A 144179-nucleotide genomic window follows, 5' to 3' on the forward strand; every position below is an offset into this window, starting at 1 on the left:
CCATTCTAGACAATTCTAAGAATACAATGGAAGATTTGGACTCTATGATAAAAGATTTCAAGGAGTCAAATCTGAATAAAAAGGTACAGAAACGACAAAAGGGCATTGCAGCATTTTCGCATGGACGAACCTACCCATATATCATAGACACCTACTGTGATGAGGTAGCAAGTAATGGGATTGGACCAAATCAACTGCATAAATTGCGTCTGCCAAGGAAAAAAAGAAAAAAAGAAACACACCAGCAGCTTGGAGTCTCTTGAGTGCAAGCTTGGAAGAAGACAACGCACCAAGCACTTCAAGAGGTGATGATCGGAATTCATTTAGGAATCCAGATCAGTCCAGAGATCAACATGTCCAATTTCAGAACAGACCGAATCAATCAGGCCATGACAAACCCAATAGACCTTTTTTATACCAACGAGACAGAAGAAGGGCTTGAGGGAAAGGACAAAATCAGAACTCCCCGAGAATTACAAGGAGCAGAGGGAGAGGAATGTTCCACCAACAGAATTATTAGTGATGAATCTGTCCACCCACCGATTATCGAATGATGAATTACAAGAAGGCCTTAGCTTCGTTCCCACTGCACCATATTATCCTTTTGAAAATAGGATATAACTGGCCTGCCTCATGCGCAAATTTAGATTAAAACAATATTACGGTGAGAAAGAAAATATTGAGGTGATAGAAAGATGTAAAAATGGCACTGGTTTACATCCAAAATCCACTTTTTATCCGAACATCATTACAGCAGAATCCATCACTTTTGAAAAGGCAATAGTCAAAAAATTAGAAGAGATCGAAAAGGAATCGAACCATCAATTCCAGAATATATCCAATAAAAAACGTGTAGCATTAAAAAATGTGGGCAAGAATAATGACGTCATCATGAAGCCGGACGATAAAGGGGGCACAATTGTTGTTCTGAATATCGAAGACTATGACCAAATGGTTACAGCTCTGCTGAACAACAGAGACAACTATCAGCAGCTTCCTGGTGACCCGACAACCAATTTAAGAATACTGATTACGGGAGCAGTGGAGGAGGCACTATGCGAAGGACATATTATTCCCAAGGAAGCAGAATTTCTATGCCCAAAACATCCGAAAATCCCTGCCTTACATGCACTGCCGCAGGTACATAAAGGCGTCTCACCAACACTGTGTCGACCCATAGTGGAAGACATTAATTCTATTTTAGAGCCTATATCACAATTTATGGATTTATTTCCCAAATCTGAAGTTCGTACTACAGGTATACTCAGTGTTGTAAAAGAACTTGACTTCGATCCAAAGATGCAATTTTTAGAAAGTCTCGACATCTAGTACTTGTGCACAAACATTCCACAGATGGAAGCTCTAATTATTGTCGACAAGGTACTGCAAGATTTAGTACCTGTATTGGAAATTCTATAAATGTTTGTCCTACAACTTGCAGAGATTGCATTGATGAGAAACCTTTTCCTATACAAGGATGGGTTCTATCAACAATGCTCTGGCACTGCTATGGAGGCAATGTGGGCACCCCCTTTGGCTAATCTGTATGTAGCAGATTTCGAGAGCAAACATCTACAGACAGTACAACCCCTTTAGAGATCAGATCACTACTGATTGTATTCATTGGTGATCACACAACTTTTTTTTAGAATTCATTGAATGACTTAACTCCAGAAATACATACTTAAAGTTCTCCCACACATTGAGTAAGGATGTCATTCACTTTTTTGATGTGGAAGTCCAAACCGAAAATGGGAGTCTCTCCACCACCATTTTCCGAAAACAAAAAGACCAGAACTCGCTGTTGGAATATTCGAGCTTTCATCCCAAGAATCTGCAAGATAGTCTACCATTTGGGCAATTCCTGAGATATAGGAGGAATTGCTCTACTCTCACAGAATATGACACACAAGCAACAGTGTTAACGGGCCACCTCAAAGAAAGGGCATAACCCACAAAGATGATCAAACATGCTAGGAAGAGAGCACGCAATATCCCTAGAGACATAACATTGCAATAACACAAGAAGCCAGAAGGTCAACAGTTGATAACAGCAGTCTTCAGCCACTCAGAGAAGACCAACAAGATCAAAAGAGAGATTCTCAAACTATGGCCAATACTAAATGTGGGCTCTTCCAATTTGCTAACACCTAGATTTGCAATTCAAAAAAGAAAAAGCCTACGTGACTCCTTAGTACAGTCTTTCGAACCACCGGATCCCATTGAGCGCCAAGGTACGCTGTGGGATACTGATCCACCATCGGGACACTCTCCCTGTGGACAGTGCAGTGTAAGTCCTTTGACAACACGTATGAAAACTTAGACCTAGACCTCACAACGCCATGGAAACAGAATTCCTTTATGAACTGTAATACTACTAATGTAGTATACTTAATTAAATCCCCCTGCCAGTTGAGGTATGTTGGGATGACAAATAGACCCATTAACAAACAAATCCAAAAACAGATGTCATGCATTAGACTTGGACGAGCAAATGTGCCAACGGTGGCACACTTCAACAACAACCGCATGAACCCACCGAAATACGATGCACAATAATTGAGAAGGTCATTTGTCCATGGAGGGGAGGTGGTATCCAATCTATGCTTTTAAGGGGAACAAAATGGGATATTCTGTCTCCATACCGATTGAGTGAGCCTGAGCAAGGCATACCCTGGCAAACCTTGGCAATGCTTTAATAATAAAACCTGTCTGTTAACCACATGCCAGTGGTGGCCATAATGACTGTCACATAGATATGGTGGCACTGTACCCAATAGCTCTGCGATCCAGCATTTGACAGGTCTGTTACTTGCCTATCGAACTATAAATGCTCACCCACTACTCCGCCCCCTATGCTGGTTCATTTCCAATGCCTGACTTGGAGGCATGACCTGATGACATGTGCCGTGTGCATGTGCGCAAGAGATCACTGGTCATTAATTTATGACCCTACATAGCGATGTTGAGCTTGAACAGACAGAACGATTAGCCCCACGTAGGCACTGCTATTCACCAACAATATTGTTTAGCTGGGAAGTTTGCCAGTCTGGGAACAAGGGTGCCCGTAAACTCACCGGCACTCTTGTGTTTGCCAGCCGTGGCCACTGTGCCCCACAGGTCTGACCCTGCCTGTCTTAGCAGCCACATTAGGCAAACACTTCACGGAAGCGCCAACACTGTTGGCAACGGTGCCAGTGCTTCCATGTCCCCACTCCCATAGAGTACTATGGGAATGGGGACTTAGAATTTACTGGCACCTGTGTTCCCGGGCCACCGGACACGTAATGAGTGGCACCGGGAAGTCAAGCGCCCATAAATGATTACAAGTCCGGCAGCAAACCCGCCGGTAGCACCAGCAGGGTTACAGCCGGACTCGGAATGAAGCCCATACTCTTCTCTATTAATCGCGAGTATGCCTGTAACATGCCTGGCCTGCATGACTTTCGTACGACACACACGATGCGCCGCATACACACGTAGAACAATCGAGGAGGTCACATGATCGGAAGTGGATGTTAATGGTCGGAAACAAGCAGCAGCAATTTCAATGGCCATTCAGAGACAGACTGTGTAAGACCAGCCGACGGGACCTGGATATTAAGACTGATAAGACCATCCTAAGGGGTAGGGATGATTAACAACTGCCAGAGTGGGTCAGGGAGAGTGCCAGATCGCAATGTATTGAATTGATCGCTCAGTGAAAGGCATGCTAAAGGCTGAACAGCTCCTATAGCACGCCTATAGTACTCATGTAGTCGAGCCCACGGATTGCAGAAACACATTTATGTTTTGCAGAATCTTGTGTACTACTCAGTACACTTGACAAACTGATAATACAATATAGAGATGAATTATTTTAGGGTAACTGGACAGGGTTGTGCTTTGCTTTCTTAATTCACAATTCGATGCTGCATAACTTTATAGGACAGCTGCACACCATTGAAAGTAGAGATTGTGAAACCTAAATCTCTAAATATGTAGATAAAGTAAATACATTTTCACGTTGTTGCGCTTGTCCTTGCAGATTGAGAAGATAATTAACAAAGAGATTTAATCAGTGTTAGAAATGTAGACTGTTATTTCTCGCCGACACGTGTTTCGACCACTGGTCGTTTTCAAGGCATTACTCATTACAGTGTGATAATGTACCAAGGTTTGTTTGGTAAAGCATGAAATTCCAACATACAAGCATCAAATATCAATGTGATCAATTAGTAATGAATAATTGATATCATTACAATTGTAAAGATTCATGTTGATTCAACAAAAGGGGTTTAAAGCGCAACTACCAAATGAAATCCGATTATTAATACATAATCATTACCATTTCAAATCAGAAAATTCATGTTGATTCAGAAGAGGTTGAAGAACATAAAAACAAAAAAAAATAAGAGGCAGGTTATTGATTTTAAACAATTTTAAGCATGATATTGATTCATCAATTGTCAAACAGCTGGCGTTGTCCAAACCATTAATTGCCTTTGTATTTGTTAAATTCCCATTATCAAACACCTCAATCCTCAAAATGAATTAATTAGAGATAAGTCGCTCTTCCACACCCGTGCCTCTTCATTATAGATTTGATAAATCAGATAGTTTATGAAATTGTCCTTGTGCATCTTACCCAGTCTCATACGTTATATCGGAAATTCATTGTTTTTTGTAGTTTGGTTTTACCATTAAATCCCACACCACAATGGTGCTACCAGACCCTGGCGTGTTCATCTTATAGCTAACGATTGATTTAGACTCATTAGAGACGTATCAGTCTTTTATTAGGTTTCGGCGTGAATCGCAAATTCCTGGATATATGCAACCATTCAATTAATATAAATTGTTCAATTAGTAATTCAGTTTAAAGCAGTATCGTACAATAGAAATTAAATTTATCTCACCCCTGATCAATTTCAATATTTGTTCCTTAATTGTTTAGAGTCTTCTCCTTGGGCAACTTCAATAGTGACTGATTATTGTTCCGCACCTAAATACAGTCAATATTTAGCCGATTGGTTATTGTGAAAACACTCAAGTCATTGTATTGAGTCAATTTCAATATAGTCATTTGACACAATCAATTTTCCAATAAAATCTTATCATTGAAACAAATAATGATATATGTTCTTCAACTATTTCGGTCTTTCTCCTTGGTGATCTCAAATGAGCGGATGATAAATATCAGCATCTGAATATAGTCTGTAATCATTGCGTTAATAAATGTTATTCAGGACATGATAAGATTAACATTATTAAACATTTGGCCATCATGCTTGAGTTTCGAGTTATTTGTCACCATGTTTTTCTGTACCGGAGCATAATCCTGGTCGGTCCTTAGCATTTCCATGTGGCTATCTACCGCAATCGCCATTTTGGATTTGCATTATAAAGGCAGAATGGCTCATTGCGTGGCGTAATAACATACAATGCATCTTAAACATCAAGTCTTTCCATCATGGCACTAAGGATGATGTCAATATCCCAGAAAGCGTTATTTTTTTACTCATGAAATGTTTAAAATAATGCAATCAAATATATAATCTGTAATTGAAAATGTATTCTTGGTAGATTTGTAGGTTATTTATACATGATGTCACGATGTTGCCAAAAGATTGCTTATAACATCATTTCTGTGACGGGTCTGGGTTCCATGGTAATCACAATATTATCAATGTTATAAATCAGTCGTGACCTGTACAATTAATCAAGAAATGTTGAAGGATTTGAATTTAATGGAATGTCTGTTAATCAGGCATATAGTCTAAATTATATTAGATTATATATCAGTCAGTGAAATCTTACCGATCCCGTGACCAAACTGAATCTTGTCAGTGAGCGATTGATCTCACTTAAAATATTATCTCATAAAAATAGTAAGTTACATTTGTATTGACAGGGTCCATTAGAGCCATTCTTTTAACTCTGTTTGCTGCCATGTTAGATTTCAAAATCATGTATTTTACTATGTATTATACCAGTGACGCAGTCTGAGTGAGCAATTTATCTTAGTCAAAATGTCGTCTCATCAAAGGAATATAATTAAATTTACATTGACAAGCTCCATTTTGGCAATTCTTTTTTCATTATGGTCTACCATGTTCAATTTCAAGGTCATATACTAAGACATTATAGAAAAACATTTATCTCATGTTCACAGTTTAGTCAATTCTTTCAGGGAACAGAGTTTACATATAATTTTCGATTCAGTTTGTCTTAACAGGAGCTTCTGGTCTCCCCACAAATACCAGTTTGTACTTTACTTAAACCTTTAAAACAAATATTGTATTTATTGTCCATTTGATGCTGTTCTCTAATACGGATACATAACTCACGTATTGTGCTGCCCGCATAAATACGATGACATACACGGATGATTGCAAAAACCACGTATTTTGATCTGCAATTGATAATATCTGTAATTTCAACTTCTGTACCATCAAAGTATGTGTATAAATTAGTGTCCAGGTGTGCATTTTTGCACATGGTATAATTACCACATTTGTAGAAATCGTTTGTGCTTGTCCTCATCCATGTACCGGTCCCTGAAGTCTGTGTAGTAATAGATTTGAGAAAAGAAGGACTCAATTTGTTCTTGAGGGTAGGCGCCCGAGTGTATATAAATGTATTTTCAAACAATCCTGGCTGCTGCGGTTAGGTCTAGCATGGCGACATCAGAATAGTTGGTACTAAGTGTTTTTCAAAAAAGGATTCCTTAAGATAACCAATGGTCGCGTCTGTCACGCCGCCTGTCCTGGGGTCTCCTTACTCGCTACGGCGTTCCCAGTCCTGGAGGTTGTATCCCCGCTTTCGGCTTTGGGGTCTGGGGCTGTCCTGGGTCTCGGGCGCTTCCGGGTCTCCTGTGCGCTCTGTTCCGCGCATGCGCGGGCGTCCGCTCTCCGCGCATGCGCGGTGCGCAGGATGCTCGATGCGGGGAGATCTGCGGCTCAAGCCTCGTTATGGGTGAGCCAATGCCTGGGAAACAGCACAGCTTGCGTTGCAAGCCTCTCAGGTGCTGGTGGGCCTACTTAAGGAGCCCTGATCCTTTTCCAAACCGCGTCTCAACGCGGTTTGTACGGATCGTGTTTTCGCTGCCCTAGTGTTGCCTTTCTGGTTTCCTGTTATCTTCCTCCTGTCCTTGTTCTGCCTGGGGCACCCCTGTCTCCGTACCCTTTCCTCCTCGCTCCCTCCATCCAGCTACCTTCCAGGTTCTGAATTCCCTCTGGCCCTCCTTGTTCTGGTCTCTGTCATTCCTCCCTGCCTGTCTGGCTCAGTCCTTTCCGATTCCATCTGGCTCTGAGTTCCCTTTGCTTCGTCTGGTTCCTATGTTCATCCCGTTCCATCAGCCTGCTCCACTTGCTGCCTAGTCATCGCTCCTGGAGGTTCTGTTTTGCTTCTGGTCTCCTGATCTCATCAGTTACAGTCGGGATCTACCTGCCTCCTGTGGACCTTGAACCTTCTACTCAGAGGCTCCCCCTGCCAGTGCTTGCACTGTCCTGACGCCACGCAAATCAGGGGTGAGCCAACCGTGGCGTTGGGAGCTGGTTCACCTCCAATCCGGTTTTCATTCGGGCTGGTGTTGGGCTGGTTCCCCGCGTCATCATTCACGTCTCCTCGGATCATCTGACAGCCTGGCCTCATCATCACGGAACCCAACCGGACGAACAGGTACACAGCGTTCTCGAGACGCTATTTATAACAGCGTCTGACCGGATGGAGGGTTAAGACAAGAAAACCCCTGAGACTAGGTAAAAAGTATAAATAATCCGGAAGGAGACAGCGCCCAATAATCTTGTTTTTATTATTTATATTATATTTGCAAAGTGCCCTTGAGTGATGACACGTGTTTCGGTCTCCCTGAGACCTTTTTCAAATCAGGGCTATTTCTTAGTCATAGCTCCATAAGTACTAACAAAAGCAAGTGTTGTTGTAATGCATAGAACATAATCCAACATCAACATATAATTGTGCATGAGTCAAAGCAAAAATTGCAAAGTAGAATGATGGACCACAGTCATGATAATGATGAATTAGCACCGTAATACAAATGTGAGAAAGTGAGAAAAACAAAATTTAAACAGTTAAAAATAAATAAATTAAATTAAATGCCAGACAAAAAGAGGAGTAGGGGAAAGAGTGGTAGAGTAAAGGGTAAACATTGAGAGAGATAGGTGCAAGAAATACATTTGTTAGACAATGTATTGGATCATTATCATGTAACCCAAGTTGGTAATTACTGGTAAACTCACAGTTAGTGGAATTCACTGATGCTCCTATTTCAAAAGTAATAGATCCGCCATAATAACCGGGTTAGATCCCTAAAAATTGGAAGTATCGACAATGTCAGTCATTGCAACTTTGATAGTTTGGTAAATCCTTCACATCTCACATGAGGTATCTCAGTAATCCTAGCCTTGTGCATATTTTGTTGAAGACATTAACTATATTCTTCAGGGCTGGTTTTGTGACTGTCTCTCTGGGGAATTCTCTAGATTATACAAATTCTGATCCATATTACAATCGAAAGTCTAGGTGATTGGAATCTCGGATGCAGAAATGCATTTAAAATAATGCAAAAAGCAGGGCGAAATAACGTAAGGAATCGCGCACGTTAAAGGGCAAGTAGAACACACGTTACTAGTGTGCTTTAAGTGTTTTGAATGATTATGCACTTGTACGTTTTGGTGCGTGTGAAATGAGGTGATTGAGAGAAGATATAAATGTAGGTTTGTTATCTATATATTCATTTAGATCATTGTCCATCTTTAAGAGTTGCCAGTGCGTGTTGACAATTTTGAACAGCACATTTGTGTCCTCTGAATATTTAGTAATAAAACTTATTTGCATCGTTCTTTTTGCTTTTTCGATGTAGTAGGTTTTAACATCTCATTTCTGTGCATAGTTCTAACTTTTAGCTTAGCTTTTGAGATTCATTCTTCAATATATCCCTTCTCACAAAAACTCTTGCTTAGCAAGTCACATTCTGATTCAAAATCTTTGTCACTGCAATTGCTGCGGGCACGAAAGAATTGACTGAATTGTGAACATGAGGGGAATGTTTTTCCATAATGTCTTAATATATGACCTTGAAATTAAATGTGGCAGTCCATAATGAAAAAATAATTGCCAAAATGGAGCTTGTCAATGTAAATTTAATTATATTCCTTTGAGACGACATTTTGACTGAGATCAGTCACTCACACAGACTGAGATCAGACACTCACTGGTATAGTACATGGTAAAATACAGGACTTAAATTGAACATGGCAGCAAATAGCGTTAAAAGAATGGCTTTGATGGAACCTGTCAATACAAATTTAACTTAATCTTTTGATGAGACGATATTTTGAATGAGATCAAGATCAATCGCTCACTGAGACGTGTCATTGGTAACTGAAAGATTCAGTTTGGTCACGGGATCAGTAAGATTTCACTGAATGATATAGATTCTAATATCATTTAGACTATATGACTGATGAAGAGACATTCAATTAAATTAAAATACTTCAATATTTCTTGTTTAATTTTACAGGTCATGTTTGATTTATAACATTGATAATATTGCGAGTACTATGGAAGTCAGACCCGTCACAGAGAGGATGTTACAAACAATCTTTTGGTAACATCGGGACGTCATGCATAAATAACCTGCAAATCTACTAAGAATAGATTTTCAATTACAGATTACATATTTGATCGCATTATTTTATCATTTCATGAGTTAATGAATAAAACCATAACTCTTTCTGGGATATTGTTTGTTTGTTTGTTTGTTTATTGACATCATCATTAGTGCAATGTTGGAAAGACTCGATGTTCAAGATGCATTGTACATCATTGAGCCATGTAATGAGCCATTCTGCCTTTATAATGCAAATCTAAAATGGCAATCGCGGTAGATAGTCATGTGGAAAAGCTGAGGACCGACCAGGATTACGCTCTGGTATGGAAAAACATGGTGAGAAATAACTTGAATCTCAAGCATGATGACCAAATGTCTAATAATATTAATCTTATCATGTCCTGAATAACATTTATTAACAGGATGATTACTGACCATATTTAGATGCTGATATTTATCATCCGCTAATTTGAGATCACTGAGGAGAAAGACCAAAATAGTTGAAGAACATATGTCATTATTTGTTTCAATGATAAGATTTTATTGAAATATGATTAATATGTCAAATGTCTATATTGAAATTGACTCACTAATATAAAAGCCTTAAGTTATTTGGTTGGCCGTTTAACGGTCGTAGTGCGCTTTTTGTTTACTCTTGATTCGACTGCATTCTTTGTAACGTGTCGCTTTAGCCCCAATACGCATTTAGTTTAGATTAAGGGACCTTGAGGAGAATGATTGCAATGTGTACATGTCACAGTGTGTGCACGTTGAGCATCCAGGAAATGTATGGCGCGGAGTGATTGCTCTCTTCATAGCTAGCGGTCATGGCCTGTGAATGTCGCAGAGGTTGGGGTGCTTACATGTTTATCAAATTATGGGTTTGGAGTGTTGGAGGATGAGACCCTCTCGTGGGCTTTGTTTTCCTGGTGAGGCCGGCGGGGAGGCTGTCGCTGCAATAGGGTCACGTCTACAAGTGTCCATGATGGGAGATTACAGTGCAGGTCTAAGGTTTGTACATTATAATACATGGGCACGATGGCGGAATACCCGCATACTTTTAAAAATCCTAATTCCTGAGATTTATGCCGTGTCCATGGTCACACAAAACTCCACCCACATGTCTAACACCGTTTTATTTGCTGCAAGGGTCGGCTGATTTTTCCGTGAATTTCGTAATATTGGTTACTCTTGATTCTTCTGCGCAAGGTTCCCTTGCATGGAGTCACGTTGGACAGCAAGGGCAGGGCGAGTGCAAGCTTCCATAGCATAGAGTCACATTGGGCAGCATGGGTCACAGCAACAGCATGGACATGACCATTCATTGCAAGCTTTCCTCAAAAAAGGGTACACAATCCGACGTCATGGGCTGCACCAATGCAAGACTCTCAAGAGATCAAATTGACACTTCATGGAGGTGATAAGTACAGATTTCTTTTGTGAGGAACGGTTACAGCAAGGGTGCAGGCTCCTAGCTTTTCCTTATGCCCAATGAGCTACTCCCAATCTGCTCTGCCCGGGTGACCAGGCTCCGGAAGTGGAAAGGAGCAGGTCTCAGAAGAGTAATATTTTCTATAAAACTAATTCCACACCAAAATGTCCGCCAATATATACAGCAGATTGTGGTGTTATTTCAGGCTCAGGCGCCTCTTCTTTCTCCAGAGTGGAAATCACACCTCCTCAATTGAAAATAGGGCTATGGTGGAAGAAGGTGTTACCAGAAGAACTGCTATTGGCACTGGGTTGTGTGAGGTGTTGTTACCTGGAATGTGCCATGACAGGTGCTTCTAGGTGCACTGGGGCTACAGTGGGATACAGTGTAGAGAGAAGGCTCCTGTGATCAATTGGGTACACAAGGAGGCTGCCGAGGGCATCAATTTATATGGGGCGTTTTGTAGGACACAAGGTTATAACTGATCCATTTGAGGGCATTAAGATACGAATTCGAGGTACTCTTAAGGACATTGTGACGTCCGGCATGCACTGATAATGAAGCATGCTTGGCCTCCTGTTGTGGATGTGTGCAGACGGTGTTGTGGCGGCAGTGTAGCGTCCTGCTAGCTTTCTTGCTAGTGGAGATAGGCGGGTGCTGTTGATTGGGGGCGCACGCCTTTTGATGTTTTGGATCCTTTTGTTGGGTGAGTGTGCGTATGCCTTGACTGATCCATTGTAATGTCAGCTGCAGGGATGCACCTTTGAAATCCTTTGAAATGTGGTGCCCATAGCAGGGTTCGTTCATGCTAATGTTGTCTAATTACTGACTTCATTGATGTTTTATATTGGGTTGATTGTTGTGACGTTTACATTGGAAGTCCAGAAGAGGATGCCTTATGGATTACTAAAATAACTGGGAACTAGGCATCTATCGTGTAAGTGAATATTCTTTAGATAGTTAGCATGTCTGGCAGATATTAGAAAAGAAATAGAGAACAGTAATCTTGTGAGCCTACAGGGTTGCCCAGTGGATGGGGTTTCTGTCGTAGCTATTGGGTAACAATCTTTCCTTTATATATACTCATATGAGTAAAAGGTATGTTAAGTTGAAGTATGCTACATGCTGCATAACAACTTAGTGTAGTACTAAAACTGTAGATATTTGCCATGCTCATATTTGATATTTATATACATATATGTTTGACTCAATAACATATTAATTAATCCTCAAACAAATTCTTATTGCACTGAAGAGCAGGGCAAGGCTTGAACTGTTTATTGTATTTATTAAGTCGATGGTGCGTCAGTGATGTTGAAACGGTTAAGTGAATTATACTGAATAGGTAGGTTGAATACTGAGGGTTAAAAGCCCTGTTCCAACGATGGTGTTTGGAAGCTTTGCCAAATTTTATGGGTGGCGGTGGGAGAGTTAGGGTTAGTGTTTGTCTTAATTTATAGTATTTTCTTGCGAATACTATACTACTGTGCTACCTTGTTGATGTGTCCTGCAGTAAGTCATCTATTTGTGACTTATATCTAGTTTAAATGGTTGCTTTTTGCCTGGTTGGGACATGGGCTTCCGTCTTTTTCTTTTCTTCCTTTTGCTTTCTCTTCTTTATCTATTAGCCTTATATATCCATACATACATATGGTTCTCCATCTGTGAGAACCAAAATAGGAATATAAAAATGAATGCTAAGCCCATCAACCATCTCAACATCATTTCATGGAATGTAAATTGACTTAAGACTGTGACAAAGCGGACCAAGATTTTATCTTACTTAAGGTCTAATTCTTGTGATATCGCCCTACTCCAAGAGACACACCTGGACAATCTTGAAGCTGAAAAGTTGAAAAGGGGCTGGGTTGGTGATACGTTCTTCTCAACATTTTCATCCAGCAAAGGGGTAGTCTCTATACTTATGAAAGGAAGCGCCCCCAAGTTAGCACGATCCTCCCCGCAATGGGAGACAATAATGGACACTCCCGTAATGGGAATAAGGCCAAGACAGAGTGCGGGTGAGCGTAAGTGGGAGTTTATCAAAAGAATATGGCATGCAAAGAACTCTGCAACCTCCGAGAGCGCTCTGTCTGACAATAGCAAAGACAGGCGTATTTCTAATACAAAAAACGTCATCAGAACCTACACACTATAGGGGGCACAAGTTAATTGGGATTGGGTGGCGTCGACTAACTATAGGTGTTGCTGCAGCTTGGTTGGTCCGGGTGGGAGGACGTCACTGGTCAGCCTCGTGGGTAGGGTTGGGCCTGGCAGGCCGGCTTGAGGTCATCCGGGCGGTGTTGGTTCGCTGGGGCAGCCTGTGACAAAGATGAATACCTTCCCTGACTTGGGTGCCCTAGATCATGCACATTGCAGTTACTTAAAACCCCATATCTAACTGCTACAGTAAATCTTTCAATCAAAGAAATACAACACAGGAGGAATGCACCTTGTGAGGGGTCTGGTGGTCATCTATTGGATTTACCGGTGTTCTGACGTCTGGTATTTCAGGTCGAGGGGCTGGGCTCTGGGGCCTGGTCCGAATGATACATGTCTGTCTGCTGCGTTAGAAGTTATTATATAAATGGGTCTCTGTGTCTTGTCCCGGCGTTGGGGGTCGTCTTTGCACGGGGTCATGATTCTTGGGGTGGTCTGGGGGGGGGTTATGGGATTTACGAGAGGGTGCTGGTAGATCTGTGGATTCAGACGTGGGTTTATTACCGTGCTGTAAATAACACAGGTGGCGGGCTGTGGCCTTGGGTGCGGTACTGGGGCCTCTGATTCTCTGAAGCGGCTCCAGCTTGGTTGGGGGAGGAGAGGGAGCGCGGCACATGCCTTAGCTTCTTCATCTGGCAGGCTTCGTAGGGTGGGAGGGAGAATGGCCTTGCATATATTCACAAAGGTTTTTTCCTCGTACGTTGCTGACTTTTGAATGCAGAACTTTTATAATGTTTTGCCTTATTTTGATACTTCTTCAAACACACATTTATATTTCAATTTTGTTACACATTTCTTCAATACATTCGGTCCGAGTACCTTTTTATTACATGGTATTATATCTACTACAGTGTTTAAGTGTTTATATACATTCGACGGTACATGAGGTAGAACTATGTTATGGACCACAAAGATTGACGGTTGCCACTATGGGTGACTTTAAGACGACATATAGGGGTTCATGTGTATACATATGACTTAAAGATACTCCCTCTGTGATCTAGCAGCATTAGTACAGTCACAATGTGAAGTCATATAAACATTTCACTTTTATGGCTAATTCATAGTTTGCAGATTCTGTTTAAGAAGAGCAGTTCACTAATATCACCACTTGAATTCATTTCTGCGTCGCCCTGGCCTCGCGGACCAGGTCACACGGGATGCAGTATTACATTGTGAACGACGAAATGTTACAGTGTTAGCATCTCGGGTTAGCTCATACCCGGCTTTCTCATGGGAACGCGCTCGCAGCGGATCTACCATAGTGCTGCGGCGGCAGGGATGCTTGGAAAGCCCTCCAAAGGTGGGGGGCCGCGCTACAGTGTGCTAAACTCACGCCATCTTTGCTAGACAAGATGGCTTCTAGGCCTAACTGAATTTTTGTATATGCAGGGAACGGATACGTGTGGGCAATGTCGTCGGCGGGTGAACCCCCCTCCACCTGGGCCCGGGTGGCATGAGGGGGCGCCCACCGAGTCATGGTCCTCACCTGGGGAGAAGGCTGCAGGTGAGGAGGGCCTCGCGGCCAGTCCTCCCCTACATTTATCAAGAAAAACTTCCTATAACAGTTCTTTCAAGTAAATCGGATGATGATGGACGTGTTATATGTGTTTTGATTAAAGTGCAAGATATAAAAGTAATTCTGTGCAATGTCTATGTGCCAAATTTGGACGACCCATAATTTTTTCATAAATTGGCAACATTGCTCCAAAGCTTCGATGTTGATTCGTTCATTGTTGTTGGTGATTTCAATCAGGTGCTGGATCCGGCTTTAGATCGTTCAAATGGAGACCGCTCAAGGAATCAGACAAAGAGTAAAAGATCCTTAGAGATTTTAATGGGTGACCACAACTTGGCAGACATCTGGCGATTGGAACACCCCTGTGATAGAGACTGCACCTTTCACTCCCAATGTCATGATACATACACTCGCATTGATTTTTTTTTTACCTCAGGGCAAGTGACTTCGAGTTGCTATGTTTCCAAAATCGGTCTCATTGCCCTGTCTGATCATGCTCCCATATCTATAAATCTCTCGTTGCAACATACTTTAATTAAGTTGTCAAGATGGAGAATGAATTCCAATATTCTCAACAATTAACAAATTAAAAATTAGGTCATTGAAGAAATTGAATACTTTGTTCAAATAAATAAGACTGAAGATGTTAAAATTGCAACTATCTGTGAGGCTCTGAAATGTTTTGTCTGTGGTATGTTGATTTTTAAATCCGGCAAACAAAGAAACTTAAAAGAAAATTCTCAGGCTATCCGCTGAAGCTAAGCGATTAGACAATCAATTTGCAGGTAGCAAAGATGAGGAGACAAAAAACAAGCTGCGGAGAGCAAAGTATGAATTGAATAAATTGATCTCCAGCCAAGTAGATTATGCCCTTTTCAGACAAAAAATCAATTACTTTGAAAATGGAGAAAAGGCAGGGAAATAGTTGGCTTACAGATTAAAGGTGGCTGAGAGTGAACGCTTCATTACTGCAATTGAAGGTCAAAATAATACTTTGAACTCAACCAAAGGAGATTAACACTTTATTTCGGGACTTTTATGAAAAGCTCTACCAATCTGAGCTGAGCTGTGATACGTCTGAGATTGAAAACTATCTTCACTGTTATGACATACCTCAACTCTCAGAAGAACAATCGTTAAGTCTTGAGGGAGAATTTACAATTGAAGAAATACGACTGGCAATCTCAAAACTCAATGTGGGTAAATCTCCAGGCATGGATGGACTGCCAAGTGAGTTTTATAAGACTTTACCGGATTCAGCTTTGCAGCTTCTGTGCAAAGTTTATAAAGATGCTTTTAAAACTGGGTCTTTACCTGAAACAATACGGCATGCATTGATAACTGTACTGAAGAAAAAGACAGAACCACCACAAGATGTGAAAACTACAGGCCGATTAGCCTGATCAATTGTGATTGCAAAAGTCTTGCTAAAATGCTAGCTGGACATTTGGAACCAGTATTAACAACTCTTGTTCATGTCAACCAGGTCGGCTTTGTTACTGGTAGTGCAGTAGCTGACAACTTGAGACACCTGTTATTTTCAATTGAAAAAGGACATAATCAGTCAGTGGCAAATGAGGTAATTTCATTGGACGCCAAAAAGGCATTTGCTCGTGTGGAGTGGGCCTTCTTGTTTTCATGTTTGAGAAAAATGAATTTTGCTCATAACTTTCAACAATGGGTACAACTATTGTACACAGATCCATCGGCTTGCGTGTTTACAAATGGCCTCAATTCGAATGCATGTAAACTTCATAGAGACACAAGACAGGGTTGCCCACTTTCGCTGCTGTTGTTCATCCTGTCTATAGAACCGCTGGCAATTTGCATGAGACCGAATGTTAACCTTCAATCAATACCCGGAAGCGATCGCAATAACTTGATCTGGTTATAAGCAGATGATCTTTTGGTTGCCCTTCAGGATCCAGCTAATGGTATACCCCATTTGACGTGTGACATTCAATGCTTTTCAATGGTTTCAGGCTATAAAGTTAATTGCAGCAAATCTGAAATTCTACCACTGAATAATTTGTGTCAGCAACACTCGTGCACATTTTCAATTCAGATGGTGTTTGGAGAAGATAAACTATCTGGGAATATGGATTGGTGCAGAGGTTGTAAAGCTACCAGCGATGAATTTCGGAGTGCTCCTCCCAAAAATTAGATCTGATCTGGAGAGGTGGGGTCTCTTGAAATTATCCACATGGGGTAAGATCAATTGTATAAAGATGAATCTGGCTCCTCGAATAAATTATATTCTGTCAATACTACCAGTGAAGATACTGCAGCATATTTTTTAAGAAATAGATAGAATTATGCAAAAGGTTCATCTGGAACGGGAAACCACCAAGGCTTGCAATTTGGAAATTACAGCTTCCTTTGAAGCTGGGTGGGATGAACTTGCCAAATTTCATTGATTACCATTTGTCATTTTCAACTCGCCATCTCTGCAAGATCATTGATTCGGATAATGAGAGTTCACATTGTCTGGTGTGTGAGTTAGTGCAGTGTCCCAGTTGGATCCAAAGGCTCTGCTGACACATCAAGGAAGTCAAATCCAAAAAAGTGAACCCTTTAACAAGTTTTTTGCAGGATTGTTGGTGTGGAATTTCCAAAAGTATGAAGGCAGATCCATACCTACACCTGGATGCTTCCATTTGGCTTAACCCGTTCCTCAAATATCAAGGTAAAATGCTTTTTTGGCCTGAGTGGTTTTTGGCGGGCATTAAGTATCTTAGTGATCCAATGGATGGTTACAATTGGATCTCATATACACAACTGAGTCAGACCCTTAACATGGTGGATTGTACCTTTGCTGATTACAGGAAATTGAAAACTATTGTAGTTACCTGCATTGGTGTGCCACAATTTGCCAAGTCAGAATATTGCGTGGTTAGCTCTGCAGACGTGTTCAACTGCTTTTCACTCGGCTGCTACGATATATAGCTTTCTAAAAGCTCACTGTCAAGGTGATCCAACATTGCCAGACATTTGGGCAGAGGAGCTGGCAGAGGAGATTGATCTGCGATGATGGCGACATTGCTGTGAGAATACTCGTCTGATGAGTCTAGACTGGAGCCTCAGGGCTTCATTTTTAGATCACACTGGACACCCGTACGATTATTCAGGAGACAACTCTTGGATGTTGATATTTGATGGAAATGTAAGGGTGCAAGAGGCTCCCTCAGTCATTTAATTTGGTTTTGCGTAAAGACAAGATTGTTTTGGGAATGTGTATGTGAAAGACTGGGATTGGTCCTGAATTGTACAGTCCCCATGTTGGCTTCTTTGATGATTCTGGGAGATGTATCTAGTCTGAAGGAAGGCACCTTTGGCAAGACAACTTGGTTGCTCCGGGCATGCATGGTAGCAAAGAGAATGATATTGAGGTCCTGGAAGTCAAGCAACTCCTTGAATATTGATGAGTGGGTAGATGAGCTGCTCACAATATCAACCTATGAGAAAGCCATCTATAAGAATGCAGGTGACATTGATAAGTTTGAGGACATTTGGAGTAGTTTCCTTGAAGTCTATGGTTAATGTAATTGCTTATATTTCATTGTTAACATGTTAATATTTTCTGGTTTGAATTGTTGCATGCAACCTTATTATTTGGTCAGTAGGTCTGTTCATATTTTTGCATTTTGGTTCTCTCTTTATTCCATCTCCTTTTTCTTTCTCTTTTTCTCCTTTACTTTAGGATCCTTTGTGGCTATTGTTGGGTATTTTACTCTGGTTGTTAAACTTTTGTTGGGCTCAATAGATTTCATTGTTTCTTGTTTTAATTTGAAAGTTTGATGAAATATTGTATTCTGTATGTTTTATTAAAATGAAGAAAAACGTGTTTAAAAAAAAGAAATTGACTCAATACAATGATTTGAGTAGTTTCACAATAACCAATCAGCTAAATATTGACTGGATTTAAGTGCAGAACAATAATCAGTCACTATTGAAGTTGCCAAAGGAGAATACTCTAAACAATTAAGGAACAAATATTGAAATTGATCAGGGGTGAGATTAATTTAATTTCTAGTGTACTATACTGCTTTAAACTGAATTACTAATTGAACGATCTATACTAATTGAATGGTTGCATATATCCAGGAACTTGCCTTTTTACGCTGAAACTTAACAAAAGACTGATACGTCTCTGGTGAGTCTAAATCAATCGTTAGCTATAAAATGAACACACCAGGGTCTGGTAGCACCATTGTGGTGTGGGATTTAATGGTAAAACCAAACCACAAAAAACAATGAATTTACGAAATAAATGTATGCAACTGGGTAAGATGTACAAGGAAAATTTCATAAACTAACTGATTTATCAAATCTAAAACGAAGAGACACAGGTGTAGATGAGCGACCTATCTCTAATTAATACATTTTGAGGCTTGAGGTGTATGATAATGGGAATTTAACAAATTCAAAGGCAATTAATGGTTTTGACAACACCAGCCATTTCACAATTGAATCAATATCATGCTTAAAGTTGTTTAACAATCAATATTAACTGTTGAAGAAAATAATTTTAATATATATTTTCTCTTATATTTTCTCTTTTATTTATTTTTTTGTTCTTCAACCTATTCTGAATCGAGATTAATTTTCTGAATTGGAATGGTAATGATTATGTTTCAATAAGTGGATTTCATTTGGTTTTGCGCTTTAAATCCCCCTTTGTTGAATCAACATGAAGCTATACAATTGGAATGATAACAATTATGCATTAATAACTGATCACATTGTTATTTGATGCTTATATGTTGGAATTTCATACTTTACCAAACAAACCTTGTTACATTATCAGACTGTAAAGAGTAATGCCTTGAAAATGACCGTGGGTGGAAACACATGTTGGCAAGAAATAACACTCAAACAACTAATACATTTCCAACACTGATTAAATCTCTTTGTTAATTATCTTCTCAATCTCCAAGGGCAATCGCAACAACGTGAAAGTGTATTTACTTAGCCACAATATAGAGACTTGGGCAGAGCCACTCATTCTTCTCCTTTGGGGTTTTTGTCTCCTCTCTTTTACACTAGACCAATTGGCCACATGATGAAACATGGCCCAGCCACATTAGCTTGAGCGATGGGACCTATCATATGAAAAACGCTCAGGTTAGTGACTGTTTTAATCATGCACAATTAAAGGTGCTTGTTTAGTAGATGAAATTCACGCAGTATGACTAATCTTGGGGTCTCAAAAAAAACTTTTTGATAATAAGGAACTGTGCTGTGTTTTGTAACATATTGTGCATACAGGAATCTCGAACATATGTACTAAGACCTTTCTAATTCATTTAACTCTGCATCAATGCTGTGACCCTGTACCTTTTCTTCACAGGGCCACAACTATAGTCTCCACACACTGCTAACAATGATGGTGCAGTTAGAAATGTTGCACACGTTCATTAACACCAGAGACTAGTGAGTATATCACTGTACTTGTTAACCGGATACTTTCCTGAAGAAAGTGGTCGTAAGAAATGTATGGCACTGAAACCGGTAGACAGCAAAAAACGATATTAGGGGTAGCACCAACCTACCGATTCACTGTTTTTATCTGGACATTTTCTGGTCCAGTAAGCTATAAAGGGCCCGGACGTGGATCAGATATACGGGGTAATTCATAGAATTCGGCGCACAAATGGGCACACGCGGCTGGCGCACAGAGTGCGCGTGCGGCAGTCTGAGCTAGCCGCGTGCGCCAAAACCCATTTCAACGTTCAGCGTAGTCATGGATTTCAACATCCATAACCAGCCGTGGCGCAGAGTGGCGCAGCGACCCTGCAGCAGCACCAGTTACGCCCCCAACCCTGCCCCGTGCGCCATGACCAGCGCACAAATCCAGTACATGGCGCAAAGGCCAGTGGACCAGCATAAAGCCCCCAACCACGGAAACGCATGTAAAACTTCCTGCGCACGCCCCAGAATACACATACCCCGCTCGGCCAAGGCCTATTGCGTGTAAAACGTCCCGCGCACCCCCAGAATACACGTACCCCTCCCGCGGCAGCGAAAAAGCGTGTAAAACTCCCTGCGCACCACACGTACCCTGCTCGCGCCAGGTAACTAGTGTAGAAAAAGCACCCCCCCCCTGTGGTGTGGGGTGCCTGTGGGGCATTCGCAGGGTGGATTGGGTGGCTGCATGTATTTGGGGGGTGCGTGTGAAATATCACACGTGATAGGCCTTGTGCGAGCAGGGTACGTGTATTCTGGGGTGCGCGGGACGTTTTACACACGGTAGGCCTTGTGCGAGCGGGGTACGTATATTCAGAGGGGTACGCGGGGAGTTTTACATGCGATAGACCTTGGCCGAGCGGGGTACGTGTATTCAGAGGGGTGCGTTGGGAGTTTTACATGCGTTTTTGCTGCTGCGGGAGGGATACGTGTATTCTGGGGGTGCGCAGGACATTTTACACATGATAGGCCTTGGCCGAGTGGGGTACGTGTATTCTGGGGGGGCGCAGGATGTTTTACATGCAATAGGCCTTGTGCGAGCGGGTTACGTGTATTCTGAGGGGTGCGCGGGGAGTTCCACACACGATTTCGCTGGGTGTACGGGGTACGTGTATTCCTGGGGTGCCCCAATGCGAATTGGCAGTGTGTGTCCTCCCAGGTGTGCCCTCTCCCCACTCCCCAGGCCCTGCAGGCAGCCCACAACACAGGGGACTACCCTGCACCCCTGGCCATGTCCCGCAGGCAGCCCATCCAACCCGGCCATGCCCCCCAGCCAGCCCACATGTCATCATGCACAAGTGAGCACCGACACATGTCCCCCTGCACCCCCACCGACCCAGCAGTGACAGGCACCTGCCAGCAGGCCCCTACTCATGTTCCCCCCACCCACTCACCCACCCAGCAGTGACAGCCACCTGCCAGCAGGCCCCGACTCATGTCCCTGCACCCCCACCCACCCACCCAGCAGTAACAGGCACCTGCCAGCAGGCCCGGACTCATGTCCCCCCACCCACTCACCCACCCAGCAGTGACAGGCACCTGCCAGCAGGCCCCGACTCATGTCCCCCCACCCACTCACCCACCCAGCAGTGACAGGCATCTGCCAGCAGGCCCCGACTCATATCCCTGCACCCCCATCCACCCAGCAGTTACAGGCACCTGCCAGCAGGCCCCGACTCATGTCCCTGCACCCCCACCAGCAGTGACAGGCACCTGCCAGCAGGCCCCGACTCATGTCCCCCCACCCACTCACCCACCCAGCAATGACAGGCACCTGCGAGCAGGCTCCGACTCATGTCCCCCCCCTAACACGTCATCACGATCCACAATCATGGGCCTTATGGCCACCCAAATCACACCCCACACCACCCCAGTCCAAACACACAACCAAGCATTACATCCACCTCACATTGAAATCCCCATCACATGATACATCCCAAATGGCAAGTATGCACATCAACACATTTCCGTCACACACACACAATGGGTGCATGTGATTGAGAAAACACACATCGTGACATGCATGAAACCAAAGAGAGAATACCACACATTGAAGTATGAAATAAAAATGTATTAAACACAAAAGCAAGGGAATGAAATGAAACACACAATAATGGAAATAATTAAGAAAAAGCTGCATGTCCAAAATATAAAATAAAAATGTGTGAAAGCAGAATCCAAATCAATCCAAAAGCACATGGGTCCAAAGTGTCTGTCCGTCAAAATAAATCCAAAGTGAAAAAATAAGACAAAACCATTGATCCATGGAACAAAAAAAAAAGAAGTGAAATCCAGTGTTGAACTATATACAAAGTACAAATCCAGGGTCCATGAGCCCAACCATTGAAAGGAAACCTACAAAAAACCCTACCTAATGAACAACTATATACAAAAAGGTGGGGCATTGTCCAAGCGCCCCAAAAGAAATAAAAACAGAAAGGAAACCTAACACTTATTAACTATATACAATGGCGACAGGCAAGTCCTACGGCTCACTCTGTGATGTCCCGGGCCAGGGCATCATCGAACTCCATGTTGATGTCCCGGAGGCGGGCCTCTCCCCTGGCCCCAAGGTCTCGCAGTTGCCTCGAGGCACTCAGCCCGCCTCAACGCCCTGCGCATGGAGACCTCCGCCGTGACCATAGTGAGCCGTGCCGCTTTCGCCCGCCGCCGCTGCGCATTTATCCTCTGGCCCAACCGCTGCCACACGGAAGACACTCCCATACCAGGGTCCTCGTGCCCTCTGGCCGATACCCGCCCCTCTGATGTTGATGGCCCCGAGCCATCATCGCTCCCACCTTGATCCTGCTGCTGCTGTCCATGTGCCCTGCCCAATGATGCTGGCACATCCTCCATCTGCTGGTCTCCACTTGGTGGGGTGTCCACCCCTGCTGGACCTCCGACTCCCGACTGTGGCAGGGATGTGATCCCCACCAAGCTTGCTGCGCTGGTCGGGCCAGGTCCACAGGGGGCCCTGGTGGAATCTGGGCCGGAAGACGGCAGGGAGAACAACTGCCGCATAGTCTCCACAGAGGAGGAGAGGGCTGCCAGATTGCTTGACACATTTGGGAACCCTCTGACCAGGGCCGCTCCCAACTGTGCCACGTTGCCACGCAGCTCTTCATGATGGCGTGCGTGGTCCCCCCAGTAAGCACGCAAGTCATCACGAATGTCACATACGGTCATGGGTCTCCTCGTCCGCAGGTAGGGGAGTGCCAGATGATGTGGGCCTCCCCCCCACCTGCGGACGGGCCTGGGACTGGGCATCCCTGCTGGTCCATGGTGGTGCAGTCACAGGGTCAGGGACAGTGACATGCACAGGCCCCTCCGCGGCGACCTGTGCTGCCTCCTACCCCTGGCCCTGGACTGCACCAGTGGTACCACCCCCACCAGGCCCCATGTGTGGCTCAGTAGCGGCCTCCTCCTCCTCTGTGTAGACCACCAACCTGGATGGCTCCGCACCGTCTTCCGCCATCGCAAGCCCCTGTGGGGGCTCACCCGGCCCTTCCGCTGCAGCCGTAGTGGCAGACACGCACCGTTCCCCCGGCTCCCGGATGATGGTAATTCCTGGGAGGGTGGCTGGGGCTTGCGTCGCCGGCCGGTGGAGGCATCCCTGCCGCTTTGCTCCACAGCGCCGTCTCCGCCCTCTTCTTCACTCGACGCTGTGTAGAGGGAGACATAGAACACAAGCATCAGGGTACTGTACAATAGTCCCTAGACAGGAAGCAATAGCAAATGAGTGGCACTGTCAAGTGTTACTTCCATCCTGTCCCTCCACAACACATGGGTCAATGCAGGCAACACACATGCAGGAACAGGCACGGCGCATGCAATCAACATTAGCATCCATGTATAAGGGCCTGTATTGACATAAATGTTGTCTTCAAACTCACATGCATCATGGGTCATACTGATCCCATGCACACACATCACTGGAGGCTCATGCATCTGGCCTCGTGCACCACAGACACAGTGGATACAAGGATGACTAGGCTGCATCAGTGAATCAACACATCGTCACGGGCATGTGTCATGCATCCATGGCGTTTCAAAGTCACACACACGCTACTCAGACACACAGACATGTACACCATACATGTCCATGACAGCAGCACCCATCTCTCACACCCCATCCATGTCCAAGAGCAAAGATAGGCATGCATTCATGTGTGCATTCCGCATGCTACTCCCCATGTTGCATTCTAACACATGCACCATCCATGTGGTTCATGCATGACTGGTCCCACATGCAGCACCATGATGTCCTTGCACACACACATCCATCCATGGCCTATGTCACACATACAGGCAAGTAGCTGACTACTAGCACACTGCAGCATGCCTTGTTTCACACAGCAATGCATGGCCACTTACCGCTCGACTCCAGACGGGCCTGCATCCTGAGGATCTGGTGGCGCAGCACTGGGCGAATGCGCTCCAGGACCCTCACCTGCTGGTTGGTAAGCTGGCCCCGGCACCCCACTGCATCCTCTGCCTCTAAGAGGCGCCGGGCCTTCTTGAGGGTCCTGGACTTGTAGTCCTCCCAGCACTTCTGGACCTGTCTCAGGTCTCGGGGTGCCACTCCCTCCGCGTTGATGGCACCCACTATGTCCGTCCAGATCCTCCTCCTCCGTCCTTTCTTGTCGGCGCGCGATGGTGTGAAGAGGGCATCATAATGCCCCAGAGCTTGTTCCACCAGGATACCAACTTCCTTATCGCTGAAACTGGTATCCCTCTGCCTCTCTGGCTGGGGGTCGCCAGTGGTCTCTGATGGTGTTTGCCCCGACATGGTGACCCCCGAGGCAGGTGTGGGTGGGCAACCGGGTCCTGGGGCTGGGCTGTGGAGCGATGGTATACCAGTCGGGAGTCTTCTGTACCAGGAGGGGTGGACACAGCAACTGGACCCCTGCAGATGGCTGACATGCAGGCACCAAAGAGCAGGGCAAGTGGGCAGCAGGCAGGCAGCAGCAGATGGCAGGTGGGAGCGTGCCCAGGGCTCTGGGGGGGCAGGAAAATGGCCTTCTGGGCAGGAGCGTGGTCTTCCGTGTGTTGTCACGTGGCCAGCTTGATACGGAGTGATTTGGCACGTGAAAAAACTGCACGTAAGCGTGTAATTCAAGGAAAGGCCCTTAGCGTGTAAGTGCGTCTGTGACGCACAGGCGATTCCTTCGTGACGGGTGCATAGTGATTCAGAATGTGAAAAAACAGCATGTCCGCGTGTTAATGTGTGTAATCCGAGGAAAGGGCCTAAGCGCGTAAGTGATGTAACGCGTGCGGGCGTTTCCCTCAGCAAGGGTTAAATGTGAGCGGGGCCAGCAGTTCGCTGTACGTGCCTTTCGTGGAGACCGACGTGTGTGTTGCTACTTCGTGCTGTTTCGCGATCCATCACAACTTCACAGCGGATCAAGGACGTATCTCTTCTTTTGGCGGGGGTATTGGCTATGCATGTTTATCATTATCATGCTAGTCTGACGGTGAATCGCGCACACTATTTTTTCCACTGCGGGTGCCCCTATGTATCGCGTACCCATTTTCGAGGTCATAGTAGCCTGCGCGTCCCACGCGTATGTGTTTTTCGTGTCCCTGGGTGCCACCGCGTACTGCGGGAGGTTAATTCCACACACGTGGGCTACCGGGGGTTGCGTGCACGGTTTTACTGCAGTTTTAGGGTGCCTGAGCGTTGCGTGACCCGTCACTTTATCACAGGGGTCACATACAGCCTTGCAGGTGCAGGGGTGCTGTTAACATCTTGTATCCCACCCCCTTCACCCCAATTGCCCAGGACAATTGTCGTGTACACCTCCCATTAGCACTACTGCATCTGTGCCATGGCTGGGAGGCCACGAAAGGTGAGGGGCGCCTCAGCTGGGCGTACTCCACGTGGCGGGCGTGGTCAGGGACGTGGCTGGGGTGACAAGGGAGTAGGGGGACTCGCAGGGGTGCAGCAGCTCGGCACGATGTTGTACCACATGTTGGTGCAGTCATGCCACCATCCCCTGTGGCTCCAGGAATTGCCGTTCTTGCATCTGACACTGGCGCCCATGTAACCCGGCAGTCCGTTTCATTGACTGCCACGGGCCCAAGGGTAGTGGTAGCTGCAGGTGCAGCTGTGGACACCACCACCCAGGCTCAGGGTCTGCCAGCGCAGGCTGTGTTGGCACTTGAAGAGTCAATGGCAGAATCTCAGGTGGTCAGGAGGCACACCGTAGGTGCATGCAGGGCTGCCCTGACTGAGGCACGTGCCCCTGGGGCAGCAATGTCATCTTCTGCCCCGACCAGCCGGGCGTTGGCAAGTGCAGGGGCAGATGCAGCCAACACCACCACGGTTGTGAGTCTACCAACCAGAACAGTCCCAGAGCGGATGTTGCTGCGCAGGGTCCATTCCAGGGCACCCAGCAGCCACTGACGCAAGTCAGGGCCTCACTCCATGTTCCACCTGCCACTCCCTCGGCTTATTCCACCAGCGCCACTGCCCATACTGATCAGGGCGGCATTTGCCAGCCAGGGTCCGGACCAGCGTCCAAGAGGAGGAAAGTTGCACCTGCAGTACAGGCTGGGACCCCAGACACAGCTACGACCTCCAGCACGTCGAGGAAGAAGCCTTTCTGCAAGCAGGAACTGGACTTCCTCGTGGACTACGTGCGGGACCACAACCGTGACATGCTAGTGGGGCCGAATTGTCAAACTACGGCTGCCCATCGTGATACCCACTGGAAGCAAGTTGCGGAACATGTGAGTGGTGCGCACGGCGCAAGAGTGCAGAAAGCGTTGGAATGACCTCAAATTACAACATGACTCTGGTGACTGGCAGTGGGCCGGCACCTGAGGAGGAAGACCTCACTCCGCACGAGTCACTCGTTGCGGAGTTCATACCACCAGAATTGGTCGAAGGAGTGGGAGAGATGCAGGACTTTGATGCCCAGTCCAGTGAGTGTTGTTGCGTGTTTGTCGAAGCCATGTGTGTTTTACTTGTGTGATATGTTGTCCATGACTGGCACTACATGTCATGTGTAGATGGTTCTCATGTGCAAGTTATGCAATGCTTCACTGATGCATGCCGGCTGTGCAGGATGGTGGACATGTAAAGCAGACTGGGACTGTCCTCATCCCCACACTTGCACCCTACTCACATGCTAGTCACCCGGATGCCCCTCCGATCCATGTTCCAGCTCACTGGCCCTTCTGCATGTAGCCTGGGGTGTCCTTCCTCTCAGCACTGGGACTATGTCATTGCATGACTGACGTGCATATGTCCTCTGCCTGCATGCGGGTACTCCACGTAGGCATGCTCCCTTGCCCTCCACCCCCCCTGCACCCCGATTTCACCATTGCACTAATGTGCATCATTTTGCCGTGATGCAATGCCCTGTTCAAGCCTCCTGTATACATGCAAACTTCCACCAGCCAACCGGCCAGACACATGCAGTGGGGTACATCCTCTGTCCTTCATGCAGGCTGTCTCACTTGGACTGTGCAGATGGCAGATGCTACGCAGGGACATGAGTGCCCATTCATGCTCCATGTGCATTCCATGCATGCCCCTATGTGTCCTTGACTGGATGATCATTGTAGTACTTGTCCAGGGTGACCTACATTTCATGGCTTTTCATCAGCCTTCCCATGCCAACTCTGGCTCAGTCCTGCATACCACACATGTTTAGGGTGTGACAGTCTATGTGGGGCACAGGCCTCACCCTGTTTCAGGCCCACTGACTCTGTCCAACTGGTGTAGTGTCTTCTGCACACATGGGTGTACTACTGAGGGTTCATCATGTGTCCTGCTTAATGTCCCATCATCATCTGCTGTGTTGTCAGTTGACTCAGATGATGCAATTGATGCTAGTCAACACTGTCTGCCAATACACAGGTCTCTGGTCATCATTTTGATACCATGCAAGCCATCCCTGCATTTCCACTTAGAGGGAGGGGTGGTTTGCTTGTAGCCATGCAACCCATTGCATGCACATTGCACATGATGCCTGAACTTGCCCTTGCACTGCCTTCACATATATTGATGCACATCATGATGCACTTGTTCATGTAGATAGTGGGTAACGTACACATGTACTGCACTGCATCAACCCACTTCTGAGCCGTGTTACTCCGTTCTACATGCCTACTCACTGATGCCATGTCAAAGTGACCTTGCATGCATGGCAGGTTCTCAGTTGTGTCTGACATGTCTGCTTGATGTGTTGGCTGTCTGTGTGATGTCTGTGTGTGTGTGTGTGTGTGTGTGTGTTATGTGCTTCTGACATGTGTAATGATGTTATTTTTCTCCACTTTTCAGATGATGACACAATTGAGCCAGAGGATGCTGTTGTCGTGCCAGGCACAGGGTTGTTATCACAACAGCAACCCGGCACAAGTGGGGGTCGTGGGGTGGTAGACCACGAGAACCCACATGTGTTACAGACCATCTTATCTATGGCTGGCAATGAGTCCAGCCCAGATGACCACTCTGGCGTCCATGTCGAGTTGGATGTGCATCAGGTCCATTTGTCAGAGGTGAGTGATTCTGATTTGTGGACGCTCCTCTGTCCGCGACACCTGCACTGAGGGGCCAGATGGTGGTGGGATCTCCGCCTGTGGTGGATCGGGACGCAGGGTCACCCTCCACACCAGTCACTGATGTGCCTGGGACATCACGTTGACGGGGGAATGTAGTCCTGCAGCCGCGGGCGATGCCGACCCAACAAGGATGGCCGGTCCTTGGGACCCGCAGGTGTCAAGCCCAGCAACGTGGTGGCCGCGCGCCACCGAGGTATACTGAGTGGGAGCAAGACATGACTGCCAATTCAGAACGCCAGGGGGCAGCAATGGAAAACATTGCTGTGAGCATGGAGCATGTGGCCCAATCCGTGCTCCCCCCTGCTAGGAAGGTGCTTCTCCAGCAGCGGGCGGCACAGTCCACGGCCCGCTCGCTCAGGCTGGGCATGGCGGCCTCAGACAGGGCACGCCAGTCTGAAATGTTGTCTTTGCGTCAAGCAATTGCTGCTCACGCAGAGGCACACATGGAGGCCCTGAGGGCAGAGTATGAGTCCCTCAAATCCACTGATTTGTGTCCTCTTGATGTTTGAGCAGCTTGAGCGTACCATCTCGGCTGAGCTACGTGCTTGCCAGGAGGTGCATCAGTTGTCCAGCCAGGCCACGCAGGAAGAACTCTGTGTTACACATGTTACCTTGCAAGAGGAAGCACGTGTTTCACAGGAGGTTCTGCATGCTGACCTACGTGTAATCGCCGCACAGAACCAGGCTCACCCGTCCGGCAGACTTGCTGCTGACAAAGGGCAAGCTGCGCCTAGGCGTGGCCAGGCTCCTGTGCTCCTGTGCCAGGTCAACCTATTCAGGAAGAGGCTGACTCGGACGACTAGATATCTCCCACACAGGTCGGTCTGTGCAGGCGTTGAGCCCATGGAGGTTCTATTTTTTTGTCTCAACATCATTGCATGTGGGTGTTGAGGTGCACCCTGTACCTTGCCCCGGGTCGTATGTGGCCATATTTGATTTTAGTTTAGTTTGTTAATATTGACTATTTGATAGTTATTTTAATTAGGTTATGTAGGTTGTTCATTGTTAGTTTAATTAGTTAATATAGTTAATATTGTTTGTCTATTGTACATTCATGTGACGGTGTGGTGCTTTGTGGCTTTTGAAAGCATCCACTGTCTGTTCCAGCTGGGCCCTTCAAGCTTGTCTCGTGTATGTGTTTGCAGCTTCGGGTCCTGACTCACATAGGCCACTCCTGCTTCCCTTATCCATGGGCTTGCTAGGATACTTCGGTGTAACAAACATTTACACAAGGGCTTGGGAGCACAGGGTGGGTGACCAGGTCTAGGATGATACGGGGTGGAAACCTATACCTGCCATAGACCTGGTCGTCAGGCATCCCAAAAAGGCTAGTCCGGGGAAAGAAAATGCGGGTCCTGGCTATTCTCCTCCTCCTGCGGTGTCCCACGATCAGTGCTGCGACAAATGGGGCATTCATCGTAGCTGGATATACGTGTTTGTAGTTTCCGCGCACCTTTATACTGTGCGCGGGAATGCTTCCGCCTGCCTTCGTGTGGCGGATGTGTTGACGCCTATGCGCGTCTTTTGGCGTGCGCAGGTTTCCCGTATTCGATTCCATGAATACGTGTTGTTCGCGTGCGTGCGGGCGTTCAGTGTATTTCCCCGCAGTACTTCCCCAGTTACGCCTTCTTTTTCACGCATTGTTCCCCATTCCGCGTGTTACGCCCCGTGTCCCGCCCCCTTTTTGGTGTGTGCGCCGATGTTGTGCGCTTTCCGTGTGCGCAATGCGCACAGCGTTCGGGATGTTGTAATGACATGTGCGCCCGTGTGCGCCACGTACGGGTTTGACGCATATCTCGAGGGTAACACGTGCAGGGACTTCCATGAATCGCACGCGTGCGCCTATTTTTTCACGCTTGCGCCAAGATTTTCGGCGCACGTTTGTTCCATGAATCGGCCCTTAGTGTCATTGCACCTATACAAAAACTACTTTTATATCAAAAGGTGTGTTTTATACCTGATATTTTGGGAAATACGTCCATCCTGTCTACGGGTTAATAAATTGAGTTTCACCACAAATAGACAGACGGACTTTGCCATAATCTCTTTTTAAGCATGACTGACGGGAAGTAGTTGAAGAGGAGGAGAGAACAAGAAAACAAAGATCAGCAATCCTTGTAAAATGCCCATAAGTGGCCCATGCAAAACATTTAAGAAAATGTATTCTTTCTGTTTCTTTTTCAATCCACTTTTAAAATAGGCGGCACACCAGCGCACCATAGAATTAGTATACCGCTAGGTAGGACTAATTAGGCAATAATTCTATCCTTGTGTCGCATTAAGGTATGGATATGTAGGTGCCCTCCTCTTCAACACTGAATGAATGTGGAGCCTGTTTCAGTGCATTTCTATTAGGTGTGCCAGCCCTTCTTTGTATGAATAACCTGTTTATTTACATTAGAAGGTTCCCTATTGTGTTAATATTTTGATTCCAGGCATGTCTCACAGTTGTCATATTTTCAAACAAAGACACTTTAATAAATAAAAAGGGGTTGGGAAAAAGCTTCTCTGACACTGTTTCTAAAGAGGAGTTTTCCCTACCTAAAAACTAAGGATACGTCTGTGTCAGGAAGTCAGTAACTGAAAAGCCGTCCTTGTGTCCAAAACGCCCTTTTCTGACCCCCCCACTTTAAATAAAACAGCGAAAGGTGCAAGGAAACGTCTTTGTTTTGATGTTGGCAAAAAGTGCTCAAACTCAAAATAACTCCAAAATGTTCATCCAGGTAAGAATCATTGAGTCCAGGGGGTGGTTCCCTTCTCTTGGATCAGCAACATAGGATGGCAAAAATGTCTCTTATAGCAACTAATAGTTCACTTGAGGCTTCATTGAACTCACAAAGTTCTTGATTAAATGAATACGTTCTGCAACAGTCTTTCTTTAGAGTTTGCAGATTCCCTGGTAAACTACTGTGCCAGTAATCTTTATTCAGTTTCAGTGGCCTGGTGTACTCGCCTGTCAGGACTTTTCTTTATGCGTTTTCAGACTACCATGTGTACTCCCCTGACACGAATCCCCCATTCAAACCTCAGCTGGCTGGTGTACTCACCTGCCAAGACTGTTTATGGGTTTCACAGTTCTCTAGTTATTTAATATTCAAATGTATTCCCCACATTGGCATCTCATGCACTTGTTTTGAACTGGAGTTTGCTTTTGCACTTTGCCTTGTCTGCATTCAAACATTCTTCTTATTGCTGGTTGAGATTGTATCTTGCTTTGACAGCATTTAAATAAATCATACATATTTTCTACATTCGTAATTCTATACAACTCAGTTTCTTGCTGGCAAGGTTTTCGGTATGCTCTGGGTTCCCCATCTACATTGGGTAGACTCGCCGGTTCTTCTTTGCGTCTCTCAGGCTGCTTGCATTCATGTTCTGTGGCTCCTCCACCCACCTTCCAGCTTCAAATATGCGAACGGTTCTCCAGCGGTCAGCGTGGCTCTACAGTCACAGGGTGGCTTGTCTCTCTGGTTCGGGCAAGAGAAGGATGCTTTCTGGAGTGTCCCGACACCCAGGAGCTCATGCACGGCTCCCTCTGTATCTCTGGCCTTCTCTGCTCACCTGCTTCATTTCTCCTCCCGTACCGGCAGCGATTCCTGCGCGCCTCGCTTTCGTGAGTCTTCAGCTGGTACCTGACGTCTTCTCCTGCACCCCCCTGTCTCACAACAGTACGACTTTCAGTTTCAAAGTTCCCACCCACCTTACGCTTAGAAAAACAACTAGCCCGCTCATATTCCTTTGAGTTCTTGTCATTCTGCATGGACTCCCTTGTGCTCCTCCTCGTCTCAGTGCTTGATGGTTTGTGGAAGTTGTAGTTCATAGACATTTCACAAAAATGCTCATCCTAAAAAGGTGTTATATGTCTATTGTGAAATCTGGGTCACAAGTGGGTGCCTGATCAGAATAGCAATAAGCCGTTAAGAATGTTGGTGTTGGGGGGTCTTCCTCATGAGGAAGGGGGGAATACAGCGTCTTCTCCAATGAAGTCACCATAGCTCTCTGGTATTTGTCTTCACCCATGTGATCCCCCCTCATTTAACCACCCATGGGTCAGAATCAGGAAGCGTCTGCCTTTTTCTGGCCACATGGGAGGAGGTCACCGGCGGGGAAACAGTAATGACTCCATTGGATTCATCACATACCCTTCCCCCAATGTTGCTGGTTCTCACAGCACCTATTAGAAAACGGGAAAGGAAATCCACATTACCTTGTTCTTTTCCTTTCCTGTGTTCCACTAAAAAACAATAGGGCTGTAAATACAAGAACAAGCGCATGACTCTTGCATTAGTATCCTTGCAGGGACTCATCTATATCAAAGGGGCATGGTCAGTGACAAATTTAAATTTCCTTCCGGGCAGATATTTGAGGTAGGTTATGGCCCACTTGATTGCCAAGGCTTCTAGTTCAAGGGTTGCATATTCTTTTTCTTTCAGAACCAATTTCCTACTTATATAGAGGACGTGATGCTCTATACCATCTTGTTCTTGTGAAAGGACTGCACCTAGGCCAGTATGTGAAGCGTCTGTTTGCAAGATGAGTTCCTGATTGAAATCTGCCAACTTCAACACAGGTTTGCTACATAAAATGGGTTTGAGTTTGTCAAAGCACAATTCGTCTTCATCACACCATTTGATTCTCTGTGGAATCAGCATTTTTGAGTTTATCAGTAAGACAAGATGTTAAAGAAGGAAAGTTAGTAATAAAACTCCTGTAATATCCCACCAAACCCAAAAAGGCTCTCACATTTTCTTTTGGGACTTGGGGTTTCTTTAACCGCTCTAACTTTTTCCATCTGGGATTGAACCAATCTGTTTCCTATGAAACACCCAAGATACTTGACAGCTGACCTAGCTAAGGGGCATTTCTTTGGGTTTGCTGTAAGTGCAGCTTTTCTTAGAGCTCCTGTAACTAAATACAGATGGTAAACATGCTCCTTCCAAGTGTTGCTGTGGATGATGATATCATCGATGTATGCTCCACAGAAAGAAGCATAGGGCCTGATAATTTGATCCATTAACCTTTGAAGGGTAGCCGGTGCCCCATGTAAGCCAAAAGAGAAAACCTCAAATTGAAAAAGTCAAAGGGGAATAGAAAAAGTGTTTTTTTTGTCTGTCAATTGGTTTGACAGAAATGTGCCTGTATCATTTTGTCAGATCAATTGTGGAGAGGTAAACAGCGGATCCCAATCTATCAATAAGAACATCAATTCTAGCCAAGGGTTCACTATCAAATTGGGAGACCTCATTTACCTTCCTGAAATCAATGCATAATCTCCATAAATTATCTGGCTTAGCTACTAACATGATTAGGGGTGACCAGGGGCTTTGAGAGGGCTTGATAATGTCAGCCTTTAACATATTATCTAATTCCTCTTTAATTATACTTTTTCTAGCCTCAGGTATCCTATATTGCTTCAGATGTACTACTTTTCCTGGAGGGATTACGGATGTAATGATGTATCTAAGATATCCATTAGGTCCTCTTTTTTTATTCTGAGCTAGGTGGAGGGAATCAGAGCATTTGTGCTGGGTTCCTCAGACAATAGGCTAGTTACAACTATGGTAGTGTCCTCAATGGGAGTTTCTTTACATTCCTTTAGAAGATTCACGTGATAAATGTGACTCTTGATTTTTCTATCGGGTTGTGAAACTTGGTAATTGCAAGGCCCTGTCTGGTCTATGATCTGATGGGGACCGTGCCACCTAGAGAGCATTTTGTTACCGGAAGAAGGGAGGAGAACTAGGACCTTTTGTCCAACGGAAAAACATCTCCTGATGTTCCTCAGACTTAATCATGTTAGTTTGCGCTATGGATCTAACTGCTGCTATGTGTTCTTTTAGTCGCTGGGCAGTTTGGGATAGTGGTAAAGTAGCCTTCTGTCCTTCCTTCCATGTTTCAAGCAGCATATCTAAGACATCTTGTGGTTCACTCCCATACAAAAGTTCAAATGGGAAAATCCTGTAGATGCATGTGGTGTTTTCTTAATGGTGAAAAGGGCCCATGGTGTCATGACATCCCAATCTTTCCATCAACTTCAACCAGTTTCTTCAAGATATGCTTTGGGGTTTTGTTGAATCGTTCCACTATACCATCAGTTTAAGGGTGGTATATAGAAGTACGCAAAGTTTTAATCTGAAGAATTTCCTTTACCTCTGACATAAGCTTACTCATAAAGGTAGATCATTGATCTGTTAAGATCGCCTTTGGAAATCCAACCCTTGAGAAAAAAGGAATTAAATGTTTTAGAATTTACTGCGGTGTATTGTTCCGTAAAGGAAAGACTTCAGGGTAATTGTGTAGTCTAATATCACCAGTATTTATCGGTTTCCCAACTTTGAGGATTCTAGGGATCCAAATATATCCATAACTATTCTTGAAAAGGGAATGTCTGTGATCCGTGATGGGTAAAGGCTGCAAGGGAGCTGGAAGGGGTAGTTGCATACTAGTTTTCTGACATAGGGAACAACGACCCACAAATGTTTTTATATCTGCGTATATTCCGGGCCAACAAAACTGGTTCAGTGTCTGTGACTGTTTTATTTGTTCCTAGATGTACTCCTGTCAGGTGAGAATGGACAATCTCTAGTACAATTTTCTTGTGGCACTTGGGCACCATAGGGATACCATCAGGTCCATTATCCCCACTATATAGCAGCCCAGAAAAAAAGGTCCACTCTTCCTCCTTCCCTCCTCTCCAGGTACTATCTGAAGAAAAGGCTTGGCAAGTAAGGGATCATTTATTTGGGCAAAGGCTTAGTCAGGGATGAGTTCTGGTTCTTCCTCTGCCAAAGTGGGTGGAACTACCTCTGGTATAACCTGAAACTCAGTCTGCCTCCCCAAAACCCTTTGCTACTCTTGTAATTTCATCAGAGGTCTTAACCTCCTGGGGTTTAGGGAACAGAGCCTTTTCCGAAATCCCTTGGGCTACTCTTTCCCCTGCCTCGATCTGATAAGCCTCTTTGGGCCTCATTACACGGTAGGCGGTAAGGGTTTACCGGTACCGGTAAGGGCACCGGTACCAGTAAACCCTTACCGCCTTACTACGAGGTCCCTTTGCTGGACCCGACCTTAACGGCTGGTGTAGACCAGCCGTTAAAGTTGGGACCCGCAAAGGGACCTTGGTGCTAATTACGGTACCGCAATTTGCGGTACCGTAATTAGCCCCTTCCCTATTCCCATTGAGCCCTATGGGGCAAAAATGGGAATGGGGAAGGGCCATGGAGAAAGGGGTAATTACCGCCCCGCCAACCTTGGAATGGGGTGGTAATTCCCCTTTCCTCCATGGTGGTACCGGTATGGTACCGGCGGCAACCATGGTGCTAACAGCATCATGGTTTACCGCATTCCGTGTAATGAGGCACTTTGTCTTTATTTTGTATTAATATTTTCACATCACCCCTGTGGTCAGGATCTATGACCCCCGCTAACATATCTAGACCTCAGCGCCAAGATAACCCTGACTTAGAGACAAGTCTAATGTAGGTTCCAGGAGGGGGAATGAGGACTAAGTCCGTTGGTATTAGTACTCTGTCCAAACGTTGAATTAATTCTCTCCTAGTACTGCATAAGTCAAATCCTTTCAAGTGTTCAGTGGCAATTGTTGGGTGGGAAGCTTGTTTAATAAATTTCTCAAACTTAAGGGTCCCTCAGATTATGTCAACTGAGCCCCGATCTCACACCTGACACCATATGTGATGTGTCAGAAATGAGAGTCGGACACAAAGTTGTCACAGTTTCAAACAAAGAAACTTTATTAAATAAAAACAGGTTGGGTAAAGGATTCTGACCCTATTTCTGAGGAGGAGTTTTACCTACCTAAACACTAAAACTAAGGATCTATGTGTGCCAGGATGTCAGTAACTGAAAAGCTGCACTTGTGTCCACAACACCCTAGCCTGACCATCCCACTTTAAACAAAAGAAGAAAAGGTGTAAGGAAACCTCTTTGTTTTGATGTTGGCAAAACGTGTTAAAACTTAAAATGACTCCAACTAAAATGTTCTTCAAGGTAAGAATCCTTGAGTCCAGAGGGCGGCTCCCTTGCCCATGATCAGCAACGTAGGATGGCAAACATGTCTCTTTAACTAATAGTTCCTTTGAGGCGTCATTGGACTCACAAATTCTTGATTAAACAAGTTCTGCAACAGTCTTTCTGTAGAGTTTTCTTGTACCTTTTCAGATTCCCTGCTATACTCCCGTGCCAGGAATATTCAGTTTCAGTGGCCTGGTATACTCGCCTGCCAGGACTTTTCTTTATGGGGTTTCAGACTACCTGGCGTACTCCCCTGCAAGGAATATCCCATTCAAACTTCAGCTGCCTGGTGTACTCGCTTGCCAGGTCTGTTTATGTGTTTCACAGTTCTCTGGTTATTTAACATTCAAATGTCTTCCCCACATGGGCATCTCATGCACTTTTATTGAACTGGGGTTTGCTTTTGAACTTTGCCTTGTCTGCATTCAAACATTCTTCTTATTGCTGGTTTAATTCGTACTTGGTCTTGACCACATTCAAACAAACTTTGCTTTGCTACTTTGCCTTGTCTGCAATCAAACATTCTTCTTATTGCGGGTTGAGTCTGTATCTATCTTTGACTGCATGTAAACATATTGTATATATTTTCTGCCTTTGCAATTCTTTACAACTCAGTCACCTGCTGGCAAGGTTTTCAGTACGCCCTGTGGGCCCCATCTACTTTGGGTAGACTCACTTGTTCGTCTTTGTATCTCCGAAGCTGCTCGCCTTCGTGTGCAGTGGACGTGTGCAGTGGAGAGGATCCACTGCACACGAAGGATGGAGGCATCCTTCTTCCAGCTTTGAGTGTGCAAACGTCTCCAGCGGTCCACGCGGCTCCGCAGTCACAGGGGGCTTGTCTCTGTGGTTCAGGTAGGAGAATGCTGCTTCCTCGAGTGGCTCGACACCCAGGAGCTCCTTGCGGAGCTCCGTCTATCGCCATGGCCTTCCCTGTTTGCTTACTTTTTTTCTCCTCCGGTACCTGCACCGATTCCTGTGCACCCCTCGTTCGTGAGCCTCCAGCTGGGACCTTATGTTGTCTCTTGCACTCCTCTGCCTCTCAACAGTGCAACTTTCAGTTTTAAAGGTCCCGCGCACCCTAGACTTAGATAAACAACCACCCACGCACATACTCCTTTGAGTTCCTGTCATTCTGCACGAACTCCCTTGATGGTTTGTTGGAGTTGGAATTCATAGAAGTTTCACAAAAATGCTCATCATAAAAAGGTGTTATATGTGTATTGTGAAGATCTGGCTCACATGTGTGGTCTGATCAGAATAGCAATAAGCCATTAAGAATTTGGGCATCAGGGGTTCTTCCTCAAGGGGAAGGTGGGAATACAGCTTCTTTTCCAATTAAGTCACCATAGCTCCCTGGTATTTGTCTCCTCCCATGTGATCCTACCTCATATAACCACCGCCAGAGTCAGGATCAGGAAGCATCTGCCTTTCCTTGGCCACATGGGAGGAGGTCACTGCTGAGGAAACCGTGATGACTCTATTGGATTCATCACATAGGGCAGAGAAGTGTATGCTTTGAGGCAACTTGCGTCTTGTGTGTTCTAATAAAGAAACATTCCGTTAAAATGCCACCCTGTCTGTCTCCTGATTCTGATCTATCACACTCTGTAACTTCTTACTTTCAGTCAATTACCTCAGGTAATTTATGCATGGTGAAAGTAAGAAGTGACAGGAGTAATTGGCTTTCAGTCAATTACTCCTGTAACGTTTTACTTTCAGTCACCACCTATGTATGATGAGTAATAAGATGTGTAGCTACATAAAAACATGTTAGTAAATAACTACGGTTTAGAACTGCACCTTGTATAAACTGCACAATAAGAGGAACTACAAGAATATGGAAATAGCTGGATATCTGATGTTTGTCCAACAGTTATGTATGACATATTAACTTGGGAGTTAACTTTGACCACTATTCATGAAATCCAGCAGTAATAAGGGTGGTGATTTCAACGTGGCTTTTGAGAATATACAAATTGAGCAATGTGCAATATTAAAAATATTGATAGTTGATAATAAATGAATTGGGTAATGTTAATGTTAAAGGATATTTGTAACACACACTATCATCAGCGGAGTCGTCCCCTCGCGCTCTGGCAGCTCTGTAAAGGGACGGGGTGAGTTAGTGGGGATAAGCGGGAAAAGTGCAAGAGAGCAATGATGTGCCGTTGACAGCCTCAACCCGGTTAACACAGTTGGCTGGGCTTGGGGTGTTTTTCGGTCGATAGTCTTCATGTCTTGTTGTGCGTGTCTATGTGTGTTTTTTTTGTTGTTGCGGGTTTAGTGAAGTTTGTGCGGTTTGTTGTGCTATAGGGTTGTGGTTGTGTTTGGTTAGTGTTTGAGAGGTGTATGCAGAGGGGTGAGGTTGTTAGTGGGTTGGTTATGGTATCGCTGTCTAGAGGCGATGTGGTAGGTTTCCACCATCTTTATGGGTGTAGTGCGTGAACATCTCTGCATTTCTGTCTAGATCCGGCATCCAGCGATATTCACAATCTCTTCCATATATGAAGCCCACCAGTATTCACCACTTTGTCTAAATTCGGACCCTGCCCACCTTTGAAGCCTGTCTGTATGTAAGGCGAGCAAGTGTTCACGATTCCATCCAAATCTGGCCTCAATAGCATTCCCAATGTACTCCAGATGCGGCATCGGCCAGCAACCGCTACTCCATCCAGATGTGGCGATGGTCGGCATTCAGAATCCTATCCAGCTGCACACGCAGCTTACGCAGGCTACCGTTCACACCCCACCCCGGCGTGGCACATGTCAACACTCGCAACTACCACATTTTCTTGTAGGGAAAAAAGACCAGAAATGATCAAAATACATTTGGATATGGCGGAGTATTTATTTTATTTGTTGGTTATTTGTAATTTATTTATTGGGCATTTGTAAGGCCCTTATACATCAAGAATTGTGTTTCAAAGCACCCACAGGCAAAAGGGAAGGGAACAGTAAGACAATGGAATATGATCATAGTGATGAATGAAATACTAAAGCGATCCTACTAGGCTTTGGGAATATTTGGAGCACGCAGGTGCAGAGAGAGAGAAGGGAAAGGGGTAAGTGCTAGAGGTTCAACAGAGGGCCGGAGAGTCAGTTGCAAAGGCAACTGGTAAGTGCCAGGCAGTGACCACTTGATGGGAGTGGGGACACCAGACAATACAATAAGTGCTGGTGCTCTGAGACAAGTGCCAGGGGACGGTGTATGCTGCGGGCGATTGGACAGAAGGCCAGGACCTAAGAGGACACATAAAGGCCCAGTCTGCCAATCACAATGACTGTGGGGTTTAGCAGGGGAGGGAGAGCAGGAAGGAGAAGAGGAAAGTCTTGAGGTGTTTGCAGAACTTGAGGAGATCCACCTCAAGATGGAGAGTAAGGGGGAGGCTGTTCCAGAGGAGGGAGCCAGAGGTCGGAAAGGGAACGGCCGCCAACTCTCTGCTTAGAAAAGCGCTTGACAAGCAGAGAGTTGGAGCCGGAGGATCGGAGGGATCTGGAAGGAGAGTATTTGGTGAGAGCAAGTTGCAGATAGCGTGGTCCCTGGCCCCAGACAGCCTTATGGATGATGCAGGGTGATTTCAATTTGATCCTTGCAGCAAGTGGAGAGATTTTATGGTTAGAGATATACGGTCCCTGGGCTTCAGGCCAAGGATAAGTCTTGCAGCCCTATTCTGGATTAGCTGGAGGGCGCAGAGAGAGGAAGAAGGTAGATTAAGGAAGAGACTGTTACAGTAGTCCATCCTGGAGAGTACCAGAGCTCTGGAGACAGTAAGTTTCTGTGTAAATGTGATGAAAGGGAGGATTCCCTTGAGGAGGTAGAGATGGAAATGGGCCTTTTCGGAAGGTCCAACATGTGAGGAATGTAACAGAGAGGAGTCGAAGATAACACCCAGGTTTCTGGTTTCAGAGGAAGGAGAGGGGGGAAAGCACATCGAGGGTGGTCAGAGTGAAAGGAGAAAAGTGGGAACAGGAGTCCCGATAGGTAGAATCTCAGTCTTGCTGGCATTGAGACAGAGATCATTGGAGATACACCAAGACCGGATGGCGGACAGGCAAGCAGGAATGACAGAGGAAGTCATAGGAGATGTAGAGGGTAGTCTGAAGAAGAGTTGGGTGTCCACTGCATAACACTGGAAGTGCAGGGATAAAGTGGAGACACAGTTAGAAAGAGGGACGTGAAAGGTGTTAAAGAGCCAAAGTGAAAGGATAGAGCCCTGGGGAACGTCACAAGTGGAGTTTGAGGGGGGTGAGGAGAGAGAACCCAAGATAACCCGGCAGGGACAGTCAGTGAGGTAGGAGGTCAGCCAGTTCAGTGCCCGCTCCGAGCTCCCAAGGGTATCATGGAGCCATTTTATGAGGATGGAGTGGCTGACTGTGTCAAATGCAGAGGAGATATCGAGTAGAATGAGAACAGCGGATGAGTGTTTTGTGTCTATTTGGCTTTGTGTGGAGAGCACTTACACTTTCCCCTCCCAGCCCATAGCAAAAGTGAGTTATTGGACTCAGATAAGCAAAAGACCACACATGAACCATGCAATATTGTAAAACAAATGGCTCGTTATAGGCCCTTTATTCAAACATAATATATATATACACACAAACATACACTCAGATATATAAGAATATAGGTACAATAAATATCACCATTAAACAGGAGGCAGAAGAAATCATCTATTGGCCACCACAACACAGCTTAGTCCCTCACAGGTAGGCAAAGAGATCAAGGGTTCTAATGGAATCTGAGGCAGAGCGTCCTCCCTCTCAGCAGGACTGCATCACCCAGGGGTCCAAATTCCAACTAACTTTTGCCATACAATGTGCTCTCCTTTATGGGGGCATTTTCCCGCCTTGCGCCGTTTGGTGTCTCCCCTCGGCCGAAGAGCAGATCACAAGTTGAAGGGACAGAGGGTGGAAAAAATGATTTAGAAGTGGAAAAACCCAACGCCCCTCTCCTCGCATTCATTCCCAGAGCCCCTTATCATGCACCTGCAAGACTCTCCGACTCCCTTTCTGCATTTGTCCTTCAGTGGACAATACCATACGTATTCTCCACAATAAGCCCACTCTACCATATTATTTATGTGAGCTTGCTCTGTTTTCGCTGCTGCTCGTTTATTCTGTGAGGCCCGCTGAAACGCAGGTTTTATTATTGTGATGGGAGATGAGTGTTCAAAAATGGCTGCGCATCAACGCCATGTTATTCTGGCTTGCATTTTCGCACAAGCATTACACTCCACCCCTTGAACAATCAACTCCCATAACCCGATGGGTGTTCAGAGGACACCAACAACCTTTGAATAATTCTCCATACATTAGGAATACATGAAGCACAACAACAAAAGCAAATCACTATTATAGCAATGCCAAAAAGCCAAACTAATTCAGAACGCAGTGCTTCAGGAATCCATTGTAATATGTTTTCCCACCAATCTCCTTCCTGATCTTGTGTCACCTGGGCAACTAGATCTTCTATACCTCTGATGCGTTTCTCAAAAAAATGGGAATGGTCACCCAGGTCAAACAACACATGCCTTCCACCGTTTCACAACCCAAATTATGCTTCAAAAACAAATAATTAATAGCTGCTCTATTTTGCAAAATAGTTTTTCTAAAATTTCTATTGTGTAACAACAATTCTGTCAAAGCTTGAGAGGTTTCATTGAGCCCTTTAACTACCAAACAAGCAAGTTTAATCATGGTTTTATAGCCCGCAGCAGCTAAACCCCAAACTCCAGTAATGGAAACGGCTAATGCGAATACTTCAGCTTCAGAAAGTAAATGTACTTCAGGCTTGCATGTTTTAAAGGATACATCATTAAACCAAGGCGTGTTAAAGCGCATGGGCCACCCGAAATTTTGGCAGGAATGTATGTATAAGTAAAGTTACCACAAGAAAATAACCAACCAGGTGGAAGTTTAACATGATTTGTTGTGCCAATAGTAAAATTGCATATCATATCATTGGAGACATTAGTACATACCTTTATAGATCTAGTACATAATCGTTTCTCAAAATCACTCTCTGCAAGCATTTTGTCAAGTTTTAGCTGTTGACATTTTCTAATATAGGTTGGATCACAAGTCACGTGATAACAAACGTCTGCAGGAGCAATATCATGCGTCATGATACGGGTCATGTGTCTTCATCTGTAAATCTTATCAGCACAGAATTGACAATACCCATAAATAGAGAATGACTTCTGGACATCTGAATGCTGAACTATGGAATCATTGTGCAGAACACCAAATAAATATTTCAAAACCAAAGTGGGTGTTGGGATCGCCACCAGACATTTAGGGATCAAATCAGCAGAGCTGTGGACATCCATTAGTCAGAAATGCGAAATGTTCAAAACTCAGTGGGCCAAAAAGACCCAAACATATTCAGGTTGTCGGACCAGTGCCGAATATCCATGATGTGAAAAAGACGTAGAAATTCCAGAAGGAGGCAAAGGCAATAATTTATTTCTTTGTTCATGCCGTTTCCTGAATGTGATACGATAGGCTGCCACAGATGCATCCTCAGGCGCAAAACTGATATGGGGACGGTCAGTTCTCATCCAGATACCCTGCTCCACTTGCAGAATAGACGAATCCGCCACATCCTTGGACATGAACCCGGACCCTCCCGAATGGACTCCAGCGTGCCACACACAGTCACTCAGCACACTAAAGATCGAAAGGAAAATTTAAGAAAAAGAAGATATCAGTGGGGTACATCACTCATGTAAATAACATTTGTCAGCAGGGATATGCATCCATTTCTTTTTCCCAGGTCCAATCAGAAGCACCAATTGATCTTCCCCAGCTGCAATTACATCTGCCGGCACAGGCGGAACAGTAGGTTTCTCGACCCATACCTTTGCAACACAGACCATCGCATCAGATGAGCCAAACCCTTTGTCTCCATGGACTGTCAATACTGTTGGAGGCTCACCTTTCTTTACCATGGACAGTATAAAAGGTACTAATATCAATTGTGCCACTGTGTCCCCTTTATGTATAGGCAGTACATTTTCACTGCTGTTCAAGAGAATAACTTTCATGACGCCCTGATAGTCAGGGTCTACAATCCCACTCAATACTTGAATACCTTTCAGGCTAAGCCAGATCTTGGGGCAATTAATCCCATATGTGCAGACGGGATTTGTACACCAATCCCCGTATCAATTACAACAATGTCTTTCGGTTGAAGTTGAATTTCCACCCTCAAATGCAAATCCACCCCAGCAGACTCAGGAGTGGCACGATAAGGAGCCAACGCACAAGGGGATTTTTCCCAATATATCAATGTTTCAGCGGCTTGATTTGGTTTAATTTGCAAGGCTGGCGTTAACATGCGCATTAATGGGGTCTCACCGTTCGCAATGGGACGGTTATTCAAAACAGCTTCAAATATGTGTTCCCGCCAACCTCGCAAAGTACCATCTCCTATTTTGCGCAGTTGTTCTTTCAATAAACCATTCATTTGTTCAATCAATCCAGATGCTTCCGGGTGATAAGGGACATGAAAAATCCATTCTATTCCCTTCTCTTGGCAATAATGCATGACCAGTTTACCTTTAAAATGGGATCCATTATCACTTTGAATTTGCAAAGGGATACCATAGTATACAGCTACCGGGTCTAATAATGTAATAGTATTCAATTGGGTAGCTCTCTTATACAGCAAAACTATTAGGTAGCCGGAATATGTGTCTACAATAGTGCAGGCATATTGACATCCCTTACTCGTGGGCACAGGACCAATATAATCAATTAACCAAATCTGTTTGGCCAATTTACCTCGTTTCAATGAACCATGAATTATGTGTGGAATTGATCGATGTTTCTGATGTTGACATATAGGGCATTGCAAAATTACAGTTTTCACAATTTCTAACGGGATGCTAATTCCTCTATCTTGTGCGCACCTGATAGTAGCCTTCTCTCTGGAATTGTCCACTTTTCTGGTGGGCCCACTTGGCAATCCCCTCCAAATCATCCTCCTCAGCCCTTGAGTCCTGGGGGGTCATTACGAGTTTGGAGGTTACCATGGTGCCAGTAGCACCATGGCTGCCTCCAAACCCGTGTCCGGGTCCGTGGTGTCGGAATGGGGACTTACCAGGACATTCCGACCCTTGTGGACCCGGTAAGTCCCCATTCCGAAAACCATTCCCCATTCCCATTCGAGCCCCTCTAGGGCTCAATGGGAATGGGGAAGGAGCTAATAACGGGCCTGCAAATTGCGGGCCCGTTATTAGCTCCCTGGTCCCTTAACGGGTCCTGCTAAGGGCGGCTGGTAAAACCACCCAGCCCTAGTGCGGCCCGCTAAGGGACATCGGAATGCGGCAGTAGGGGCTTAACGAAACCGGCATCCTTACCGGTGCCATCAACCCCCTACCACCGTACTCGTAATGACCCCCCTTGACTTCAATCTTTACATGTTCATCTACAACAGAATTGAACCAGCGTTCTAATGAGTCTGTTGCGTAATGTGCATCCACGTGATACATTGGCACAGTAGTATGCATTAGAATGTCAGTAATATCTTGCTATATTTCCTTTCCCCACGCTTCGTTTGCATGAATTTTCCATCCATTCTTTTTCCAAGTCTGCAGCCAAACCACCAACCCATTGGAACAAACCATGAATCAGTATGAATATGACAACTGCCAGGCGTTTCTTGTTTTAATGCCTGATAAACGACATACAATTCTGCAAATTGGCTACTCTTCCCTTTTGCTGAGGTTGTGAGCACCCTCTTCATTTTGGGATTATACGCTACTGCTTTCGAATATCATTCAATTCCCACGAATTTGGCTGTGCCATCAGTAAACCATGCATGTTAAACTTGTTCAATAGATAATTCTCCATATGGGATCCCCCACGTGACTTGAGAGTTCCCAGTAATCCTCTCACCTTCCATTTTGAGATTTAATAGCGGAAAGCCTGCCACTTGTTCATGCATTTTAGCTACGCCACTTTTACCAGGCTTGGCGCGATCTTGAATGTACCATTTCCACTTGATAACACTAGCTTCTTGTGCATGACCAATTCTGTGTGTCTTTGGGGAACTAAGTACCCACTGGATAATTGGTATTTCCGGTCGGATGATTATATCATGACCAGCAGTCATCTGTTCGGTGTCTATGAGTGCCCGATAGAAACCAATTATTGTTTTTCAGAAGGGGTGCTGTCATGATGCCTACCTCCAAGGAGCCAGGTCCGACCCAGCAACCCCAGAGGCAGGCATCATTTCCCCCAGGGGAGTGCCAGCAGGCCCAAGCTGGGGCCCTTTGGACGCAGTCCTGGCGCCTTAGGCGCCAGGCTCATGTTGGACCTCTGTCCTGGCGCCTTAGGCGCCAGGCTCATAAAGCTAGACATGTGTTCAAGTGTTTTAATGTGCACTTACCTGATGCAGACCATGCTGCCACATCCAGGCCCTCTTGAGGCCTGAATAGGAACTACTTTACCTGTGGGACTACTTTCCACCCGGGTGTGGTCGGGGAAGGATACATACCTGATCGGTGGAAGGATAAACACTTGGAACTTCTTCCAAAGCTATTTAAACCACACCCGATCAGCAACTCACGCTTCGCGTTGTTCTGCTCCTCGCAGCTGGACGCTCACCGTGTCAGCTCCTGCATCTGGACTTCAGCCACGCCTGTCAGCATCCTGGGTCACCTGCAAAGGGAGACAAGAGACCTACCAGCTAATCTGCACCACGGAGACATCACTGACGATCCTGAAAGGGAAGACATCATTTTTAAAAGCATTTCGTTACGATCGCTGCAGCGCTGCATTTCACTCACCTTTCCTGGGTGCCTCCATCTTCAGCAGCGATCATCCGGATACACAGCCACTTCCCAGAGCCTAGAGAAAAACAAAAGAATAAGAGGTGAGAGAAGGAAGGGAATAGGAAAAGCTCAGTTTCCTTCTAAAACTTACCTGTTGGGTCATTCCCATTTCATTTCGGGTCTTGCTGCTTCCAAGCAGGACCCCGGCCCCTATGGGGAAAAAGACATTAGATGAGCGAATGCGAAAACATTACCTGAGCGCTCATCTAGGACTTACCAGATCTTTACTGGAACTGCACGTTTCACTTCGGGTCGGCGCCATCTCTGGCATTCCAAACCGCGGCCTCTATGGGGAAAAGACATCAACATCAGCGCTTTGTTGCAAGAAGTCTCCAAAGGAATCTTCATTCATCACCTGAAAAAAGATAATGAACATTATTATTTAAAGCTTGAACTTTTGAACTTGCAACAGAACTTTTACAGCGCCTTACCAGTATAATCAAGCTTACCTGAACTCCCATCCAACCTCAATCCAGTGAAGTAACTGGGTTCAACGCGCCCCTGCGTCAGAAGCAGGATGGAGAGCTCGTCCTTTCAGACCCTAAGGTGAGACTTCACGGGGAATCGTGGAAGGGTATCGTGGAGGGTTGGAAGAGAGTGGGAGGCTTGAGCATAACTCAGTCAGTAGGTAATACTCCCTTTTCACGCACAGGGGAATATTCCTGCGAGCCGGAGAAGCCAGAGTAGAGGGCCCTTCCTGTCCATCTTCAGAGTCCTGCGCTTCACCATTGAAGAAACATCAGCACTCGAAGCCAGACCTGCGCCTCCGTGGGAATCAGGTGAGCGTTACAGGTGCATCTTTCACCTGCATCTGGTAATTTTTGTTTCCAGAAACCTAAAGGCACTTGTTTCCTGCCCTGTTTCTGCCATAAGCTCCAATTTGCATGGGAATCTTGTGTGGACACATTCAATTCCACCTCACCGCCCCTTAATGGCCACAAATCCAGCACCTTTTGAATGGTATTTTTCTCTAATTGAAATCACATCTCCTGTTCTTCACCCCATACAAACTCAAATTTCTCACATGTAACCTTGTAAAGGGGTGCCAAAATCTGCCCCAAATGTGGAATGTGCCGTCTCCAAAAACTGAACAGCCCAAAACATTGTTGTGCCTGCTTTTTGGCCTTTGGAGTTGGGAATTCAAGAATCTTTTGCTTTGCTTTTGGCACAATCTCACGATGTCCATTGTGCCATTGTATACCTAGAAAAATAACTCTTTCTGCCGGACCTTGGGCCTCATTACGAGTCACCCGGTATGGAAATAACAGTGGCGTTAAACCCCCTGCCACCGTTGTTTCCATACCGGGTGATCTCGAGTCCTGCAGTTGGAGGTGTCATTCCCGCCAGGTCTGACCTGGCGGGTTTAACACTGCCCGCCTGCAGGCGGACGTGGAAACACCGGCACCATCATAAAATGGTGCCGGTGTTTCCATGGTCCCCGTTCCCATTGCATCCTATGGGACTCAATGGGAATGGGGATTTACCGAATTCCACCTCTGGAATTCCCGGGTCAGTGGGGTTGTAATGCCCCGGTAATTCCGGGAATCACAGAGGCGGAATGGTAATACGAGTCCGGCGGTAACCGAGCCGGAAAAAAACGTCAGATTACTGCCGGACTCGTAATGAGGCCCCTTGAGTTTTAGCATCATTTATTTCCCATCCCCCTTGTGCAACCCTTCTCTAATTGGATCCAAATGTAATCGCACACACTGTTCATCCTTACCTTGAATCAATATGTCATCAATATAATGCACAATTTGTACATCTGGTTTACATGGAATTTTGTCTAAGTGTTCAGCCACCAGCCGGTGACAAATCGTTGGACTATATAGCCCATTGGCAAACGATTAAAAGTGTACTGCATTCCATTCCACGAAAATGCATTTTGTTCTTGATATTCAACCGCAATCGGTACAGTGAAGAAGGCGTTATCCAAATCCGACACTGTGTACCAAGTACCCTCAAACTTTTGTATATTTTCAGCCAACGTTATGGCATCAGGTACCGCCGGCACCAATGGAGGAGTATATTTATTCAATTCGCGATAATGAATTGTCATTCTGAAGCTACTGTCTAGTTTTTTAATAGGCCAGATGGGATTGTTCCAAGCCGTGGTAACAGAACGTAATACGCCTGCCTCAACATATCCTTTGATTGTTTCTGAATTTTCTTTTTGCCCTCCGGAATCAGGTATTGCTTCATGGATACTCTTTTAGTTGTTATCAGAACTTGCAAAGGGGGAAATTACAACTGACCAACCACTACAGGCGTGCAAGTAAATGCACTAACTCCAAATTGGTATATTTTGCCACCTATTTCTTGGGTCAATCCTTCTAGAATATCAAATCCAATTATATATTCAGCCAGGGGAACAATTAATACTTGATAAGGATCTCTTTTTAATTGACCAATTTTCATGTCAACTTCCATTTGCACTGCAGAGGTTTCCTTACCCCCTAATCCTGTAATCATAAAATGTTTACCCTTAAATCTGGAAGGGTTTCCATGTATCAAAGAGGCCTCAGCCCCGGTATCAATTAGGGCTCAAACTTCCTGTGTATTACCCGAATGCCAAAACAATTTCACTTTTACATGAGGTTGTCTGTCTACCTTAACATGAGCTGTTATTATCGGAGTTTGACCATCATCCTATTCATCTTTAGAATGTGAACCCTTTGATTCTCTCTCTACCCTTGCAATCACCATCTTCCTCAAATCAGCGTAAATTGGTTGGGAGGGTATGGAATTATTGGATGACTCATCATCACCCCCCTTAGGGGACGATGCAAAAGGATCCGCCTCCTTTTTTGGTTTTCGTACATCTTGTTGTTTCACTTGTTTGTAATGTTCTTTCCCATCCAGACCTCGTTTTTATACAATAAATACGTATCACACGTTTCGATTCCATCAATATCCTCACGTGGTACACCATCTTTCAACAAAGCTAGGAACATATCTTTCCTAGTTACACAGGAATCTCGGCTGTCAAACCTCCTGCCAGGAGTGCGTTTCTCATTTTGCCCCTCCCTCTCCCGAGATTGTTCGTCTGGTTTTTCTCATTCACCGAAATCTGCGATCTATCTAATCGCATCGACCACTTCATCCGTAACTTTCCCCATCATACCCACTAATAAATTCATTATGACATTTTTGTATGCAGGGGGAGGGGCGGTTAGAACTAAAGTGTTTCTAGCAGAAACAGACAGGTTCACCAACCTCATATGCTGTGAAGTTTCTAGGTGAATAACCTCCTTCATAGCATGTTCTCTAATTCGCTGAATAGCTTCCCTCAATGTGTACCATTTTTTGTCATCAGTCGTCCAATCCGACGTGATAGGATATTTATGATTACACCCTTGCGCTGCCAGTTTCAAAAGGAACAATTGCCCATCGTCACCGTTACCATCATGAGGAGGACCCGTACGTATGGTCTCCTGTATTTGGACATCATTCAATGTTTTATCTAGCAGAATCTGTTGTATCTACTAGGAGACCCGCAGCACCTCCATCAAACATTCTCACCATCCAAGCTAACAAAGATTAACCCGCCCTCTGTTTCAGCCTGTTGACTATTTCACCGGTTTCCTGTTGCGAATAATCTTCAAGAACAGTCCTGTCTACTACACCACCTCCAGGATTCAATGGGTTCAATGGTGACGACCTAGTCTTCTGCGTATTACGGGATTAACCGTCACCTCCTTACATGCCGGTTTAGGCTTTGTTATAGGATTTGGTTCAGAATCACTACTAGTGGTAGTGCTATCAAAAATATCACCATCCCATTGATTGGGGTCCCAATCCACACCTGCGGAAGCAATGACAGTAGCAACCTTACAAGAATTAACCTGCCGTCTTCTCTTCCGATATTTATAGCGAGCTACTCTTACCGCAGCCCGTTCAGCTACAGCTTGATTTTTTTCTGCTTTATCATGATATACTTTCATTTGAAGCTGCTGCATCAGCGCAATTTGTTTTTCAGCAGCCAGTTCTTTTCCCAATTTTTGAACATTATTTTGCAATTCTACATTCATTTGATGCATCTTTCGAAAAGCATGCAACAAAATCCAGCCTATTCTCCCGAGAGCCGAACACCCCTTCCCCATTTCCATTGGGACCTGTTATAAACATTTAATCACTTCATCTGGACTATCCTCCCCTGTACTAATATCCCAGGTCTCACTCAATCCTGCCCCACATGCCCAAGTTTGTGCAATTTTATCATCTGGGCACTTGGACCACTCCGGGATAGCTACTTCAGGACAATCTCCGCCAGCTGACTCACTTTTTTTCCTAAATAGGGAAGTCATTGTGCTAGAATGGATGTTTCACTTCCCTAACGTCAATACCAAAACAAAAATACACTTACACAACAAAGTTTTTCTGTCCTTTCCTTTCAAAGAAAGAAACTAAGAAAGGACAAGAGAGAAAAAAAAATCCCTATTTTTTTCTCTTTCTGCCGTTCCGAGTCCAAAAACTTTAACTTCAATTTATTAGCAGTATCCTTTGGCATCCATATCAGCACAAAGACCCTGCTCACAGCACCAACATGTTTTGCGTCTGTTTGGCTTCTTGGAGAGAGCACTTACTGATTCCCCTCCCCAGCCCCTTAGAAAATGTGAGTTATTGGAATCAGATAAGCAAAGGACCACACATGAACCATGCAGTATTGTAAAACAAATGGCTCGCTATAGGCCCTTTATTCACACATAATATATATATATATAGTATATATATATACACACACAAACATACACTCAGATATATAAGAATATAGGTATCATAAACATCACCATTAAACAGGAGACAGAAGAAATCTTCATCTTGGCCACCACAACACAGCTTAGTCCCTCAGCAGGTAGGCAAAAAGATCACGTGTTCTAACGGGATCTGAGGCAGTGCGTCCTCCCTCTCAGCAAGACTGCATCGCCCGGGAGTCAAAATTCCAACTCACTTTTGCCATATAATGCGCTCTCCTTTATGAGGTCATTTCCCCACCCCTCTCAGTTGTGTCTGCCCTCGGCCGAAGAGCAGATCACAAGTCTAAGGGACAGAGGCTGGAAAAAACCATTTAGAAGTGAAAAAACCCAGCACCCCTCTCCTCGCATTCATTCCCAGAACCCCTTATCATACACCTGCAAGATGCTCAGACTCCTTTCTGTATTCGTCCTTCAGTGGACAATATCAGTCAGTCAGTCAAACAAGTTGATTCGGATGTAGAAAATCCATCAAACGACAAAGAAAAAACACAATATTAGACACAATCAAAGGAATACACAAATCATATGTAATGCCTAAAATTCTATGGGAACGACAGTTGTAAACATTCTTAAAAGCGGGGTACAATAGGATGAAATTGATACATATTACATAATCACTTGTCCATAAGGTCCAATGATTAAAAAACATATTATAAAAATAATTCCTCCAATGTTACGTTTCTCATTATTGGCTGCCGTCTCCCTGGAGCCTCAACAAACTTTTTATGAAATACATTGCTCTTTTCAGGAATGTGAGCAAAGCCCAAGCCGTAAAGACTGTGTCTGCACTCAAAAGACAAATGAGTGCTACTTTATAATGACGGATCTCAGACTTCTTAAGGGCAGGAATCAGAGTTGCTCTGCGGATGCCAGTATAACCAATACAAAAAAACAATAAATGAACCATATCTTCACGGTGATGACCACAAACCGGACAGCCTGCGGAGTCTGGAAATCCTTTCCAATTGGCTGTATTCCTCTGCAAATGAAGGGACTCAAACCATGCCCTCGTTATTAGCCGCCTGTCTTTTTTGTGAGGGCTCCAGGTTAGATAGGGTTGGATCCCAGAAGGCCTACTGATCCTGGTATGAAATTGGCCAGTTTTATTACCATACTCCAGGGGTATACTTTTCCTCACTACAGCTTTGCCCAACACATCTTTGTGGCAAGTCCCCTCAGCCTTAGTTATTAGTGCAACTGGCGGAAAAAGAGCACTGAGGTTGACCTCCGCAAGGGCGTTAGAAATGTAAACAAGCCATGGGATTTTTTTGCCACCCCGCTCTGCCCAACACAGTCCGAATAATAAAATGACAGAGGGAGGCATGTTCATTGGCCCACAACCGAACCTAGAATAAAATCGGGGCCAGCGCACACTGGTCCTCCCAAAACTCCATTCCCAGTTCTCTATGTATTGCAATGCAGGCTGCAGAGTTCGGGAGCCCCAACAATTGCTTGAAAAATGTATTCTCTTTAATTTGAATTTCAGCTGCCTTCTGAAAACCCCATATGGGGGCACCGTACAATTGTAACGGCCACAGTTTGGGCCCCATAGATCTTAGTGATGACTTCTAGAGGCTGACCTCTACACCTGGACATAAAGTGAAAAATGTCCCCTATTTGGTGGCTCATTTTGGCCGATTGTTTGGCCACATGGGCCCTGCCAGTTAGAGTTTCCGAAAAGCATGTTTTCTGCCCACACATGCCATCACAGCCGATTTTTTGGTGTTGATTTTTAGACCCAATTTGCACATGAAGGTTGTGAAGGCATTAATTAGGGCCTGTAATGCTCTAGGAGTTCTGGCTAGCAAAACCGTGTCGTCAGCATATGCTAAAAATGGGAAGCCCCGTCCCCCCAGCACTAGAAAATCAGCCAAAATATTGGTAAGGTCCAGTGAGAGGCTATTAATATAAAGACAAAAACAAATGGGGGCCAGCACACAGCCCTGCCGTACACCAAACCCAACCTTAAAACAGGCCATGCAGTGTCCCCCTGGACCACTGCGCACACACGCCTCATTATCTGTGTGTAAATCAACCACATGTCCCCCGGGCACCCCAAAGACCCGAGCACGGCCCAGAGCTTTGCCCTGTCCACCTTGTCAAAGGCTGTGCTCAGGTCCATAAATGCCAGGTATACTGCCTCTCCCCTGCAAAAAACCGAATTGGCCACTAAGATATATAGGTTGAGACTCTGTTCCATTGTGCCAACTCCAGGACGGAACCCAAATTGAATGTTCAAAAGAATCGATTGTTCCCCCAACCATGTTTCAATACGAGCTAGCAGGATTCTCCCAAAAATTTTAAAGGTAGAATCCAGCAAAGAGATTGGTCTATACGCACTAGGTCTGGCCATGTCCCCTTTTTGAAAATTGGGAAAATGATCGCCTTTTTCCACGATGGGGGGTAGTTCCCGGATTGCATGCAGGCATTGAACACCGCCGTTAAAAGTGGTGCCCGCATGTCCACCGTATCTTGAAACAAATCTGAGGGGATCATGTCCGGTCCTGGTGCCCGATTATTGGCTTAGAGGTTGATGGCCATTTTAACCTCTTCCACCTCAAATTTTAGGCAATACCTAGCAATTTCCACATAGTCCTCAGTATTCACCACCCTGAACAGGTTCCCGAAATGTTTTAGCCAGGCCCCTTCCTCCACGTGTGTCCCACTACCCACGTTAGACCAGCACCCGTCCGGGCCACCCTTTACAAATTCCCAAAATGCCTTCTGGTGGCAGCATTCAGGAAGCCCTCCCAGGCCACCCCTTCAATTTCCTCTTTTCTTCTCTTTAACTCCAGCTGGTAGAAATTTCTAACTTGGGTGATCGCTCTTCTACTGGATGTTGGGTCCTAACTATTCTCCACAGTAAGCCCATTCGACCATAATATTTATGTGGCTTTGCTCTGTTTTCGCTGCTGCTTGTTTATTCTGTGAGGCCCGCGGAAATGCAGGTTTTATTACTGTGATGGGAGATGAGTGTTCAAAAATGTCTGCGCATCAACGCCATGTTATTCTGTCTCGCATTCTCGCACAAGCATTACAGTGAGTTGGAGTCGAGATGCAAACAGTTCTTCAGGGGTGTTCAGGAGAGCAGTTTCCATGCCTCTGGATGCTCGGAATCCAGATTGATGGTCATGTAGGCAAACAACATGTTCAGTGTGCTGGGTCAGTTGGGGGACGACCAACTTCTCACGGAATTTCCCAAGGAAGGGAGTGATAGAGATGGGCCGGTAGTTAGCCGGAGACGAGGGGTCGGCGGACAGCTTTTTCAGGACGGGGAGCACTAGCGAGTGCAAGTAAACAGGTTCCGCCCTGACACTAAAGTATTAACACAAAGAAGGGCTGGTACACCTAATAGAAGTGCACTGCAGCAGGCTCCACATTCATTCAGAGTTGAAGAGGAGGTCACCTACATATCCATACATTAAAGAGACACAAGGATAGAAAGATTGTCTAACTAGTCCTAGCTTACCTTATACTAATTCTTATGAGCCACTCATGGGCATTTTACAAGGATTGCTGATCTTTGTTTTCTTGTTCTCTCCTCCTCTTCAACTTCTTCCTGTCATTCATGCTTAAACTCAATTTATGAACCCGTAGACAGGATGGACTTATCCCCAATATATCAGGTATAAAACGGCAAGGCTACCGCCGAACTTGTAATGAGGCCCACTATGTCTGATCCACTTCCGAGCCCTTTATAGCTTACTGGACCAACCAAAACTGTGTGAGTCGGTAGGTTCCCTATTACAGTTTTTTGCTGTCTACTGGTTTCAGTGCCATACATTTCTTACAACCACTTTCTTCAGGCCAGTTTTTGGTTAAAAAGTACAGTGATATACTCACTAGTCTCTACCTTTAATGAACAAGTGCAAGATTTATTACTGCACCGTCATTGTTAGCCTTGTGCGGAGACTATAGTTGTGGCCTTGTGTGTATTAGACAATTTATTATTTCTGTTTCTTTTCCTATCTACTTTTACATCAGCAGCACTAGATTTAGTATACTGTTAGGTCGGACTAGTTAGACTGTCATTCTATCCTTGTGTCTCTTTAATGTATGGATATGTAGGTGAACTCCTCTTCAACTCTGAATGAATGTGGAGACCGTTGCATTGCACTTCTATTAGGTGTGCCCGCCCTTCTTTGTGTTAATGGTATCAAGAGAGACACAGACTCAAAAGTAATAGTTTGCAAACCTTTATTATCAAACTTTGTGGGTTTGGTGTAATGCCTGTCAGGCCCTAACTCTAAGGGGGTTGTTTCCTCAACTGATGTTTCTAAGGGACGTTGATGTCTTGTGTCCAAACCTATGCTAACCCTCACTCTAAAACCCAATGTGATAGGGGATCGATTTAAAAGAAAAATGGTGCTTCAAAAGAAAACTTAAACTGCAGCTGGTTTCAAGTAGTCTTACCAAGAGGTTACCAGTTGAAAATATCTCAACCCAAAAGGGGCAGCCTTGGAAACTTCGACGTAGGTCTCTTGTAGCAAACCAATAAAATTCACATGGTCTCTGGGTCTCAAGCTTCGATCTTTCCAGTTCCAAACAAAAAGACAGAGGACCTCATTCTAACTATGCCGGTCCAGAGACACTGCGCATGAGGCACTAGAGGAACCAGCTCCCGGCAGCCGCGGCCAACATCCTGCATAAATATCACCCTCTAGACTAGTTTCCATATGGGAACGGGACGACTGTGTGCGGCGGAACCTCCAGGGCATTGCCTGCTGCAAGCCCAACAAAAATCAGAGCCCAGATGGTGCAAGACGGACAGGCGACCGTCGGCAGTGCGGCGACCGCCATTTTTATTTTTTGCCCTGGGCCGAGGTGGCAGACAGCCCACCCGCCTATAACCTGCAAGAGCCCGCGGAGCCTGGAGGGCGGGACCCTGGACCAGGGACGAGATGAGGGAGCGCCCACTGCCACGGGGTTCCCGCTGTGTGAAACGAGTGCACCATACACAGCACCCACGGCGGTTATTGAAACCGCCAGGAAACCCCTCCCCCACCCGATTGGAAGTGCTCCCTGGCACCCACGAGACATCCGATAACCAGTGGCTGGGGTGGCCGCCCCCCTATACAGGTGCCGAGTGCGGCGCACCAGCAGATCCAGGTGAGGCATTCCGCAAATAGGAAACTCTCTTCCAGGTACCGATGGAGCCGTAGCAACACACGTAACGGTACACGCGCTCCCAGCGGATACAGAGCAGACCATAAGAGGTGACGGGGGGCGGAAACCCTTCTGGACCGGAGGCGGGAGCTGCTCACAAGCCAAGGAGCGCCTCCCAGGTCGCCGGCTCACAATAAGGACAGTGTGAGGTGAGGTGCCACATACGCCTGGATCTCCCCCGACGGATGCCCTCTAAAGCAAGCGATGGACCCCCAATGCCCGTACTTTTAAGTGCAATAACCGACGGGCACTTCCGCGCTGCAGGTCCCAACGTGCGTAAAGGGGGCGGACAAAACAAGGAAACCCACTGGCCTCAGGAATACTGTACTCCCCCCCCCCCACCTCATTGAGGCACAGCCAGCCGTTGTGGTGGCTTGAACCCAGGCACAAAGGACATCAGCATTGATTCACGCGAAGGGCCCACCTCCCTTGCCCTCTATCCAAGGGGAGCGCCTACGATGACCCAGGAACTCCAGGGCCCCCACAGAACAAATCCAACTGAACTCCCTCCTTCCCCTAGACACTTCCACTCAGACACCTTGCGGCCCCCCTGTGCCCACGGCACCAACCTCCTGGACACCTGCCCAACCTCGGCTCATGAGGCCTCTCCTGCTGGATCCCCGGCAAATACAGAACCCGCCTGGGCACAGCAAACCACACTAAACTTGGAAGAGGCAGCAACCTACGATACACTGCCAGCCGCCCAAACTGCCCCACGACTTGTGCAGCAGCAACTGGGTGCTGTCAGGGAACCTCTGAATCCCTACAGAACAAACCCAGGGAGCTAACAACCTCCCCCCCTCTCCCCCCGCTGACATCTCCACTTAACCTTCTAGACCCGGGATGCCTGGGAAGTGATTACCTCGGAGGACTGCCATCCACCATCTGCATCTCAGACATCTCCCCCAAGACTTTAACCATACTACTGCGGCTACCATTCGCATGCAGACACACCAACTGCTATCTTCCGATGCTGTGAACAGCACACAGCCACACTGCACATGACTCCCTGCTCTGCGTTGCTGACAGGCTAGAGGAGAGTGATCTACCCTTGCGCAGCCTAGGGACACCTTACTGCTACCTGAGCGACCACAGGACCTATCGGTCCCATGGTTCCCCGCATTTGCCGGCATCATAGACTCTGGTCACACGCAAAGACCTCAACGCTGAGTCTCATCAAGGGACTCTAATGACCTATTCAGACCCAGTACCTCACTGAGATCGCACAGCGGTTCCATGGATAAAAATAAGGTCAAGAGACAGGCCCTGCAGAGCAAAATTGACCTTTTCACAGTAGGGGCCCCTCCCCGACCTGCAACCCAATCCCCGGACGGAGGAGAGCCCAGGGAAGGAACCCAGGACTCCCAATTTCACTCACCAACGTCATGAGGGCAATTGGCGACTCGAGGACGTCTCTAGAACTGAAGATCGGAGGACTATCCTCTGAGTTGTCCTTCCTCCCCCAAGACCTGCACAATCTCTCGTCCAGAGTCCGGGAGTCTGAACAAAGACTATCGGACACGGAGGATACAGTTTGCCAGTTGGAACAACAACTAGCTGCATTCTCCAAGAAGGTTGACCAACTTGAATACTGATAAGAGGACAGCGAAGGAAGGGCGCGACGCAACAACCTAAGGATTCTTGGGATCCAGGAGAAGGAAGAGGGACCCAGCGTTGAACTGTTCATAGAAGACTATGGCGACTCAAGGACGTCTCAAGAACTGTAGATCGGAGGGCTGTCCTCTGAGGTGTCCTTCCTCCGCCAAGACCTGCACAATCTCTCGTCCAGAGTCCGGGTGTCTGAACAAAGAATATCAGACACGGAGGATCCAGTTTGCCAATTGGAGCAACAACTAGCTGCAATCCCCAAGAAGGTTGACCAACTTGAATACCGATAAGAGGACAGCGAAGGAAGGGCGCAACGCAACAACCTAAGGATTCTTGGGATCCCGGAGAAGGAAGAGGGACCCAGTGTTGAACTGTTCATAGAAGACTGACTGGCTCATATCTTTGCTCCCAAAAAACTGTCTACATTTTTCTCCATCGAGCGTGCCCACCCCCGGAGCCCTACCAAGGACAATTATTGCACGCCTCTTAAACTTCCAGGACTGGGATGCTCTCCTCCAGATGGCCTGTGCCTCGGGCCCAGTCACATACACGGATACCGCGTGGAGTTCTACCCTGACTACACTAAAGAGGTCCAGAAGGCCCGCCAGTCCTTCGACTCCGTGACAAAAAGCTCCAATCATTGTCAATCAAATATGCCCTTGTTTTCCCTGCACTACTCAAAGTCCATCATGAGGGCGCTACCCACCTGTTCTACACCCCCAAAGAGCCATGGGATTGGCTGGAAACACAAATCCTTAACGGGCCTGGCCTCCGCCGATCGCCTCCTTGACTAACCGGACAGAAACCTAAGTCCAAACAATCCTCGCCCTGCTCAACCCCCGATGGCCCGGAATCCAAAAAGGCAGTGCACCTCGACGAGAGAACTCCAGAGAACGGGTGAGGCTCCTACACCCCGCTGACTAGGCTGCAACATAACTTCCCAACAGGTCTGATACTGCGGTCGCCGCTTCCCAAGTGGCGAATTTACCGTTCCAGTCTGGGTTACCCCGAATAAGTTGTTATTGTTCATGGTTATATGTTTGGGCAACAGGTGCTTCCAGTTGTGAGGGAAGTACAGGGTGGGGGGAGTTCACGCGTGTTGGCAACCAAGAATCACAGAACAAAAAGGCAAGCTATCTATTGCAGCTGACGCAGGAAGTGTAGACACTTCATCCGTTGAGATTGGGGCACCCAATATACCCTGGTTTAAGCCATACAGTTGCATGGCAGCCTCCAAACAAGCCCCTGAAGATAGTACATCCAGACATTTAGTGCTTATATGACATACTCACTTGGCAGCGATGGGACCAATGTGCTGGGGGCACCGGGCGGTGGGTGGGAGGGCACATGTACATGGATCTGGGGGCCACTAAGGCATTATCCTTAGCGGCAGTGGAATCTGGGGCCACTAAGGCAGATCCTTTTTGATACTTCAAGACGTGGCACACACGCTCGGGATGCATACTGATAAACTGTCCCTATTGACCTGGAACGTCAACGGTCTTGGTTCCTGCTTCAAACGCAGACTAGTGCTCCAATACCTCAACCGATACTCACCAGATATAGCCCTCCTCACAGAAACCCATTTGGTCGGAACTGGCAGCGTCTTCTTTAAAAAGTCTGACTACCCACTCACATACAAGGCCGGTTTCTCAAGAGGGGCTAGGGGCACAATGGTACTCATCCACAAACGAGTTCCGCTACAGGTCAGGAAAGTGCGGACCGACCCCCGCGGTCGATTCGTAGTGGTACTCTGTGATATATGGGGAGAACGATGGGGCCTCATTGCGGCCCACGCTCCCCCCACACTCACGAGGGAACTCCTCGGTGAACTACAGAGCATACTGCTAGAGGAGCAAGCAGGCCTGTGGGCCATTGGTGGTGATTTTAATGAAGTCATGTAGGTTACTGCTGACAGATCACACAGGAGACCCGGGATTCGGCATACCCCGACTTCTCTATGTACTTTCGCTGAAACACTAGGATTGTCCGACACATGGAGAACACTACACGACACTGACACCGGATTCTCGTTTTATTCCCATGCACATAAGACATTCTTGAGAATTGACTATGCTTTCATCCCTCCAACATGTTCCATAGGCTCATCTCCACTGAATTTTTGACAAGGGGTATCTTGGATCACTCCCCTCTGCTTAAAACCCTAAACAACACACGCCACCGACCAGACACCATCTGGTGTCTGAATACATACTACCTGGGGTTGCCAGAGATTGCTGAGGGACTAGAGAACAAGACCGTAGAATACTTCGAAATAAATGAAGGCTCAGTGGAATGCCCAATTTCGATATGGGAGGCGTACACAACAGTCCTCCGCGGGGAAGCCATTTCCTTGGTGTCAGCCCACCATAAGCAACACACCCAGAAGATTGTGGACGCTGAAAGACGGGTGGCTGAGACTGAGGAACAATTCCTTGTGCATGGAACCAGGGCCTCACAAGAGGCCTTGATAACGGCACAAGAGGTCCTCAGTAACATAGCCCTAGACAATGCCAGGACCGCTCATTGGCTGGTCTGGAGCCAAATCTACGAGAGGGGGGATAAGGCAAACAAAACCCTGGCCTGGCTGGTGAGACGCAAACAAAGTAAGGGGCATGCGCGGACCATCCGATCGCCCGAAGAGGAACTATTGACAGCAGACTCTGACATAGTGGAGGCCTTTGCTACCTACTACGAAAATCTTTACTCCCCACCCGTAGTGAGTCCCACAACCACTCACTCCAACTTTCTCGACCAGATAGAGGTCCAGAGACTCTCCACACAATAGGCAGAGCTCCTAGACACTGAGATCACAGAGAATGAAGTGCAGGATGCGCTAGCACAACTCCAAACCGGGAAGACCCCAGGGCCTAAAAGTTTCCCAGTGGAGACCTGGAAACGCCTCAGCAACACATGAACAGAACACATGCACTGCATGTTTCTCCGAAGCAAAGAACAGGGCGTACTCCCCCGTGGCCTCAGAAAAACATGCATAGTGGTTATTCCCAATCCCGGGAAGCCCCCAGACGATTGTGCCTCCTATCAGCCCATCTCGCTGATCAATGGAAAGGCATAAATCCTTGCACGGGTACTGGCTAATAGACTGCTTGGGGTGATTGAATCCCTCGTTCACCCAGACAAGTGTGGGTTCATGCCCAATAGATCCACCCGTATTAACCTACGTAGAGTCAACTTGCTCTTGTCAGGGCCCTGCTAGCAGTCGATTTTGAAAAAGGCATTTGACTCGGTCAGGTGGGAGGCCCTATGGGGGATCATGGGTCGGATGAACTTGGGTCAGGGTTTCATCTCATGGGTTAAACTTCTCTATGAATCCCCAGAAGCAACTGTGAGAGTGAATGGCAGGTCTTCCAGATTGTTTCCACTGGGCCGCGGAACCCGACAGGTCTGCCCCTTCCCCCCCTCCTATTCTTTTTTTTTCAATTCTTTTTGTTTATCAACTGTGTTTATTTTTCAGCAGAATGGATTACAAATGATCATATGTCAAAGAATATCAAACAATAATGTCACTAGCATCCTTCCCGCCAACTACCCCCATCTGGGGTGCAATTTGCTGCTGAAATGTAACTAATACAACAATACAACTCCCTCACCCTCTATCACAAACCTTCCCCCTGCTTCAATAACACTTTAACATTTGTGTGAAATATAGTGTCTACAATCAACCACCCAGGAGAACCCTCCAACCCCAAACCTTCTCTCCACTCAGATTTCCCCAGTTATGGGATAGAGACATTGCGAAGCAACCTAGGTTTAAAGTACATTTGATCCCTGTCGTCCATGAATTCATGTAGTGGTGCCCAGGTATTGATATATTTCGAGTAGGAGCCATCCGCAATTGCTGTCACTTTCTCCATGGCCATCACCCCCCAGAGTCTTACCCACCATACGGCCACCATAGGCCCTTGTTTATTCTTCCATGCCTGCGCTATGGTAATTCTTGCTGCGCTCAGCATGTGAGTAATGAGGCCAGCCCTGCATCCAGAGTTGGCGTAGCTCCCCTCTACTGCATCGCCCAACAAGACGACCACCGGGTCAAATGGAAATTGGGTCTCGGTTATATCCTTTATATGACTTAGGACCTCCTTCCAATGGGTCTCCACCACCGGCACCTCCACCACATATGAATTAGATTCCTGGGTTGTCCACAGCCCCTCCAACAGAGGATGGAATAGTCCGAGTCGATGGAATGCATTTGTTGTGGTGTCATGTACCAACGAAGGCAAAGCTTGTACGCCCCCTCTTTAATTGATGTACATTTAGAACCCTTGGCGGTGCGATGCCATATGCGGCCCCATGACTCCCCCGAAATAGATCCACCCACGTCCTCAGCCCATTTTTGCATATATGGAAGCATCTCCTCCGGGTCCGCTCCCCCCATCAGCCGATACAGTCTTGACACCCCTTTCTCATCCTTTCCCTCTTGTACCGTAAGCTCCAGCCCTGTAGGAGCTCTTACAGCTCTCTCTCGTACCTTCCGGTTGGTAATCCAGTGTCGGAGTTGGATGTAATGGAAGCGCTCCATCTCCGGTATCTGGAATTAACTTTACAACTTTCGAAGGTCAACGGCTCACCCTCCGAGTACAGATCCCCCAATACCAGAGCCCGTTCCTTCCCTCCCCAATGCTTCCAAAAGTTTTGCTGCAAACCTGGCGTGAAATCTGGATTATGAGCTAGCGGGGTAAGCGGGCCTCCCCCACCCTCACCTTATTCCCCTGTAGTGCTTTGTCCCAATACCACAGGGTGGCCTTGGAAGACTCCAGTAGTGTGCCCCCTTTATCTCTATGTCGACTTGCGAGGAAACCCAAGTGTTTCAGAGGCATCTTTGATGCTGCTTTCTCCAAGATCACCCACCTATTCTGATTGCCCCTAGGTGACCATTGCAACATGGGGGCCACCTGTACTGCCCATAAGTACCTGCGAAATTCCGGAACCCCCAAGCCCCCCAGAACTTGCGGTCTAAATAGGACTTTCTTGGGAACCCTTGGTTTCTGCCCCTTCCAGATGAAGGACATCACCTCTGCCTGTAACTTTTTAATTGCTGGGTTTGGTATACGTATCGGCAGGGCACCAGTCACGTATAGAAACCTGGGAAGCAGGTTCATCTTGACCGCCGCTATGCGTGCCAGCCATGACAATTCCTGCAGATCCCATCGTTTGAGATCTTGCGACAGGGAGTTCAAAAGGCCCGGGATATTAGCCCCATATAACCAATCGTAGGTGGGGTATTTTATAGCTTTCTGTTCCCATTTCAAAGGATATCGGTTCTCCCACTCTGACACCTGTTCAGTAACCTCTGTAATATTAAGCGCCTTAGATTTAGGATAGTTAATGTGAAACCCCGAAACTTTAGCAAATTTATCCAGCAACTCTATAGAGCTAGGGAGGGAATTTGTCGTGTCTTTCATGAACAAAAGCATATCATCGGCATAGAGGGCCACCTTCTGAGGTCCATCCATCCCAACCTCCACCCCTCGAATACCCTGGTCAGCCCGGATTTGTTGCGCCAGCGGCTCCATGGCCATGGCAAAGATCAATGGGGACAATGGGCAGCCCTGCCTCGTGCCCCTGCGGATAAGAATGCTGTCTGTGAGCCGTCCGTTGATCATCAGCCGTGTTGACGGATTCACAGAATTGGCCATCACCATGCGTATAAATGCTGGTCCGCACCCAAACCTCTCAAGGGAAAGTTGCAGGTATCCCTGGTGCAAGCTGTCAAAAGCCTTGGAGGCATCTAATGCTAACACCGAGAACCTCTGCCCACTCCTCCGCCCCCATTCTATCGTATCTATGGCCCTGCGTATATTGTCATATGTATGCCGCCCTTTTACAAAGCCCGCCTGGTCCGGGTGTATTATTTTTGGGGCGATTCTTGCTAGTCTACGGGCCAATACAGTGGAGTACATTTTTGCATCCCCTTTCAATAGTGAGATGGGGCGATAACTGCCGCAATCTAAGGGGTCCCTATCCGGCTTTAGCAGGAGGACCGTGGTGGCTGGGCCCATATCCCCTGAGATTCGCCCCGAGTCCCTGATAAAATTGAATACATTTGTTAGAGGGCCTACCAAGATCGGTCTGAACGTTTTATAGTACGCGTTACTTAACCTGTCCGGGCCTGGAGATTTATGACCCTTCAATGCCCCTATTGCCTCCCCCACTTCTTCCACTGATATGGGTTCTTCCAGCATTAATCTGTCCGCCTCACTAAGTTGTGGCAGGGTTACCTGGTCCAAGAAGGCCACCTGTGCTTCCTTTTCTAGGTTCTCCCCCTTTAGGATGTTGGTATAGTAGGAAAGCATAACCCCTTGCAGTTCCTTTTCTCCCCTCACCAGGTTCCCATCCCGGTCTCTGAGCTGTACAATATGATTCTGGGCTTTCTGCCACCTCAATTTAGCCGCCAAAAAGCGATTGGCTTCGTCCCCATGTATATAATAAGATTGCTTACTCTGTAAAAGGAGTTGTGCAGATTCATCAGCAAGTAACGTTTCTAGGGCAGCTCTGGCTTTTTTCAAGTCCCTCCAGGTTCTTTGTGAGCCTTTGCTCTTATACTCCACCTCTGCTTCCCTGATCTTGGCTTCCAACTCCCGCCTCACACCCTCTTTTCTTTTAACATATCCCTCTGTATGCGCTATAAACTCACCCCGTACCACCGCTTTACTTGCATCCCAGATTGTGGCCCAGTCTACCTCCTGTGTCACATTGTCTTGAAAATAGTCCCTCAGGACTCGCTCTATGCTCTCAGGGGTAGATCTTTTAAAATCACCTCGTTTAGGCGCCAAGGCCTACAAGTTTGCGGCTATGGGGTAAGAGGCTCCATCCTTAGGGAAACCGGGGCATGATCTGAGAGGCACTGCACCCCAATATCCAAGCCTGTGACCTGCGGAACCAGGGAATCTGAAATCCAGATCATATCAATTCTAGAATGTCCCCTGTGTACTGCCGAGTAGTGGGTGTACGCTCTCTCCAGGGGGTGAAAGAACCACCACGTTTCTATTAAATGCAGGTCCCTAAGGAATTTTGCCAAGGCCTGTCTTAACATCGAATCACAGGAGGTGGCAGGAAGAGTTTTGTCCAGTGTCGCGTCCATCACCCCGTTAAAATCGCCCCCAATCATGATCTGTCCCACTCCCGCCTTTGCAATTTTGGGTAACATCTCTAACAGAAAGCGATCTTGCCTCTCAATGAGGGCATAAACCGCCACCAGCGTGACCTGTTGGCCCATCAATAATCCCCCTAGCATCAAGTAACGGCCCTCTGGATCCCTTTTTACAAACTGTTTCTCAAATTGGATCCCTTTAGCCAAGAGGATGCCCACACCCCTTCTTTTTGTACCACTAGAGGCAAAAAATTGCACAGGAAAGGCCCTGCTCCGCAATCTGTGTTCGTCCTCCGGGAGCAGATGTGTCTCCTGTAGCCAAACAACCGGAGGCCTGCATGTCCCCGAGTCTAGTCAAAATCGATTTTCTTTTAACTGGGGAATTAAGCCCCTGGACATTTAATGTGACGAAAGTTAGTTCAGCCATTCAGATACCATAGCAACATGCCCAATGTGATATTCTCCAACTGGGTCATTCTAGGCATCGTAATCCTCCCATTTAGAAATTCCACCACAAAAGGATATTCAACCATCCCCCCCTCAACACCCCAACATAATTTAACCCCTTGAACTTCAACAAGCCCAATCCCCATAACTGTACCACAGAATGTCACCGGGTGTATCACCCCCTGGAAAATGTAGGGTCTAGTCTCCACCCCCGTCCCTCCCCCCTTTTTCAAGCTTATACAACCAATGCTCAAATCTCCAATACCCTCACGGCGTATAGAATCAAAATATGGCTCTTCCAAAGTTCGATATGACATGCTCCAGCCAGCTCGCGGGGCTGCATCGCCCTCCACGCTCAGACTGGGTCCCCGGTCCTAGGATATCTCCTGTGACCTCTTTGGCGGGAGCGCACTGATTTCCAATGTTCCTTTGCTAGAGGATCTTCTCTTCCCTCACTCCTCTGCGGGGAACTTGCTTGGTCCTTGCCCTCGCTGCCTTCTGTCTCTCCCATGAGCTTGTCCATCTCCTCCTCTTTTGTGATCGTATACCTTTGGCCCTTCCACTCGAAGCGCAGACCAGTCGGAAACACCTAATGATAGCGAACCTTCCTTGTTCGTAGCCAGTCCGTGACGACCCGCAGCCATTTCTGCTTATTCAAGGTGGCTTGGGAAAGATCTTGAAACAGAAGAATAGGCGTAGAGAGGAAACTTATAGGTTCTTTCTCCCGTGCGGCTCGCATGATGAGCTCTTTCAGCTGAAACATATGCATTTGGGTTAAAACATCCGGGATCAAGTTTTTCTTTAGCTGGAACGATGAATAGACCCTATGAGTCCGATCCAGGACAATGTCCCTCTCAGTATCCGGGCCCAGGACGTGACAGAACAACTCCGTCACATATTGGTGCAGGTCTCCATCGGGGACAGATTTCGGAATCCCCCGGATACGTATGTTATTCCGCCGGGATCTATTTTCTGCATCCTCCTGTCTGTCCTGGACCCGCTCCATTTGTTGTTCAAGGATCCGGACCCTTTGTGCTAGCTCTTCATGCTCATGGCTGTGTTCAGCTACTGTTGTCTCCATCTCGTCAACCCTCCTTTCAAGCGCCACTATTCCCTTATTAAGATCAGCAATAGACTTGGCTAAGTCAGTGGCGCTATCCTTGATGTCCTTCTTCAACTCCTGTAAGATTGCTAATAAGTCTGATCTGCGAATCGGTGGCTCTTCGCAATCCTCCAAGACCCCCAAAGGGGGAGAGTGGATCTGAGCCTGCGCCTGTAGTTGATTACGCTTCTGAGCCTCCGCAGACTGCATCATGGATTTAATATCTCTGGATCCTGAACCTTTGGGCTTTCCCGCCTGCTTAGACATTCTGCCACCAGTGGTAAACAGGGTCGCCCAGGGTCCGCGCTGTCCTTATATATAAGGGAGGTGCTCCGCCACTACAGTGCTGGTTCTAGCCCTGTAATGCCTGTTATCGCAGCTATATGGGATCCTCAAGCTGTACTCCTCCACTCCACTTCTCCACTCTGGTGTAGCTGAACGCTGTTCCCCGGAATTAAGTCCACCTCACCCTGGGGACCTCCAGTCGTGTCCTCCTTGTGGGCCGCCAGGCGTCGTAACAGGGGACAAGGGGGGCACCACCCGCACAAGGCGTCCCTTTCAGGATATTCAGGGCAACCAAGACTCTCTTCAGGTTGTCTCCACCCGACCCCCTCGCCCCAGCAGCACCAGTCCAGGAGGAAAACCGCTGTATGCCTCGGGGCTCCCCTCACTCCAGCCCCAACACAGCACATTCAGCACAGGTGCCACCGCTTCCCTGCCTTGCAGTGTACAAATCCAGGGCTCTCTCCGCTGTAACACGCCTCCTCACCTCTTGCCTTCCTCGCCGCTTCACTCCTCCGGCTGCTAAGGCTCCGACCGGAATGGAAGGGCAGACACCAGAGCGCTGCACACTTCCCCTTTCCTCCGGTGTACGCGCTCCGGGCCGTGCCGCCTGCCTCCCCCCCCCAGAGCACTTCGATCATCGGGCCTCCGCGCCACGCCTTCTCCTCACAAATAGACCCACAGCCAGGCAGGGGGGGGACAGACGGCCAAGCACCGCAGATCTGTGCCATATCCCCGGCCGGATCAGCCCACATGCCGTGCGTGGGCCTGGCAGACAGCTCGCCTCTTCCTCCGGCAGATGATCACAGGAGCACTGCGCCCCCCACTGCCTCCTCCGGCATACATGCTCGCCTCCTCAGGGCACTCCGCCAGATGGGCTCCCGTCCCGCTTTACTCCTCCGTCGCGGCAGCCCCAGCCAAGCCGGGCGACGGGGTAGGGGCAGAGACACCCAGCTCGCGGACACCCATCTCCGGGTCACTATGCCCCACGGCGGGACTCCTCGTCTTCTGCTTGCAAGAGTGCCACAGTTAAAGCCTGAGTCAGCTCTCCATTACTCCGGGGGCGGGCTGACGAGCCCCCGGGCTTCTCTGCACACTGCGCCCGCCATCTTGAGAGCCACCGGGCCCTCGAGTCGTCGGCTGTTTTCTCCCCGACAGGCGGTTTCCCGGGGCTGCCTGCTGCGCCAGGCACTCCTGACGCTTACGGGAACCAGCAGAGCTGCATTCCTGGGTATTTAGCGTATTTTAGGGGGTTTTAGGGCATTAGGACGGGGAAGGAGTCCCAGAGCTCACCAAGGAGACATCCTCCGGTGTCCTCGGCTGGCCACGCCCCCCTCCCCCCTCCTATTCTTTCTAACTATCGAGCCGTTAGCAATTAAACTTCGAACAGACAAAACTTGGTTTGGATTCACCCGGCCAGGGAAGGAGAAGATCGACTCTCGCTGTATGCAGACAACCTCCTCTTATACCTTAGCAACCCTGTGAGCTCCTTTCCAATCGTGTCCCATACTCTTAGGGAATACCAAAATTTCGCCGGCCTGAAGGTGAACAACCAAAAAACCATATACTTCCCGATCCAGGAAGGTGAAGCTGCGATTCCCGAGACCTGCCCCTACCACGTCTCCATCCGAGATTTCACATATCTGGGCTTACGGATTGGCCCAACTCTGGACAGATTCCTTCAGCTTAACCTACAACCAGTACTTGACAGTTGTATTAAGGATGTTTCCCACTGGCAATCGATTCCACTATCACTAATGGGCAGGGCAGCGTTGTTCAAGATGATGACACTCCTGAGACTCTTGTACCTCCTACATAACGCTCCACTCCCCATCCCCAATGAAACTTTTGCATCAATAGACAAGAACATACACAGATTGCTTTGGGGGGGGGAAACAACCCAGAATCACACTCACCACACTGCAGCGCTCAGTATGGGAGGAAGGCATTGGACTACCATGTATTCGCACATACTATTTAGCGGCACAGATGGGGTGGTAAACGATTGGCTACACGGGGAGGCCACACTACCACATATCCGCAAAGAGACAGCCGCTATGCACCCCGTACCACCCCTTCAGGCTCTATATGCAGACAACAGACGAGTATCGAAAATACCAAGAATGTCACTTCATACCCGCCATACCTGGAGGGAAGCACACAAACATATTGGCTGGGGAGTGACACCAACACTAGCCCAACCATTATGGTACAATGCACACCTCCCAGAAATACAAAGAATGGGCTGTCTCGAGAACTGGGAAAAACGAGGGATATGCACACTGGCACACGTGCTCCAAGAAGAGCACCTACTAGAGTTTGACACCCTGAATGACACCCTGAATGGTTTGCTTTAGGCATATACAACTTGCGCATGCAATACACACCCAATTCCCGGACATAACCGCTATACCTCCTTGCTCCCCACTGGAGACCAAAATTCTCCCGCAACGCATCACCTCCAAAGTCACCTCGATGCTCTACCAGGCCCATAACTCTTTCAGAACTAAGGAGCTTACAAAATTGAAAGAAAAGTGGGAAAAGGTGAGCTTGAACCGGAAGACTGGATACATGCACTGATGATCCCCTGAGAGAGGTATTGAGACTAAAGTGAGGCTGATACAACTCAGAATACTCCACCGCTCCTATTATCCCGCGACAGCCCTTGCCAAATGGGGAGGGACCGGGGATGAGACTTGTCTCCTATGTAAACGAGGAATGGGCACCTTCTTTCATATGATCTGGGGCTGCGAAGTGTTACAATCCTTCTGGGATGAATACATCAATAAGATCTCCAACATAATAGGAACACCAATGCCGAAGGACCACAAAATGATACTCCTGGGAATCTGGGGAGAGGTAGACCTCACCAAATACGAAAAACTGTTCCTAGCGGGGGCAATGGGAGCCGGGAAAAAAGCTGATCGCCGTAACTTGGGATTCGGCAGAATCAATATGCCTGAACCGATGGATCAACGAAGTAAGCAGGTGCGCATCCATGGAACACTGCATCTACAATGCGAGAGGCTGCCGCCGGAAATTTGAGAAAATATGGGGGAAATGGCTAGAGTTGTACTGAGAAACGTTTCTTTCATCACCCCCCCATCCTCTCCCTCCCTCTCTGTCTCTTTCCCCCTGCCCCCAACAACCGATGCACTTGCAACTACCATCCGTTTTTGTTTTTCTGATGTATCCAAATACCCCCTTGACCCCGCCGCCTCTTACTGTCATCACTGACATCACTGCTGGAACTTTCAGTTGAATGCCTACACTTATGATGTGTTTGTTTTTGTTTTATAAACCCAAATAAACAGTGTTATAAAAAATAAAAAAATTGCCGGTCCAGTAACAATGGTGCCGGTAAGCCTACTGGCACCGTGGTTACCGGCCCGGCACAGTACAACTCTGCGGGCAGGGTCAGACCTGGCGGGCAGAACGGCACCCGCCTGCAGAGCTTCACGGAAGCACTGGCACCGTTATTAATGGTGCCAGTGCTTCCGTAGTCCCCATTCCCATTGAGTCCTAAGGGACTCAATGGGAATAGGGATTTACAATTTCCGGCGCCTGACTTCCCAGAACGCCGGGGGTTGTAATCCTCCGGTGTTTCCGGCAAGCCAGGCGCCGGTAAAATTTGCAAGTCCAGTGGCAACCTGACGGTTTTACCGGCACAGTTACCGCCAGACTTGTGATTAGACTCACAGTTCCTGTTAGACCTCTCAAGGTTCCCTTCCCCAAGCCTAGGACTCTCTTCACAAAGTTCTGTGATGTCTTTAGTGTACCACTGAGGGTTCCCTTCCCCCAAGCTTAGGCCTCTCTGGGTCATAAAATGCACAGTTTCTTTTCAACTGACGATTCATAGTTCCATTTACGTCTCCCAGGGTTCCTTTCCCCAGTCGTAGGCCCTTTGCTACCAAGTTCACCAATGTCTCTTGCGGGCCTCTTAGGGTACCCTTCCCCAAGCATAGGTCCCTCTGGCCTCAAACAAACAAAGTTCCTCTCGTCAGGATGTACCTTTCTCTGTACAGTTCTTTCATGGGGGGTAACATCAGTGACTTTCAGGGACGCCAGGTTCTTTGCTCTTCCCAGGCGTGACCTTTTGTACTTTGTTGTGTGCCCTGCCACCATCCTTTTCGGTTTTGCACCCTTGCACCTGCTTTTCACCTTTCAGTGCCTCTTGCACACTTCTCTTTACTTTTCACTGTGCTCTCCTGCACCTTCTTTTACTTACTGTGTGCTCTGGCACCCACTGTGTTTCCTTTGGGTCGCTTGCACCCCTTTCTCAGTTTCGGGTTGCACTCATCCTCTCATGATTGTCCATTTTCCTTTCACTATTTCTGTTCTGTCTCTCTCTCTCTATTTCAGTTCGCTTGTGCCCCTCTCCTTCTTTTTGGATAACTCACACCCGCTCTTAGCTGCTTTGGTGCCGCCAGCTCACTTGCTCTGACTTTCTTTTCATCCGTGCCTCTAGCGCACCTTTTCTTACATTCTGCTTTCTTTCTCTTGCCGCTTTCCAGCTTTCACTTGCTTCGCGTTGCCATTACCTTTTTTGCTTTGCTTTCTTTGCGCTTTCGCTTCTCCAGGCTCTTCCTCTCACAGTACTCCTGCTCCGGCCACCCGCACGCTTCTGAGTTTCTCTCTCTGTTTCATGAAACTCATCCACAGTAGCGCGGCACCGGCGAGCAGTTCAAGTAAGTTCACATGGGTTTGGGTCGCGGTCAGGGTCTTACCACCTGCCCCTCATTCACCCCTGGGACCCACACACGTCCCAGGGGAACGGGCACTGTCCTAACCAAGGGCGATAGGCTGCTTTCCTTCATGCTCCGGCTCCCTGGTGACACGGCTCCCTCGCCATGCTGTATCCCTTCACACAAACCGGGCCAGCGTCTCGGCATCCCGCACTACATAGATTTGTCAGGGCTCCTCTCCTTGCTGCCTTCTTCTCCTTGGCCTCCTGGTTCCATCCAGCAACCCCAGCTCACTCAATGAAACTGGCAGAATCACCCTTTATATATTGTAGGTGAAAGTTAATGGGAGTCGGGTGTGCACAGTTGGGGAAAAGTGCCTGACCTTGCGTGACTCTATTAGTGGGACAATTCAAAGGTGTTATTTGGTAGGCCTCACTCTGTATTCTTATGTTGTTGCTATGGTCAATCTTCATTATTCTCAGTCGCCTCTTCCTCGTCCCAGTACTTGTTGGTAATGGGGAGGGGGAAATAGGGTGTGATTGAAAAAACCCTATTAGGGCTGAATGAGAGTGGGTGGTGTGTAATGGGGAAAGGGGATACCATGCCTCGCCCTCGGGTACGCTCCTCCCGAATCCCCAGTGACCCTCCACTCAGGTGAACCTCCCTCACTTGTCCACCCCCAGGGTCGGGATCCAAAAGTGATGGCCCTTCCCTAGCTACCTGAATGGAAGATCCCAGGGAAGTAGGTGGGAGAATACCACCAGGTTTCTAACTCAACCTTGTGTCCCACTCTAATTTATGACCTCTCACACCTACTCTACAAAGGAAAAACCTAGAAGGGTGCTAGTCAGGCTGTCTTACAAAAAAAGTGAAGTCCTCTGTCCTGAATCCTATGCTAACCTGACTTCTGTTTACAGCATAACAAAAGAAGATCATTAATTCAACAAAGTTACAATTAGGAACCTTTCCCAAACAAAGGAACGGTAGCTGGTCTCTGACCCCCACCCTGATGTTTCTTTATCGAAAGGGGCTCTTCACCCAGATGCAGAGTTCAAGCAAGTACACTTCATTCTCTCTCTCCTCTGGTTGGTTGACCTCTTTCTTCCTGGTCTAACAAAGTTTTATCTCAATTACCCCTGTAGCTTCTTAATTCCGGTCAATTACGCAAAGTAATTGACTGAAAGTAAGAAGTTGCAGGGTTAATTGACTTTTCAGTCAAGTACCCCTTGTGATAAATCTAGGTAATTCAACCCATCTCCCTAATAGGAGGCCACCCCTTTTGGAACTAGGAAGGTGAGCCTGCTAAGCTTAACACCCTGTAAGTGACAGGGCAAGCAGGATCTCACTGGCGGTGACCCCATTAGAGGACAGGCAATCCCTAAATAAGGATATGTGTAATCCTTCCTTGTCTCTGGAATCTAATAGTTTTGTTGGCTATATGGGAGTTAACTTCTATAATGACTTACCACTTCCAACACCAACGGCCGGTATGGTGTTGGACCCTTTTCAGGCACTGTGCCTCTCTGCCACCCTCAATCTGAGAAGATCAATCTTACCAGGGGGCGTGGCTTGAGTGCCATGTGAAAGGACGTGTCTGCAGAGGAGCTCCCACTCATCTGAGCATTAATCCGACGGAAAAGTGCACTTATATGCACCAGTGGCGGATGAAAATGAAGGCTCATGGTTATGAATCCATGAGGCCTGTTATGAGAGCGGCAGGTTCCCAAGAACCATGATGTTATGGCAGTTTGAGACCCGACTGTGATTGCGGAGGACCAAACTCGCGTTGCCCAAGATGGCGGATGCTGCAGGACAAAGGGTCTTGCGAAACGGGCCTGATGTGGATCCGTGACTCTGACACTGGAACGCTGCTGCAAGGCTGTTGCCTCTACAAGACGGCTAGATTGCTCCCTGGAAGGCAAACACAGTACATCACCGAGTGTGAAATGGACAAAAAAGAGTTCATGACTCGGAGACAGCGCTTGTGTGCACGCTCCGTCTGAAACCTAGCATCAGATAACAGCGTGAGCGGAATTTAGCTGCGACTGTAGCTGTGGGCAACAAAGGCAGCGGCTCTGCCCAGGAGAACGAGCAACGCTACTGTAGAGAACGTAACTGGAACAAGTGGTTAGCTGCAATACTGGGCTGCATGCTGCCTGAAACAACGGTGCCACGAAAGAATCCTGCTACAGAATACAAACGGACGGGATGACAACGGAGTACGCAGATGGCATACCAGATCTCGACACAAATGAGATTGTTTGACCACAAAACGGAAAACCAAAGAGAGGTCAATTGTCCCCGAGCTGAGGTACATCCTCAACAGAGCCTCGCTCATATGCATCCAGGAGATTACCAACCCCTGGGATATAAACACATTGCACTGAGCTACGAGACCATCTGATTACGCTACGGACTAGGGGACTGGCCACAGAAGCTGGTTTGCCATGCGAGCGCACAAGACACTGCGGTCTGCCCAACCCCGTTCCTGGCATGGAGAATATGCTGCAAGGGCGCTGAGGGGGAATAAACGCAGATGCGACACCGAACAAAGAGACAAAATAGAGGACGCCGCGGCTGACACGCACTGGACAAGTTGGGGAAAGGGCTCCTTTCCTGCATGCAGCGCGCATCCCAGATAACGCTGCCACATGGAAACTTCCACCTGCACGACAGCTGCTTTCCATAGTGGTGGAGAAACTGAGGCCGGATTCAGAAGAGGCCAAATGTATAAAGCTGCATATGCATGCCCCCAAATATACTGAGCACACTGTACTGATTGTCGGTTGAGACACTAGTGAGGACGGCTCCTAGACAGTGCAAGGCCTGCGGCCGGCTGTGGGCCAAACCAGCGTGCCCAGAACTACAAACCCTCATAGGAGCACAAACACGGACGCTTACACACCCGCTTATGGTGGCATTGAACAGGAGAGGCTTGATGCTGCACGAATTTTGTTTAAAGGGATGACTTACATGTGACACTGGAATCCTGACCAGAAAGTAAGATAGAGGCAATCTGATCTTATGAGGCTACGCGTGCTACACAAGCAGAAGTTGGGAATTTTTCGCTGCACGTAGGAGACACAGTGGTGTATTGAGCGAGACGGTAAGGACCATCCGACCAGTCGTGATACACCCCCTCAAGACCCCTCGGAGGCAGCCAACAAAACGAGACTGATAGCCCACAGGCCACGTAAACAGCTTCAGCTGCGCAGATCATTGCAGCGCGATGGCGTCCAAAACTGCATCTGAACTGCATCTATCCTATGTTTGCCTCTTACTTTGTTAAACTGCATCTGGCCTATGCTTGCATATTACTTTGTTAAACTGCATTTAGCCTATGCTTGCATATTACCTTAGTGAACTGCATCTAGCCTATGTCTGCATCTAGCATTAGTGAATTACATCTGAACTGCATCTAACCTATGTTTGCCTCTTACTTTGTTAACCTGCATCTAGCCTATGCTTTCATATTACTTTGTTAAACTGCATTTAGCCTATGCTTGCATATTACCGTAGTGAACTGCATCTAGCCTATGTCTGCATCTAGCATTAGTGAACTACATCTAGCCTACAATATAGCCTAGATAACTGGTACTACAGTACTGGAGCCATTGTGATCTTAGTCCAGGAAGGCCTAACCTGCCTAAATAAACTTAGGGGACTCCTGCTCATAATGCCTACACATATGACTAGCCCTACTAATGTTCTATCACTGTTTTGCTTGCTGACAACTTATACTCTCTTGACACTACAAATCCTAGTGACTATGGAGGTCATTACAACCTTGGTGCTAAGTGCACCAACTTTACCACCATGGTGTAAACTCTGTTTACACCATGGTGGATGGCCGATTTACCGCCCCATTCCAAGGTGAGTGGGGCGGTAAATCCCCATTTCCCATTTTCCCTTCCCCACTCCCATTTTTGCCCCATAGGGCATAATGGGAGTGGGGAAGGCGCTAATTACGCCGCCGTAAATTACGGCGGCGTAATTAGCACCATGGCGGGTTAGCGCCATGGATTTTAACGCCTGCTAAAAGCAGGCGTTAAAATCAGAATCAGGCGTTAAGGGTTAACGGTGGCGTTAACCCTTAACGCCTGAGTTGTAATAAGGGCCTATGTCTTACATGACAAGTACTGAGCCCCCTCCGCCCATATAACTAGGCGACCTTGGAGTTAGCCCGGGCTCTAGCATTCCTTGCATCTTAGAGGCCATAAACGCTAGACTCCGTTCACGCCTCAGCAAATTATATGACCCACTTGCCAGATCACTGCCAGCAGTCAATGCCAGAACCACCCGCCACGCTACCCACAGGAGGTCTAATGATACAACTATCAATAACACTGGTCTCGACCTTGCCTCTACCAAACCGAATATCTCCATTAACCCTAAAAGATCCCACCAACGGCTACCACCCCCCACCACCACCTTACCGGCTCTTCCACTTAAGGCTGCACTAATAAACGCAAGGTCACTAGTGGCACATGCCACTGACATTGCTGACCTTATAATAACTAACAACCTGGACTTCTTAGCCATCACCGAGTCTTGGCTACATGAAGCAGCAGGACCCCCACTCGCCCTAGCTGTCCCGGATGGCTTTACCATAATCAGACAAGACACATTAAATGCACAGGGCGGAGGAACAGCCATCATCGCCAAATCCAGCCTCTCTATGAGACTTGCCCACACCCATTATATTCTCTCATGTGAAACCCTCACAGCCAAGCTCCCTCTAACTAATTCCCAGACATTAACTATCCACCTCATCTATAGACCCCCAGGCCCTATTGGTACATTTGAGGAGGATATCCATACTCTTCTCTGTGATGATCTCAAAACCTCCTCTCAACGACTAGTCCTAAGTGACTTCAATTTGGGTTTTAATGACCCTCTTGACAAGCATGCCACCACCATTGCTAATACACTATATGAACTAGACCTTTCTCAAAAAGTTAGTGAGCCTATGCATACTAAAGGAAGAACCCTTGATTGGGTGGCAGAATACAACTGCTCAGTCAATATTACTGCCACCACGCCTTATCCTTGGACTGACCATTCGCTCCTGTCCTTTTCACTCCTTACCACTAGACCACTTCTGCCTACTATACCAACGGCTCCCCCCTGCCTAACTAGAAACAAAAAAAAACATAACAAGGGACACTGTAATCCCAGCTATCCTGCCTACACTTAATCGGCTAGATGACAACCTTGACCCAAGTATACTTGTCAAGGAATATAATAAAATTATGCTAACCACATTGGACAGCATTGCACGCCTTACACTCAGACCTAGCAAGCCAAAAGCACATCTGAATAAATGGTTCACTCCCCAACTCTAAGACTTCAGAAACTTAAAAAGGAGTCGTAAACCCACATGGAGACTTCTCCCATCCACCTCCAATAAAATAAAACTTACAAACATTTCCACCCAATACAAAAAAGAGATCTGCCTCGCTAAAAGTAACTCCTACAATAAATGCTTCTCAAGTGCCAACAATAGTACCAAAGAACTATTCTCTATCCTCAAAGAACTTGAATCCCCCATCACCACCCCTGAAATCTGCACCAAGGACAAAACATGGTGCTCTGACATACAAAAAGCCTTCTCTAATAAAGTTACCACCCTTCAAAACAAAATATCACAAAAAAAAACGATCCCTTAACCACCCTCCTAACCACAACGTGCCAAATGTCCTATCAAAGAAAACTTCAGCTAACTTGACCCCCCGCTTCTATTTTACCAAAATCTCTATCCATGAGGTTGAGAAAGTAATCTTGTCACTTGAGCCCTCCAATTGTCAGGGATACCTCTGCCCTGCTCAATTTCTAAAAGACGCTGAAAGAGAGCTTGCCTCTTTCATCACTAAACTGATTAATGCCTCATTTTCATCTGGCACCGTCCCTTCCAATCTCAAACAATCATGGGTGCTCCCACTACTAAAAAACAAACATTAGACCCGCTCATACCCACTAACTATCGTCCTATTACAACGGTACCCTTTCTGCTCAAAATCCTGGATAAAGTGGCCTATCTCCAGATCCAAAAATTCCTGGAATCTCATAAACTCCTAGGAGCACGTCAGTCAGGCTTCCGACCCCAACACGGAACAGAGACAGCCCTTATTGACCTAAAGGCGCAGGTCAATGAGCTGAGAGACGAAGAGAAAACGGCCATCCTCCTACTACTAGATGTTACGCTTCGAGCTTCCCCGCGGGCCTCCTTGCAGAATACGACTTCTTTACAAGCTCCTCTGTGGACCAGACACAGGCTGCCATGGAGCCTATACAAACTACGACGGACTCTGGGTCAGCTGACACGTCCTGTACGTGGAAGACGTACGGCAAGACACGCCCCCTTACGACTATAAAACCACTGTCTTTCAAGGGGCTTGTTGCTGCTAATTAGCGTTACAAGATACAAGCGGTTATGTCCGTTACTTCTTCGTGTCTTCTCCACACGATTCCTCATCTGAAATCCTGGTTTCGACCCTTGCCTGACTACCGGATTGGCTTGTCTCCTCCTTTGTTCCTGTCATGCTCGTCTGGTTTTGACTCGGAACGTTACTGGATCCGGCTCCCTTCTGTCTCTTGCAGTACTTCATTCCAGGTTGCCGCTTCTGCACACGGAACCAAAGCAGAGGACTTGCTGTCATCTATCCGGAACTTTTCTACATCTACTCTGGATGCATGTGCTCAGGTACATACTTAATTGGCAAATCCCGTCTCTGCTACTATTTTCTCTCCACGACCTGTTTGGATATTTGTCTCCTGTTGGATTCTGGGACATTGAGTGACTGTCTTGTGAACTTGTCTTCAAGTGCATATAAACGCTCTGCTGAAACTGCACCAACATCAACACCTCACCCAACACCCCCCTGCCACCCTCCCCACACCCCCCACCACCACCCTCCCACCCCTCATACTCAACACATTGTAATTATATATTTATTTATTTATTTATTCAATAAAAAATAACCAAAAAGAGTATCATTTACTATTGGGGGGGGTCCCCCCCAACCCCTCCTCACCCGACACCCCCCTGCCACCCCCCACACCCTCCCCAACCACCCTCCCACCCCTCATACTCAACACATTCTAATTATATATTTATTTATTTATTTTTTCAATAAATAAATAACCAAAAAGAGTATCATTTACTATTGGGGGGGTCCCCTCCCAACCCCCCCTCACCCAACACCCCCCTGCCACCCCCCCACACCCCCTCCAACCACCCTCCCACCCCTCATACTCAACACATTCTAATTATATATTTATTTATTTATTTATTTATTTATTCTTACAATAAATATAAAATTTCGAAAAAATATCGAAAAATGTCGACATTTTTGTTTGTCGACATTATTGTTTTTCGACATTTATTTGTCGACATTTTGACTGTCGACATTTTGAATGTCGACATTATGACTGCCCACCGTGTTATATTTCTTGTAGATCTACCCCGGGGAAGCTCCACTCCAATACTTATCTAGGTAGTTTCCCATTTAATTCAACTGTTCTGATTACTTGACTTAACTTCAACACTGTCTAATATCTTTGTAGTCCTTTGCAGAATTGGTATTGGCGGTGTGTGTTCTCCCCGCTCTTTTATTCAATTGACACCTCTGTCTGTCCCAACTGAAACAGCAGAGAGGTACATTGTAGAAAAGAGCCCCCCCTTTGAGGAATCCTGAGTCTTGTACTCAGGGGAGCTGGGATGGAAGGCTGAATATCGATTCCTGTACCACTATCATCTCCAAGGTCACTCCTCCGCATCTTCGGCCTATTTCGGAGTGGTGAGTAACAGAATTAGCAGCCAAGAACAATGTCCACGGAGGCCAGTGATGCTTTGACTCAATTTGTGCAAATGGTCACGGATCTACAAACCGACTTGACCAATGCACAAGAGGCACTGCGCCAACGTATGGACGCCATTCAGGCCTTGGTTACCACACCAGCGCCACAGATGGCCGGTGCTGGTGCTACAGCATCAGGATCAGGGTTTCCACCTTCGCAGCAGGAATCAAACCCGATCATGCTTACAACCCAGTTCCCTCTAGCTCCTCCTGAACGCTTCCTAGGTGATCCTAAACATGGGTGAACATTCATTAACCAATGCAAACTGCATTTTTTGTGCCGTCCCGCTTCATTTCCAGCTTCTACAACTAAAGCGGCTTTCGTCTTGTCACATTTAGGAGGCACTGCATCCGTATGGGCTAACCCATTGTTAGAATCCAACAGTCGTGTTCTCTACAATTGTGATGCCCTTCTTGCTATGATGAGTAAAGTATTTGATACACGTTATACTACTCAAGCTACTGACCTGGAACTCTTAAAGCATCGACAAGGGAACAATTCTCTATTGGTCTATTTTGCCCGGTTCAATCAGTTGGCAGCAGAAACTGACTGGCCTGAAGAAAAGAAGACAGCCATCTTCTATCAAGGCCTCTCAGATGAGCTAAAGGACATCCTCTCCACTGTTCCTGTAGTCCCCACGGCATTCGGGGAACTGCTAGATTTAGTCCTTCAGATTGATGCTTGTAAATCCGAAAGACGTGGCGAAAAGAAAGCAGCATTGTTCAGCACGGTTTCAGCAGAGGCCTCGTCTTCTTCACTTCCTGCGCCAGAACCTATGCAGATTGGGGTGGTTAGTGGACCACTTACCCCTGCTCAACGAGAATATCGTAGAACACACAATCTCTGCATGTACTGTGGGGCCTCTGACCACTTATTGCCTGAATATCCTAAAAAAAAACAAAAGAATGGCGGGAAATGCCAAATCCCGACAGTAGACAGAGTCCCTGTGTCGGGAAATCCACCTTTGGACTCTACATTACAGAATCCGAGTCATCTAGTCCGCCTACCTGTAACATTATCCCTTAATCACGGTGTTTCATTCCAGACAACAGCCATGATTGATTCAGGTGCAACAGGTAATTAAGTTGATCAGTGCTTTGCCTCTATGTCAAGAATACCACTGATTTGCAAAGCTATACCTGAAACAGTGAATGCAGTGGATGGTTCAATTCTTGTATCAGGAATGGTAACTCACCAAACGGTTCCACTACATATGAGTACCGATGAAGGCCATACTGAAGAGATAACATTCGATATCATCAAAGCACCAGCCTACAGAGTCATTCTAGGTATTCCATGGTTGAAGCTTCATAATCCTGCCATCGACTGGTCGACATCTCAGATTCAGTTCCCTTCCAATATATGCAATACCCGATGTACTACATTACTTGGAATTACCCAGGATAGTCTGGTCAGGGCACTGGTTTCCCCTACTATGCATATTGGAGCTGTTTCTAATAATGTTGTCTCTATGGTACGTTCTCAATATGCAGATTACGCAGATGTTTTTGACAAAGGGATGGCGGAGACTGTACCTCCACATAGAGCCTATGATTGCCCAATAGACCTAATACCGGGAGTAAAGATACCATCTGGCAGAGTGTATTCCCTCACTCTCAAAGAAGATGAAGTCCTTAAAGATTATATAGACAAGGCCTTGGCCATGGGATTCATTCGTCCATCCAAATCCCCAATTGCATCACCACTTTTCTTTGTTCCTAAGAAGGAAGGGGATTTACGTCCCTGTATTGATTATCGTGCTTTGAATGCAGCAACCATAAAAAAACAGTACCCTCTTCCTCTGATCTCTGTCCTCCTTGATCAATTGGGATCTTCCAAAGTATTTACTAAGCTCGATCTCAGAGGAGCTTATAATCTCGTCCATATGAGAGAGGGGGACGAATGGAAGACCGCTTTCAAAACACGTTACAATCTATTTGAATACCTTGTCATGCCCTTTGGGTTATGTAATGCCCCGGCCACCTTTCAGGCATTCATGAACGATTTGTTTTATGACATCCTTGATCAGTTTGTTGTTGTCTACCTGGATGACATTTTGATCTATTCACAAAACCAGGAAGACCACGAAATACATGTAAAAACAGTGCTCCAACGTCTGAGAGATCACAAATTGTTTGTAAAAGCCAAAAAAGTGCATATTTCACGCCTCAGAGGTGGAATTTTTGGGATATGATCTTACTAACAATGGGGTGCGCATGAGTCAGTCCAAAATTAGTGCTATCCTGGAATGGCCTGTGCCCAATTCAGTCAAATCTTTACAATCATTCCTGGCATTTGCAAACTTTTATAGACGCTTCATCAATGGCTTTTTTGAAATCTCTGCACCTCTTACCTCTCTGACAAGTGCCAAGGTGCCATTTGTATGGTCTTCAGAAGCTCAGAAAGCTTTTGATCAATTAAAATCAGCCTTCACTTCCGCCCCTGTCCTCAAACATCCCGATCCCGAGCTTCCTTTTTTTGTTGAAGCCGATGCTTCGGGTTATGCTCTTGGAGCGGTGTTGTCACAAACCTGTCCTCATTCGGGCAAGATTCATCCTGTTGCCTACTTCTCTCGTAAATTGACAGCTTACGAAAGGAACTATTCCATCACGGAATGCGAACTCTTAGTCATCAGAGACGCATTCTTGGAATGGAGGCATCACCTTCTGGAGGCCAAACACCTTGTAACGGTATACTCGGATCACCGCAGTCTGTTAGCTTTCAAATCTATGAAATGCCTTACAGCTAGACAGGCGCGGTGGCATTTATTATTTTCACAGTATCAATTTGTTATCACATACCGTCCTGCTAAAGCTGAAGTTTCGGTTGATACTCTCTCTCGCCTACATGCGGATGGCCAGGCCCAACAGGTCGAAGGACTTCCTCTCCTACCGAACAAAGTTGTTTGTGGTTGTTCGGTTCAGCCCTCTTTGCGTTCAATCATCCTTGATTGGGTCTCAACCCATCCAAAAGAGATCACTGACTTCAACCTGGAAGTAATTCAGGGTATGCCATTCATTCAAGGGCGCGTCTATATACCCTCAGGTCAAGCTAGAGCTTTAGCGCTCCAGTGGTCTCACGATTCTTTGATTGCTGCACATCCAGGAGGTCAAAAGACTCTTGAAGCGTTACGGTGTTGGGCTTGGTGGCCTTCCATGGTTCGTGATGTAAAGGACTACATTTTGACTTGTTCCATATGCACTCAGTGTAAAACCTCTAGAGCCAAACCAGTAGGCTTGTTACAACCTCTTCCTGTTCCGTACAAACCTTGGCAGATGCTGTCAATTGATTTCATTGTGGAACTTCCTGACGTTCAGGGTCATGACACCATTTGGGTGATTGTTGATTATTTCACAAAATATGCATTGTTCATACCTTGCTCTGGCTTGCCTGCGGCTCCGGAAGTGGTGAGACTGTTCTTGACGAATGTGTTTCGTTTCTTTGGATTACCCTTGGTTATTATTTCCGACCGTGGTACACAATTTACTTCACGATTCTGGAAGGCTCTTACAGCTTCTCTGGGTATTGAGGACAGGTACTCCTCGGCTTACCATCCTCAGACGGTTGGGCAGACTGAGAGAACTAACGCTACTATCGAACAGTACCTGCGCTGTTTATGCCTTCAGTTCCAACAGTCTTGGTTTACTTCTCTGCCTTATGCAGAGGTTGCATATAATAACTCTATGCATACATCAACTGGGGTTTCTCCCTTTTTTGCCCTGTATGGTGGTCATCCCAGGGCACTCCCACTTGATCCGGTATTGCCGGCCGTCAATCCAGCAGCAAGAGACTGCATAAGAGATCTCGATAAGATTCATCGGGATGTACGCTGTCATTTACTCAGAGCTCAAGATCGTGCCAAGAAATATGCCGATGTGCATCGATCCCATGCACCAGTCTATCGGAGTGGCATGAAGCTGTGGTTGTCGTCCCGTAATTTACGAATTGCGGGCAAACGCTCGCTTATGCCTAAATACGTGGGACCCTATGCCATTACTGATGTTATCAATCCCGTGGTGGTCAAGCTCTCCCTGCCGCGCTCCTGGCGGATACATCCAGTCTTTCACCTCTCCCTGATCAAGCCTTTCATCCAGGGGACTCGTCTGCCTACACGTCCTTCGCCAATCTTGGTGGATGGAGAGGAGGAGTATGAGGTCTCGCGTATCCTGGACTGCAGGGTGTCTAGGGGTATGTTGTTCTACCTTGTGGATTGGAAGGGTTATGGGCCTGAGGACCGAACGTGGGAGCCTCTGTCCAATTTACATTGTCCGGATCTTCTGAGGAGTTTCCTTCCGCCAGGGTGTTGCCGGAGTCTTTGGGGGAGGATGCTGTGACACTTCGGGCTTCCCCACGGGCCTCCTTGCAGAATACGACTTCTTTACATGCTCCTCTGTGATCCACAGAGGAGCTTGTAAAGAAGTCGTAAAGAAGCTGCCATGGCGCCTGTACAAACTACGACAGACTCTGGGTCAGCTGACACGTCATGTACGTGGAAGACGTATGGCAAGACACGCCCCCTTACGACTATAAAACCACCGTCTTTCAAGGGGCTTGTTGCTGCTAATTAGCGTTACAAGCTACAAGCGGTTACATCCGTTACTTCTTCGTGTCTTCTCCACACGATTCCTCATCTGAAATCCTGGTTTCGACCCTTGCCTGACTACCGGATTGCCTTGTCTCCTCCTTTGTTCCTGTCGTGCTCGTCTGGTTTTGACTCGGAACGTTATTGGATCCGGCTCCCTTCTGTCTCTTGCGGTACTTCATTCCAGGTTGCCGCTTCTGCACACAGAACCAAAGCAGAGGACTTGCTGTCATCTATCCAGAACTTTTCTACATCTACTCTGGATGCATGTGCTCAGGTACATACTTAATTGGCAAATCCCGTCTCTGCTACTATTTTCTCTCCACGACTTGTTTGGATATTTGTCTCCTGTTGGATTCTGGGACATTGAGTGACTGTCTTGTGAACTTGTCTTCAAGTGCATATAAACGCTCTGCTGAAACTGCACCAACCCGGTACTAGTGCGACCCTCGTGCCGTTCGGGGCTACTTCCCTATACTAACATTCCTGTTTGTTATTTTCTCCTTTCGTTGTCTTCTGTTTCCTGGATTCCTTTCCTCAAAATATCCTTATTCAGGTTAGTTGTTACCAATTCGATATATAAGTTGTGACTGATACTTTAAAGGCTCTTTAGAACAGTCCCACTCATTGTGTTATATTTCTTGTAGATCCACCCCGGGGAAGCTCCACTCCAATACTTATCTAGGTAGTTTCCCATTTAATTCAACTGTTCTGATTACTTGCCTTAACTTCAACACTGTCTAATACTTCACTTCAACACTGTCTAATATCTTTGTATTCCTTTGCAGCATTGGTATTGGCGGTGTGTGTTCTCCCCGCTCTTTTATTCAATTGACACCTCTGTCTGTCCCAACTGAAACAGCAGAGAGGTACATTGTAGAAAAGAGCCCCTCTTTGAGGAAGCCTGAGTCTTGTACTCAGGGGAGCTGGAATGGAAGTTTGAATATCGATTCCTGTACCACCATCATCTCCAAGGTCACTCCTCCACATCTTCAGCCTATTTCGGAGTGGTGAATAACACTAGACCTCTCAGCTGCATTCGACCTGGTGGATCACAAGGTCCTATGCAGACACTTAGACACAGCTGCCAACTTCTCAAAAGAGGCAATAAAATAGATCGAATCATTCCTGAGTGACAGAACCATGAGGGTTTTTGCGCCCTCAGCGGCAGCGGACCCTATTCCTATCACATGCGGTGTCCCACAAGGGTCCTGTGTCTCCCCCACTCTGTACATCATATTCACCAAGCCCCTTTTCGATGATCTGGACCTTCTGGGTATCACCTAGACTAATTATGCAGACGTTACACAGATTCTCCTCCCACTTTCCGGGGATTGTGAAAAGGATTTGGCCTTGGTGAACATGGTGTATCTCATCATCCAGGCATGGATGGCTACTCATTGTCTATGCCTGAATGATGATAAAACAGAACTAATCATACTCGGTACACATGCCAACATTAAAAAAAACTAGGACATCATTCTTCATTGATGGTAATCTTATTAAGGTGGCTAAAGAGGTGAAAACCCTCGGGTTCTACCTCAACTCCACCCTATCCCTATCTAAACAAGTGAACACCTTGGCCTCCGCCACAGCCTACACATGTAAGCTGATTAGAACAGGCAAACCCTTTCTATCAGATGATAATTGTATTGTCCTAGCAAGAGCCCTGATTTTATCTAGGCTCGATTATTGCAATGCATTATACATCGGGCCAACAAATCTATCACCCAAAAAATCCAGATCCTTCAAAACAATGCCCTTAGAGTGGCATTAGGCGTGCCTAAAAGATCACATATTTTAGTAATAAGGCGCCAACACAATTGGCTCTCTACTCTCAATAAGATCCATTTAAAAATAGCCTCCTTGACACATAAGGCACTGAACAATACTGCTCCTAGCTACCTTACAAATAGAGTCCAAAGAAGAACTTCCACTAGACCCACAAGACTATCCAATTCTAACTGCATCGTTATTCTTAGATTTAGGCTTTCTAAGGTGGGTGGTAACAGATTTCAGGTCAAAGCTGCCCAACTATGGAACTCCCTTCCACACCATATTAGAGAAGATCAATCCTACCCTAAGTTTAGACTCAGCTACACTAACTGGCTCAAGTCGAACGACAACTAACTGACTAATCTTTCTGTATATATCACTGTATATTTTTGAATAACTGCTACTACCTGAAAATGTCATACTCATACACATTGCTATGCCTTTACTATGTACTACATTGTAATTACTGTACCTATATTGTTTGCATAACCATGTATCCTGTTAACTGAGCTTCGCATTATCTGTACTGCTTGTGCCATGATACCCTTGGGTCTGGCGCACACCATATAAATAAATAAACTAAACTAAACAAACAAACCCAAAGGGAAGCAGTCCTCGCTAGACATTTTTACTACGCCCTTCTAAACCAGGGAGGGAGCAAGTCTGCCAGTGCACTCCACGCCTGAAAAAGGAGAGCCGCCAAGAGGCGATCAACAGATCCTCAAAGCTATTGTCGTGCTAAAAATTGCTTGGGAATCCAAATTGGACGACCTGAAAATTTCCCTGGAAGCCAAGATAGACGTGGTCAGTGTTGACGTAAATCTCCTGAGGCAAGATGTTAGAGCCATAGCAGAACGAACTGGTATGCTGGAAAAGGACATGAAGGCGGCTACTACGGAATCCAATAAAGAAAACAGCAGGGAGATACATATCTTGCAACAGAAAGTGGAAAACTTGGAAAATCGAGCTGAAGAGCCAGAAGGAAGGGCTAGGAGGAACAACATTCGCATAGTGGGGCTGCCGGATGGCAAAGAGAATCCCGACCCCGATGAATACATCAAGGCCATTCTACTGCAAGAAATAGGGGCGTGCAAGTTATCCCAAGGATTCCCATCGAAAGGGCACACAGGGCCCAGACTAGAAGAACACCCCGGGAGCTCTGCACCGCCCGATCATAGCTAAGATATTGTGCTACAGGGACAGAGAGAAGATCTTGGAGTACTTCCGGAAGGGTGGAATAATTTCCAGAGCCTCGGCGACCATCACAGCATACACGGACTATACATTACTGGTGCAAAAACAACGCCTGAACTTTTTAGCGATGAAGAGGAGGATACAGGACTCTGGCCTGAAGTACGTACTGCTTTACCCCGCAAGGTTTAGGGTCCAACATAGCGGCAAAGCGCTCTTCTTTGAGACTCCGGAAGACGCGGCGAGGTGGATGGATGGGATGAACTTGCCAGATGGAGCTTATGACCGGGAGTCCACAGCGAAGGATAAGTGAACTGCTGTTTCTCTCCCCGTGCAGGGCCAGAACTGGTGGGCTGGGGCTGAGTAACGTTTTATTAGTAAGCTTGAGCGCGGCAAATACGGGGCTCTGCTACCAGTATTGCTATAAGCGCACTGGGTACTATACATGGGAGTAACACTGTACAACACGACTTCACCCCTCCACTTGGGAGTTTAGGAGGGATACTGTAGTTTAGTATCCAACTACAGCAACCTTGCACCGGTGTCAGCAAGGTGGGGGTCGAGATGCAGGGGAGCCTGAGATCCAGGGATGGAGCGGGGCAATTGTTGTAGGGAGGGTGGGTTGGGCGGCAGGAAGTTATGGGTTGGGTGCAGTTGAGAAAGTGGAGGGAGGAAAGGCCAGGGGAAGTTGGGGAGGGCGGGAGGGGGTTCTTCAGGGGGAGTCAGCAACCACAATTCAAACTATGCAAGAAGAAGGTGGGAGGCAGAGCGGGAGGAGTAGGATATGGCTAATATGGGAGACCTGAAAATAGTGACCTGGAATGTGCAGGGGTTAAACAGCTACATTAAACGGAACAAGATTATGATGTACCTGAGAAGACAGAAAATTGATATAGCACTAATACAAGAAACCCACTTAACCAAAGAGAAACTAGAAATGTTAAAGAGGAAATGGAAAGGGACCACGGTGGGTGCCACATATTCGGCGCATGCCAGAGGATTCTTAACATGGGTAGCACCACACGTTCCTTTCAAATTGCTACAACAAAAGGCATAAGCAGATGGTAGAATGGTCTTGCTGGAAGAACTAGTGGGGAACAAAAAGGTAAACATCATTAATATTTATGCTCCAAAAAAATGACACAGCGATGTATTTTAGAAACCTGTACGCCAAGATCAGTTCATATTTGGACGGAGCGGTTATAATGGGGGAGATTTCAACTGCGCACTAGATCCCAGGCTTGACAGATCTGACACAAAGGTGTTTCGTCCAAATCCTGCAGCAAGGGCCTTAGATACACTCGCACTAGATTTCCAAATGGCTGAAATATGGAGGAAACTTCATTCACAACGTAGAGGGTATTCGCATTACTCAGCTCCACATATTCTACAAACCATGCTGGACTACATGTTCGTGGCCAACGCATTGATAGAGGACATGAAAAGCGCAGAATACAAGGCAGCAGTCCTATCGGACCACACACCGTTAGTCGTAACGTGGCAGATCTCTCCGCCTAGGCCGAAGATCCCGACGTGGAAACTCAGAGCAGAAGCTCTGAAAGACATCGTATTTAGAGAAGATCTGAGGACCGCCATAAAAGAGTATTTTGAACTAAACACAGGAAGTGTACGGTCACCCGTCACACTGTGGGAAGCATTTAAGGTGGTAATAAGAGGAGTAGCGATCTCAAAGTCCAGAGACTTACAAAATGCGAAAAGGGAGATTGAGGACAAAATGCAGGAGGGAGTGGACTCCCCGGAGGAGATTGAGGCCATGCGATAACTGCAAGAGAAATGCAGAGCCCACTGGGAAAGATTAAGTAGCTTAAGTTATAGAAGATACGTAGATAGACAGCATGCAGAAGGCGATAAACCGGGCAGATTGCTCGCTTGGCTATGTAAGAGTGAAGTTCCAAAACAGGTGATCTGAGAAATTCACAATAGAGAAGGTTCATTGGAGGACAGCCAAGAATGGGTGAACGAATGCTTCTACAGATATTACCAAGAGTTATATGCACACAAGAAAGAAGAAGAAGAAATTGACATACTACAGACATTAGAGGAGATTAATTTGCCTAGACTTGGTGATGCAGAAAGAGAGAGACTGGACGAGCCACTCACATTGGAGGAACTAGAGGGAGTCATTGATCCCTTCCCACCAATAAAGCCACGGGAGCCCACGGCCTCCCCATTGAGTTTTACAAAATGTATAAGGCTCACCTACTTCCACTGATGCTCGCTATGCTGAACGAAGCATTCGACAAAGGTAGTCTGCCAGAAACCCTTAGGGAAGCAATTATCATCCCACTTCTCAAACCAGGCAAAGCAAACACTGATTCCGGATCCTACAGGCCGCTGTCAATGTTAAATCAGGACTGTAAGATCCTCACGACAGCGATGGCAAATAGACTGAAGCCAATGATTAATACATTGGTACACCACAACCAAACGGGATATGTCCCCCGGAGGTTCATATCCGATAATCTCAGGATGCTACATCACATTATTGACCAAACAGAGGGATGCTCCGAAGAAATAGCGATAGTCTCACTAGACGCGGTTAAGGCCTTCGACTCGGTCAAATGGCCATGGTTGATGTCGGTTCTGCGGAAATGCGGGGTGGGGCCGACATATCTGAAGTGGCCTGAATTACTATACAGCGAACCAGTAGCTCGGGACCTGACGGGACCGATCATTTCGGAAAGATGGACTCTGGGCAGAGGCACTAGACAGGGATGCCCCTGGTCCCCGATGCTATTTATCCTAGCACTGGAACCTCTGGCGATATACTTAAGACATCAATACAGTGAAGTAGGTATTGTCACAAAAGGAGGACAGCATTTGATATCGCTGTATGTTGACGACATGCTGCGGTACCTGAAATACCTCGAAGAAAACTTGCAGTATATTTTAGAAGTACTGGAACAATATGCAATGTTATCGGGTATATAATGATCAACCCACGTAAGTCTGTGATGTTCTCCCTAGGCAGATATGTTACGGTACCACAAAGCGAGCTGCCAATACTACAAATTGAGTGGGCGATAAACACCTTTAGATACCTTGGGGTGGATATATATCATAAAGTAGAAGAATAACAAAAGAACAACACGGAGAAAGCGATAGAGAAGACTGAACGTAGCATAGCATTCTGGGTGCGGTTGCCTCTGACCATGATGGGAAGAGCGTCACTGCTCAAAATGGTAGCACTACCCAGACTGCTGCACAATTTCACGAATGTCCCTTACATGATACCTAAACGGTTCTTCGTCAGGGTGCAGAGCATATGCAGAGGATTCATATTGCACAACTCCAGGAATAGGGTGGCCCTGTGGAAAGTACAGAATCCATACAATCAGGCAGGGATCAGACTCCCCAATTTCGAGGTATATTACCTGGCTGGCCAGCTCCAATGCGTGGCACAGTGGCTCTCCAAGGACACCACACCAGAGTCTAGATTGTTGAGAGCAGAGTGCGCGCCTTACTTCTCAAACAAGTGGATATGGCTGGCCGAACCTCCAAAGGGGAAGAAGCCTATGCTGCTGGACCTGGAACAGAAGATCTGGCATAGAGCCTGTATCATGATGGGGAGCCCGCTACCCTGCTCCCCGAAGGTGCCCTTAGTAACACTGAAACGTGTGGATGGACAGCTGCGGAAGATCATTAAGGAACACTGGGAACCAGTGGGGGTAACAACCTTGGGAGCTGTATGGCAAGACGGCAAAAGGGTGGAATTTGATATATTAAAAGAAGACATAGGCGTACATAGTGGGCAGTATATCACGCACATTAGGCTGATTACACTGATCAAGAAAACGTGGTCAGAGATAGAGCTAGCTCAGCAGCCGGAGGCGACCATAGAATCATTCCAGACGGTGTCAGAAGAAGGCCATGAAATCTCTCGGATTTACGAAATCAAGGAATGTCAGATTACAACAGATACAGCTGTATATCACCCACAGGGCATATATGACCCCCAGGAAATTTACCAAGTTCACGAATGCCACTACGCAGAAATGCCCAAAATGCGGGGAGGAGGATGCTGGGATGGTGCACATGTTCTGGGCATGGCCAGAAATAACAAAATATTGGGCAGAAATAGCGCACCTCCTAGCTGACAAGGGGATTAAACTGGAAGTGGACTCGCTATGGACGTGCATGGTGGGGGGATTGCCAAGACCACGCAAGTCCAAACATGTGAGCAAGCTAAAAGACCTGGCTTACATCCTAGCTAATCGCAGGGTAGCTGTCATGCATCAGCCTTGGAGATTTGTGTGTATCATTGGAGGTACTACTAAGATGGCTGCTGCCCGTCCCATCTTACAGGTCTAGTTTATTCCAAGATGGCTGACGGAAGCTTTAACCTGCGAACCAGAGCAACGCCCATTGCGTTGTATCGTTTTTTGTTACGGGCCTGCTAGTCGCTTCCAGAGTCCAGCCTTTCAACTACTACGACCTCCTATACTTAGTCCCTATACTTTCCTTACCCTAGCGGAGCACTTTTGTTTTCAGGTAAGGTGATTTGGATCGTTTCTGACTCACACAACGCGTTTTACCAGGCGTCTTCCGTATATATGTTATTTCTTCCTTGTATCTCTTCCAGCCAGAACGATCAGCGTTCTCTTCCACTGTTCGTAGTATCGGCTGAACTATACTCTTCTGTCTTTCCCCTTTCCTCTTCCATTCCTTTTCGGATCTCTTACCTGCCACAGTGTACAGTGAGTCTCCCCTTCATTCCGTTGCACCGGAACTCCACTCGGAGGTCAACCAGACACCCGATTTGGAAACTGAGCCCTTACTAGTCGCGGCTCACCGGAACGAGTGAAGCCAGGTGTGGGCGTTCCTCCAAAATCTTCGAACCTCAAGGGCTACACCCCCTGCCAGGACTCGTTTTTTCCATCTCAAAGGTGAACTGAATCTAAACTGGGGTTTATTTTTGCCTGGAGGCTTTTTTTCCCCATTTTTAGGGCATGCTCCTCGATTAGCCCCTAGATCTGTCACAGTCAGATCACGGAGGCTACCGAGGGAGCGCGTCCCTACCTATGACAAAAAAAAGAGAAGAAGCTGGCTGAAGGGGAAAGAGTCAGGAAGAAGAAGACTACAACCAGGGTGGAAGAAGTAACGGAGGAGACAGGTGAGGAGGAGGAGTCAGGGGAGGTAGAGACCAGGCGTGACAGTATACAACGCCCGAAGACACTATGGCGTCACCTGAACAAATCCAGGAAATGTGTAATGCCATCCAGAGCCTTAGAGCGGACATGCAGTCGCTTCACAACGAGAATCTTCTTCTTCGCCAACAAGCCGCTACGAGGGAAGCTGGTCGGGATGATCTACCTCCAATGCCATTTACATTCGGCAAATACGATGCAAACCCCAAGTCAATCAAAGATTTCCTCGATGCTTGTGCAGTCTATTTTTCCTTTAGGCCTCGAGCTTTCGAATCTGGAAGGGCCCGCGTTGGGTTTCTCATAGCCAACTTTACGGGAAGTGCCCTGGCATGGGCTACCCCTTTGGTGACTAATCAGGACCCTCTGGTAAACGATTACGCTCTCTTTGTTCAGGATTTCAAGAACAGATTCGAGCGTTCTGACATACAGTATTCAAAATATGATGCCTTTCTCGATGTCAGACAAGGAAACCAGGATTTGTAGGGTTATATTGCTCAATTCCAAGCACTGGTGCTGTCCACAGGATGGCCTGATACGGCGCAACAAACCATTTTCTGCAGAGGGTTAAATGAGGACCTGAAGGACGAACTGACCAGAGTGGTTCGTCCCAACAACTTCCAAGAACTGGTTACGTTAGTTCTGCAGATCGACTACCGTCTGCAAGAAAGAAGGGCTGAGAGGAGGAGAGGAAGAGGTTCGGTGCCTCGCTATAGCCCCCCTCAAGGAAGAAGGGAAAGACCCACGTCAGAGGAACCTATGCAAATAGGGTCCTCCAGGGGACCTCTAACAAAGACCGAAAGGAGAAGAAGGCAAGAATTAAACCTTTGTATGTACTGTGGTTCGTCGAAACACACCCTTAAGGATTGTCCAGACATTCCCTCTAAGAGACAGGGAAACGCCAGACCCCAGGCGCTTGCAAGGGAAACCCTGGGGACAACCGTTCAAGCCCTTGCAACCTTACCCGACCCACTAATGAAGGAATAGAAGAAAACAGTTTGATGGTATTCTAGGTATCCTTCTCAGACCGACTGAAGCAGAACCTCTCGGTATTGGCTATGCTAGACTGTGGAGCTGCAGGCAACTTTATAGATGTGACCTGGGCTCTGGAAAATCAAATCCCATTGAGGAAGAAGGACAGACCGATACCAGTACAGGGTGTGGATGGCCGTCCACTCTTATCCGGACCCATTACAATGGAGACGGAACCGGTGACCGTAAGAATGGATCATCACATCGAGACACTCTTCTTTGACGTCATCAGAGCAGTTCATTTTCCATTGATATTGGGTGTTTCATGGTTAAGAAGACATAACCCCAAAATCGACTGGACTAACAACAGGCTAAGTTTCGACTCCAAATACTGTCAGGAACACTGCCTGAGAACCAGAGAATACCAGAGCAAAGTACATTCCAGTCTAACTCAGGCACAGTACAACCTTTCCATATCCTCCATACCAGGACAGTATCAAGCCTTTGCAAGAGTATTTGAAGACGTAAACCCTAGACTCCTCCCACCTCACCGCCACGAGGACCGTAGCATAGATCTCAAGGAGGAGACCGCTCTACCATTCGGACGGATGTATCCGTTGTCCTTAAACAAAAAGGAGACTTTAAATGAGTACCTAACAACTAACTCGGAGAATATACTCATTCGACCATCAAAGTCCTCAGGAGGGGCGTCACTGTTTTTTATATCCAAGAAAGACTCCAAGGTACTACGCCCGTGTATAGATTAAAGGGGCTTAAACAGCATCACCATCAGGGACAGGTATCCGATGCCACTCATCAGAGACATCCTGGAAGCCGTCAGAGATTCGAAGGTATTCACTAAACTTGATCTCCGTGGTGCATATCATCTGTTAAGGATAAAGAACGGGGATGAATGGAAGACCGCATTTAGGACACCGCTGGGGTTGTTCGAGTACTGTGTTATGCCATTTGGACTGGTTAACGCCCCAGCCGTGTTTCAGAGATTTGTGGATAAGATCTTCGCCGATATGTTGTACATATCGGTAGTTGTATATCTTGATGATATACTAATCTTCTCCCCTTCCCTGGAGAAACACCGGATACACGTGTGTGAAGTTCTTCGTAGGTTGATGGAAAATCAACTCTTCGCCAAACCAGAGAACTGTCTGTTCGAGACTACTGAGATACCTTACCAGGGATTCATATTATCTGAGAACGGAATTTGTATGGATCCTAGCAAGGTGTTAGCCATAGACAGATGGCCATAACCGTCTTCAGTTAAGGAAATCCAACGTTTTCTAGGACTAGTGAACTTTTATTGCCGGTTTATACCCAACTTCTCTGATCTGGTATTACCCATCACAGCCCTCCCCAAGAAGGGTACAGTGTTCCATTGGGGTTCGACAGCTCGAGAGGCGTTCGATACTTTGAAGAAACGTTTCACCACAGCCCCGGTTCTGGTTCAGCCAAATCAGGAAAAGCCATTTATTCTGGAGACAGATGCTTCAGGAGGCGCCTTAGGAGCGGTGTTGTTGCAAGAAGACAGCAATGGAGAGGAACGTCCCATCGCCTACTACTCTCGCACCTTGACAGGAAGTGAAAGAAACTACTCTGTACTGGAGAGAGAATTGTTAGCAATACGGGCAGCCTGTCAGGAGTGGAGACATCTACTACAGGGAGCCTCACATCAGTTTGTCATCCGGACGAATCACAGGAATCTTAAGGTCCTCCAACAGATGGATGCACGTTGGGCCTATTACTTCTCTAATTTTGACTTTCGGATCATGTACATACCAGGATCCCAAAACAGTGTGGCGGATGCTCTATCATGAAGCTGGTTGGAAGCGGATCTCTCAGAAGTCAAGAAAGAGAAAATTCTACCCAAGGACTGTTGCCACACTATTGCGAACATATTCCTTAAGAAGGTACATGGTGCACTCGACAATCTTTCTCAGGAAGAGAGACAATCCAACAAATTACAGGAACGCAACGGATTGTGGTTTCACCATTCACCATTATTTGTGCCCACCCTAGGTAGACAGGCCATTAGTTTTTGTCATGATCTTCCCTTGGCAGGACATAAGGGGCAGAAGGCAACTTTCGAATTGGTATCCAGGACTTTTTGGTGGCCATCAATGCGAAGAGACATTACTTCTTATGTGTCGACTTGTCCTGTCTGTGCCATCAACAAGACTCCTCGTCACAGACCACTCAGACTTTTACATCAAACCAAGATGCCTACAGGACCCTGGAAAAACCTCTCCTTGGACTTTATTGTAGAGCTCCCAGTTTCTCAGGAGAAAAGGGTGATTCTGGTGGTAATTGATTCATTCACCAAGTTAGCACAATTTACAGCCCTCTCAGGAGTTCCTTCGGCCTCAGAGACTGCTACAGTCTTCCTCCGCGAGGTAGTAAGGTTACATGGATTACCGCGATCCACCATTTCCGACAGGGGAACGCAATTCACTTCCAAGTTTTGGGATTCACTGTGCAGCCAATTAGGAATACAGAAGGCGTTATCCTCAGGATATCACCCCCAATCCAACGGACAAACAGAAAGATTGAACTCAAATTTGGAACAATACCTTTGCTGTTTTTGCAACAGGGAACAAGACGACTGGGCTACCTTGTTACAAATGGCAGAATTTGTGTACAATAACACCTACCACACAGCTATCAAGATGAGTCCTTTCATGTGCACCTATGGTTACAACCCAAATCATTTAGGAGCCTTAACCTTCAAAAGCCAAACCACAACTCCTGCTTTGGAGAAGATGCTGATGGAACTCAAACGTATACACAAGGAGGCCGTACAAACTTTGGAAGAAAGCCGCAAGAAATATAGGGCCTATGCGGATACCAGACGTAGTCCTGCTCCTCTTTGGAAACCCGGGGATCTAGTCTGGTTGTCCACACAATATCTACCGCGCTGGACTCATATGGGGAAATTTGCAGCAAGATATATTGATCCTTACCCAATCATGTCCCAGATCAACCCTGTAGCTTTTAAGCTCAGGCTACCTCACTCTTTGCGGCGAGTGCATCCTGTTTTTCACGCCTCCTTACTCAAGACACATCAAGAAGATCAGTACAAGAGACCTCTGCGAAGAACAACGATTACCCCGCCTGAAGAATATGAAGTTGGCAGAATCGTGGATTCCGGTTATAGTAGAGGAACTCTGCAATATCTAATCCATTGGAAAGAGTACCCGATCACCGAAAGAACATGGGAACCAAGATCCCATTTGCACGCTCCCCGACTTGTACAGCGTTTTCATAGGCTGTATCCAGGAAAGCCAGGAGGGTGCAGATATCGAAGGGGGCATACTGTCATGCATCAGCCTTGGAGATTTGTGTATCATTGGAGGTACTACTAAGATGGCTGCTGCCCGTCCCATCTTACGGGTCTAGTTTATTCCAAGATGGGTGACGGAAGCTTTAACCTGCGAACCAGAGCAACGCCCATTGCGTTGTATCGTTTTTCGTTACGTGCCTGCTAGTCGCTTCCAGCGTCCAGCCTTTCAACTACTACTACCTCCTATACTTAGTCCCTATACTTTCCTTATCCTAGCGGTGCGCTTTTGTTTTCAGGTAAGGTGATTGGGATCGTTTCTGACTCACACGATGCGTTCTACCAGGCGTCTTCCGTATATATGTTATTTCTTCCTTGTATCTCTTCCAGCAGGAACGATCAGCGTTCTCTTCCACTGTTCGTAGTATCGGCTGAACTATACTCTTCTGTCTTTCCCCTCTCCGTTTGCATTCCTTTTCGGATCTCTTACCTGCCACAGCGAGTCTCCCCTTCATTACGTTGCACCGGAACTCCACCCGGAGGTCAACCAGACACCCGATTTGGAAACTGAGCCCTTACTAGTCGCGGCTCACCGGAACGAGTGGAGCCAGGTGTGGGCGTTCCTCTGAAATCTTCGAACCTCAAGGGCTAAATCTCCTGCCAGGACTCGTTTTTTCCATCTCAAAGGTGAACTGAATCTAAACTGGGGTTTTTTTGCCTGGAGGCTTTTTTCCCCATTTTTAGGGCGTGCTCCTCGATTAGCCCCTAGATCTGTCACAGTCAGATCACAGAGGCTACCGAGGGAGCGTGTCCCTACCTACGACAAAAAAAAGAGAAGAAGCTGGCTGAAGGGGAAAGAGTCAGGAAGAAGAAGACTACAGCCAGGGTGGAAGAAGTAACGGAGGAGACAGGTGAGGAGGAGGAGTCAGGGGAGATAGAGACCAGGCATGACAATAGCGATGAGTTGGAAGGCAAGCAGGAGACCGAATGTGGAAACCTGGTGGTAGGACCTCCTGAAGTGGCCAGATGCAGAAACAGTGGTATGGAGGGAAGTGGTGGGTAGGGGGGGGGTGAAGAAGAAGCACTGACGCTTACAGCCTGGATAACCTAGTCACGTCACTATCGGGCGTAGGACTCGAAGATCCTGTAATAGATAGCTCCTCAGGAAGTGAAGGAGCACTTGCGAGGGAGGACTGGCGGGGGTGCCATGGACCAGTTAGACTCTGAGGTACACCCAGCAGCCAGTCAGCATGCTGTAAGGAAGAGGAGGGAGAGGGGGAAAAAGCGGAGAACTAGGTTAGCAGGGTAGAGAGATAGAGTAGGAAGAAGAGAAGAGGAAAGTCTTGAGGAGTTTCCAGAATTTCAGGAGATCCGGCTCAAGACGGAGGGCGAGAGGGAGGCTATTCCAGAGGAAGGCTCCTGCTGAGGATAAGGATCTTTCTCCAAATCTCTGCTTGGAGAACCGGCTCATTCGGAGAAGGTTGGAGGTAGATGAGGTGAGGGCTCGTGTGGGACAGTATTTTGGTAGACAGCATTGCAGGTAGGTAGGTCCCAGGCTCCAGAAAGCCTTGTGTCTGTATCTAATATTTGAGTGATCTATGAACTCCAAGGGACTCAGGAGAATACTTGCCTGGGTAAGAGTGTATTGCACTATGGTTAGGAGCCAGCCATACCAATGGGGCATTGGCCCTCATTACGACCCTGGCGGAATTCGGAAAACGATGGCGGAAATGCAATACCGCCATCGAATAGCGCTCGGTGCGACTATGACCCGTCACCGCAAAGTACGAAGCCATTAGCGACACCGTAGTGAACGCCAACGCTAACTGCACCAAGCACGCGCGCGCGCGCCATGCCAAACCGTAAACACCACCATGGCGCAAGGGTACGCTAATTCCGACCCTAGCGGACATGTACCTAACGCCATCAAGCATGGCGGAATGTACCATTCCGCCATGGTGAGAAGTACGGCATCGCGAATCAACCGTAAACGGCCCCACTGAGTGCCTGTACACCGCTCCCTGCCCACAAAGTACAACTCCCCGTAGGTGCAATGAAGTCACAATGCAACCATTGAAATGTACAAGTCACCCATGCATGCCAACGAACAAATGAAACACAAGAGGGGCCAATGGGAGCTGCAGGGCACAGATGGCACGAATACAGAAGCCATCCCAATGGACATGACCACAGTCCCCCACCAAGAAACGCACGCAAACACAGGCACCTGTGACCAGCAATATTCCGAAAATCACATCATTCCACCAGTCCACCTGGCTGACCGGCATCTGTTACACAAAACCCAATCCCCCGCCCCTGAGCATGACAACATTCAAACAGTCATATTGGCAGCCCCCATCCCTGACCTCACGGGCTTCGTAGGCAAACGCGCCCAGTACAGTACCACGCAACTAAACTCCGAAGCTGGAACTCAATGCAGATCTCCTCACAATACATCGCTCCCCAAATAGGAATATGCCACATCACTTGCAAAGAAGAACGCTACACGGGCCAAATCAGAATAGAAATTTAATGCACAACAAAATCATCAAGCCCATACAGCCATCAGGCCATGAACTCCAAAACACATTTCACCATTGTGGGCTGCATCCGCAAGAAATGACCAGCCACTACTTGTGTGACGCCCTGTTCCATCATGGTACACAGAGCCACATTCACGTACGAAAAGGCAACATGGAAGCGCACAGAACCGCAGGGCCGTCCCAATGGGGAGGTACTAGTCCAGCTGAAAGGCCGAAATGTTGCTCTGAGCCACTAGTACTGCGTAAGGGCATGTGGCCCATTGGCGATCGTCCCATAAGATCGTAATGCTGCTCCACTGATTAACACGAAGCAGCAGGTGTCGGGAGTAAAAGCCATCTGCAGGAGTGGCATACAGATGGCAGTGGCAAAAGGGGAGGAGATACCTGTCAACCAAAAGAAAAGAAAAAGAACAGAATGGCCATCAGAACTACATCCGAACAACTCACTTCAATGATCACACTGAATCCACAGCCATATGCATGCTAGCCCACTCCAAAGGATCATCACCACCCCAAAACCACTTGCGACTCATAACCATCTATATCGAGGTGTAAACACCATCACAAACGAGTGTACCTGTGCATGCGTCTGTGAAAACAGAATCCATCTGATGGGATTGTTAACGTGCATGGACACAAGTGTCTGAAGGCGCGTCGAGAAAGGGAGGGCTCAACAAGGCCAGATAGACGATGGTCCCACTATGGCAGCCCTGCATCACATAGCGCAGGGGAGGCGGATAGATTCCAAGAAGCCCTGAACATGGCAAACTCTGTATCAAATCATCTGCCCATGCATCCATTCATCATTCCCTCATCCCAGTATAAAAACGCCAGAACATTTACTCACATAACATTAGAAATATCCATTGAGTCTGTGCGTTATGCAGCCTGCAAAATCCACAGTGCCCCAGCCCGTAATTCCAGTGTTGTGAAGTAACATGTATTTGGGAACGTCCGGCCTCATCGCCCACGTCGCTATTGCGCATCCCAAACTATTCATATCAATCATTGCTTCCTCGCCATGGCCCCTGTCTCAAGGACATTGAACAATAGAACGTTATATTTGCAGTCAGACCTGTGGGCATCTCCTCGCCGCGAGCTGAAAACCGAAAGCGCCGCCCTTCGAATTCCTCATTTGCAACATCACGTCGAAAAGGCATCTGTGGCCGTTTGAAATCACAAATTAATCCATCTAGTGCGGCTGTGTGTGAAAATGGCAACTGCCTTCACCCACAAATGGGACGCCCCGCCCGTCGGTGCAACTCGGTACAGTGATGCATGAGGGCCCACCGTTACTCGAGTACTACGTTCCACTGACCCATCACAAGTCTGTTTGCGACGGCAAAGATTGTATGTGAAACAATGGGACCATAGCCGAATGTACATATCAACAAATGTTACACGGCCATCGGGTACAAATACATGATTGCAATAGCAAGATGCCATTACCGAATTGCAGCGTTGTGTGCGGAACGTGCTCGGCCAAAGGGGAGAGCAGCTTGCACAGGTGGAATGAATCACCACAGGTGGAGGCCATACAGCCTGAAAACACATAAATTGCACACCCAGTCTCCTCCCACAACCACACCCACTCCGAAATGCTACCGGCAGGACTCGCGATGTTGGCCCTGGGGGACCTGATAGCACTGCAAGTACTCCAACTCCAAGAAGAAGACGAACACCAACTACAACCGGCCGCACGGAGGAGACGCAGGAGGAGGAGGAGGGCAAGGCAGGGCCAGCAAGGGCCGCCAGCACAGCCACTACCACCACGCAGGCAGGCCGCAATCCCACGCCTCCGAGCACATCCGTTCAACCTCACTGATGAGCAGATCCACACCCTCTACCGTTTGGACCGGGACACCATAGCCGCCATTGTGGACATGACACAGGCTGACCTTGTCAGCATGATAGATAGCCCAACCGCCATCCCACCCCTACTGAAGGTGGTGTCTGTACTCCACTTCCTGGCCACAGGCACCTACCAGCACACAGTCGGACAGTTGCATGGCATTTCTCAGCCACTGTTCTCACGGACACTATTGCAAGTGCTCGATGCCCTCCTGCAGCACGCAGACGACTACATCTCCCTACCACGCTCGGAGCAGGAAATTACAAACACGAAAGTGGGATTCCATGCACTTGGCGGCATACCGGGTTGCATTGGTGCCATCGACTGCACCCATGTTGAATTGGTCGTCCCACATGCCATGGAGGCCCAGTACCGCAACCGAAAACAATTTCATTCCCTGAATGTACAAATGGTGTGTGACTCCAACAGGATCATTACACATTGTTGTGCCCGATTCCCTGGATCAACCCATGATTCTATGGTCTTGAGGAACTCTACAATACCACGCTACATGGAGCGACACGCAGGGAACAGATCCTGGCTACTCGGTGAGTCTCATTACATGCATGATAATGTGGGGTATGTGATTCGGCAATGACCTGGCAGGAAGGGGGGGGGTGGTGTGCGTACGTAGCAATGGCATTCCACATAATCCGTTTATCGTCCACATACAGGTGATGCTGGATATCCACTGAAGAGATGGCTCCTCACACCAGTCCGGAACCCACGGGACCAGCATGAGGAGGACTACAACCATGCCCACTCACGTACCCGTGTAGTCATTGAACAGGCATTCGGCCTACTGAAGACTCGTTTCCGCTGCCTCAGCAGGTCTGGCGGGGCACTCCTGTACCGCCATGAGAAGGTTGCAAAGATGGTGATGGCATGTGTCATGCTCCACAACATGTGCGTACGTAGAAATGTGCCCATGCCCCCTGACGCAGAACTGCAAGCACCTGATGATGGTCATGATGAGGGTGGGGATGTGGCAGCACCTCAAGGAGTCTGCGAGGCACCGGAGGGCCGTGACATTCGTCAGCATCTCATTGATGCATGCTTCTAGCACTCACGCCTGGTGGCTGATACATGGACACGGTACTCGTGGCACTGTGTGTGTCTGGTACATGCACAATATGGACTGTACGCCTATGATGGCCTAGTACACAATGATCATTGTCCACACATCACATTGGTTGATCGTGCACTGTTTATGGCATATGTGATATCATATTGAACACCCTATCGACCCGCCACCCAAGTGAGCCCAACACACCCCCTCCACCCTCCTACCTCCCCCCCGAACACCAGTGTCCAAAGATGCTCATTGTCAGTGGGCTGTCGCTATTGCAAGCCCCCTCTGCGGGTATCAGGGGCACCCCTGCCTGTGGAGCGCAGGTTCCTCCCAGATCTACGTTGGGGGCTGCCCTGGACGGAACTTGCAACGGATGATGTCTCTGCCTGCTCACGTCCATGCATGTCCCTAAGGGTTTGTGAGAGCTCAGTGAGCACACGGCGCACTGCGGCAAGTTCGGCACATACGTCTGTGGACGTCGCATGCAGTTCCCCCCTCAGGCTCTCGGTGCTTCTCTCCATTTGGACTCTCAGGCTCTCGGTGCCACTCTCCATTTGGACTCTCAGGCTCTCGGTGCTAGTCTCCATTTGGACTCTCAGGCTCTCGGTGCTACTCTCCATTTGTGCCCTTAGTGTCTCTGTACTTCTCACCATTTCTGCCCTAAGTGTCTCAGTTGATGTTTCTATGTCTGCCTTAGTGCCCCCCATTCATCGGCATGGTCCTTGAGGAGCGTGGCCAGTTGCTGCTGTTGCACGATTAACTGGTCGAGGGACTGTTGCCTCTGCTGGGCCATGGCCATTTGCGGGGGTGTCACAGAGGGGCTGTTGACCTCATGTTGCCTTGCCACAGGGCTTGTGGGGGATGGCCAGTCGTCGTCTTGTGGGTGCTCCTGCGTGGTATCCTCATGTTGTACGGGATGGGACAGACAGGGGGATTGGGACAGGTCATGGATGGATCTGACTTCGACATCCCCGTCTTCTGTGTCGGAGCATGCTGCCATCAATGGGGTGTCACCTATGGTGCTGCTGCCACCAGAGGCAGTGCCTTCTGTGGCATCCGTTGGGGGGACCTGTGGTGGTGGTGTTGTGGGCATGCTGGCTGCTGGGGTGCCTGTTGATGTTCCCTCCTCTGTGCTGCCACCTGATTTGTGCTGCTGCCGTGTCTTGATGCGTGCAGCTGAGGTGGAGGGTCTTTGGCCGTTGGTCTTGGCCCTCTTTGCAGGTGTGCTGGTAGGGGTGTCCTGATGCTCGTCGTTTGGATCGGACCCTGTGGTGGAGTAAAGGAGGGCGAGGGTTATTAATGGGTCTGTGGGTATTGGAATGGCATTGTATCACATGCATTGGGGTGGTACCTGAGGGTGATTTGGGTCGGGGCCTTGGAGGTGCTTTCATTTGTGTGTGGAGTGAGGGTGCAGTTGTTTGGCAGCCTGCAGTTAGGGTGTGCCTGCTGCACGTGTAGTGGGTGTTTTAGGGGTTTTTAATTATTTATGTATTTAATGTGAGTTTTAAAGTGCGCTATCAGGCCGATGTGTGTGGACGTTCTCCTGGACATGTGTTTCTGTTGCACTATGTGGACACATGGTACTTCACATGATTGGACATTGTGGATTTAGCATTGTTTTATTTGGCCCACCTACCTGAATCTTCGGATGTCTGCACTCCTTTCTCCATCCCTCCGACTCCCTCTATGCTCTCCATTCCGATGGTGGAGGCACAGATTTCTTCCCAGGGGGTCAACTTGATGGGTGATTCAGGACCTCCCCCGGTGGCTGTGGCAATGTTGCGGTTGGCAGAGAGTATGCTGCGGACGCGTATCCGCAGGTCGTCCCATCGCTTTCGGCATTGCTGTGGGGTGCGGGGTGCGGTCCTCACCGCACTTACCCGCTGTGCCACCAGAGCCCATATGGCCTTCTTGTTTGCAAGTGCCGTCCTGGTCATTTGTGTGCAGAAGACGACGGCAGCATTCTCCTGGAGGGTCTCTGTTAGCACGGTGAGTTCCTCACGGGAGAAGTGGACCTGCCGCTTGCGGTCGCACGCTTTCTTCGCTACTTTTCCCATTTTTCTTGGTTTCGCTAGGGTGGATGACGGGTTGGGGTGTGTCTCAGGGTAGTGTTTTTAGTGGTTGTGTGGTTTTAGTGGTTTTATAGGTGTACGGCGGGATGTTTCCCGTTCCGGGCCCATGTTTTTACTTCCGTTTCCGTATATTTACGGTCACTGTACTTTCCGGTAGGCGCACACTGCGGTGTCCGCTGTGATGGGTGGCGGTATTGCACCTAGGGCGCCGTACGGCGGCGGTGTGGGCCGTTTTGGGGTCATTTCCGCCATCGCGGACTTTGCACTTCCGCCATGCCGTGGTGCTCGTGCCCGATGGGTCGGAATGGGCCGCACTTTGCTCCTTCGTGCAATGGCGGAAACGCTATTTACGCTGTGGCGGTCCGGTCAGTCACTTTCCGCCAGGGTCGTAATGAGGGCCATTATCTTTAATAAGGGTAAACATGTATCCTTTCAGGTACTAGCATAGGAGTTCAATAGACCATTTGATGGAAAGGACTTCTGTTTTGATCTAGGCTGGAGGGCCTCAAGTGTCTCACCCTAAGCCCAATCATAGCTTTGAGGTGCGCTTCGCTATTCAGGAGAAAGAACCACACGCCTGAAGCACCCACACCCCTACCTGGCCATCACCAACCCAACTGTATCCCCAAGAGCTTCCCCAAGCAGCCCAGGAGGGGCATTGCGGTGCAACTTGTTGAGGAAATGGAATTGTGGGTGACCTAGACTACAATTCCCAAGAGTCTACGCATCACCCTGAGTCTTGGCAATTTTGAGCATGTACCTTGCTTCTCTGCCTATTTAAACCATGGTCATTCTAGTGCACATCATGCTCATCGTTAATGAGAAAACGAACACTGCAAACTATGCTAAAATAACCCGCTCCTGTTCTTTGATCTTCATTGGACTTGGAATGCCTTCATACAAACTGCACTTTCAGTAGCCTCTGCAAAGAAGACACGAGAAGTGAAAAATCACATGAACCTCAGTGTTGTTAATTTGGACCACTGCTAAACCATATTTACATTACAAGTAATTCTTAAGGCCTTGCTATCTACATGACATATCCTACGGGGGATACATTTAATTTTTAGACATTCAGAACTAATGTCAGTAAATCAACTGTAAAGGTAATTGCCATCAGTGAAGCCACTTGGAATTGGAATATCCAGAGGACATTAGTAGGGATACACACAACCACTGTTGCCAGTGAAGCAATTGCAAATGTATATCCCTATAACTCTATTGAAGAAACTCTGAACTACCTGGCAAAACCAACACTCCCAAAATGAGGGAGCTGTGGTAAGTCAGAATCAGGAAATTAAAAAGTGGTATTTTGAGTAAAGCCGTTCTTTATTTGAAAACCGAAAACCTAAGCTGTCCCTATGTTACTCTTAAAGAAAAGAGTCTAAAAGAGTGCCTGTCAAGATCTCCTACAAAATAAGCTAAATCCGCCGTCCAGAAACCTGTTAGAGACTGATTCCTACCCATACCACTGTAAACAAAAAATAACCTAACCTTAACAAAGGCAGGTACAATAAGGGCCTTTGCCCAAACAATAGAATGGTGGCTGGTTTCTGACCCGACCGTGATGTCTCTTCATCAGAAAAAGGTTGCCTGCCCCTTTGCACAGTTCAAGTAAAGGTAACAAATGTCTCTTCCACTTTCCCTTCCTAGGCTGCATATCAGTTTTTGGTTAGTCCCTCTCCCATCCAGTATTGCCAGGCACTTTGTCTCAGTCTCGGGTCATCTTCCACCCTTGGGAACACCCCGATTCGTACGTCCACATCAAGTACTCTCCTTGGACACCCCACCAAGGAATCTTGTGGTGTTTTGTCCACTCAGCTACCTCCTGGTTTTTACCCCTCTGTGGGGTCTCGGATCTCAAACCGAGCAGTGGGGTTTGGCTGTTCTCAGCCTACATTGGGGCCTGGTTTCTTTCTCCCCGCCATCAGGACTGGTTTGGTAACGCTGTCTTGGGGTCTGATTTCTGTCACCATGTTTTGGAGTGTAGTTGCTCTCACCCCGCCTTGGGGTCTGGTTTCTGTCACACCATCTTTGGGTCTGATTTCTATCAACCTGCCCTGGGGCCTGGTTTCTCTGTCCCGGCCTTAGGGTCAGATTTCTCTCTCCCAGTCTTGGGGTCTGAGTTTCGTCTCCCCACCTTGGGGTCAAGTTGCTCTCACCCCGCCTTGGGGCCTGGTTTGGCCTTTGGACCTTTCTTCTGGCTTCCTGGAACGACTGCATACCTTCTATCTCCGTGCAGTGCTCCTCGGGGCAGGAGTCCACATAGGCCAACATGGTTTCTTCCTTCAAGTATTAAAATTAACCCAAGAGAGTGGCTCTTAAAATTAACCCAAGAGAGTGGCTCTCTCTGCACTTACCCAGTCTCAACCGACCGAGTGCACTTGATCCTCCCCCTCCGTCTGAACCTCTGTGCATTTGCTCAATCCGTACGCACCGTGCCTGAAGATCGCCTGTCTGTTCACCCTTGTCTTCACCCCTTAATTGCACTGTTAAAACTGCAGAATCTCTGTCAGGCCTATTTGCTGTCTCCCAAACTGTTAAATGTACTTTTTACGCACTTACTCTGCCTGTGCAGACTGTTATCGTGTCCGAATTTCAAGGGCTCTGAGCAACTGTTTTTAGTTTTCCCTGTGTTCCCACCCTCCTTGAGAGCTTTGAAACACTTGCCTGTGTATAGGCGCTATATAAATAAAAATACCATATCAGAGCAAGAAAAGCTCCAGCCCTAACATATGGTTTTTAATAATGAATTAATCTGATAAATTAAAAGCACCCTCAAGATTTCTTGATAGCAATACAGCAAATGTACACACAGACACACACATTTCTGAGCAACTTGATACTTTAGAACCCATTTGGAAATAATCAACTCAAAATCTTATACCAGGCCACTGTGATGAATCCAGTTGAGTCATCAGTGATACCCCGGCAGTGACCTCATCTGGCCAGGGGATAGCAGCTGCTACCTGATCCTGGCCCTGGTGTGGTTGTATGAGGGAGGATCACAAGGGAGGGGACAACTACCGGGAAGAAGCGATGATTCCATTGGATGAGATGCAGTATTCCCCCTATCCCCTGAAGAAAGCCCTAAAATACCCAAACTGCTAATGGGACATTGTCACGCTAGACAAAGCTCCATGTATACCTCAAACATCCACAAAACACATAAAACAACTTCTATTTTTGACTTTTTTTGAACATCATCATTTTGGAAATTCAATTACATCTATGGACTTCAGCTCCCATAAAGCCTCAAGTACTGAGACGAAGAATAGAAGGGGGAGCGTTGAAAGAAGTCTTACTCTAAGTAAACACATTGGGCAGAACAAAGTCGATGCTGATGTGATATATTGAAAAGAACAGTGAAACCAATAAGAAATCCTGGTAAACAGAAGATACCAGGCAGCTGACATACCTCTGAGGGAAGTTTACCAGGGGATCTGTAATACCCCAGAGAAGGAACCCTAACATTTAGGGAGGATTCCTGGCAGGGGAGTATACCAGGAAATCTGAAGAGCCCCATGAAATTGGAAATTATATAAAGAACTCTGAACCTTTTTGGGAACAGTACCTTGCAGGGGAGTACACCAGGAAACCTGAAAAACCCATGAAAGGATTTCTGGTAGAGGACTACATCAGCCAATCTTTCAAAATGACAAGAACGCTTATTTTTGGAATCTATCATCTGAACAAGAGCTTTCTGAATCTGGTATAAAAACCTCAAGAAACTGTTGTTTAAAAGAGACGCTTCCGCCATCCTACCGAAAATCCAGGGGAAGGGAAACCTGCTCTGAATCCTAGGGTTTCTCCTAATAAAACACTTTTGATGGATTTATTTGTATATTTTAATTAGAAACACTTTCCACTAAAAATATGTCAAGGATATGTTTCTAGTGTGAGAGTCAGGTTACTATGTTTTGGATGATTTCTAAGTGACTTACTACTTGACACAGACCGATTCTTAGTTTTAGTTTTCTAGGTAGGGAACCTCTTAGTTTAGGATAGGGCTACATAGGTGTTTTACCAACCCATTTCTGTTAAATAAAATATCTGACAATGAGAATACTACAGCTTTGTGTTTGACTCTCATTTCTGACACCGCACAGCACCCTTCCTTCAGGTGTAGAGCATGAAACGGCAGAGACTAATTACAGCAAGAGTAGGATATCTTAGCTGTCTTCTACTGGATCCAGTTGCTGACATATACTCTATTTGACAATTGGGTAATCTATACAAATGGCAAAATGTTAACAGGCACCGTTGCTATGTATCATCTCAAAAGAATGTTGTACATTACGTAAAACATTTAAACATGGAACATACTTAGAGTGATATCCTTAAACGCATTCCCACAACAAATATCGTTCCTGTTCTTATTCCTAAATATAAATAAGTACTCTTTCATTTTTCAGGCACCTTCAAAATATATCTAATAAAAGGCAGTATATTCAACCTATGTTTACTTTGTAACCATCTCTGTAGTTGTGTTTCTGTTTTAATACATGTTTCTTGCTTGAGGTCATTAAATTGAGTCCTGCTGCTTTTTGTAATGAAATGCAGCATGGGGAGGCAAACAAAGGATTAACCATTGTTTGTCATGTTGTTATAAAGTGTTAGCATATTGATGTGTACGTTGTGGTAGGTCAGAATAAGGACTCACACAATGAGACATTTTTCAACTGTTTTTATTTTCTTTCCAAGCCCTGTGAGAAACTTGAGGGTGCTCTCATGTGTAGACCCTAGGGATCCTGTGCTTAGGTGGCCAAGGAAGGGCAATCGTGTTTGGTTCCTGACCCTGGGGTTGGACGAGCGAGGGAGGATCACCTGGGCAGGGGGTCCTTGGGGACTGCGGGATGAGCGTCCTTGGGGGAGACGCAGTATCCTTTGTTTTTGCATACTCCCTTACCCGACAACCCCTCTGTCTTTTTGTGAAATTTTCATCAGAGTCCTGTCCTACCCCAACCTTTTCCCTTACAGAAAAGAAGACGGCATCAGGGGAAACCAAGACCATCCCAAAACCCCAATGCAAATTTTACATCTCCTTCCGTGAAACTCATTTCTCAGGAACCTTACATCCAAACCCCCTTTTATGGCAGAAATCTACCCTATTTTTCTTTCCCTTTCACCAGACACTAAAACCCCCACAATTCCATTCTTCTACTAGAACACCAAAAGACTGAGACGAGGTAGACAGAGACTAAGAGTATGACGATTACAAAAGGAAAACACACTAATAAACAGAGGAGAGACTATCACACTCTGACAGTAGGCTGTGAAAGGAAGGCAAGGTATCAAGAATAGACAGACACAAGTGATCACAGATCAAGGCTGTTTATTAAACTGTACAGGTAGGTTGGAAAAATGCCTAATTTAAACCTAAATCTAAGATGGGAGCAAGTTGCGACCATCAAATAATAATAAGGCAGTACTAGTGGCGTCTTGTCAAATAAAAAGGCCTATACTAAGAAAAACCTATTGTCAATCCTTACAACTAAATACCAAAAGAGTGTGTGATAAGGTTCACAAGAAAGAAAGAAGTGTTCACAAATTATAAGTCAGGATGTGTAGTCGGGGTCTCCCTTGCCCACGTTTTGAGCAAGGGACAAGGCAGGTGGTTAAATCTCTTTTCTACAAAACGTCTCTTGCCTCCGAGAACCTGATGTGGTCAAAATGAACAAACAAAAAGTTCCTTTCCACATGTATGTTGGGTGATTGTTTCTCACCCCTGAGTTCGCCTCTTCCAGGCTCAGAACCTTCTCGAATATTAGCCTCCCTCTGTTGGGTTTACTACTGCTTTTCTTCAAAACAATTTCACCTGTATCATTCACAAACCTTAATGTCTTTTTAAACAGTTCACTATGGACATCCCTCTGTTGATACACTGTTCCTTGGGACTTTACCCCTTCTTGCAATGTGGGATTCACGTCCCTTGCGTTTCCAATGGTTAGTCGTTCAAAGACTTTCGATTGTATAAAGGATTTTCCTAGACCCCTATATGACCACTTTGAGCATTTCCTTGCGGCTCTCCTAAGGCCTTCTGGTATCGGTAGTTTCAACACACGTGGGATCATCCAGAATCTATCGAGTAAACACCCACGTGGTGCCAGACCCCTTTGCACCTGTTTTTCCCTTAAGGTTAACAGTTATTTGCACTTCTTTCCATTTGCCATTTTGCAACTTTCGTTCAACACAGTTCGGTTTCTTATCGGCTCGTCCCTCGAGTCACCGGCTCTGATGTGCTTGGCTGTTGTATCTGGAGTCAAGGATGGTACCACGGTAGCAGGTGTCTCTCTCTGTCCTGCTTATCAGCATAGGCATGCTCTCTGTGATGTTGACATACTGCAACACACGCTGGCTATGTTCGCAGTCTTACGATTCCTTCCAAAGAGGATTTGCGGGTTTGGCTTGGAAAGGGCAAGGGCGCTTCTCTCCTTGTCACCCTTTTGATTGTCACCTCCTTTCTAATCCTCTTGTACTGGTGTGTTTGGATAGCTGTCTCGTTGTGCGGTCTGCCTTGCTCTTTGTGTGCTCTTGTGCTCCACATTCTATCCCTGTGGGGAAGGGAAAGGGCTGTCAGGTGTGTGTAATTCTGGTCAATTGCCTGACTTTGCCTGACCCCTGTGTTTGGACATGCAACTAGTGCCCATTCCAGGGCATCAAGTCCTTCACTGTCCTTCACTATCGGGAATCGATGTATAGAGGCTTTGTACATCCAACATTAAAGGATAGTTCCGGGACTTTTTTTTTTATTGTCCCTACGGTTCGGCCATGTGTTTTTAAGCATAACTCGGTAGATCGTAGAAAACTTTCCTATGGACCTTACCCGACTTTTCGTCCATTAACGCACTCGAAATCAGCCGCCATTTTCTGATAATCCTATCATTTCCCCCCATCGCCCTGGCTCACCTGCTTTTGCGGCACTAAATCAAATCCCCCGCCCCTGAAACAGACTTTATCAAAACATTCATATTCCCCGCCTCTATCCGTGACGTGACTCAGCTGCGTAGGCAAACGCGCCCAGGCGTCTTCTACGCGACTCCACACAGAACCCAGAAATCAACACAGATGAGCTCACACAACACAGCGCGCCACAATTGGGAAAATGAAACTGTACTTTTAAATTAAACCGCAAGATTGTAAATTTGGTAAAGTACATTTATTTGACATCAAATGTTTTGAGAATATTCAGCGATTTGCATTTTTCTTTTCTCTCGATCCAAAATAGTTCGTCTTGAGGCAAGCGATGTTCGTGTGCAGTACACAGGGTGTTGGTTTACGATAAAATAAGCTCTTCGGTCGCACTGATAATCGCATGGCTGTTCCAACAACGAGGCACTAGGCCACCACAACGGTCTGTATGTTGCATCTAGCCGTTAGTACCGCGTAAGGGCATACTTGTACTTGGCGATCGTCCCATAAAATGGTCAGGGTGGTAACGTTGTTCACGCGGAGAAGCAACTGGCGGTTATAAAAGCCATCCGCCGGTGTCTGGTACTCGTGACACATACAATAATGAAGGATGTACCTGTTTTAAAAACATAAAAAATGAAATTAGTCTCACCATCAGATCTTTATTAAAATTATTCATTTTATATATTAGGTCGGGAAATTATTTCATAGCTAGGACAGTGCAACTGGGTATTATACGTCAAGGGGGGGCTGTAGGATACTGAGACAGTCCCCCAGTGCAGGGGTTGACAGGGAGGCAGTGCAGGTGGAGAGTGGAAGGGCCCAGGACCGAGGTCGCAGACAGTGGACCAGTTGTAGCAGGGGAGAGGGAGAGAGAAAGCAGAAGCAAAGAGGAAGGTTTTGAGGTGCTTCCGTAAAAGGAGATGGTTCTCCTCAAGATAGTGCGCGGTACAAAACAATATGCCACATAGAACGAACAAGTACAACTTAACCCGTCTTTAAAGCTACTGTATAGTAATTAAATTGCGGTATGAACTCATCTAAAGAGTTACTTACATTATATTTGCATTTTCCATTGTGTCTGTGCGTAGGTGTAACGCTCACCTGATTCTCGCAGAGGCGCGGTCTTGACTGGGCGACTACCGTATCTTCAAAGGTGATGTGCAGCACCCGATTGGCTCTTTGGGCTGGACCTCTGTGCCCTGTATGCCTGACGTGCAGAGTAAGATGTCTGCAGATAGAAAATACGGGGTTAATGAACTGGGGTTATTGGGGTGTCCCTATCTCTTTCCTCTTCTCCTCTCCTGTAGACCCCCACAGGTTAACGCTCTCACCTTAGGTAAGTGAATGCTGAGCTCTCCATCTGCCTTGGGGCAGGGTGCTGTAGCCAGTTTCTTCACTGGATAGGTAGCGCAGGCCTCTTGACTTCAGAGGACTGCTGTCCGTCGTTTACTGCACGAACGGTAAGTTTCGAGTAACTCAAATGTCTTTAAAGTCTTTAATAATGATGTCTCTTGTTTTGCAGGGTTCCGGCGATGGCGGATGACGGGCTGAAGTGAGTTGAAGATGGAGCCCGTGTGATGAATAGAAGCGCCTGGAAGCACGTAAGTAAGCGCTTGTTGCCAGCTTCACAAAGCGCTCTAACTGTCTTTTTATTTTGCAGGTACAAGTTCGGAGCGGCTGCAGGGTGCCGGGATACCCACTGGGTTAGATGTGGAAAGGAGTAATGGCACGTGAGTATTAAAGTTCCCCAATGTCTTTAAACGCACCTTGTTTTGTCTTTCAGATGCGAGATGCAGCGCCGACGGCCTCCGGAGCGTGCATAGAGTTGGTAAGCTTTTGTCTTTCAGATGCCGGAATGCAGTGTGAAGACCTCCGGAGCGCACGAAGAGTAGGTAAGCCTTTGCCTTTCAGATGCCGGAATGCTAACCTGTTCTTTCTTGTCTTTATAGGTGTTGCTGAAGACTGGATTCAGGATGGTAAGCCTTTTTCCTTAGGCCCAGGACCGGATGCAGAAGACACGATGAGCGTTCTGCTGCAGAGGGTGCAGAATAACGCAAAGCAAGATTCATCCACCGGGTGTGGTTTAAATAGCCTCCTGTAGTGCTTAGGTGTCTCCTTCCACAGCCACGCCTAAGTAAGAAAAGAGTTCCTGGTAAAAAAAGAGTTCCTGCCTTCCAGAAGAGTTCCAGTGTTCTGAATCTAGGGAGTGGCTCCAGCCCCACCCAACAGGAAAAGTAGTTCCAAACAGAAGAGGATCAGAGGCTCAACTGGCAGGCAAGTAAGCAGCATGGTCTGCTGCAGGTAAGTCCACCCAAGCATTATGAGCCCGGCGCTTCCAGCGCTGGGACTGGGCATATTTATGAGCCTGGTGCCAATGGCGCCAGGACTGGGTCCAAAAGGTCCCAATTCGGACTGGTTGGCACTCGGAACCTGGGTTATGGATCTGCTTCCAAGGGAGTTGGGAAAACCCTGACCTTTTGGAAGCAGAGATCATGACAGTACCCCCCCTCAAGGCCCCTCCCAAACCGGGCTTCTCCGGGGGTTTTGGCTTGTCAGGAAATGTTCGGTGAAATCTTTTGATTAGGCGAGGAGCGTGGACATATTCAGCAGGTTCCCAGGATCTCTCTTGGAGGCCGTAGCCTTTCCAGTCAATTAGGTAGAATAGTTTAGATTTGGAGATTTTGGAGTCCAGAATGCTTTTGACTTCAAACTCGAGTTCTCCATCAACTAGGATAGGTTTTGGAGATTTGGTTAGTCGGGTTTGAGGTTGCACGGGTTTTAATAGAGAGACGTGGAAGACCGGATGTATCTTCATGTGCGGGGGCAAGTCCAACTTGACCGCTACTGGGTTTACTATGGTAGTGATGGAATAGGGACCAAGGTATCTTGGGTTGAATGTGCGTGGCCCTTTTAGAGATAGATATCTGGTGGATAACCAGACTTGATCCCCTACTTGATAGTGAGGGGCTTCCTTCCGATGTTGATCTGCTCCTTTCTTGTATTGTTCTTTAGCCCTTTGAAGGTGAGAAACAGCTTCCTTAAAGGCTTGGGTGATTGTAGAATGCAGGTAGTCTACTGCTGGTGTTTCAAGATCTTGGAGGGGATCCAACTCCGAGGTTCGAGGGTGACTGCCGTACAAAAGAAAAAACGGGGTTTTCCCAGTTCCCGAATGGACAGAGTTATTGTAGGCATACTCGGCTATCCAAAGGATATCTTTCCAAGTTTTTTCAGTTTGTTGCAGCATGCAGCGTAAATACTGTTCCAGAGTTTGATTGGTCCTCTCGGTTTGTCCGTCGGTCTGAGGGTGGTGACTGGTCGATAGTCTCACATCAATTTGAGCCGACCGACAGCAACTTCGCCAAAAATGAGAAATAAATTGACTACCTCGATCCGAAATTAGAACCGAAGGAAAACCGTGCAGTCGGACGATGTTTTCGAGAAATTCTCGGGCCAGAGTTGCTGCTGTTGGCAAGCCTTTGAGCGGAATGAAATGCGCCATCTTGGAGAATAAGTCCACGATTACTAGAATCGTATTGTATCCGGAGCATGGAGGTAGATCGGTGATGAAGTCCATAGAAAGCGTATGCCAAGGGCGAGGTGGGATGTCAATAGGGCGTAAGAGGCCTGCTGGTCTTTCCTTTTGACTCTTGTTTTGGGCGCATACTCCACAGGACATTATAAAGTCTCTGATATCTTTTTTCCAAGACGGCCACCAGAAGTAGCGCTTGATCTTTTCTGAGGTCTTGGCTATACCGGGATGACCTTCCATTAAAGAGTCGTGATAACAAGAGATTACTTTTTTCTGTAAATCTGTGCTGGGTAGGTATAATCGTTCTTGGAAATACAATAAGTTGTCCTTTACTGCAAAGTCGTTTCCCTGCAGATGCCAATTCTGTATGTCTGCTGGAGTTACAAGTTGCCTGGCTTTATCCTTAACTTCCTCTATGGATTCTGTGGTGATTACACCCAGAATTCTTTGTTCGGGAATGATTGGTACAGGTTTAGGGTTGATCAAGTGTTCTTCCACTCCCATCCGAGAAAGGGCATCGGCTTTACCGTTCTTGGTACCAGGTCGATAGGTAATTATGAAGTCAAACTCGGCAAAGAATAATGCCCAACGGAGTTGTCTAGAGGATTGGGCTTTTGCGGTTTTCAAATATTGCAGGTTTCGGTGATCCGTAATCACAGTAACGGTGTGTCGGGCCCCCAGCAGATAATGCCGCCAAGCCTTAAAGGCAGACTTGATAGCCAGAAGTTCCTTGTCAGTAATCGTGTAATTGACTTCAGGAGGCGAGAATTTGCGGGACCAAAATGCCACGGGATGCAACTGATTGGTTACCGGGTCCTTTTGTGATAGAACTGCCCCCATGGCAAGGCTTGAAGCATCAGTTTCCACGATATAGGGGAGTTCGGGGCGAGGGTGTTTTAAGATTGGTGCAGAGATAAATTTAGTCTTCAAATCCTGGAAAGCTTGTTCCGCCTCGGTAGACCATTCAAAACGTTTGTTTTTCTTTAACAAGGCAGTGATGGGCTGGACTATTCGAGAGAACTCGGGGATAAACCTGCGGTAAAAGTTAGCGAAGCCTAACATGCTTTGCACACCTTTTACGGAGGATGGTGATGGCCATTTGAGAACTGCATCGACCTTCTTTGAATCCATACGCACTCCGCCAGGTGATAATATGAATCCCAAGAATTCAACTTCAGTCACGTTGAAAACACATTTTTCCAACTTAGCGAAAAGTTTGTGTTGACGCAATCTTTCGAGGACCATTTTCACGTGTTTCCGATGTTCAGATTCCGATGAAGAATAAACGAGAATGTCGTCGATGTAAACAACAACACACACATCTATGAGCTCTCTGAGGACATCGTTCATAAAATATTGAAAGGCGGCCGGGGCATTGCAAAGTCCGAAGGGCATGACCTGATATTCAAATAGCCCATACTTGGTGCGGAAGGCCGTCTTCCATTCATTGCCCTCTTTTACTCGTACCAAGTGGTAAGCTCCTCTAAGATCCAGCTTTGTATATATGCATGCTTTTCTGACTTGGTCCAGGAGTTCAGGGATCAAAGGTAACGGATATCTGTTCTTAACGGTGATCTGGTTCAGGGAGCGATAATCGATACAAGTTCTAAGGTCTCCTTCCTTTTTTGGAACGAAGAACAAAGCTGAAGAGGCAGGGGACTTGGAGGGACGAATAAACCCATTTGCCAGGTATTGATCCAGGTATTGTCGAAGGTGAAGGTTCTCAGGCTCGGTGAGGGCATAAATTCTACTACAAGGAGGAGTAGATCCAGGTATCAGGTCTATCTGGCAGTCATAAGACCTATGAGGAGGTAGAGAGTTAGCCTGCTCCTTCCGGAAAACATCTTGGTATTCTAGGTATTCGGGAGGTAACTGGGGAGTCTCTGAAGAAATTGCTGCCAGTGCAACACCAGGTGGAGGGTGACACGTAGAGACACATTCTGGAAACTGGACCGTTCTTGCTCGCCAATCGATCAGAGGATTGTGTTTCTCTAACCAAGGTATTCCTAGAATAATCTGGAACTGAGGGGCCTTGATCACATTGAACACGATCTTCTCATGGTGTCCATCTTGACTTACTAGCGTCACCTCTTGAGTGGTGTGCGTTACTGGCCCGGAGGCTATCTCCGTACCATCCACCGTAGTAATGACGTCCTTTACAGCCTTGGGACAAAGAGTTAGATTCATCCTCAAAACCATTTCATGGTCCACATAATTGCCGATGGCACCGCTGTCGACGTAAGCTTCAATTGCATGTAATCGACCCGGATTATCAGGGCTAATGAGGACCATAGGTATCACGAAATGCGAGGTCACGGAACTGGTTTTCACGCTCGGCAAGAGGACCTCTATTCTTGTCGGGCGAGGTCGTTTCCCTGCTCAGAGTTTGTAACTGTGGTAACTGCAGCTCCTACTGCCTTCTTGGCAGGTTTCACCGGACAGTCTCGAAGAAAGTGCCCTGAGTTTCCGCAATATAGGCATAATTGCAACTGTTTTCTCCTTTCCCGCTCCCTTTGTGTTAGAGGACCTTTCAGACCCCCTATTTGCATGGGTTCCCCGGAGTCTACTCCTTTGGAAGGAGTTGGCGGTTTGGAAAATACTCGAGCATCAAACTTGGAACGATCGGCCTTCCTGTTCTGCAGTCTGTGATCTATTTGAACGACCAAGTCTATATAATCCGAACAGTCTTGTGGGGGATTCACTACTTGGGCTAAAACGTCTTTGAGCTCTCCACGTAGACCTCTATAAAACAGCGTAATCCTTTTGTCCTCAGGCCATTGAGTTTCCACTATTAGTCTATTGAAAGATGCAATATAAGCCAAAAGGTCTTGATTACCCTGTCGCAACGAAAGAAGCTCATTGTCCAAGGCCTGCCCCTGTGCATGTCTTGCGAACAGTTTTTCCATACTAAGCTGAAAGGCTTGAAAATCATGGAGAACCGGATCATCTTGATTAACTAGAGGGATCGACAAGTCTGCCGCATTGCCACTAAGGTACGAAAGTACAAAAGCTACTTTAGCTTGATCAGTTGGAAAGGCTGCTGGCCGGCATAAGAAGTGCAACCGGCACTGATTGATAAATACCGCAAACCTCTTTGTGTCACCAGAAAATCGTTCGGGCAGAGCCAGAGGTACATTCCCAGGTAGGTTGATCTGCACTGGATTCATAGAGGATGTTGAAGGAAGATTTGCCCCTGATGCGGGTAGCGGGGTCTGTCCGGCTTGTGACTGTAGCAATTGTCTAGCAAGATCATCTGTTCTCTCCTTGGAAATAATTAGTTCCCTTCTTAGAGCGTTCGTTTCCTGACGAGCTGCATGCACTTCTGCCCTTAGTTCCCCAAGTAACCGGGCTAGGTGGTCAGTATCCGAGGTTTCCATAGCGCCTGGGCGAGAGTTTTGCGGTAGGCTTTGCGTTCTGTAACGCTCACCTGATTCTCGCAGAGGCGCCGGTCTTGACTGGGCGACTACCGTATCTTCAAAGGTGATGTGCAGCACCCGATTGGCTCTTTGGGCTGGACCTCTGTGCCCTGTATGCCTGACGTGCAGAGTAAGATGTCTGCAGATAGAAAATACGGGGTTAATGAACTGGGGTTATTGGGGTGTCCCTATCTCTTTCCTCTTCTCCTCTCCTGTAGACCCCCACAGGTTAACGCTCTCACCTTAGGTAAGTGAATGCTGAGCTCTCCATCTGCCTTGGGGCAGGGTGCTGTAGCCAGTTTCTTCACTGGATAGGTAGCGCAGGCCTCTTGACTTCAGAGGACTGCTGTCCGTCGTTTACTGCACGAACGGTAAGTTTCGAGTAACTCAAATGTCTTTAAAGTCTTTAATAATGATGTCTCTTGTTTTGCAGGGTTCCGGCGATGGCGGATGACGGGCTGAAGTGAGTTGAAGATGGAGCCCGTGTGATGAATAGAAGCGCCTGGAAGCACGTAAGTAAGCGCTTGTTGCCAGCTTCACAAAGCGCTCTAACTGTCTTTTTATTTTGCAGGTACAAGTTCGGAGCGGCTGCAGGGTGCCGGGATACCCACTGGGTTAGATGTGGAAAGGAGTAATGGCACGTGAGTATTAAAGTTCCCCAATGTCTTTAAACGCACCTTGTTTTGTCTTTCAGATGCGAGATGCAGCGCCGACGGCCTCCGGAGCGTGCATAGAGTTGGTAAGCTTTTGTCTTTCAGATGCCGGAATGCAGTGTGAAGACCTCCGGAGCGCACGAAGAGTAGGTAAGCCTTTGCCTTTCAGATGCCGGAATGCTAACCTGTTCTTTCTTGTCTTTATAGGTGTTGCTGAAGACTGGATTCAGGATGGTAAGCCTTTTTCCTTAGGCCCAGGACCGGATGCAGAAGACACGATGAGCGTTCTGCTGCAGAGGGTGCAGAATAATGCAAAGCAAGATTCATCCACCGGGTGTGGTTTAAATAGCCTCCTGTAGTGCTTAGGTGTCTCCTTCCACAGCCACGCCTAAGTAAGAAAAGAGTTCCTGGTAAAAAAAGAGTTCCTGCCTTCCAGAAGAGTTCCAGTGTTCTGAATCTAGGGAGTGGCTCCAGCCCCACCCAACAGGAAAAGTAGTTCCAAACAGAAGAGGATCAGAGGCTCAACTGGCAGGCAAGTAAGCAGCATGGTCTGCTGCAGGTAAGTCCACCCAAGCATTATGAGCCCGGCGCTTCCAGCGCTGGGACTGGGCATATTTATGAGCCTGGTGCCAATGGCGCCAGGACTGGGTCCAAAAGGTCCCAATTCGGACTGGTTGGCACTCGGAACCTGGGTTATGGATCTGCTTCCAAGGGAGTTGGGAAAACCCTGACCTTTTGGAAGCAGAGATCATGACAGTAGGGCAGCCCCGAAATACCACTCCTTCTATGCCGACGTTATTTCTTCTAATGAACGAACATTAAATGGCTTTCGTTTCTGAAATTATATTCATTATCGTTTCTTACGGGATGGTCCCGGCCTGTCAAGGTCAAATAACAATAGAACCTTATACTGAGTCGTGGGCCATTCCGGCACCCGAGCACGAGCAAAAAATCAAAGCAGCTGACCTTCACTTTGAACGAGCACACATTCCTAGTTAGCTACATTCAGTGTAAGGCCATCTCACAGGACTTGAAATTTACACTCCATCTTTGCATTTTGTCTGCGTGCATTTGCAGCCCCAGAGAACCATAAATACGGAGACATTCTATATTTTTTGAAAAATGATTTATATTACTGTTTGGTTTAATTTAATGCGCAAATGAACAAGGTTGGATAGACACATTGCATGTACATTGAGCAATCACTTTTATTTACACAATTCATAGTTACACATATTCAATGGGCCTGCAACATGAGGAGACTCCAGAGCAAAGTCACAGGTGACACCCGGGTGGTTCGCACAACTGCACGGTGAAGGGAGGGGCAACGATGGAGAGACACATTGCATGTACACTGAGCAATCACTTTTATTTACACATTACATAGATACACATATTCAATGGGCCTGCGACATGAGGAGACTCGAGAGAACAGACAATCAAATTACAATCATTTAAACCGTGATGTGTATTTCTCAATGAGCTCTTCTTTAGGTGGACATGGAACAGAGGCAATGTTGGGTGGCAATGCAGTTGTCCCCTGCACAGGTTCGTTCACAACTCCATGTATGTGCCTATCTAGGACATCAACAATAAGTCTCTCAATAAAGTCATATTGTATATCCTCAAACACTGGTTTGATAACCCATTGTTTACTTCTTTTAGTGAAGGCCTTATTGTAGCGAAGCGTCCCTAAAGTTCCGGTCGTCCTACTTTGTTGACGGCCAACATTATGGTTATGTGCCAAGACCGCTAGAAGAGTCCGATTTATCATGCCCTCCATGCCAAAATGCAATCGTTTTGGCCTGTACTTTAGGCACATATTGTGGAACACCTCCAAATCTCCTGTGTGGCAGAATTCCGTGAGTCCCCTCAAATCTCTTGTTATAGTTTTATCAAATACAATCTTTTCAATGGCTTTGTGAGTGGGTGATGAAGGAATCAACCACTTCTTCTTCCGTGCCTCCTCTGTGGACAAATGGACATGTTCACAATTGTGGAAATGTTGGTTTGTGTTCCAGCGGTGAACGTTGCTACAGTGTAGCATTACTGACCGCCATTTTTCCAGTAGAATTTCCAACGACCCTCCACATGTTTTTGAGCTCCACCAAAGATGGTTGCTGATTGACTTGGACCACTGTGAAATACCTTGCATATCTTTTTTTTTACCTGCAGCCGACATTTTATTATTGATTGTTTTTGCAAGATGCCAAACGTCAAATTGGTGATTTATATTTTTGTACTCTTCTCTCATTGACTTGGCAATTGAAACGTGTCTGTCCGTGGCTATCAGGTCGATCACCATTCCACGCAATTGTAGTTCTTGCAATGATGCTACAAAGCCAACTTTCTCCATGGCCACTGAGGATGTACTTTGTGACACCTGCACGACCACCGAACTCACAATTTTCTTACTTTCCATGTCCTGAAAGTGGTAGGTGCAGTACTTGGCTGAAAATCCTGGGCTGTCGCACTGTCCATCACCGGCTAGCCTGAACCGTTTGCCCGCGAATGTACTATCAATAGACATTTTTTCCATTCTCCAAGCTTCGCTAATGGCTGGAAATAGATAATCGGTTTGGTATTTGTAGAACTGAGTTTTCGCAATGAAATGGATTCCCACAAACTGAAAGAAAGACTCTAACTTTTTAAAACTTGAACCACTAAAAAGTGCAGCCGCTGCACAAAGTAGATTGCCTGCTGGCAGTTGCCCCAGCATGGGTTGTGCAGACCATGAGAAAGGATAATATTTTGTACAGGTGGCATGTATTTTAAGGTTAGTGCCTCGAATTGCACGAGTCACATTAATCAATGGCTCCCCAAATACTTCCCCACCAACCGAATGCCCACATTTCATCCGAATAATAATATCAATCAAACAACTATCGAATACAATGAATTTGGCCTCTTTCCTTATACTGTCACTCTGCATCCCAGCTGGTTCGGCCTGTAACGTTGAGGACATGTCACTCACATGAAAGGTAGAATCTCTGATATCGTCTTCCGCTATGTTCAGTGATATTGATGGTGTTTCATTGTCGTCCACTTCATTCTCTTCCATTGCAACATCTGTTCCTTCTCCGGCGATGGGTGAATAAAACAATTTCTTCAACTTTCTCGCGGTCTTAGTTTTTGCGGGTGTGGATTCTGTGAATTGATCTCCGACTGCATCCGAACTACCAGGAGGACATTCACTATCAATGGCTGGATGTGGTATAGCTCCGTTGTCAATCACTTCATATTCTTCCCATTGGCACGATGCATCTCCAGTCTCAAGTCCCTGCCAAAAGGTTTGACAAGCAACATCTCTCGTTCGCTTCACTGTCTGTGTAGATCTAGTTCGTACACCCACTCGCAACTAGAGGACAGATTGGAAAAGGGATGTTCAGTTTAAACACAACTTACAGTATTGAACTATTAACAGTGAAAAACAACATAATATAGTGACCAGGACACTAACCTTCTTTTGCTTTCTTTTCTTTGAAACTTTCTTGCCTCGAACTTCAACATCAGGACGCTGTTGCTCCGACTCGTGTGTGCATGTCTCCACTTCCTCTTGCGCTGCAACGACTATATTTTCATGATAAGCACATCCATCACGCACTGACGCTCCATCGACTCCCTGAAACATAGAACTTTCATTAGTATGTATAATAATATCGAAAACACAAAATGTACTTGGGGACCAATACCCACGTACATCTCAATAGCAAAACACGAATGAACGCTTTGTGTAGAACATTCAAACGACAATTATTCACGCATTGTTGATCTAGTTAGATGGAACTGTCAAGATCCATACCTCGTGCTCCTCATAGACTTGCATTGATGATATTATTGAAGATGATGCTTCAGTAACTCCCTGAAACACAGTAATTGCATTAGTATGGTTTTCTATTTTGTTAAAAAGAACATAAACTTTGTGCAAGCGTCAACGGCTCATCTAAATAGACCTGCACAAATGATCAGTTGTCTAAAATAAATAATGGATATGTAAATATGATTCGATTTGCTCGATCGTTGGAAGTGTCACCACCCAGAGATCTGCATCAACTACTAGGGGTGATGTTCTTGTAGAAGAAGCTCTGTCATCTCCCTGAAACATAGTACTTGCGTTAATAAAGAAGGAAGTATAGTTGATGTAATCACGTCATATGATTTCGCTTGATCGAACTGTCAGTATCCATACCTCGAAATGCATAAGAACATCAAGGGACGATGTAACTGCGGTGCACACTTCTGCAAGCTGTTGCGCCGACCCTTAACTGCATGCTCCCCCTTCTTCTTGGACTAATGCTCCATCGACTCCCTGAAACATAGGACTTTCATTAGTAATGAACACAATATTGAAAAAAGAAGACACATAGGAGGGCGACGACAGAAGGACATATCAATGGCTAAAAACGAAAGAAACATTGTGTGTAACAATCACGCTACAAGAATGCAAGATCTGATGATCTCCATTGATGGAACTGTCCGGAAACGTACCTCGAGCATCTGAGTGACATCAACGGTTGTCCTCAATACGTTGGACTCCTCAGCATCTCCCTGAAAGACAGTACTTGCATTATTTTGGATAACAATAATTATAACTGAAAACAAAGACTAGAGGACGAGTACAAGGGTGTACCATTAGGTAAAATAATTACACGATAAATTAAAACTATTGATTTACATGCCTAAAACAAGTCAGTGGCAGAATAGCTAAGTAAGATTACCCGATAGGCGCTTGAAGTGGCTGATGACTGCAATAACGACACGGATGGAGAATCTTCCGCCTTCATATTGAGTGGATACATAAATGGGGAAATTATTGTTAGCTAATGCTACACACTACTGCAAGGCCGAGAGATAAATACGTAAACTTGACTCACCAGTGGAGGGATGTGGACGAATAGAGTGGGAATAGCGGTTGAGAGCAATTTTCGCCTCGCTCGCGGTGTGTTCTTCTTTATTAGCAATGATGTGGAGTACATATCTGAGCTAAAGTGCCTGCTGCAGATGCGGTATCGATCACCCCTCTTGTCCGCAAAGACTTCTAGGACTCTACTTTCAAGCTCAGACGGTGGATATCCGCAATATCGGACCCATTCTCTTATCTGATCTATTATCTTAGGGAAAACATGCATTATAGTACCTTCAGATTTATTATGGGTCTTCGAAGGGCAACCGCCAATGGAACAGGCAGGCATTGTGGAAAGTCTGAAAAGTAAAGATCAACAATTCTCTATGAATACCAATGTAAACTCAGAACATGTGACTAGTTCCTTGCATGTACTGTCTTGAATGAAAAAAAATTGGACGCAAAATTGGACGCAAAATGATTATGGTACATGGCCTTACCTTGACGAACAAACAGTTAGATGCAGGGATCAGAGTAGTTTCTTGTCGTAGAACAGGGAGCAGTTCACGGGTTGCAAACTGACGAGTTTCCTCGAAGTGGTCACGGAAGTTCACAGAGACGAAGAGCAGATAACCAGCACCTTCACGGGTTGACTAGCAAAGCGCAAAGTTCTCATTAGAAATATGAAGTGGGTTATAAAGAATTCGAAACAGGGGTGTGTTTGTGAATGAATGACGTGTATATGTCGTGGCATTATGCGGTTTGCAGGGGGCCGTCCAGCGTGAAGGGGGATGCTTGGCAGGAGACACGGGGTCTGGAGGTAGACATGGGAACAACCCATACTCTATAGACCACTTTGAAGTGTACATGGTCTTTGGCACCTCTTGGCCTTTATCGCTCCCTGACAGCTCCACTTGGCAGCACAAGTACCCCGGTGCGAACTGCCTTTGATAGGGCGGGGGGTGGATTGGGGCGGTGGTCGTGCAGACAAGACACAGGAAGACTCGTGAATGGAGACACACTTATGTGGATTGCAGGGGGCCGTCCAGCGTGAGGGGGGATGCTTGGCAGGAGACACGGGGTCTGGAGGTAGACATGGGAACAACAACCCATGCTCTATAGACCACTTTGAAGTGTACATGGTCTTTGGAACCTCTTGGCCTTTATCGCTCCCTGACAGCTCCACTTGGCAGCACAAGTACCCCGGTGCGAACTGCCTTTGATAGGGCGGGGGTGGATTGGGGCGGTGGTCGTGCAGACAAGACTCGTTTGCTGCAGGGCCTCACCAAGGAGAGGCCATCTAACTGCATGTAAGAGGCAGGCTGCAGGATCTAGTACATGGAAGGCAGGGGGGTGAGTTTATAAATACCTCACCCTCCCAGGAGAATATATGGGTGCAGTTCACCCTGGAGACCCTGGATGCCTAGGCAGTTAGTCAGCAGCAGGCTGGCCTGTGGTGGCAAGGCGGCACGGGCCAGAGGGGGCCATCTCTGTACCCGGTGCCCAAAAGGATGATTTATTATGATCAACCATATTGATTATTTACCTATAACCATGTTTTGTATCAATAAAATCCAACGGCCTTCCTTTTATTGCCAACGCTTGAACAAAGTGGTGTGGTAAGTATTTTTGGGGGAGGAGGCAAGGCCGGGAGGCTTGATGCCAACCCGCAAAATAACATATGTATGTCTGCTGCATATGAGTTCAACGGTTATGTGGATTGAAGGTGGGCGGCCAGCGTGAGGGAGGATGCTGGCCGGAGACATGTGGTGTGACAAGACAAGGCACAGGAAGACTATTCAATGGAGACACACTAGATTCATTTAAAAAATCAAAACAACCATTGTTAAAATATATGTTGGGTTTTATTTTAGATCTTAATTTCAATTGAACATAAATAATAAACATTACACATTGTAAAGTTCCGGTTGCAGCACATCCAGGGAAAATCTGCGGTATTGTCCACTGTCGCTGGGGAAATGTTGTCTAATGGCAAGTACCGCACAGGCAGGTATTACTCTCCGATCGCGGTGTCCGAGCCTCCCGTGAAGCCACCAAGTGAAGCAACGATAGGCCACCAGCCTGTACCACCTGTGAAAACGAAAGATGCAAACTGTATTAAAATGACAAAACTTTCTTATCACTGTCGATTCAGGTAAAAAATGTCATTCTGCTTTGAAAAAAAATCTATCTAGAAAATGCACAATATGGAACCAATTTACATGCATTCGAATGATATGTAGATGTCATTTTATATGTGGGAGACGACCATGACATATTAGTGGCATCACTGACATCAAAACCAGAGTATACTTACTCGTTACTCGGATTACGCGGACGAACAGGGCTGCGAAGTTCGTGCATAAGCACCATCATCATACTCAACACGGTCCGTGAGAGGCAGGCTTCCCTGAACTCTGGCAGCTCGGTGATGCATTGCGGACTTGGCTCGCCTTCCGAAATGTAGGCCAAGCACCCGGAATTTTCACGGCAGCAGCAGTTCTCCTCCTCAGTTGGCATTAGCTCGCACCGATTGCACGTGCACCAGGTGGAGACGCCGTCCATGCGACATGGTCCAGGCTCTTCATCCGTTGACTGGTCCTCCCAACTGCCATCCGAATCCCCATCGTTTTCGTGTGCTTGTCTTTCCAGTAGTTCTTGCTCGGTGTACTCGGGCTCGTACATATACGGCATTATTGTAGCCATTGTGTGGTAAAGAAAGTAAAATAATTTACAGAGATGGTACAGGTGTTCACAAGGCCTAGAAGCGGCGAAGGTAGCTGACCAGAGCACAGAAACGAGTCACAGAATACTCAAAGTAACACAGAGAGAGTAATGGAATCGAAAATCTGCTGCTGTGTGTTGTGAAACGGTGTGTTTATACTTATTGAGGAAAGAGGCGTCCTGCCATTTCCATGGCGACACTTCATTAGCTGAGGCGCAGCGATTGTTGACACGAAACGTGCTTTGGCGTTAGGAAATGGGCGGTACGCGTCTGCTGATGTCAGGCTCAGGGGCGGGGGATTTGATTTAGTGCCGCAAAAGCAGGTGAGCCAGGGCGATGGGGGGAAATGATAGGATTATCAGAAAATGGCGGCTGATTTCGAGTGCGTTAATGGAAGAAAAGTCGGGTAAGGTCCATAGGAAAGTTTTCTACGATCTACCGAGTTATGCTTAAAAACACATGGCCGAACCGTAGGGACAATAAAAAAAAAGTCCCGGAACTATCCTTTAAGAAAGTCCAGTTTCAGTCAAATTCATTAAGTTGTTCTAATGTCAGTAGGAAATGTGTGGCATCCCTTAAGTAAGTACTACTTTTTTGTACTGTTGGTTGTAGTAGTTTATCCATGTATCTGGCAAGCGGATCAAAGATACTGTCAGTTGCAGCCACTATTGGTCTTACGGGTGGTGCCAAAAGATGTTTATGAATTTTAGGTAACACATAGAATACTGGTATGATGGGAAATGTATTTGTTAGATATTCTTTTGTGTGTTCAGTTATCCACTCTTCATCCAATGCCTTGATTAGAACGTACTCAATGATGGGTTTAATTGTGGACGTGGGATAGTTGTCTAGAACCAGGTATGTATCTCTGTTGCTAAGTAATGCCAGGCACCTTTGATTGAAGAAGATGCTGTCCATGATTACAGTTTTTTTTCAAATCTATTTTATTATTTTATATCAACCACCAACACAAACCAAACTTACAGTGCATATAACATCTTTTCAAATGTACATCTTGCCATTTTCACTGCTTCTTCCAAACCAACCCCCCCAGAGGAGCCTACTCTCCATCATGTTCTATTTCTTCAATTTGCGGTAGGGATTTCTCCCTTGTGGTCTCAGTGGAGTCCCGATCACTTGACCGGTGTTGCGTGGGCCCAAATATCGTAACTATTAGATGTTTCCAGGCTATCTGGGTTTCAGCTTCCTCCTACCCCCCAGGGTTACTATCTTCCTGCCATACTGTTGTCTCAGGTTCTGCCCATTTCTGTAGGTCTTTCTACCATATTTCTATTCTCGGTCCATGGCATGCCTTCCATCCCATGGCGATTCTCCGCTTTGCAAGTATATATACCAAGTCTTTTAGCTTACTGACATGCTTAAGTTTACGTGGTCTGGGAAACCCCCCTATCAGGCATGCCCACGCTGTTTCCACCACTATCTTGATTCCCTTTTCCACCAGCCTTTGTGCTATTTCTTCCCAGAATCTCTCAATCACTGGACACGCCCAAAACATGTGCACCATTCCGGTGTTTTCTTCGTCACATTTGGGGCATGATTGTCGTCCTGTAGTTTTAAATTTGGCTATCCTCTGGGGTGTCATATAAGCCCTATGGGTAATATATAAATGTATCTGTTTTAACCTTGCATTTCTTGACACTTTCTTGTGATACCCTTGGGCCCGTTCCCACATCCCATCACTCATTGGGGCCCCCACTTCTTCCTCCCAATCCTGTCTCAATTGTTCCACTTCCTTTCCTACTTTGGACATCATCAGCTCATATATCCTAGATATCTCATGTCGTCCTTCTGCTATGTCATATATTGTACTACGGTTCTTTGATTCTCTGCACCACCCTATGGTATGTTATATATTGTCCCCCTTCTTTTCTGGACAGTGCAACCAGTGGCATTTGCGGTGAACACGGGGGAGGGTTTTCCAGTACCTGGCCGGCTCTACGCCATATCTCCCACCCTAGTTTCATCATCTTGGAGCGCCCTTCCATATCCGTCTTGGCAACAATATAATTTCTCTTAAGAAGAATGGGGCACATTCCCATTGAAACAGCCTAGACTCTGTAGTTGGTTCTTCTGAGAGCCATTTTGCTACATATTGCAGCTGCCTTGCTATATAGTAAATCTCGTAGTTTGGCAATTTTATACCCCCTCTCTCATACGAGTTTTGTAGTTTCCAAAGGGCAACTCTTTTCCTCGTCCCATGCCAAAGGAATCCCCTACATATGTCATGTAACTTAGCAAAGAATCGTGTTGGTATCAGGTATGGGATATTTCCAAAATAATGCAGCAGTCTAGGCAGGAACACCATTTTCAGCATAGCCCCTCGTCCCAACTTCGCCAAGGGGAGTTTTGCCCAGAACTTCATGCTGTTTTCGATCCTATTGATCGCTTCCACAGTATTATGCTGGTGCTCTGCCTCCACCGTATGATAGATATCTATCCCAAGATATCGGAACGTATTGACCTCCCATCGTATCTGTAAAACAGGTAGCTGATCCAACGGGATCCCTTTGTATCTACCTAATGGGAATATACAAGATTTATTTGGATTCACTGCTATACCAGACAGCCCTGAAAATCGCTCCATCACCTCCAGGACATATTGGAGGTTTTCTTCAGGGTAGCGCAGATATAATAGCATATTGTCTGCATTTAAGGAGATTAGATGCGATTCTCCTCCTATGGTGATGCCTATCATATCATGTTGCTGCCTCAGGTATATCGCCAGGGGCTCTAGGGCTAGGATATACAGCATTGGGGACCACGGGTATCCCTGCCTTGTGCCTCTACTGAGTTGCCACCTCTCAGATATTACTTTTCCTGTTTTAACCCTGGCCAATGGCGCTATACAATAGTTTAACCCATTTGAGGTACCGAGGTCCTATTCCATAATTGGCCAGGGCTGTAATTAGCCAGGGCCATTTTACTGAATCAAAGGCTTTTATTGCATCTAGCGATACAATTGCCATTTCGCCCGCGTCCCCATTCGCGTGTTCCACAACTCGGTGGAGTCGTCTGAGGTTGTTGGATATATTCCTATTCGGGACATAACCTGTCTGGTCGGGGTGTACTAATTTAGTAATAATCCTCCTCATTCTGTTTGCCAGGACCGCCGTTAGCATCTTGCTATCCTGATTCAGCATCGATAGTGGTCTATATGAGCCACAATCGCTGCCAGGCTTGTTGGTTTTAGGAAGCGGTATGATGATCGCCTCCCTTAGGGACTCTGGTAGCCTTCCTATTTCGTATGCCTCATTTTACATCGGCAAAAGCAGGGGGAGCACCTCATTCCTATACATACTAGTGGGTAGCTGCGCCACTACTTCTTCTAACTCCTCTCGAGTAATCAGAGCATCCAGCTCCTCTCGCTCCTCCATGCCAATTTGCGGCAGCCTGATGTCTTCGAGTGTTTCTCTTATTTCCCTGCAGTCGCTTCCCTCTTTGTCTCCATAAAGGAGTCAGTAATAGTCTACAAATTCCTGATTAACGTCTTCTAAGGTGTCCACTATTTGCCCATCTTCTTTAGTTATTGTTCTGATTGCTGGTCTTGGGGGTCTCGCTTTTGTATAACCACGCCAGGGCCCTCCCTGGTTTGTCCCCTCCTGCGTGCTGTCTCTCTATGTACTTTTTATAGTTGAGGTTACACAATCTCTCCCAGTGCCCAGCACATTTCTGTTGCAGACTAAGTATTGCTTCATTGTCTTCCTTGGTATCACCTCCTCTTTTTGTCGCTGCTTCTAGTTCTTTCTCCGCGTTCTGCAATTTGGCTAATATCCCTCCCTGTAGTCCATTGACCTTCACTATGGCTATTCCCCTCACCACCACTTTAAAGGCTTCCCAAAGCATACCCTCCGTCTCAACACTGCCTGTATTGATCTAAAAAAAGTGTATTATTTCCTCTCTCAAGTCCTCCCTGAAGATTGTATCTTTCAGCGCTTCTGCTCTAAGGCGCCAAGTTGGTATCCTTGCTCTCGGGGGGTGGTATTGCCATGCCAGTATCAGTGGTGAGTGGTCCGATAGGACCCTCGCTTTATATTCTATCTAGTCTCCTCCCCAGATTACCGCCCCACCTAGGCATGTGCTGAGTTTGCTGTATATAGTTCTAAAATATGCCGCCGTATCCTGATTCGGGGCATATGTGTTTACTATGCTTATTTCCTTATTTTCCACCAGCCCTCTTATTATAACCATCCTCCCGTCTGCTTCGACTGTAGTTTGTAGCAGCTGGAATGGGACGTGTGGAGCTACCCAGGTAATCACCCCTCTGGCGTAGGCCGAATATGTTGCGCTTATAACAGTCCCCTTCCACTTCTTCCGGATCACCTCCAACTTTTCTTTTGTGAGGTGAGTCTCCTGTATCAGGGCTATGTATATCTTCTGTCTGTGCAGATACATCATAACCTTGTTCCTCTTCAGGTAGCTGTTGAGCCCTCTAACAATCCAAGTAATTATTTTAAGGTCCCCCATGATATATTAGGATCCCACTCCCCTCTCCGCAAGTGCAATCCATATCTGAATAGCCCTCCATTACATGTAAGCTCGTTCCCCAACATAAATGTCCCTTAACTATAAACACCTCAACTTCACTGCAATCCCCTCTCATCTCTACCCCTCCCCAACTGTTGCCCAGCTCCATCCCTGGATTTCAGGCACCCCTGCAACTAGCCCTTTTCCAGCAATTGCCGTACTCACGTCTCAGCAGGGAGATATCGCCCTAATGGCGGTCCTACTACTCTAATTCCCGGGGGTGGCCTGTCTCCATCTTATATCTCCTATTTCGCTTATCAGATTAAGCGCCCTTATTGCTGCCCATTTCGTGTTTTGCAATTTATATTCCAATCCCACGTGTTCAATTGTCACATGTTAAGCTTCCTTCATAATATTTCGTCTAGCTGCATCCTTGTTACCAGTTCTGCAGTCTCTGCTCCCGGCCCCCACCTCCCGTCTTTTATCATGTATAACATTGTGGTCACTTATCGTGCTCCTGCTGGGATTGCTCCTCATCTCGTTACGGACAGCCATGTTCATCCAACCACCTCGCCACTTCCTCCGGGGTATCAAAAAAGTGTGCTTTGCCTTTGTGGAAAATCTTGAGCTTCGCAGGATACAAGAGCATGTATTTGAATCCGGCTGTGTTCAGTCTCCTTTTGATCGCCACGTAACTATAACGCTGCCTTTGCACCAGTATGGTGTAATCAGGATATGCAGTGATGGTCGCGGACGCCCTTGTTATCGTCCCTCCTTTCCGAAAAAATTCCAAGACCTTCTCTCTGTCCCTGTAGTTCAGGATTTTTGCTATAATTGCTCTGGGGGGGGGTTCCTCATCAAGGCCCTATGTGCGCGCTCAACTGCGAACCCTTGGGAGAGCTTGTTAGCTCCTATTTCTTGTATTATCATGTTCTCCACATAGTCCATGGGGTCTTGCCCTTCCTCTCCCTCCGGGTGGCCGACCAAGCGTATGTTATTGCGTCTCGCTCTTCCCTCTGCCTCCTCCGCTCGATTCTCTAGGTTAGCCACCTGTTGTTTCAATATGTGGACTTCCGTGACATTGTTTACGCTGTTATCCGTGTTGGTTTTCACTGCACTCTCTAGGCCGCTCGTTCGTTCCGCAAGAGCTCTCACATCTTGTCTCAGCAGATTGACCTCTACTCCCACTACATCTATTTTAGTTTCCAGTGCAGTTCTCAGGTCTGCCATCGCTGTCCCCCATGAGGTTTTCAGTTCCGTAATGGCTATTAAGATTGCATTGTCCTCCCGTGGTGAAGACGTGTTTGCGGGTGTGGTTGCCGTGCCTTGTGCTTGGGTGGTGGGGGATTGCTGCGACTTGGCAAAAATGTCCATCGTGGGCTGTTTGCCCTTGGCTTTGTCTCCCCGTACAGACATTGCTCCACCCTGTTTGTGCTCCAGGGTCCGTCCTCACAGGGGGTTAGCAGCTCTTGCTTCTCACATGATTCTTTCAGTTATTATGGGTATCAATGCCCCCTAGTGATTGCTCTTCCCGGGCCATGTTTTAGCACCTGGTCACAAGCTGCACCTCCTCTTTACTGCAGTAGTCCTTAATTGTCTCTCGATGCGCCCCCGCCTGCACATCAGCTTATCCGTTTCTCCAACTCTTCCTGGTGCGTGTTATTTATGGTCTCTCTTGTTCTCTTGTCCCCCTCACTGTTTACTACGGATTGTGCTTGGTGATTTCGTTGTGGGTATGAATCCCCATGTCTGGGGGTCTTCGGAGAGATCCAAGGAAGTCCAGTTCTGTCCCAGTGCTATCTCATTGTTCTGCGTATGGCCTCTGGGTCTCTGCCTACTCAGCCCTCCTGCATGTGCTGTTTTACAGAGCTCTGCTTCCTTTCCTTAGCGTGGTGCTGCATGCACCATGGCATTCAGGTTGCCTTTCCTTTTTGGGCTGCCTATATTCACTCTGTGATTGGCCAGTGCCTTCTTACTCCTCCAGTCTGCATAATTATGTAAGTTATCAGCGCCTTCTTTGATTATCACTGTCCATTCACCCCCTCTTACGGTGCTTGCATCCTCCTGGGCGTTTCCTTGGGTACATGTAGCCCCCCCGTTGTGTTCCATTGTGCTTATCTCATTTCCCGGTATTATGCCGAGCGTGGATCTCCCTGGCCGCCGGGGGGCATGCCCCTCTCGGGCCGCCTGTGCGATGTCCCTTTTCGGCCTAATTTCGCCCAATGCAATGTTCAGTAAGGCGCTTTGCGTCTGCCCCCCTGCACTGCGTAACACTTACGGTTCCAGGGCCGCAAGCCCCAGACACGCTGTTGTCTTCGCGGGTGTCCCCGCCTTCAACCGTTCGTTTCATGCGCGCTGCTGTTCCTGGGGGGCGCTGGCCGGCCAGCCTCACCCACTACGTGGTCACCGAGCTCACACAGCACAGGCCACCGTGCACTCTACCTTACGTGTCGGGCAGTCAAAAGTGCCATCTGTACGTCGCGGGTCTTCATACTCGGCATCCTCATCTGCCTGCGGGCTAGTGTTCGCATGCTGTCACGGCTGCACTCCTGCTTGCAGCTCGTCAGCTGTTCCTTCCTCCGCAGCCCGCTCCTCCGCCGTACTTGTCGCCTTCAAGAGTCCCTTTGTCTCGGAGTCGCCGCCATCTTGTTGTTGTTGTTTCGGCACGCAACCCGGAACACAAAGTATCAATTCTCTTATTCACTTGATTCAATTTGTCCGATGATACGCTCTTCTTGGTCCTTTGATGTTCACGCTTCTATGGTATTGTTTTGGAGCCGCAATCTGCTGTCAGGCAGCTCACGCTTGCACGGATCATTTGCTGGATCACAGAGCCCTCTGGAGATGCAGCCTGCTCCATGGCTGCCAAGCCACGCCCCCCCTGTGCATGATTACAGTTGCTCCTCCTTTATCTGCAGGTTTAAGATGGTTTAGTCTTTTGCTAGTTGTTTCAGTAATTCGTGCTGATGTTTTCTGAGATTTCGTTTTCTGATATCAAAGTATTTAATGGATTTAAGATCTTTCATCATGGAGTTTTTGAATATATCTAGGGCTGAGATTTTGACACTATGAAAACAAGTACTTTTAGATTTGATTTCGAGATAACCCAGAGTTTTATATCTTTCTTCCATCGGTGGCAGGGAGTCGAAAAATATATTCAATCTCATTTTCCTAACCAGTTTGGCTATGTTGATGTGTTCATCGAAAAACGTGGTGTTGTTAGTAGGTACAAATGATGAGCCTAAATTGAGAAAGTCTGATTCCTGTTTGGATATAGGATGTTTTGAGATGTTTACCACTAGACCACTTTTTTTTTTATTTTTTATTTTTTTATTTAAAATGATACAGTTTATATATAAACTTTTCATTTGAATTCTCATATACATTTCATTAGTTTACAACGTTTAAGAAAGGTGCAGACAACAAGACAAAAACAAGAAGAACACTTCAGTTTAGATTATATTCTAAAATGTCAATCAAGAATTTAACAATTGTGAAGATTATTTTTTTGTTTTTGCCTTCAAGCAGCTTAAGCCATCTGTTATCTCCTTCCTCTTGTTGCTGGGCGATGTTAAATGCTCCCCCATAAAGGGTTCTCTTGGCAGATAATTCGGGACATACCATGACTAGATGTTTAAGGGATTCTATGGCATCTATGTCCTTGCAGTATCGGCAGAATTGTTCATCTTTTGGTATTTTGCGAATGTGAGCTAGTCTTTGTCGCGTCGGGAGAATGTTGAAAGTTTCATGAATATTGTCCGGATAGTGGGGTCAGGAAAAAGTGTGAGATACTGGGGCAGTTCATTCAGAGCTCGTGTATCAAATGATGAAAGTAAATTCATGTTGTACCTCGTTTTGTCTTCTGATGTTTTCTGCCAATCATTACGTTGCAGTTTAAACTTTGCACGTTGTGGTCGTTTGATAAGCATTTCAACTGTAATGTCTTCTTTTGTCATGGCCGGGAAGAGTCGTGACTTCCACTGTTTCAGCACTGTATTATTCATCGCCTGAGGGATTTCCTGTAGGATTTGTAAAGCAGGTGTTTCTTCTCCATTTATGATTTTTCGTAGGAAATCTAGCTGTTTCCAGAGAACTAATGAGGCGAGTGATTGCAATGCTACTTCAAAGCGAATTTGTGGCATAGGAAAATTCTTGGGGAGATGCAAGATATTGCGCCAAAATAAAGCTTCAAGCTTTTGCCAGTTTATAAGGGTAGATGTAATCATAGCTTCACTCCCATAGATAATTATATGGACAACTTTCTGGCGATAGAAGGCTATAATTGGATTCAGTGAAAATTTGCCAAAACCCTTATGAAGCATCACCCCTTGTCGAGCCAACGGTTTAATTTTAGTCTCTAAAGTGATTGCCCAGGCTAATTCTTCCTTATGTTGGTTCAACACAACGCCCAGGTATTTGAAAGTAGATACATTGGCCAGTGACTTGTTATCCAGTGTAAAATTTGATATCTTATTTCCAAATTTCGTATTTCGATAGGTAGTCAATGACATAGTTTTTTTTTTTTGGTATTGATCTGTAGTTCGTTCTCTTTCATGTATGTTTCTGTTATACTTAGATTTTCCTGTAGCCCTACGGGTGTCTTATCGAGAAGGACTATGTCATCCGCGTACATCAAATATGAAATCGGCACTGAATTGATTTTCGGTGGATTCAGAAGATATGTTTTGATATTGGCAGAATAGTCAGCTGTGTATAGATTATATAGCGTTGCTGCCAAGGGACAGCCCTGTTTTAGTCCGTGCCAAGTTGTTATCTCATCAGTGGTGGTTCCTTCTTTCGTTAATCTAATCGAAATTGTAGTATCGGAGTAGAGTAGCTTAATGGGTTCCAATATCTCTGGAGGGCATTTCCAACTCGCCAACTTTTCCCACAGAATGTTCCTATTTATGGCATCAAATGCCATATGCAGATCTATAAAAGCTGCATAGAGGGCGGTTTTAGATGATAGTGCTTCATGTTTTAGAACATTTAGAATGAATAGGTTCACATTCGTCCCTACTTTTGGGGTGAATCCTGTTTGTCTGGAATCGAAGCGGTTGGTCGCTTTGGCCCAAGCGGACAAGTTTTTAAGGAGATATCTTGCAAATAGTTTGCCCAAAGGGTCTAACAGGGCAATGGGTCTGAAGTTGGCAGGATCATCTCTATTGCCCTGTTTATAGATCGGTATCAGTACCGCTTTGGACCAAGTGGTGGGTAATATCTTTAATGCGTTGACCAAGGTTAGAATGTGATCCAACAGATTCGCCCAAGTCTCTGGATCTCGTTTGAGGGCAGCATTGGAAAGTCCATCGGGACCGGGTGCTCTTGATACATTTAAGTTGTTAATCATCTCTATGAATTGCTCTTTTTCCCAAGTAATAGTCCAGGTGTTTGTACTAATGGATTAATCCGATGTTCAACTTGATTTCGAGATTTATAGAGATTCGTAAAGTGTGTGATCCAGTTCTTTTCTGTGACGTTGGCTACCATCAAATGCTGCTGTCCTGGATTGCTATTTAGCAAATTCCAGAGGGATCTCAGATTTTTATTGCGCAAAGTAGCTAGCATGGCTTCTGCGTCGTCTTGTTGTACCTTGGACGCATTAGTTTTGTTCCAATTTCTATATGCTTGCTTGGTGTTCTTGATCTTTTTGAGATTTTCTACAGTGGGATCCTTTGACCACTTCTGAATATTTTGCCGCATATTTTTTTTTTTGCTGCTATTTCTGGGTTGTAATAATGACAATGGACTGGTTTCTCTATCATGGATTGTTTCGTATGATATGGAATTAGAATCCATTCATAATTTATTCTGACATATGTGTTCGTTGGAAAATCTGTGGAATAGCAGCCAGCTGATTATTGCTGATTCTTAATCTGGGTGTTGCTCCTGTTATTTCCAGCAAAGTAGAGGGGGTGGTCGCATGTCTTGCATTTCCTCCTGCCACTGAGATCCTGAGCATTAGGTGGTCACTTTTGGAGGTAGGGAATACTTGGAAGCCTACTAGCTTATTGTTAATATCTGAAGACAGATATATGTAGTCAATAATTGCCATCGTTTTTCTAGCTGCCCAAGTTGGCAGCAAGCAGTTTAGTTTATCATGCTGTGACCTGACGAGTACCCTTGGCTGAGTTTCCCCTGTACCCACGTTCTCCTCACCTGAGCTTTCCGAGTCAATGGTTTCTTGCAGTCCTCGACGTGCCAGGTAGTCTCTCTCCTTTTTCTGGTGCGTGGGCTTGTCACAGAGAGAAGCCACTGTGGCCGCTGGGTGAGAACAGCGGCACAGTGACCTCCTTTCCGGAACCAAGCCAGAAAATGCAGGGAAAAACCTGCAAAGGGGAAAAAACCCTGATAAGAGGTGCCAAGACTTGTCTGCGAAGGCCAGTTGTTCACGGATGAAAAAGAAGGAAGCGAAGGATCTCCAACAATTGAAGGGTGGCCACAAGATGTCCAAGTCCAACAATAGCAGCAGGCCTGAAGCGCAGGCGGAGAAGGCAGCAGCTGAGGAGGCTGAAGTGGAGGTCGAAAATGTTCCAGGAAAGCACCGCGGAGGAGCACGGAAGAAACCCCACGCTGACTGGACCAAAAAGAGCAAGGTGAGAGAACAGGAGAGAAAGAGAGAGAGAGAGAGAGAAAGAGAGAGAGCGCGAGAGACCGCCAGAGAAAAAGGCACAGCTAGCGCCACCCAGGGAAGGCGGCGGAGAGAAATGGGAAACAAAGTACGGTGTTCTGAGAAACCGGAACCCCGGAGAAAGTATCCAAAGGGAGTAACCCCTGAGAAATTCCAAAGCGAGGTGCAGAGGAAGAGCGAAGGACCCAGAGTCGAAAAATAAACAACAGAGGGGGGGGTTGCAACGCAACGAGCTGCCGGGAGGTGGGGATTTAAATACTCCCGGCAGCGTTGCGTCCCGCGTTCGGAGCTGCGGAGCGAACACAGAAAAAGGACTAAAATAATCCTCCTCTGCGTCCTCTCAAACTCCAACGCGGAAGAAATCGCCAGTCGCGGCGATGGCCGCGACTGCGAGTGACAGTATGCCCCCCCTAGAGTGCAACCACCCGGACTTACCCGGGTGCAAGCGATGGAACCTAGCCAACAGCTGAGGGGCATGTATCTGAGAAGCAGGCTCCCAGGAATCCTCCGATACCGGGTAGCCCTTCCATGACAGGAGGTATTCTAACCGGCCACAAAGGAATCTAGAATCGCGAATGGCAGAAACTTCGTATTCCTCCTGGTTGGCAGCAGTGACAGGAAGATTCCGGTTGAGAGGCCGGCGATGTGGATCAGAGTAGTAGGGCTTAAGAAGAGAGGCGTGAAAGACAGGGTGTATGCGTCTGAGAGATGGAGAGAGTTTCAGACGATAGGCAACAGGATTGACCTTGGAGAGAATGGGGAAAGGTCCCAAGAAACGCAGAGACAGCTTAGAAGGTTTTGTCCATCTGGGAAGGAATCTGGTGGACAACCACACCTTGTCCCCGGGTTTCCATGAAGGTGCTTCCCTGCGATGTTTGTCGGCTTCAGTCTTATTCCGCTGTCTACAATCCGTCAAACTTAGCAATGCACTGTCCCTGGCCTCCTTGACATTTCTTAGCACCTCTTCCGCAGTCGGAGAGTTAGAGAACCTGGGCACCTCGGGCATTAGACAACGCGGGTGAACACCGTAGGTATAAAAAAAAGGGGATAGGCCTGTGGCAGTGTGCCTGGAGTTGTTGTAAACGAATTCTGCAGTAGGGAGTAGAGAAACCCAATTATCTTGATGCTGGGAAATAAAGCATCGCAAGTACTGCTCCAAGGTGGCGTTGAGTCGCTCCGTTTGGCCGTTTGTCTGTGGGTGAAACCCAGAGGAAAGGGCCCTTTCCACTCCCAATCGAGAACACAAAGCCGTCCAGAATTTGGAAATGTACTGGCTTCCTCGATCGGAGGCCATGAAGCTTGAAGATATCTCGGGCAAATGTCTCTGCCATCTTGGTGGCAGAAGGAAGTCCAGGAAGAGGAGAAAAATGGGCTAACTTGCTTAGAGAGTCCACCGTAACCATGATACATGTGCATGACTCCGACTCAGGAAGCTCCACTATGAAGTCCGTGGAGATGAGTCCCAATGGGCGAGTCGGCATCTCCACTTGGGTGAGAAGTCCTAGGGGCTTCCCCGAGGCATATTTGACTCTGGCACAAGTTGGGCAGGTCTTTACGTAGTTGAACACGTCTCTCCTGATGTTGGGCCAAAGAAATGACCTCGAGATAAGTTCAAACGTGCCATTTCCACTTCTGTGTCCGCCTAGACGTGACACCATTTAAGGATCTTCCGGCGCAACGACCCTTCAGGGATATACCACCTCTTCTTGTAGAAGACCCAACCGTCCTTGATTTGGAAAGGGGAATCAGCTGAAAAAGAGATATGAGGAGCCTCTTGCGCAACAGCAGCCTTGACCTCCTGAAGAAAAGAACTCACCATGGCTAGGATCCGATTTCTGTGCAACAATGGTTCAGACTTGACTTGACAGCTACCGTTTCCAAGTGGGAATCCTTGCGAGACAAAGCGTCAGCCAGACGGTTGAGAGACCCAGGGATGTACGTGATCTGGAAGTCGTACTGCGAAAATAGGTAGGCCCATCTAGCTTGCCTGGAGTTTGAACATTCCATGTCCTGTAAAGCCTTTAGGTTCTTGTGATCGGTGCGAATGAGGAACCGATGGCGGGCACCCATGAGAAGGTGCCTCCATTCCTCACAAGCCAGTTTCATCGCCAACAATTCTTTCTCCAGAACCGAGTAGTTGAGTTGGCTGGGAGAAAGAGTCTTGGAGAGATAGGCGACAGGATGCTCCACCTTGTTGAAGGACTGAAGTAACACTGCTCCGACAGCTATAGCAGAGGCGTCTGTCTCCAGAATAAATGGAAGAGTTTGGTTGGGATGCTGCAGAATCGGGGCAGAGCAAAAGAGGGTTTTCAGATGACAGAAACTTCTTTCCGCCTCAGTAGACCAGGAAAAGGGATAGGTCGTCTTCTTGAGTAGGCGGGTGATGGGGTATACCACCTCCGAAAAGTTAGGAATGAATGTCCTGTAGTAATTCGAAAGACCCAGGAACCTCTGGACCTCCCGGACGGAGGTCGGGGCCGGCCAGTCAAGAATAACGTGTACCTTGTCAGGATCCATGGCGATCCCTCCTTCTGATAGAACATATCCCAGATAATGTACCGACGGTACAGCGAATCTGCACTTCTCCTCCTTGATCAGTAGATTGTTCTCCTTAAGACGCTCTAAAACTCGTCGTACTTGTGCTATGTGTTCTCTCATGTTAGGGGAAAAAACCAAGATATCATCTAAATAGATGATGACCGAGATGGAAAGCATGTCAGAGAACATTCGGTCCATAAACCTCTGAAACACTGCTGGGGCGTTCACCAAACCGAACGGCATAACCTTATACTCAAATAGGCCCAGAGGAGTACGAAACGCGGTTTTCCATTCGTCACCCATGGCAATCCGCAACAGATGGTATGCGTTGCGAAGATCCAGTTTGGTAAAAACTCGAGCACCTTGCACCGCCTCAATAATGTCCGTGATAAGGGGCATAGGATACTGATCACGGACTGTCACTGTATTCAGGCCCCTGTAGTCGATGCAGGGTCTAAGATCGGCGGAATCTCTCTTCTTAATGAAAAACAAAGGGGCTCCTGCTGGGGACTTTGAAGGTTGAATGAGACCATTTTCCATGTTGGTATCCAAGTATCTCCGTAGGACTTGTCTCTCGGTTTGGGTGAGAGCGAACATCCATCCAAACGGAACCAAGGCATTGGGCTCCAGATCGATAGTGCAGTCCTCTGGCCGATGGGGTGGAAGTCTGGCATGGAGGCACTCCTGAAATACCTCAGAGAAGCCAGAGCAGAAATTGGGTAAAGCATGGATACCAACATGGTTGTTGGGAAACACCTTGACTGGCTGCAGATCAGCTCGACCTTCCAGTGAAAAACAGTTGGTTGCGCAATACGGGGAACTGAAACTTATTTGATTTTCGGTCCAGTTGATCAGAGGATTGTGTCGACGGAGCCAGGTAATGCCCAATATGATGGGGAAATGGGCAGCCCTGATAATATCAAAACTCAAAACTTCCTTATGTTGGTTGATCGTCAAGGAGAGATCTTCAGTGGTATGGGTGATGGGACCTGAGGACAAAGGCGAACCGTCCACACCTTCCACCTTCTGACCTTCTGCCCGGGGAATCCTACGGAGACCCACCTTGTCTGCCCACAGGATGTCAACGAAGTTTCCTGCCGCGCCACAGTCTAATAGGGCCAGTGTCTCCACCTGATGTTTACCGAGGTTGAGTTGTACTGGAATGACCATCAGCCTGGAGTCCTCCTTGGATTCAGAGGAGGTCACTGACAGAGAGACATGGGGACGATGAAGATTACTCGAAGACCCTCGGTCGCTTGTCCCTACTGACGCCGAGGGTAGTCGTTTCCCGACCTCGTATTGGACAGCTCTGTACAGTCTCTGAGAAGATGTTGATCTGATCCGCAGTAGGCACACAGTCCTTTCTCTCTTCTGCGACGTCTTTCAGTTGCGGACAAGGGCGCCCTGGTGGCACCAATCTGCATGGGTTCTTCAGTAACGATGTTAGTAGAGTGACTAGGGAGAACGGGTACAGAGGGGTCTGAGATATGGCCAGGAATCCTTTGCTTCCGACGTTCAACTCGTCTCTCTTGAAGGCGATACTCTATATGAAGTGCAGCAGAAAGTAGATCTGAGAAAGTAGGAGAACGAGGAGATCTGGCCAGCTCGTCTTTAATTTCCTCCTTCAGTCCTCTTCTGAAAATGGCATACTGTGCTGCCTCGGGCCATCCTGCTCCGGCTGCTAATGTCTTGAAAGAGGAGATATATGATAAAACGTCTAGCGAGCCTTGCCGGACATCCAACAGATCTTCGCAGGCTGTGAAGGAGAGCTCTGGTCGTTCGAAGGTCTGCTTGAGAAGATTCTGAAACCCCGAATAGTCCTGCAAAATGGCGTTTCCACTAGTCACCAATGGGGTGGCCCAGGACAGAGCGTTTCCAGTCATGTTGGATATTAGGAAACCCACCCGGGCCTGATCTGTAGCAAAGGTACGGGGTCTGAATGTGAAATGAACCAGGCAGCTTCAAGAAACTCCTTCACCTTCTTGGGGGAGCCATCGAACTTCCCAGAGGACAGCGCCATGGGTGGCAATTCCGAGGGAGTCGGTTCCCTAGCCGCAACCATTTGTTTAAGCAAAGCATTCTCAGTCTAGACCCCTTGTAGCTCCTGGGACATAGCCTGAAAAGCCTTCCACAGCTCTTGGACCTGTTCCTCAGCTGACATCGTGATACTCTTTGGCGTTGCAATCTGTGACCTGACGAGTACCCTTGGCTGAGTTTCCCCTGTACCCACGTTCTCCTCACCTGAGCTTTCCGAGTCAATGGTTTCTTGCAGTCCTCGACGTGCCAGGTAGTCTCTCTCCTTTTTCTGGTGCGTGGGCTTGTCACGGAGAGAAGCCACTGTGGCCGCTGGGTGAGAACAGCGGCACAGTGACCTCCTTTCCGGAACCAAGCCAGAAAATGCAGGGAAAAACCTGCAAAGGGGAAAAAACCCTGATAAGAGGTGCCAAGACTTGTCTGCGAAGGCCAGTTGTTCACGGATGAAAAAGAAGGAAGCGAAGGATCTCCAACAACTGAAGGGTGGCCACAAGATGTCCAAGTCCAACAATAGCAGCAGGCCTGAAGCGCAGGCGGAGAAGGCAGCAGCTGAGGAGGTTGAAGTGGAGGTCGAAAATGTTCCAGGAAAGCACCGCGGAGAGAGAGAGAGAGAGAGAGAGAGAGAGAGAGAGAGAGAGACCGCCGGAGAAAAAGGCACAGCTAGCGCCGCCCAGGGAAGGCGGCGGAGAGAAATGGGAAACAAAGTACGGTGTTCTGAGAAACCGGAACCCCGGAGAAAGTATCCAAGGGGAGTAACCCCTGAGAAATTCCCAAGCGAGGTGCAGAGGAAGAGCGAAGGACCCAGAGTCGAAAAATAAACAACAGAGGGGGGGGTTGCAACGCAACGACCTGCCGGGAGGCGGGGATTTAAATACTCCCGGCAGCGTTGCGTCCCGCGTTTGGAGCTGCGGAGCGAACACAGAAAAAGGACTAAAATAATCCTCCTCTGCGTCCTCTCAAACTCCAACGCGGAAGAAATCGCCAGTCGCGGCGATGGCCGCGACTGCGAGTGACACATGCAGTTGGTTTATTAGTTCAAGGTCTCTCATGGCGATTTCTTTTGCCCACCGTTGTGCTCTTGTTGATAATTGTTGAAATTGTCTCCTTTCGCCTTCTTCAGTATACAAATGTATATTGAGGTCTCCACAGATGATAAAACTGATTTTGGGGAATTTTGCGGCAGTTCTGTCAATTGTCAGGAAGACGCCATCCAGAAAGTTAGCATCATTTATTTCCATTGGGCTCCAGTATACATTAATAATTGCCGTCATATTCAGTGATTGAGTTTGAGTTGAAGATGACAGATTTGCGTCACCCTCTATTGCAATAGATATGATGATCAATTGAGTCCAAGGGTTGATGTTTTCAGATTCAATAATTTTCCACAAGGGGGATATATTTATTAGCGTTAATAGTCCCGCCGATGGTCGGCCTCTTGATCCTTTTATGGCTGGATTGAGAACAGTTATATAACCATCGCACACAGGTGTCTGAGATAGCCAGGTTTCTTGGAAACATATAATTTGAGAGGATTCCAATACAGGATCTAGTGATTCAAACAGATGAGATGATCCTCTTGTGTTCCAGGAACATAGCGTCCATGTGTGTAGAGTTGATTGTGTTAATGGTTATGATCGAACTTCGGAACTATTTGTAACGTTCAGAATCGTATCTTCATAGACTCGACGAAAAGGATAGATAGCGTTGTGTTCATCAGTATAGTCGTTGGTCTGGATCTGTGAGCGTGCATGATCCTGAGTCTTTTTTATTATATTCTTTGTATCTATGGTAGCCTCTGTACACCCAAATCCTAATGACAGTAATGGAACAGCCATCTTTAAAATCCGATTCATAGTGTCTGGGTTGTGAAATTCGATCAGTACTTTATCCAACTCATCATCATATTCAAAGGTGACTATCTTAATTTCATGTGATTGTATTGATTTTAACTCTGGAAATACCTGAAATAGTCTTAATAGGTTAGTTCTATTGAGTGTAATTTGCGGTCGTCTGTTTTCAATACAAGCTACTCGTAGGATGTATTTCACTTTTTTTTTCCCAAGGATCAATAAATTGTGGCAGGTTATAGGTAACCCGTAGCGCGATTTTTCTTTAATCCTTTTTGTTGTACTTCATGAGTCTCTATTTCCATTTCAGAGATATATGTTTCACTGTAGA

This window comes from Ambystoma mexicanum, chromosome 6p (genome assembly GCF_040938575.1).
Source record: "Ambystoma mexicanum isolate Mex_15411 chromosome 6p, UKY_AmexF1_1, whole genome shotgun sequence".
In the NCBI taxonomy this organism is placed as follows: domain Eukaryota; kingdom Metazoa; phylum Chordata; class Amphibia; order Caudata; family Ambystomatidae; genus Ambystoma; species Ambystoma mexicanum.